The sequence below is a fragment of the Anomaloglossus baeobatrachus genome, chromosome 7, assembly GCF_048569485.1.
Source record: "Anomaloglossus baeobatrachus isolate aAnoBae1 chromosome 7, aAnoBae1.hap1, whole genome shotgun sequence".
NCBI lineage: Eukaryota > Metazoa > Chordata > Amphibia > Anura > Aromobatidae > Anomaloglossus > Anomaloglossus baeobatrachus.
This window is the reverse complement of record NC_134359.1, coordinates 271,519,701-271,660,977: the sequence shown is the minus strand read 5'-3', so window position 1 is coordinate 271,660,977 and position 141,277 is coordinate 271,519,701. Positions and strand designations below refer to the sequence as shown.

General features: G+C 49.3%; 18 protein-coding genes and 1 pseudogene across 18 annotated transcripts; 10 read left to right on the top strand and 9 right to left on the bottom strand.

Moving 5' to 3' along the window:
* Positions 1-8,293: 8,293 nt before the first annotated feature.
* LOC142246309 (histone H2B type 1-O-like) lies at positions 8,294-8,695 on the bottom strand. The gene has a single exon (XM_075319343.1). It carries the CDS (start codon positions 8,693-8,695, stop codon positions 8,315-8,317), a length of 381 nt encoding a protein of 126 aa, XP_075175458.1. The 3' UTR covers positions 8,294-8,314.
* Positions 8,696-9,026: 331 nt separating this feature from the next.
* Positions 9,027-9,413, top strand: LOC142246307 (histone H2A type 1-like). The gene has a single exon (XM_075319342.1). It carries the CDS (start codon positions 9,027-9,029, stop codon positions 9,411-9,413), a length of 387 nt encoding a protein of 128 aa, XP_075175457.1.
* Positions 9,414-11,094: 1,681 nt separating this feature from the next.
* LOC142246306 (histone H4) lies at positions 11,095-11,406 on the bottom strand. Its single transcript, XM_075319340.1, has one exon. It carries the CDS (start codon positions 11,404-11,406, stop codon positions 11,095-11,097), a length of 312 nt encoding a protein of 103 aa, XP_075175455.1.
* Positions 11,407-34,653: 23,247 nt separating this feature from the next.
* Positions 34,654-35,040, bottom strand: LOC142246305 (histone H2A type 1-like). The gene has a single exon (XM_075319339.1). It carries the CDS (start codon positions 35,038-35,040, stop codon positions 34,654-34,656), a length of 387 nt encoding a protein of 128 aa, XP_075175454.1.
* A 3,297-nt stretch (positions 35,041-38,337) lies between these two features.
* On the top strand, positions 38,338-38,972 carry LOC142246304 (histone H1.3-like). Its single transcript, XM_075319338.1, has one exon. The coding sequence runs from the start codon at positions 38,364-38,366 to the stop codon at positions 38,970-38,972; it is 609 nt and encodes a 202-aa protein (XP_075175453.1). The 5' UTR covers positions 38,338-38,363.
* A 718-nt stretch (positions 38,973-39,690) lies between these two features.
* LOC142246303 (histone H3) lies at positions 39,691-40,101 on the top strand. The gene has a single exon (XM_075319337.1). The coding sequence runs from the start codon at positions 39,691-39,693 to the stop codon at positions 40,099-40,101; it is 411 nt and encodes a 136-aa protein (XP_075175452.1).
* Positions 40,102-42,405: 2,304 nt separating this feature from the next.
* Positions 42,406-42,717, top strand: LOC142246302 (histone H4). The gene has a single exon (XM_075319336.1). It carries the CDS (start codon positions 42,406-42,408, stop codon positions 42,715-42,717), a length of 312 nt encoding a protein of 103 aa, XP_075175451.1.
* Positions 42,718-44,379: 1,662 nt separating this feature from the next.
* LOC142246301 (histone H2A type 1-like) lies at positions 44,380-44,766 on the bottom strand. Its single transcript, XM_075319335.1, has one exon. The coding sequence runs from the start codon at positions 44,764-44,766 to the stop codon at positions 44,380-44,382; it is 387 nt and encodes a 128-aa protein (XP_075175450.1).
* A 327-nt stretch (positions 44,767-45,093) lies between these two features.
* LOC142246300 (histone H2B 1.1-like) lies at positions 45,094-45,474 on the top strand. The gene has a single exon (XM_075319333.1). The coding sequence runs from the start codon at positions 45,094-45,096 to the stop codon at positions 45,472-45,474; it is 381 nt and encodes a 126-aa protein (XP_075175448.1).
* Positions 45,475-69,239: 23,765 nt separating this feature from the next.
* Positions 69,240-69,651, bottom strand: LOC142246299 (histone H2B 1.1-like). Its single transcript, XM_075319332.1, has one exon. The coding sequence runs from the start codon at positions 69,649-69,651 to the stop codon at positions 69,271-69,273; it is 381 nt and encodes a 126-aa protein (XP_075175447.1). The 3' UTR covers positions 69,240-69,270.
* Positions 69,652-69,976: 325 nt separating this feature from the next.
* On the top strand, positions 69,977-70,363 carry LOC142246298 (histone H2A type 1-like). The gene has a single exon (XM_075319331.1). It carries the CDS (start codon positions 69,977-69,979, stop codon positions 70,361-70,363), a length of 387 nt encoding a protein of 128 aa, XP_075175446.1.
* Positions 70,364-70,946: 583 nt separating this feature from the next.
* On the top strand, positions 70,947-71,871 carry LOC142246717 (histone H1B-like). Its single transcript, XM_075319773.1, has 2 exons — positions 70,947-70,961; positions 71,449-71,871. Exons 1-2 carry the CDS (start codon positions 70,947-70,949, stop codon positions 71,869-71,871), a joined length of 438 nt encoding a protein of 145 aa, XP_075175888.1.
* Positions 71,872-72,586: 715 nt separating this feature from the next.
* On the top strand, positions 72,587-72,997 carry LOC142246296 (histone H3). The gene has a single exon (XM_075319330.1). The coding sequence runs from the start codon at positions 72,587-72,589 to the stop codon at positions 72,995-72,997; it is 411 nt and encodes a 136-aa protein (XP_075175445.1).
* A 9,291-nt stretch (positions 72,998-82,288) lies between these two features.
* On the bottom strand, positions 82,289-82,675 carry LOC142246295 (histone H2A type 1-like). The gene has a single exon (XM_075319329.1). The coding sequence runs from the start codon at positions 82,673-82,675 to the stop codon at positions 82,289-82,291; it is 387 nt and encodes a 128-aa protein (XP_075175444.1).
* A 7,910-nt stretch (positions 82,676-90,585) lies between these two features.
* Positions 90,586-90,986, bottom strand: LOC142246294 (histone H2B 1.1-like). Its single transcript, XM_075319328.1, has one exon. It carries the CDS (start codon positions 90,984-90,986, stop codon positions 90,606-90,608), a length of 381 nt encoding a protein of 126 aa, XP_075175443.1. The 3' UTR covers positions 90,586-90,605.
* Positions 90,987-91,309: 323 nt separating this feature from the next.
* Positions 91,310-91,696, top strand: LOC142246293 (histone H2A type 1-like). The gene has a single exon (XM_075319327.1). The coding sequence runs from the start codon at positions 91,310-91,312 to the stop codon at positions 91,694-91,696; it is 387 nt and encodes a 128-aa protein (XP_075175442.1).
* A 16,399-nt stretch (positions 91,697-108,095) lies between these two features.
* Positions 108,096-108,506, bottom strand: LOC142246292 (histone H3). The gene has a single exon (XM_075319326.1). It carries the CDS (start codon positions 108,504-108,506, stop codon positions 108,096-108,098), a length of 411 nt encoding a protein of 136 aa, XP_075175441.1.
* A 728-nt stretch (positions 108,507-109,234) lies between these two features.
* Positions 109,235-109,870, bottom strand: LOC142246291 (histone H1.3-like). Its single transcript, XM_075319325.1, has one exon. The coding sequence runs from the start codon at positions 109,868-109,870 to the stop codon at positions 109,235-109,237; it is 636 nt and encodes a 211-aa protein (XP_075175440.1).
* A 753-nt stretch (positions 109,871-110,623) lies between these two features.
* On the top strand, positions 110,624-129,523 carry LOC142246716 (high mobility group-T protein-like; annotated as a pseudogene).
* The last annotated feature ends 11,754 nt before the right edge of the window (positions 129,524-141,277 follow it).

Below are 141,277 nucleotides of genomic sequence, written 5' to 3'. Positions count from 1 at the left end.
TAGAAGGATAGATAGAGGATAGATAGAGGCTAGATAGAGGATGAAGGATAGATGAGATAGAAGGATAGAGGATAGATAGAGGATTAATAGAGGATAGATTAGATAGAAGGATAGAGGACGAAGGATAGAGGATAAATTAGATAGAAGGATAGATAGAGGATAGATAGAGGATAGATAGATAGAGGCTAGATAGAGGATGAAGGATAGATTATATAGAAGGATAGAGGATAGATAAAGGATACATAGATAGAGGATAGCTGGATAGAGGGATAGATAGATAAATACTGCATCTCTTTGTAGGTGAAGGAAAGAGTCAGATTCATTTCTTCCGATAAAACTATTATAAAGAAATGAGTAAAAAAAGACAAATACGTTTTTTATTTTCACCACCTTGGATTCGAACCAGCAACTTTCAAACGTGTCCAGCAGCCTCCTAGGCTTTCTAGTTGCTCTAGCTCAGGGGTGGGGAACCTTTTTTCTGCTGGGGGCCATTTGGAAATTTCTACCAACCTTCGGGAGCCGCACAAAATTATCAACCTGAAAATTACCCTAATATATTTGGTAAAACAATTAACTCACTGTGGTGGCTGGAGCTTCTACTCTTCGGTGCAGCTGTAATATTAGGCGATGTTCTTGTTGCTTTTCCAGGTTTGAGTTGTCTGGGACTGCTGTATGTACATCACAGGGGAGGGTTGGGAGGAATATAGATCACTGGGGAGGCTGGGGGCATAGACATCACTGGGGGGGTACATACAGTTAGGTCCAGAACTATTTGGACAGTGACACAATTTTGTCGAGTTGGGCTCTGCATGCCACCACATTGGATTTGAAATGAAATCTCTACAACAGAATTCAAGTGCAGATTGTAACGTTTAATTTGAAGGTTTGAACAAAAATATCTGATAGAAATTGTAGGAATTGTCACATTTCTTTACAAACACTCCACATTTTAGGAGGTCAAAAGTAATTGGACAAATAAACCAAACCCAAACAAAATATTTTTATTTTCAATATTTTGTTGCGAATCCTTTGGAGGCAATCACTGCCTTAAGTCTGGAACCCATGGACATCACCAAACGCTGGGTTTCCTCCTTCTTAATGCTTTGCCAGGCCTTTACAGCCGCAGCCTTCAGGTCTTGCTTGTTTGTGGGTCTTTCCGTCTTAAGTCTGGATCTGAGCAAGTGAAATGCATGCTCAATTGGGTTAAGATCTGGTAATTGACTTGGCCATTGCAGAATGTTCCACTTTTTTGCACTCATGAACTCCTGGGTAGCTTTGGCTGTATGCTTGGGGTCATTGTCCATCTGTACTATGAAGCGCCGTCCGATCAACTTTGCGGCATTTGGCTGAATCTGGGCTGAAAGTATATCCCGGTACACTTCAGAATTCATCCGGCTACTCTTGTCTGCTGTTATGTCATCAATAAACACAAGTGACCCAGTGCCATTGAAAGCCATGCATGCCCATGCCATCACGTTGCCTCCACCATGTTTTACAGAGGATGTGGTGTGCCTTGGATCATGTGCCGTTCCCTTTCTTCTCCAAACTTTTTTCTTCCCATCATTCTGGTACAGGTTGATCTTTGTCTCATCTGTCCATAGAATACTTTTCCAGAACTGAGCTGGCTTCATGAGGTGTTTTTCAGCAAATGTAACTCTGGCCTGTCTATTTTTGGAATTGATGAATGGTTTGCATCTAGATGTGAACCCTTTGTATTTACTTTCATGGAGTCTTCTCTTTACTGTTGACTTAGAGACAGATACACCTACTTCACTGAGAGTGTTCTGGACTTCAGTTGATGTTGTGAACGGGTTCTTCTTCACCAAAGAAAGTATGCGGCGATCATCCACCACTATTGTCATCCGTGGACGCCCAGGCCTTTTTGAGTTCCCAAGCTCACCAGTCAATTCCTTTTTTCTCAGAATGTACCCGACTGTTGATTTTGCTACTCCAAGCATGTCTGCTATCTCGATGGATTTTTTCTTTTTTTTCAGCCTCAGGATGTTCTGCTTCACCTCAATTGAGAGTTTCTTAGACCGCATGTTGTCTGGTCACAACAACAGCTTCCAAATGCAAAACCACACACCTGTAATCAACCCCAGACCTTTTAACTACTTCATTGATTACAGGTTAACGAGGGAGACGCCTTCAGAGTTAATTGCAGCCCTTAGAGTCCCTTGTCCAATTACTTTTGGTCCCTTGAAAAAGAGGAGGCTATGCATTACAGAGCTATGATTCCTAAACCCTGTCTCCGATTTGGATGTGAAAACTCTCATATTGCAGCTGGGAGTGTGCACTTTCAGCCCATATTATATATATAATTGTATTTCTGAACATGTTTTTGTAAACAGCTAAAATAACAAAACTTGTGTCACTGTCCAAATATTTCTGGACCTAACTGTACATCATTGATGGGGAGCACAGACATAGCTGGGGGGCATAAACATTGCTGGGGAGGGCTGGGAGGAATATACATCACTAGGGAAGCAGCAGGGCATAGACGTCACTGGGGATACAAACATCACTGGGCAGCACAGACTGTACTGGGGGTATATACACATCACTGGGTTGCACAGACATAGCTGGGGGCACAAACATTGCTGGGGTTATATACATAGCCAAGGCCAGACAGCCCTGGGGGATGCCGGAGGGACACAGACAGCCCTGGGGGCACAGAGAATGATGGGAGAGGATGGAGGCACAGGCAAACCTGGGGGACGCTGGGGGCACAGATGGCACAGAGAAGGATGGGAGAGGCTGAAGGCACAGACAGACCTGGGAGAGGCTCGGGGCACAGAGCTCACTGGGGAGACGGGGGGGCACAGAGCTCACTGGGGAGACAGGGGGGCACAGAGCTCACTGGGGAGACTAGGGGGGCACGGAGATCACTGGGGAGACTAGGGGGGCACGGAGATCACTGGGGAGACAGCACAGATCACTGGGGAGATGGGGGGGGGCACAGATCACTGGGGAAAAAGAGGGACACAGAGCGCTGGGGACACAGACAGACCTGGGGGAGTTTGGAGGCAGTTAGAGAACTGGGGGAGGATTGGATCACTGAGTGCTGGAGGTGGCTGCAGGCACGGAGAGGAGCAGCTGCCGCCGGTCACAAGGAGCCGCCGCCGCCGGGTACAGGGAGCCACCACCGCCGCGTACAGTGAGCCGCCGCCGGGTACAGGGAGCCACCACTGCCGCGTACAGTGAGCCGCCACCGCCGCTGCCAGGCACAGGGAGCCGCCGCCGGGTACAGGGAGCCGCCGTCGCCGGGTACAGGGAGACGCCACCGCTGCCGGGCACAGGGAGACGCCACCGCCGCCGGGTACAGGGAGCCGCCGCCGGGAACAAACCTGGGGGATGATTGGCAGTCAATCTTCTCCTGTTTGATTTTAGCGCTCCTCACGCCGACCCCACCTACAAAGTATGTCCTCACGTAGGCAGTGCCAGCGTGGGGACGTAGTCTTTCAGGTATAGGAAATGCAGCGTTCAGCATTGAACACGCTGTGTGGGGTTTTAAAGGGCCAGCAACCAGCAAGATGCGGCTGCCGCTCCAGCACTGCAGTCCCCGGGAATCAGCCCGGGGGCCACAGAAAAAGTCGCCGTGTGCCGGAGGTTCCCCACCGCTGCTCTAGCTGTTGATCCACTAGTAATTGATGATGTAAGAGGGAGGATTTTATATGAATAAACCTACAATGAAGCCTCTGATTGCACAGGGCACAGAGCTCCATTGTAAAGAGCAGCGTCTCTGTGTCCTTTATTCTAGAGGGAGAGGAAAAGAGGGGTTTTTTCTTCTATTAAAATTACTAAAAATAATAAAAAAAAATAGAATGTCATTTTATTACACTTTTTATAAAATAATAAACATCACAAATCAGCAAATATCATGGGCATATTTGGTGTCCCTGTAATCGTAACGACTTGAACAAGACAGCGATCAGATTATTTATGGGGATTGGTAAATGGCGGGAAAAAAAAAGCGCAAATTATTTTTCTTTATTAAATCCCATAAAATATGTAATAAAAATGCATCGCTGAGGCAGTGTTCACACGTAGTGTAAATGCTGCATTTTATCTGCAGGTGTCCGCACCACGAGCGCAATAACATTCTTCTCTGATTATTGCGTGTTTGCGGTATTTATTATTCATTGTCCCCTTATTTGATATGTTTTGTGTTGATGTGAATCCTGAAGATTTTAAACAAAAAAAAAACACCAAATCCGCACAGTTCAGCAGCGACTTCAGACCGAGGACGGAGATTTCATTACGTCTCATCGACTTTGCTTGGACATTTAGTCCGTGTTCACATGTAGCGTAAATGCTGCATTTTTTTCTGCTGTTTTTTTGCACACATTTTGCTGTGTTTAATTGTCCAAGTAAAGTGGATTCCATGAGAACACGCCGCTGATCTCTGCAGTTTTGATGCTTTTTTTTCTCTGGAGGTTTCTATGTGGAACTTAAAAAAACGCAGGAAAAAGCCTCTCTACAATAAAAACACTTAGGCCTTGTACGCACTAGGCGTTTTTGCCACGTTTTTAGCGGCGTTTTTTACCGCGTTTTTGTGCTGAAAATGCAGTGACATTGCTTCCCCAGCAATGTCTATGGGTTTTCATAAGTGCTGTCCACACACAGCGTTTTTTTGTAGCTGCGTTTTTGTGGTGACCACAAAAATGCAGCATGTCAATTATTTATGCGTTTTTCACCCATTGAGTTCAATGAGATGTTCAACAACGCAATGAAAAACGCATATAGCCGCGTTTCTATGACTAAAAACGCAGCTATAAACGCAAGGAGTGGGTAGTACAGTGACGTGTACAGGAAGACGATTCCTTCTGTTGGTAAACACAGAAGCATGAATCCTCCCGGTACCGTCACCGCTGCCTCCACCTCCCGTCCGGTGCCATGTCAGCTCCGTGCGGCGCCATGTCTGGCGGGAGGTGGAGGCAGCGGAGAAAACCAAAGTGAACAGTAGAAAAAAAAAAAATGTCATATATACTCACCTGTCTGCAGGGTCCCGGTGCCATGCCCGCTCCCATCTCCTCCCGGTACCGCTGCTCTGGCTGTGTGCAGTCTCCCCGGGGCAGGACCTTGCTTGCAGGACCTGGCGGTGGATCACCTGATGCAGTCACCTGATCGTAGTCTCGCGGTGTCGCCGGCTTTTTCGCGCCCGGCCGGCTATCAGCTGATCCTGCCGTCAGGGGACTTCATCAGCTGATTACCGGCAGCTGCTGCAGCGATCGGACAGGATCAGACTCCCGTGCAATCGATCGCTCCAGGAGCTGCCGGTAATCAGCACAGCACATAAGTGAGGTGAGTATGTATTTATTTATTTATTTTTTTCTTTCTACTGATGCATCAGCTGATTGTATAATCGGCTTTTATACAATCAGATGATGTGTGATGTGATTCACGTAGTTTAACCTGACACATCATCTGATCGCTTTGCCTTCCAGCATACCGATCAGATGATATTGGATCCGGATTGGACGGCGCGGGACCCTAACCCAGGATTACTGCGGAGGGGGGTTCTTTATTTCAATAAAGATGGAGTCACTAATTGTGTTGTGTTTTATTTCTAATAAAAATATTTTTCTGTGTGTTGTGTTTTTTTTTTATCATTACTAGAAATTCATGGTGGCCATGTCTAATATTGGCGTGACACCATGAATTTCGGGCTTAGGGCCAGCTGATAATATACAGCTAGCCCTAACTCCATTATTACCCAGCTAGTCACACTGCATCAGGGCAGCTGGAAGAGTTGGATACAGCGCCAGAAGATGGCGCTTCTATGAAAGCGCCATTTTCTGGGGTGGCTGCGGACTGCAATTCGCAGTGGGGGTTCCCAGAAAGCTTGGGCACCCTGCACTGTGGATTCCAATCCCCAGCTGCCTAGTTGTACCCGGCTGGACTCAAAAATTAGGCGAAGCTCACGTCGTTTTTTTTTTAATTAGTTCATGAAATTCATGAAATAAAAAAAAAAAGGGCTTCTCTATATTTTTGGTTCCCAGCTGGGTACAAATAGGCAGCTGGGGGTTGGGGGCAGCCCGTACCTGCCTGCTGTAACCGGCTAGCATGCAAAAATATAGCGAAGCCCACGTCATTTTTTTTTTTTTAATTAGTTCATGAAATTCATAAAATAATTAAAAAAAAAGGGCTTCTCTATATTTTTGATTCCCAGCCGGGTACAAATAGGCAGCTGGAGGTTGGGGGCAGCCCGTACCTGCCTGCTGTACCCGGCTAGCATACAAAAATATGGCGAAGCCCATGTCATTTTTTTTTTTGCAAAAAACTGCATACAGTCCTGGATGGAGGATGCTGAGCCTTGTAGTTCTGCAGCTGCTGTCTGCTCTCCTGCATACACTAGTTCTGCAGCTGCTGTCTGCTCTCCTGCATACAATGAACATTTTGAAGAAGGAAATGACATCAGACTTTTTTTTTTCTTTTCATCAACAATCTTTAATGGCATTGTGCACTGATTAAAAACGCAGAAAGCAAAAACGCAGCAAAAAACGCACCAAATCGCGGCAAAAACGCATGTGTTTTTGTCGCTTTTTTAGCCGCGGGTGCGTTTTTTGAGACAAAAACGCACATAAAAACGCGTGAAAAAAACGCCTAGTGCGCACATACCCTAAAAAACGCAGATTCACATCTGAACCAAAAACGCATTAAATAATAGAGAAAAGGCAGAAAAAATGCAGCAAAAATGGAAAAATCAGAGAAGATTGTTAGTGTAGTATAGTGCAGACAGCGGCAGAAACAAAAAGAAACAGAATTTTTTGCAGCGTGTGAACACGGCCTTATAGGCACAAATAAGCAACATGTCATATAGTGACACAAAGAAATAAGAAAAATCTGTCTGCTATGACTATTAACGAACAGTCCGGGGCATCTGCTGAATGACCCTTACTGCCAAATGGGTGTGGCTAGGGGCGTGGTCAAAATATGCTGCTGCGCGCGACGCATGCTTTGTCTATCTTTCCTTATTTCAAAAGTTGCGAGGTATGCATATACTGCTGTGCACCTTCCATGTTGTCTACTTCCCATATTGTACTTTTCACACCCATATAAAGCTTTCATAGTAATATTCAGTGTTACTCCAAACAGTCCAGTATTAGTAGAATATGCAAAGCCCATACAGCGCAGTATACAGCAATATAGTGCGGACAGACCAATCACTCCCGGCCTGAGAAGAGGAAATATATGGAGAGAAGGTATGCACACCAGTGACTATGCAAGGGGAATACATGAAATAGCAGAAAATGCTGTGTGAATACTGACATGAAAAAGCCAATAGCTAGATGTAAGAGTGAAAGTGTGAAAAATGGAACCTGCATTACTGCTATGAACATATGAATAAAGAGAAATTTGGCTACTGAATTGATCAATGCAGAAGAGCCCCAACACTACGCCAAAGTATTTCTCTATGTTGGGGTCCCTAGCTTGTGTGTGTCCTCTCATGCAGTTAAAAAAAAAAAAAAACTTACCGTGAATGGGAAGCTGAGACCCAGGCTATATATTTGTATCATGTGGATTGGCAATAAGTGTGAGTGGGGAGGGTTCACAAACGAAAAACTACTAACAAATAAGGAATAACGTTTGGAACTCCATTCTATGTCTGAACTGGGTGCAAAAACCTAAAAAAACATCACTATATGGAGAGAAGGTATTCTTACATATAGCTATTGGATTTTTCATGTCAATATTCACACAGCAGTTTCTGCTATTTCATGTATTCCCCTTGCATAGTCACTGGTGTGCATATCTTCTCTCTATATAGTGATGTTATTTTAGGTTCTTTAACCCAGTTCAGACTTAGAATGGTGTTCCAGACGTTATTTCTTATTCGAGAAGACGAAATAAACCGAATCACCGCGTGTTACCGAGAACAAAGAGCGGAAACTCTCAGCCATAAAGCGGGAATTTCAAATTTAACGCACAGCCAATCAGCAGGGCTCTGGCTCCGCCCATAGACGCTGTGTTAACCTGTTACTGCCCGCGATGTTCCCAGTTTTCTAGTACCCCCATATAGTACTGTTATCTCATATGCTACAAACCTCCATAAATCTCAAAATGGTTGTATACTGACATTGCCGTATACCCCCATATCTCTGTATAATGCAGGATATTCCTAATCTAGGACTGTGAACCGCAATATTACGCAATACATCTGTATAAAGGTACTTTATATTCCCACTATAACACTATATACCGCGTTATTGTGCTGTATACCCAGTCTCTCCAGTATCAGGCTCTGCTGTAGACAATGTGGTGGCTCTTAGAAGAGCCTTTGTGGTGTGGGGGATGGGAGCAGCGGTGGTGATCACTTGGCGCTGGTGTACTTGGTGACGGCCTTGGTGCCCTCGGACACGGCGTGCTTGGCCAGCTCTCCCGGCAGCAGCAGGCGCACGGCGGTCTGGATCTCCCGGGAGGTGATGGTGTGGCGCTTGTTGTAATGAGCCAGGCGGGAGGCTTCCCCTGAGATGCGCTCGAAGATGTCACCCACGAAGCAGTTCATGATGCCCATGGCCTTGGAGGAGATGCCAGTGTCGGGGTGCACCTGCTTCAGCACCTTGTACACGTAGATGGCATAGCTCTCCTTCCGGCTCTTCCTCCGCTTCTTGCCGTCCTTCTTCTGAGCCTTGGTCACGGATTTCTTGGAGCCCTTCTTGGCGGCTGGGGCGGACTTGGCGGGATCAGGCATGATGAGAACAGACAGAACTCGTCACAAGAGAAGAGAAAAGTGATCCTGCTCCTCCCAGAGCGGCCATATTTATAGACCGGCCATGCAAATGAGCACTGATGCCACATCGCTATTCCATTGGGGGGGGGGGGGGAAGGCATGTGACTTGTGGAAACGTCATGATCACCGCCCCTGCAGCTCATTGGTGGACCCACAAGTCTCATTTCCATGGCTGACTTCAGATTCAGTCAATGACAGGAGAGGAGGGCGGAGCAGCCGCTTATAAAACACTCCGGAGCCGCACACGCGTCACATTACAGTTCTTTATCTGCTGATCTTTGAAAACGCAGCGATGTCTGGACGCGGCAAACAAGGAGGGAAGGCCCGCGCTAAGGCCAAGACCCGCTCATCCCGGGCAGGGCTGCAGTTCCCGGTCGGTCGTGTGCACAGGCTTCTCCGCAAGGGCAATTACGCCGAGAGAGTGGGCGCCGGCGCTCCGGTCTACCTGGCCGCTGTGCTCGAGTATCTGACCGCTGAGATCCTGGAATTGGCCGGCAATGCTGCCCGGGACAACAAGAAGACCCGCATCATCCCCCGGCACCTGCAGCTGGCTGTGCGCAATGACGAGGAGCTGAACAGGCTGCTGGGTGGGGTGACCATTGCCCAGGGAGGCGTCCTGCCCAACATCCAGGCCGTGCTGCTGCCCAAGAAGACCGAGAGCAGCAAGAAGAGCAAGTAACGCCGCTGATCCGCATCATCCACAACACAAAGGCTCTTCTAAGAGCCACCACATCCTCCTCATCAGAGCTGGTGCCGCTGATATCGGCCGATGTCCGCACTTATCGGATTGTCTGATAGAACAGGAGCACCAGGCGGTGTATAGATATATGTACTTCCCGCACTCCTGTGCTGCGTTTCCTACAGAGCAGATATTCAGGGCGTGAAATGAATGGGCTGATCTGCTCCAGAGCTGACATGTGGCGATGGAGCAGCGGTTGCTTTTCAGTTGGCACAATTCTATAGTGTATACAGCAGCGCTCAGTATATACAGGGGAGGGAGGGTCTTGTGCTGAGGGCGGAAATTTATTGTCTTTGCCGTGGAGTGGAGACGCCGGGTTTTCATATAACTTAGTGCGGCTACCTAGAAGCAATCTTACAGAAGTCACAAACTTCCCCGCTAAATAGGGTCACAGTCATGCGCAGCCGGAACTATGGATACAGGTAGCTCTGCCCGATCACCTCGTATGGTTCTAGCAGGATGTGGGCGCTGCAGGGATTTGGGGGTACAATAATACCCGTTCTCCTCAGTCGCCATATGTCAGGGCAACGGGTACTATTGTAGAGCGGGATCGGCCGATACTTGGCCAGTAATGAGTTAAATACGGGAAGGAGACACTTGTACTGGACTATACACCCCGGTGTTATCTGTATTATCAGACACATGACAGATCAGTGACAGTTACAGCATTCCCCGGAGATCGGCAGTCAGCTCACCCCACAGCAGCAGCACAAACTGTAAAGAAGGCAGGAGCACGTGTTACAGAAAAGGAACAGAAGAAACCGTCACCACTGAGCGGGAATTTCAAATTCGTTGTAGCTCCGCCTATATACACGTCATGTCATTAAGAGCGCTCATCCGTGTAACCCTTTGGTGTCACCGTGACCGTATTCATCTTCGGTTACAGTTACTTTTCCGTCTCCCGCTGCTGTGACCCTCCTGCCGTTATTGTGAACATCCCCCCAATCGCTGCTCTCCGTCCATCTGATTATAGCCTGCGCCTCTGCATATAGGGGAGATTATATTGTGAGGATTCAGGTCTGGGGCAGCTCTACAACACTCCGGATACAGCGCAGTCCTGTCCTCCAGACCTGCTGCCCCCGCACACGGTGATCGCGCTGGATGGAGGATGAGCCGCCATTATTATTCTGAAGGGTTATCATTAATCTTCGGTGGACGCCATCGATCCGAGATTAAAGTGCCCAAGACGCGGTGATTACACAGGAGTCTATAAACCCGGTACAGTGCGTCCATCTATCCAGCTGCCTCATACAGCGTTATTCCCGGTGAATATTCGCTGCACCCGATCACCCACACGGGTCTGATCCTAAAAAGATCATTAAGCAGCATCAACACATTCATCTCACAGCAGAACTTTGCTTCTTACTCTGTAGTGACCGCAGCACAGCAGGATATGGACTGTGCTCAGATATCGCCATGTTCGGCTATACCACCCCCATCATGTACCCCGGGTGTTACATGATCAGCCACATGATAGATCAGTGAGAGCGAACAGCATTCACCAGGGCACAGGAGATCCGCCCTCCGCTCACCCCACAGCAGCAGGACATTGTAGCCTTTCAGGTAGATGTGGGTGGCTCTGAAAAGAGCCTTTGTGTTGTGAGAACAGAATAGAGCAGAATTAACCCCCGAAGCCGTAGAGAGTGCGGCCCTGGCGCTTCAACGCGTACACCACGTCCATGGCGGTGACGGTCTTCCTCTTGGCGTGCTCGGTGTAGGTGACGGCGTCACGGATCACATTCTCCAGAAAAACTTTCAGGACTCCGCGAGTCTCTTCGTAGATGAGGCCGGAGATGCGCTTGACGCCTCCTCTGCGGGCGAGACGGCGGATGGCGGGCTTGGTGATGCCCTGGATGTTATCACGGAGCACCTTCCTGTGCCGCTTGGCCCCTCCTTTCCCGAGACCTTTTCCTCCTTTACCACGACCAGACATTTTCAGAGATGTGAGAACAGAACAAGTGATGAACTGCCGCCGGCTCCTCCATTATGTAGAGGATGGTCGGACCAGAAGGAGAATTGAGGAGATGACGCGTGTCCTGGGCGTGTTTTAATGTGTTATGTAAGCAGCTTTCCAGATCTCCGTCATTATCTCCCCAGTCGCTTATTCCTGCAGTCTATGTACAGATCAGTTCCACAGCTACAAGCAGGAGGTCCGTGCTATAACATGATCTTATATTTTCCCAGAGAAGCGGCCTCACACTCAGGCGCCAATGTCCGGTGTGTGGAGAGATATAAACGGCTTCATCTATCACCAGCCAGAGTATGAAGATTGCTGAGTAGTAGTGCAGAGCAGGCACGGGATGATGGGAGCAGTAGTTAGGCAGCAGTCACACGGCCGTATAACTGGGGCGGGGATCGCACACAATGCTCCGACTGGCGGAGGCTCTTCCTGACCGGAGCGTGAGAGGTCCATAGCAATAGAAGCTTAGAAAAAGCTAAATCCTTCAGATATTATCCAAGTAAATACTAGTAAAAAGATCGAGTAAATAGAGAGACCTCAGGGAGACCTGTTTGGTTACCCATGGGGTGTCTGCAAAACCACTAATAAAAAAATGAAAAGAAAAACCGGAGAAACAAGTGGGGTATCCTGCAAAACAATGACATTGATTTGGGTACAAAAACCATATCAGATACAAATATTGAATATAATAAAGAGGAAAAGATGACAGATGCAATAGACTTCTGGCAGGAAAAAAAAACACTACAGACCTGTGTAATTACATATGGGTAAGTACCACCCTGCTGCCAAAGTCATAACAATTGTAGTCACAACCATGTAGTCATTCCATTAAATAATTATTATTTATATATAAAATTATACTATGTAGGAGGAATAAAAAAAAAAATGAAAAAAAAAAACCCTAGGGATTACATACCAAAAAACAAGAGTTTAAATCAATGCAGGGATAAAGTGCAAGGGTCTGGATAAACCCCTACAAACTTACACAATTAGTACTGCCCTCCTTAAGTACAAAACTGGCTTCGTCCTAAAGGGGTTAAAGGGGTTATCTGGCTTATTTTGTTAAGTTTTGTTTATTGCACTATTGAGCTACATTGGGGCAGGTAAGTAGATAGTGTGAGGGGCGCATAGCGACATGGGGGGGCTGCAGAGTGACATGTGGAGTGGCGTGCAGAGTCCTACCGTATGTGGTGGGTGTGCAGAGCCCTATGTGGTGGGTGTGAAGAGTCCTATGTGGCGCTGTTATTTCCAATGTTGGAGTGATGAGGGGTCAGTGCTGGGACAGAATACTGACAGCCAATGAATGTGCAGAGGGCGGCTCTGGACAGTGAGGCTGGGCAGTGACAGCTCTGACTGTGACTTTGGCACAGGAAAATGTCATGTTTGGTTGAGCTGCAGGTAAACAAAGTGTGTGCAGAGAATAATAATTCAAGAGGAACAAAAGTTAGAAACAAAAAAAAAAGTAGGGGTGTTTTATATGACAATACAGCACAGATTAGCTTAAACATTTTTTTTTACTTTGTCTGACAACTCATTTAATCATTGATCAGTAACAGGTGGATGAGTTACAGGTGTAGCCTGGCTTCTCTGAGACCCCTAAAACTACAGAGAACACACAACTACGGAGTCTTGTACTCTGTTCTACTGGTGCACGGGATGTTTTAAAAACGTGTCACAACTCAAAGAGAAGTCTTTTGCCACTTAAGCTGCTGTTGCCTCTGCAATGACAACTCCATGTTCCCCGGGAGTTTAAAGTCTAGAAGAGCGATGCACACTGTGTGTCTCATTACTGTCTTGGAGAAAACCACTCTTAAGATTGTGTACAAGTTGGTTTCAATACTCCAGCATGCGTGCACCCTTTTCCAGGGGGTGGAGCATCTGGCAACCCCAAAAGACATTACCCCATTTATCACACTACCAGGGCAATCATGAAGAGCTGGGGGCGAAGTGCCAGAATTGGTGCATCTAATGTGATACACCAATTCTGGGGCAGGTGCTGATTGATATTTTTAGGCTGGAAAGTGCCAAATAACCATGAACCTTCCCACCCTGATAATACCAGTCCCCAGCTGTCTGCTTCACCTGGCTTGATAATCAAAAATAGAGGATACTCCACACCGTTTTTTTCAGTAATATTTTTTGGGGCTGATGTCAGCTGAGGCTACTGAGCATGCTCAGGCACTTAGTACATCAGAGGCTACTCACTGGGGATGTCCGGGAGGTGGCAGGCTCTGATAGGCCGACACACATCAGGTGTCCTGATGATGTGGCCACTCCGGACTGGCTCGTAGAGGCCCGCCCCTATGACACGACACCTTGGTCGTCAGACGATGACTGGTGACGTGTTTGGGGTGTGGCTACCATGAGGTCATCAATGACGTGCGGTTCCGGATAGGCCACTGGTGACGTCGCTGATGACATGGCACTCTGCTGTTGGACCCTGGAGTTGCCATTGTGGTCCACCCTGGGTTTGGGGCCGACCCAGGTTATAAAAAGGGCTGGAGACAACATGGAGGCGCGCAGTCTTCACATTTGCTCAGACAGAGCACACCTCCATGTTAGAGCCTTATTGCGGCATAAGCCTGTGTTTGGGAGTGGTAGGTAGGGTTAGGCGCCCGGTGCTTGCCACGCCAAGACACCTGTGGCTCAGCACGTTAAGGTCAGGTGCCGGCTTCCACCTCCTGCCGTCCAGTCCTGCTTGTGCAGCCCAGTGGAGTTAACTGGGCTGCAGCTGCTGCGCCTTCTGTCCGATTGTGCCCCCTACGCACACGGACAACGCTCCTGCTGCGCCTCCTGTCCTATTGTGCCCCCTACGCACAGAGACAACGCACTTGCTGTGTCACCTGTCCGGTTCTGCCTCGTACGTGCACGGACAGCTTACCCCAGGACCCCTGTGGAGTTAATGTGGCGCCCCTGCTTCACCTGGTTTGATAATCAAAAATAGAGGATACTCCACACCGGTTTTTTTAGTAATATTTTTTGGGGCTGATGTCAGCTGTGTAATTTCAGATGGCTTCACGCCAGGGGTTTTTGATAACCAGTGCAGGTGAAGCAGGCAACTCCGGGATGCAACACTCATCTGTCTGCTTTACCTTGGCTGTTTATCAAAAATAGTGAGGATCCCACACTTTTTTTTTTTTTTTTTTTACATAACATAAAAAAACAGCATGGGCTCCACCCTAATTTTGATCATACCTTGGGTTGCTGTGCTTTATATATCTCCCTATAATGCAAAGCACAGCAACCCAAGGTATGATATAGTAACTGCCTGATAGTACTGTAGATGAGACCTGGGTCTGGGTGAATGGTCTCTCCACCCCAACGCCGTTTCGCCCTAGCTTCTTGACGCCCCCGGAAGAAGCTAGGGCGAAACGGCGTTTGGGTGGAGAGACCGTTCACCCAGACCCAGGTCTCATCTACAGTACTATCAGGTAGTTATTATATCATACCTTGGGTTGCTGTGCTTTGCATTATAGGGAGATATATAATCTGTTATTGGATGTTCCTTTTTTTTGGAGGCAGTTCAATTGATTAATGTTACAGTGCATGTATAGGTAATTTACCAGCAGCGCTGTTCTATGTGTTTTTGCCCCTATATCTTATAGCCATGTATTTTGTATTTTTGTACTTCCCTGTTTATATGTAAACCAGCATCTGGGTACTTCAATTGGTCCCTTACAGGATATCTCTGTTTTTTAATATGTATTTTAATTGAATGTAATAAAATTGAATTTTTTAACATGAACCACTGATGTGTTTCCTTAATGAGGGACAAGTTTCTGAGTTGATTTTAGTTAGTTGAAAGTATAGAAAAGAGAAGGACCTATGGTCTGCGCATATGAATTCAAAAGGGTGTAATGAGTGAAGGTAGCAGAGGAGACCATACTCATGCAAGTTCAGAATTGGACACATATCAGGTGGCACAAGGATTTTTTCTTTATTTTAGACAAGTGGTGGCCTCTAGTAAGTTATCTATACTAGGTAAGGAGTAGAGATGAGCGATGTTCGAATCGAACCGTTCGGAAATTTTAAATACGAGTTGTTTTGGGCGGTGTTCGAGTCGTTCGACGAACTTGAACGATTTGCTTCACGTTCGACAGTTCGAGTTAACGTTCGATAACAGTTCGATCACCAAAAGCGTGGCTTTTCACAGTAAGGCTATGTGCGCAGGTTGTGTATTTGCATGCGTCCTGCGTCCCCAGCACAATCCCTCTCTCTTTCCTACTCACCGATTAGCTGCATGGCTGTCACAAAGCTCCAGCGGTTTTTCCTCTTTTGAAAATGGCTGCTGCTCATTATTCGATCTGATATTTCCTGCTGCCCCCGCCCACTGGGGCCCATGATTGGTTACAGTCAGACACGCCCCCACGCTGAGTGACAGATGTCTCACTGCAACCAACCACAGCCGCCGGTGGGCGGGTCTATATCGTGCAGTATAATAAATAAATAATTAAAAAAAACAAAACCTGCAGTTCCTCCTAATATTCATACCAGCCAAGATAAAGCCACACGGCTGGAGGCTGGTATTGTCAGAATGGGGAGTGCCACGTTATGGTGAGCCCACCACCCTAACAATATCAGCCAGCAGCCGCCTGGAATTGCCGCATCCATTAGATGCGACAGTCCCGGGACTCTACCCAGCTCATCCCGAACTGCCCTGGTGCGGTGGCAATTGGGGTAATAAGGTTAGGTTAATCATGATCGGCGTCTCCCCGAGATACCTTTAACCTGTAATGAAAGTAAATAAAACATACACGAGAAAAATCCTTTATTTGGAATAAAAGACAAAAAAAACCCTCTTTTACCTCTTTATTAATCCCCCAAACACCCATACAGGCCCGAAGTAATCCACACGACGCTTTAGGTTCTGCAACATGAAGTTGACAGGGAGCGCCGTAGAACACGAGCGCTCTGTGTCAGCTCCATGCAGCAACTGAAGTGAGCCGTGCTATCACCGGAGACTTCACTCAGGTAGTGCCTGCGTGTGTGCGAGGATGAAGATGGTGGCGGTAGTGCCTGTGTGCGGTGATGATGATGAGTGCGTTAGTGCCTGCGTGTGTGCGGTGATAATGATATGAGCGGTACCGCCGGGGTGTGTGCGGTGATGATGATGATAACTGCGGTAGTACCGTTGTGTGTGCGGGGATGATGATGAGTGCGGTAGTGCCGGGGTATGTGCGGTGATGATGATGAGTGTGCTAGTGCCGGGGTGTATGCGGTGACGATGATGAGTGCGGTAGTGCCGGGATGTGTGCGGTGATGATAATGAGTGCGGTAGTGCCGGGGTGTTTGCGGGGATAATGATGAGTGCGGTAGTGCCGGGGTGTGTGCGGGGATGATGATGAGTGCGGTAGTGTTGGGGTGTGTGCAGGTATGATGATGAGTGCGGTAGTGTCGGGGTGTGTGCAGGTATGATGATGAGTGCGGTAGTGTCGGGCTGTGTGCAGGGATGATGATGAGTGCGGTAGTGCCGGGGTGTGTGCAGTGATGATGATGATGACTGCGGTAGTGCCGGGGTGTATGTGGGGATGATGATGAGTGAGGTAGTGCCGGGGTGTGTGTGGGGATGATGATGGGGGCGGTACTGACGGGGTGTGTGCGGTGATGATTATGAGTGCGGTAGTGCCAGGGTGTGTCCGGGGATGATGGGTGCAGTAGTGTCGGGGTGTGTGCGGGGATGATGATGGGGGCGGTAGTGCCTGAGTGTTTCTCTCTCTCTTCTCTCTCTCTTTCAAATTCAAATGTGCTTTATTGGCAGGACCATAATACAATTAGTATTGCCAAAGCAAGAGAAATACAGTACGTGTGGTGGGAGGGGATCAGGGTTTTGGGGAGTTGGGGGCAAAATTTGGGCTCTGAAAGTCCTCTTAGGTACCTTATGTTCCCCTCAGCTTATCGCATGTGGTGACATATCGGGCGGCGATCTCCACCATTGATTTCTCTTCCCCCTGTAGGAAGCGGAGTTTCATCTCCTCGTCCATGGATGGAAAGTCCGGGTTATGAGTGGTACGTTTCTGGAAGTAGGAGGCCCTCACTGCTGAGTATTTGTCACAGTGCAGCAGGAAATGTGCCTCGTCCTCCAGAGCCCCCTGCTGGCAGTGCTGGCACAGTCTGTTCTCCCGTGGCTTGTATGTCTGTCGGTGCTGCCCTGTTTCCACCTCTAGGCTGTGGGCACTCAGTCTGTACAGGCTCAGGGTCTGCCTGTCTTTGGGGTGGCGTAACCTTTCCAGATATGGGGCCAGAGTGTAGTCCCTCCGCAGTGACCGGTAGATGGTGCGTTTCTGGGAGTTCTCTAATTCACTCCTCTATTAATTGCATCTTACAACTCTCTGAGATCTTTTATTTGGGCTTTTGTCAGGGTGTGTTGCTGACTTTGGCTGGACTGGCTGTCGGGGTTCCTGGCTTGCTCTGGGCTCCGGCTCAGCAGGGCTTTATGATGGTCGGAGCTGGGGTTGCTATTCTGTATGTGCGCCTGGTGTGATAGCACCCTCTTGTGTATACTGAGCCATAAGGGGAATCTCTCTCCCTCTCTCCCTCTCTCCCCCTCCCCGCCCAGGATTACTGCGGGGGGGATTCTTTATTTCAATAAAGATTGAGTCACTAATTACGTTGTGTTTAATTTCATATAAAAATATTTTTCTGTGTTGTGTTTTATTTTTATCTGTACTAGAAATTCATGGTGGCCTTGTCTAATATTGGCGTGACACCATGAATTTCGGGCTTAGTGCCAGTTGATCATATACAGCTAGCCCTAACCCCATTATTACCCAGCGAGTCACCTGTCACCAGGGCAGCTGGAAGAGTTGGATACAGTGCTAGAAGATAGCGCTTCTATGAAAGCGCCATTTTCTGGCATGGCTAAGGACTGCAATTCACAGCAAGGTTGCCCAGAAAGCTTGGGCACCCTGCACTATGGATTGCAATCCCCAGCTGCCTTGTTGTACCTGGCTGAACACAAAAATTGGGCGAAGCCCACTTCATTTTTTTTCTAATTATTTCATGAAATTCGTGAAATCATTAAAAAAAAGAGTTTCCCTATATCTTTGGCTCCCAGTCGGGTACAAATAGGCAGCTGGGGGTTGGGGGCAACCCGTAGCTGCCTGCTGTACCTGGCTAGCATACAAAAATATTTTTTCTGGAGGGCAAAAAACTCCTGCACACAGTCCTGGATGGAGTATACTGAGCCTTGTTGTTCTGCAGCTGTGGTCTGCTGTCTGTCAGGAGGAGAGCAGACAGCAGCTGCAGAACTACTAGGCTCAGCATCCTCCATCCAGGACTGTATGCTGGAGGGAAAGGAAGGGGGAGCAGAACTGCAACGCTCAACATACTGTTACGAATCGGCACCGCCATAGCCACAAGCAGCCTGCTGCGATTCCTGTTGCGCCCAGGCGTCGGCTGCCGTTTTGGCCATACCTCGGGTCATCCAGCTGGCTGCTTTTTCCTCCAAGTCTAAGTGTGGAGAGGTGGCTAGTGCGCATGCGCGCCCCAATTTACCCCAGCCAGAGTCTAAGTCCAGTGTTTTGCCTAGTGAGCATGCTCAGCCTGATAGTGCCATTCTGAGGCTAAGTCCTTGGTTCAGGCTACTGAGCATGGTCCTACACTTGGTGCGAAAAGCCTCTTTGCACAGGTACTTGGACATCGTGCCGTGTCTAAGTCCTGTGTTGTGCCTACTAAGCATGCTCAGGCAGATAGTCTGATTTCTATGTCTGTTGTTTAGGCTACTGAGCATGCTCAGGCACTTAGTACATCAGAGGCTAGGTCCGGTAAGGACCTCACTGGGGATGTCCGGGAGGTGGCAGGCTCTGATAGGCCGACACACATCAGGTGTCCTGATGATGTGGCCACTCCGGAGTGGCTCGTAGAGGCCCGCCCCTATGACACGACACCTTGGTCGTCAGACGATGACTGGTGACGTGTTTGGGGTGTGGCTACCATGAGGTCATCAATGACGTGGCGGTTCCGGATAGGCCACTGGTGACGTCGCTGATGGCATGGCACTCTGCTGTTGGACCCTGGAGTTGCCATTGTGGTCCACCCTGGGTTTGGGGCCGACCCAGGTTATAAAAAGGGCTGGAGACAACATGGAGGCGCGCAGTCTTCACATTTGCTCAGACAGAGCACACCTCCATGTTAGAGCCTTATTGCGGCATAAGCCTGTGTTTGGGAGTGGTAGGTAGGGTTAGAAGCCCGGTGCTTGCCACGCCAAGACACCTGTGGCTCAGCATGTTAAGGTCAGGTGCCGGCTTCCACCTCCTGCCGTCCAGTCCTGCTTGTGCAGCCCAGTGGAGTTAACTGGGCTGCAGCTGCTGCGCCTCCTGTCCGATTGTGCCCCCTACGCACATGGACAACGCTCCTGCTGCGCCTCCTGTCCTATTGTGCCCCCTACGCACAGAGACAACGCACCTGCTGTGTCACCTGTCCGGTTCTGCCTCCTACGTGCACGGACAGCGTACCCCAGGACCCCTGTGGAGTTAAGGTGGCGCCCCTGAGGCTTCCGTCACCACAGAGACATTGCACCCCATCCACAGGTGTGATGTCCCATCCTGGGTAAGGAAAGGGGTACATGCCAGTTCCTAGGCAAATCTACACTACAACCATTGTTAGGTACACACTGGGACCAGGGAGAGTGGCAGCAACCCTCCCATGCTGCATGCTGGGAGGGGCCGTAAGATCCATCCCTGCTCCTATAGGGGACAGCTTAGCAACTGGGGAGGTGGGAGGAGCCACCAGAGAATAGACAGAGAAAGGAAGGTCAAGTTTGAGGAGAAAGAGAGAGAGGGGAGAAGGAGGAGGAGGTCTGCAGGAGGCAGACGTGAAAGAGAAGGAAAGAAAAGCTCTAGTCAGACAGGAGCTAAGAAATGAAAGTGATGCTTCCTGGTGAAGACCCTGGGACTCAGAGGGTCCAGGTGACACCAAGAAGGGAACGAAGGGATTCCAGTGCCACGGATAGCTGGTGAGCTGTGGTTGCCTGTTCCACAGAAACATCGGTTGAGGGATCAAGCTGCAACAGTCCGGCCCGGCACCGGGTGTCCCATAGCCCTGGGGTGGGCGAGTCATTAACAGGGTGTTCCTGGATTAGGTGTGTGAATCTATTATCCTCCTTGGCTTCCCAGTCAATGCTACTGGTGTGATCTCTTGGCCTGACGTGTCCTCTACACATGTGGCCATTTGCATAGTGAACAGAAACGCTAATCGGAGGACCGCTCGGTCCGTCGCATCTGACACACGTGGCCGACAGAGCGCTATCGCAGCGGTCTTCTTGGTCAACGCTACCTGTTCACCATCTGACCTGACGTGTTCCCTGCACACATGGTCGGGGTTGCACCAATTCCACCAAAACGCTAACTGGGTTGTCGTCCCTACACACGTGACTGGTTCCCTGGGTTATCTCAGAGCCATCCAGCTTTATAGTCTCTACCTGACCCACAGGGTGCCAGCAGCTCCATTACCATCTGGAGCACGGTGGGCCCTGACTGGCGATTGGGATATATAGCCCCTCGTCCTAATCTACCGGTTCCCCCGTAACATATACTTCATCTACTAGTGTATGCAGGAGAGCAGACAGCAGCTGCAGAACTACAAGGCTCAGCATGCTGCATCCAGGACTGTATGCTGGGGGAAGAGACAGGGGGAGCTGAAACTACAAGGCTCAGCATGCTCCATTTACTAGTGTATGCAGGAGAGCAGACAGCAGCTGCAGAACTACAAGGCTCAGCATACTCCCTCCAGGACTGTATGCTGGAGTGAGAGACAGGGGGAGCAGAACTGCAAGGCTCAGCACACTTCATCTACTAGTGTATGCAGGAGAGCAGACAGCAGCTGAAGAACTACAAGGCTCAGCATGCTGCATCCAGGACTGTATGCTGGAGGGAGAGACAGGGGGAGCAGAACTACAAGGCTCAGCATGCTCCATTCACTAGTGTATGCGGGAGAACAGACAGCAGCTGCAGAACTACAAGGCTCAGCATACTCCATCCAGGACTGTATGCAGTAGTTTTTTGCCCCCCCCAAAATGACGTGGGCTTCGCCATATTTTTGTATGCTATCCAGATACAGCAGGCAGGTACGGCTGCCCCCAACCCCCAGCTGCCTATTTGTACCCAGCTGGTAACTAAAAATATAGGGAAGCCCTTTTTTTAATTATTTCATGAATTTCATGAAATAATTAAAAAAAAACGACATGGGCTTCGCCCCATTTTTGTGTCCAGCCAGGTACAACTAGGCACCTGGGGATTGGAATCCGCAGCACAGGTTGGTCTGAGCTTTCTGGGCCCCTCTGCTGCGAATTGCAGTCCGCAGCCGCCCCAGAAAATGGTGCTTTCATGGAAGCGCCATCATCTGGCGCTGTATCCAACTCTTCCAGCAGCCCTGATGCCAGGTGGCTTGCTGGGTAATAAAGAGTTAATACTAGCATTGTTTTACTAGCTAGTTTTAATCCAGAGAGTCTTAATGTCAGGCAAGTTTGAACCGGCCATTAAGCATCTCCAATAATGGGTTAATAAAAACACCACACAGAGAAAAAAATACTTTAATGGAAATAAATACACAGACACATTTAGAGACTCCATGTTTATTACTCCTTCTCACCCCTCCATAATCCTGGTTTTCTGTCTTCTTTCTCTTTCAACCCATGCAGCTCTGCTACATCAGACAGCACTGCATGGGAGGAAGACGCTGCTGCTCCCGTGCAGTCTAATCACTAAGTGAGTGAGCAGAGGCTGCGGGTTGTAAGCGGTGACGTCACCGCTGCAATAGTAACCTGACAGGCGGTTTACTAAAGCAACGGTGATCTCCAATCACCTTATTCTCGGCGCCGCTATTCACCGGCTGTGGCATCCAGTCCCTGCATGTGAGCTGACTCTGTAAAGAGCGCCGACATGCAGGAACGGGGAGCGAATCATGTCCCCAAGCATATCGCCGGTACACGGAGATACTCGAACGAGCACTGCGCACCGGAGAGTTGCACTGACAGGACCTAGCATGACGTCTAGCCATGTGACCAGTCTGTAGCCAATGAGATAATACACACATGACTGGTCACATGCTATGACGTCACGGAAGGTCCTATCATCAGTGCTGGTTACCGGGAGAGCGCAGCGATGATCGGAAGGAGAAGCGGCGGGAGACAGAGTGCAGGACGCTTTGCGGGGACCTGTAAGTATAATGGCAATGTTTATTAACTGTATGTGTATATGTATGATGTGTTTGCCTGCCATTGTTTTCACTGGGGTTCGAACATACCCGCCGTTCGACGAACCAAACTCGAACACTAGGGGGGTGGCTCATCACTAGTGAGGAGTTGCCGTGTAGCCACATCTACGGGTAATAGTGAGGACTGGCCAGACTGAGACAAGTGTGCTAGTAAAGCAAATTGTCACTAACGTGAATAGGTATGAAGGCAAGCGATTCAGAGAACGGCCTAATACCACTCCTGGGGATGACAAAATCAAGCAGCTGTGACGACACCTTGGAAAACCGCATCAAGAGGCTGCCGACTGACGCTGGGGTGAATGCCCTGTGTGCTCCTCCCTATAGAGGCCTGTACGTGTTTCTGCTTAATTGTGAAGTGCAATGGGATATGCTGGTGCGATATAGATAAAACATATATTATTAGTATTAATGCTTTAGCCCAGGGGTGGGGAACCTCCGGCCCGCGGGTCGTGTGCGGCCCGCGGGTCGTGTGCGACCCGTGATGACTTTTTCTGCGGCCCCCGGGCTGATACCCAGGGACTGCAGTGCTGGAGCGGCAGCCGCATCTTGCTGGCTGCTGGCCCTTTAAAACCCTACACAGCGCGTTCAATGTTGAACAATGCATTTCCTTTACCTGAAAGACTACGTCCCCATGCTGGCACTACCTACATGAGGACGTAATTTGTAGGTGGGATCGGCGTGAGGTGCGCTAAAATCAAACAGGAGAGGAATGACTGCCAATCATCCTCCAGGTCTTACTGTGCCCGGCGGCGGCGGCTCCCTGTGCCCGGCGGCTGTGGCGGTTCCCTATGCCCGGCGGCTGCGGTGCCTCCCTGTGGCCGGTGGCTGCGGCAGCTCCCTGTGCCCGGCGACGGCTCCTTATGCCCAGCGGCGGTGGCTCCTTGTGCCCGGCGGCGACGGCAGCTCTCTGTGTCCGGCGGCGGCTGCTCCTTTCTGTGCCCGCCGGCAGCGCTCTCCGTGCTCTCAGTGATCCCAGCCTCCCCCAGTTCTCTAACTGCCTCCAATCTCCCCCGGGTCTGTCTTTGCCCCCAGCGCTCTGTGCCCCCAGTGCTCTGTGCCCCTCTTTCTCCCTAGTGTTCTGTGCCCTCCCCAGTCTCCCGAGTGATCTGTGCCCCCTCAGTATCCCCAGTGATATATGCCCCCCCAGTCTCCCGAGTGATCTGTGCCCCCTCAGTATCCCCAGTGATATATGCCCCCCAGTCTCCCGAGTGATCTGTGCCCCCCCGTCTCCCCAGTGATCTGTGCACCCCCAGTCTCCCCAGTAATCTGTGCCCCCCCAGTCTCCCCAGTGATCTATGCCCCCCTGTCTCCCCAGTAATCTGTGCCCCCCCAGTGATCTGTGCCCCCTCAGTCTCCCCAGTGATCTGTGCCTTCCCTGTCTCCACAGTGATCTGCGCCCCCCCACAGTCTCCCCAGTGATCTCTGTACCCCGATCCTCTCCCAGATCTTTCTGTGCCTTCAGCCTCTCCCATCCTTCTCTGTGCCTCAAGCGTCCCCCAGGTTTGTCTGTGCCTCCAGCCTCTCCCATCATTCTCTGTGCCCCCAGGGCTGTCTGTGTCTCTCCGGCATCCCCCAGGACTTTCTGCCCCCAGTTATGTATATAACCCCAGCTATGTCTGTGCTCCCCATCAATAATGTATGTTTCCCCAGTGATGTATGTACCCCCCAGTGATGTCTAGGCCCACAGCATCCCCAGTGATCTATATTCCTTCCAACCCTCCCCTGTGATGTATATACAGCAGCCCCAGCCAACTCAAACCTGGAAAAGCAGTTGTGAAAAGCATCAAGATCAATATCACATAATATTACAGCTGCACGAAAGAGTAGAAGCTCCAGCCGCCACAGTGAGTTAACCCCTTCACGACCGCGGGCCGTAAAATTACGTCCTATTTTAACGTGACTTAACGACCAGGGACGTAATTTTACGGCCTAAACTTCATTTGATTGCCGTGGCCATAGCAACGGCTTTCAAATGATGTCCCCTGCTGTTTCTTACAGCAGGGGACCTTTGCTTGACCCCAGGGGGGGCGGCATCGCCACCCCCTATCGACGATCGATGTGATTGGCTGTTCAAATCTGAACCGCCAACCACATCGATCGCACTAATTTCGGCAAAAATAATGCCCGAATTAGTGCGATCCTGTGAGATCCAGCTATGAGATGCCGCAGCTGCAGCAGCATATCATAGGTGGACCTCAAACATGCCGCCCCCAGCCCCTGCAGCACTGATTGGAGCGATCGTGCTATGACGCGCAATCGCTCCAATCAGTGTGCAGTGGGGCGGTCTGATCTGCCGGTGGCCGCCCTCCCCAGGCCTGTGCTGGCCTGTGAGCCCTCCCCCAACATGTCTGCAGCGTGGAGTGGCTGGTACTTTTGGTACCACGCCACCGCTGCTGCCGCCGCCGCCTCTGATGTCTCCGCCGCTGCAGCTCTAATGGTAAGTATTCCGCTCCCTGCACGCTCCCGTGAAGGCCCCTGCGCGCTCCCGTGAAGGCCCCTGCCCGTGCCCCCCCGATCTGCCCCCCTACGCCCCGATCTGCCCCCCTACGCCCCGATCTGCCCCCCCGGCATCCCGATCTGCTACCACCGCTGCTGCTGAGGTCACCGCTGCTGCTGCAAAGTGAGTACTGTGCTCACTTTGCAGCCCGTGCGCGCTCCCGTGGTGCCCCTGCGCGCTGCCGTGATAGCCCCTGCCGTGCCCCCCCGCGATCTGCTCCCCCCAACCACCACCCCCCCCCCCGACATCCCGATCCGCTCCCCCCGCGATCTGACTGCCTCCCCCATTATTTCTATTCTGCTTCTGCAGCTCCCTCTCCGGTCTCCCCCTCTGCTCTCCCCCCCTCCCCCTCTGCTCTCCCCCCCTCCCCCTCTGCTCTCCCCCGACGTCCTCTTACCTGTCTTCACCGGCCTGATCACATCTGCGTCCATCGCTGGGTCCTTCCTGGGCATTCTGCTGATCTGCCTGCTGCTCCTGTAAAGCTGTCCATCTCTCTGCCATCTGTTCCTCTGCAGCTCTTCTGGTCAGTGATCCTCCTGCTAGTCCTCTGGGTACTGTGAGTATAACTTTTTTTTTTTTTCCGTATCCCCTGTCCATTTTTACACCTCATCCGTCCGTGCGTCCCGCCAAGCGCTGATCAGGGATGCAGATAACGGATCGGCATCCATGGTCAATTTTTGGCGTGACTTTTTTTTCCGTATTCACGACGCTTTTTGTATCGCATCCGTCCGTGCGTCCCGCCGAGCGCTGATCAGGGATGCAGATAACGGATCGGCATCCATGGTCAATTTTTGGCGTGACTTTTTTTTCCGTATTCACGACGCTTTTTGTATCGCATCGGTCCGTGCGTCCCGCCGAGCGCTGATCAGGGATGCAGATAACGGATCGGCATCCATGGTCAATTTTTGGCGTGACTTTTTTTTCCGTATCCCCGACGCTTTTTGTATCGCATCCGTCCGTGCGTCCCGCCAAGCGCTGATCAGGGATGCACATAACGGATCGGCATCCATGGTCAATTTTTGGCGTGACTTTTTTCCGTATTCACGACGCTTTTTGTATCGCATCCGTCCGTGCGTCCCGCCAAGCGCTGATCAGGGATGCACATAACGGATCGGCATCCCTGCTCAATTTTTAGCGTGACTTTTTTCCGTATTCACGACGCTTTTTGTATCGCCTCCGTCCGTGCGTCCCGCCAAGCGCTGATCAGGGATGCACATAACGTATCTGCATCCATGGTCAATTTTTGGCGTGACTTTTTTTTTTACGTATCCCCGACGCTTTTTTTTATCGCATCCGACCGTGCGTCCTGCAGCGGCCGATCAGTGCACTGCGTCTGTGCGTTTGAAAAGTCAAATGGCGCTCCTTCTCTTCTGAGCCCCGCCATGCGCTCAAACAATTACTTTCCACCACATGTGAGGTATCTGCGTACTCAGGAGAAAATGCACAATACGTTTTATGGTGCATTTTTTCCTGATAGCCTTGTGAAAAAAAAAGCTACCTAGTTGAAGCAACCGTTTTGTGGTAAAAAAAAAAATTTTCTTTTCACGGCTCAACGCTATAAACTTCTGTGAAGCCCCCAGGTGTTCAAAGTGCTCACCAAACATCTAGAAAAATTATTTGAGGGCTCTAGTTTCCAAAATGGTGTCACTTGTGGGGGAGCTCCACTGTTTAGGCACCATAGGGGGTCTCCAAACGTGACATGGCGTCCGCTAATGATTCCAACCAATTTTGCTGTCAAATGGCGCTCCTTCTCTTCTGAGCCCCGCCATGCGCCCAAACAATTACTTTCCACCACATATGAGGTATCTGCGTACTCAGGAGAAAATGCACAATACATTTTATGGTGCATTTTTTCCTGATAGCCTTGTGAAAAAAAAAGCTACCTAGTTGAAGCAACCGTTTTGTGGTAAAAAAAAAAAATTTCTTTTCACGGCTCAACGCTATAAACTTCTGTGAAGCCCCCAGGTGTTCAAAGTGCTCACCAAACATCTAGAAAAATTATTTGAGGGCTCTAGTTTCCAAAATGGTGTCACTTGTGGGGGAGCTCCACTGTTTAGGCACCATAGGGGGTCTCCAAACGTGACATGGCGTCCGCTAATGATTCCAACCAATTTTGCTGTCAAATGGCGCTCCTTCTCTTCTGAGCCCCGCCATGCGCCCAAACAATTACTTTCCACCACATATGAGGTATCTGCGTACTCAGGAGAAAATGCACAATACATTTTATGGTGCATTTTTTCCTGTTACCCTTGTGAAAAAAAAAGCTACCTAGTTGAAGCAACCGTTTTGTGGTAAAAAAAATTTTTTTTCTTTTCACGGCTCAACGCTATAAACTTCTGTGAAGCCCCCAGGTGTTCAAAGTGCTCACCAAACATCTAGAAAAATTATTTGAGGGCTCTAGTTTCCAAAATGGTGTCACTTGTGGGGGAGCTCCACTGTTTAGGCACCATAGGGGGTCTCCAAACGTGACATGGTGTCCGCTAATGATTCCAACCAATTTTGCTGTCAAATGGCGCTCCTTCTCTTCTGAGCCCCGCCATGCGCCCAAACAATTACTTTCCACCACATATGAGGTATCTGCGTACTCAGGAGAAAATGCACAATACATTTTATGGTGCATTTTTTCCTGTTACCCTTGTGAAAAAAAAGCTACCTAGTTGAAGCAACCGTTTTGTGGTAAAAAAAATTTTTTTTCTTTTCACGGCTCAACGCTATAAACTTTTGTGAAGCCCCCAGGGGTTCAAAGTGCTCACCAAACATCTAGAAAAATTATTTGAGGCCTCTAGTTTCCAAAATGGGGTCACTTGTGGGGGAGCTCCATTGTTTAGGCACCTCAGGGGGTCTTCAAACCCGACATGGCGTCCGCTAACAGGTGCAGCTAATTTTGCACTCAAAATTTCAAATGGCGCTCCTTGCCTTCCGAGCACTGCTGTGTGTCCAAACATTTGATTTCCACCACATATGAGGTATCTGCGTACTCAGGAGAAAATGCACAATACATTTTATGGTGCATTTTTTCCTGTTACCCTTGTGAAAAAAAAAGCTACCTAGTTGAAGCAACCGTTTTGTGGTAAAAAAAATTTTTTTTCTTTTCACGGCTCAACGCTATAAACTTTTGTGAAGCCCCCAGGTGTTCAAAGTGCTCACTAAACATCTAGAAAAATTATTTGAGGCCTCTAGTTTCCAAAATGGGGTCACTTATGGGGGAGCTCCATTGTTTAGGCACCTCAGGGGGTCTTCAAACCCGACATGGCGTCCGCTAACAGGTGCAGCTAATTTTGCACTCAAAATTTCAAATGGCGCTCCTTGCCTTCCGAGCACTGCTGTGTGTCCAAACATTTGATTTCCACCACATATGAGGTATCTGCATACTCAGGAGAAAATGCACAATACATTTTATGGTGCATTTTTTCCTGTTACCCTTGTGAAAAAAAAAGCTACCTAGTTGAAGCAACCGTTTTGTGGTAAAAAAAAAATTTTTTCTTTTCACGGCTCAACGCTATAAACTTTTGTGAAGCCCCCAGGTGTTCAAAGTGCTCACCAAACATCTAGAAAAATTATTTGAGGCCTCTAGTTTCCAAAATGGGGTCACTTATGGGGGAGCTCCATTGTTTAGGCACCTCAGGGGGTCTTCAAACCCGACATGGCGTCCGCTAATGAGTGCAGCTAATTTTGCGTTCAAAAATTCAAATGGCGCTCCTTCCCTTCCGAGCTCTGCCGTGCGCCCAAACAATTGATTTTTACCACATATGGGGTATCAGCGTACTCAGGAGAACATGCACAATAAATTGTATTGTGTACTTTCTCTTTTCTCCCTTGTAAAAATGAACATTTTATGGCTAAAGTAACATTTTTGTGTTAAAAAGTAAAATTTTCATTTTTTCCTTCCACATTGCTTTGGTTCCTGTGAAGCACCTAAAGGGTTAATAATCTTATTGGATGTGGTTTTGAGCAGTGTGAGGGGTGTAGTTTTTAGAATGGGGTCACTTTTGGGTATTTTCTGTCACCTCAGCCTCTCAAAGTCACTTCAAATGTGATGTGGTCCCTAAAAAAAATATTTTGTAAATTTTGTTGGAAAAATGAGAATTTGCTGATGACCTTTGACCCCTTCTAACTTCCTAACGGAAAAAAAATTTGTTTCGAAAATTGCGCTGATGTAAAGTAGACAAGTGGGAAATGTTATTTAGTAACTATTTTGTGTGACATATCTCTCAGATTTATGGGCATACATTTTCAAAGTTTGAAATTTGCGAAATTTTCAAAATTTTCGCCAAATTTCCTAAATTTTCACAAATAAACGCAAAAAATATCGGCCTAAATTTACCACTGACATGAAGTACAATATGTCACGAAAAAACAATCTCAGAATCGCCAGGATCCGTTGAAGCGTTCCAGAGTTATAACCTGTCAAAGTGACACTGGTCAGAATTGCAAAAAATGGCCCGGTCATTAGGGTGTTTTAGTGGCCGGGGGTGAAGGGGTTAGGCACCTCAGGGGGTCTTCAAACCCGACATGGCGTCCGCTAATTAGTGCAGCTAATTTTGCATTTAAATGGCGCTCCTTGCCTTCCGAGCACTGCCGTGTGTCCAAACATTTGATTTCCACCACATATGAGGTATCTGCGTACTCAGGAGAAAATGGACAATACATTTTATGTTGCATTTTTTCCCGATACCCTTGTGAAAAAAAAAGCTACCTAGTTGAAGCAACAGTTTTGTGGTAAAAAAAAATTTTTTTTCTTTTCACGGCTCAACGTTATAAACTTCTGTGAAGCCCCCAGGTGTTCAAAGTGCTCATCAAACATCTAGAAAAAATATTTGAGGGCTCTAGTTTCCAAAATGGGGTCACTTGTGGGGGAGCTCCATTGTTTAGGCACCTCAGGGGGTCTTCAAACCCGACATGGCGTCCGCTAATTAGTGCAGCTAATTTTGCGTTCAAAAATTCAAATGGCGCTCCTTGCATTCCAAGCACTGCCGTGTGTCCAAACATTTGATTTCCACCACATATGAGGTATCTGCGTACTCAGGAGAAAATGGACAATACATTTTATGTTGCATTTTTTCCCGATACCCTTGTGAAAAAAAAAGCTACCTAGTTGAAGCAACAGTTTTGTGGTAAAAAATTTTTTTTTTCTTTTCACGGCTCAACGTTATAAACTTCTGTGAAGCCCCCAGGTGTTCAAAGTCCTCATCAAACATCTAGAAAAAATATTTGAGGGCTCTAGTTTCCAAAATGGGGTCACTTGTGGGGGAGCTCCATTGTTTAGGCACCTCAGGGGGTCTTCAAACCCGACATGGCGTCCGCTAATGAGTGCAGCTAATTTTGCGTTCAAAAATTCAAATGGCGCTCTTCCCTTCCGAGCTCCGCTGTGCACCCAAACAATTGATTTTTACCACATATGGGGTATCAGCGTACTCAGGAGAAAATGCACAATAAATTGTAGGGTGCACTTTCTCTTTTCTCCCTTGTGAAAATGAAAATTTTATGGCTAAAGTAACATTTTTGTGTTAAAAAGTAAAATTTTCATTTTTTCCTTCCACATTGCTTTGGTTCCTGTGAAGCACCTAAAGGGTTAATAAACTTTTTGGATGTGGTTTTGAGCAGAGTGAGGGGTGCAGTTTTTAGAATGGGGTCACTTTGGGGTATTTTCTGTCACCTCGGTCTCTCAAAGTCACCTCAAATGTGATGTGGTCCCTAAAAAAAATTATTTTCTAAATTTTGTTGGAAAAATGAGAAATTGCTGATGAACTTTGACCCCTTCTAACTTCCTAACGAAAAAAAAATTTGTTTCGAAAATTGCGCTGGTGTAAAGTAGACAAGTGGGAAATGTTATTTAGTAACTATTTTGTGTGACATATTTCTCGGATTTATGGGCATAAATTTTCAAAGTTTGAAAATTGCGAAATTTTCAAAATTTTCGCCAAATTTCCTAAATTTTCACAAATAAACGCAAAAAATATCGGCCTAAATTTACCACTGACATGAAGTACAATATGTCACGAAAAAAACAATCTCAGAATTGCCAGGATCCGTTGAAGCGTCCCAGAGTTATAACCTGTCAAAGTGACACTGGTCAGAATTGCAAAAAATGGCCCGGTCATTAGGGTGTTTTAGTGGCCGGGGGTGAAGGGGTTAAATGAAGAATTGAGGTAGATGATAAGAGTAGTAGTAATAATAATAATAATAATAATTTTATTCATTTATATAGCGCTATTAATTCCATAGCACTTTACACACATTGGCAGATAGTAAGAAAACTGGTGCCGGCCTTCTGCAAGTAACAGGTGAAAGTGGATTCTCTTTCAGGCTCAGTTGCATTTTCAGAATTATTCTGAACTTTCTCAGTGATTATTTTTTTAAACCTTTGCGCTGTAATCGATGATGACGGATTTGTTGTGGTTTTATAATTAAGTTATTAAAGATTATTCACTTTTACTTCTGAATCCCAAATTATTTCTCCAAATATGACTTTCATTGACTAGATTATTCCATCCTCATCTGGAAAAGTGGTTGCATAACACATTAGTGGATTTTATCTCTGGACTGTATTTGGGATAATTCTTCTTACAGAGAAAGAAGTTATAGTGGAAGCTGAAAAGAAGCACAAAGAGCGGGAAATTCAAAATCCCTAACAGTTCTGTGTTCAGCCAATCAGCAGAAGAAGGGGAGGAGCTAATTTTCATCCAGTAAAAACACGCGTCATCTCGTCAGTTCTCCCTCTGGTCCGACCATCCTCTACATAAAGGAGGAGTCGGCGGCCGTTCATCACTTGTTCTGTTCTATCTGCTCTGAAGATGTCTGGTCGCGGTAAAGGAGGAAAAGGTCTCGGGAAAGGCGGCACAGGAAGGTGCTCCGTGATAACATCCAGGGCATCACCAAGCCCGCCATCCGCCGTCTCGCCCGCAGAGGAGGCGTCAAGCGCATCTCCGGACTCATCTACGAAGAGACTCGCGGAGTCCTGAAAGTTTTCCTGGAGAATGTGATCCGTGACGCCGTCACCTACACCGAGCACGCCAAGAGGAAGACCGTCACCGCCATGGACGTGGTGTACGCGCTGAAGCGCCAGGGCCGCACTCTCTACGGCTTCGGAGGTTAATTCTGCTCTATTCTGTCCTGACAACCCAAAGGCTCTTTCCAGAGCCACCCACATCTACCTGAAAGGCTACAATGTCCTGCTGCTGTGGGGTGAGCGGAGGGCGGATCTCCTGTGCCCTGGTGAATGCTGTTCGCTCTCACTGATCTATCATGTGGCTGATCATGTAACACCCGGGGTACATGATGGGGGTGGTATAGCCGAACATTATTATAATTATTATTATAGCGCCATTTATTCCATGGCGCTTTAAAAGTGAAAGGGTATACGTACAACAATCATTAACAGTACAAGACAGACTGGTATAGGAGGAGAGAGGACCCTGCCCGCGAGGGCTCACAGTCTACAGGGAATGGGTGATGGTACAATAGGTGAGGACAGAGCTGGTTGCGCAGTGGTCTACTGGGCTGAGGGCTATTGTAGGTTGTAAGCTTGTTGGAAGAGGTGGGTCTTGAGGTTCCTCTTGAAGCTTTCCATGGTAGGAGAGAGTCTGATGTGCTGGGGTAGAGCGTTCCAGAGTATGGGGGATGCACGGGAAATCTTGTACACGATTGTGGGAAGAGGAGATAAGAGAGGAGCAGAGAAGATCTTGTGAGGATCTAAGGTTGCGTGCAGGTAGGTACTGGGAGACTAGGTCACAGATGTAGGGAGGAGACAGGTTGTGCATGGCTTTGTATGTCATGGTTAATGTTTTGAACTGGAGTCGTTGGGCGATGGGAAGCCAGTGAAGGGATTGGCAGAGTGGCGAGGCTGGGGAGTAGCGATGGGAGAGGTGGATTAAGCGGGCTGCAGAGTTTAGGATAGATTGGAGGGGTGCAAGAGTGTTGGAAGGGAGGCCAGAGAGCAGGAGGTTGCAGTAGTCGAGGTGGGAGATGATGAGTGCATGCACTAATGTTTTTGCAGATTCTTGGTTAAGAAAAGCACGGATCCGGGAGATATTTTTGAGTTGTAATCGGCATGAGTACATGGAGATATCTGAGCACAGTCCATATCCTGCTGTGCTGCGGTCTCTACAGAGTAAGAAGCAAAGTTCTGCTGTGAGATGAATGTGTTAATGCCGCTTAATGATATTTTTAGGATCAGACCTGTGTGGGTGATCGGGTGCAGCGAATATTCACCGGGAATAACGCTGTATGAGGCAGCTGGATAGATGGACGAACTGTACCGGGTTTATAAACTACTGTGTAATCACCGCGTCTTGGGCACTTTAGTCTCGGATCGATGGCGGCCACCGAAGATTAATGATAACCCTTCAGAATAATAATGGCGGCTCATCCTCCATCCAGCGCGATCACCGTGTCCGGGGGCAGCAGGTCTGGAGGACAGGACTGCGCTGTATCCGGAGTATTGTAGAGCTGCCCCAGACCTGAATCCTCACAATATAATCCCCCCTATATGCAGAGGCGCAGGTTATAATCAGATGGACGGAGAGCAGCGATTGGGGGGATGTTCACAATAACAGCAGGAGGGTCACAGCAGCGGAGACTGAAAAGTAACTGTAACCGAAGCTGAATACGGTGACACCAAAGGGTTAACACACGGATGAGCGCTCTTAATGACATGACGTGTATATAGGCGGAGCTACAACGAATTTGAAATTCCCGCTCAGTGGTGACGGTTTCTTCTGTCCCTTTTCTGTGACACGTGCTCCTGCCTTCTTTACAGTTTGTGCTGCTGCTGTGGGGTGAGCTGACTGCCGATCTCCGGTGCATGCTGTAACTGTCACTGATCTGTCATGTGTCTGATAATACAGATAAGTCCGGGGTGTATAGTCCAGTACAAGTGTCTCCTTCCCGTATTTAACTCATTACTGGCCAAGTATCGGCCGATCCCGCTCCACAACAGTACCCGTTCCCCTGACATATGGCGACTGTGAGAAGAACGGGTATTATTGTACCCCCCACATCCTGCTAGAACATACGAGGTGATCGGGCAGATCTACCTGTATCCATAGTTCCGGCTGCGCACGACTGTGACCCTATTTAGCGGGGAAGTTTGCGACTTCTGTAAGATTGCTTCTAGGTAGCCGCACTAAGTTATATGAAAACCCGGCGTCTCCACTCCACGGCAAAGACAATAAATCTCTGTCCTCAGCACAAGACCCTCCCTCCCCTGTATATACTGAGCGCTGCTGTATACACTATAGAATTGTGCCAACTGAAAAGCAACCGCTGCTCCATCACCACATGATGTCAGCTCTGGAGCAGATCAGCCCATTCATTTCACGCCCTGAATATCTGCTCTGTAGGAAACGCAGCACAGGAGTGCGGGAAGTACATATATCTATACACCGCCTGGTGCTCCTGTTCTATCAGACAATCCGATAAGTTCAGACATCGGCCGATATCAGCGGAACCAGCTCTGATGAGGAGGATGTGGTGGCTCTTAGAAGAGCCTTTGTGTTGTGGAGGATGCGGGGTCACTTGCTCTTCTTGCTGCTCTCGGTCTTCTTGGGCAGCAGCACGGCCTGGATGTTGGGCAGGACGCCTCCCTGGGCAATGGTCACCCCACCCAGCAGCCTGTTCAGCTCCTCATCATTGCGCACGGCCAGCTGCAGGTGCCGGGGGATGATGCGGGTCTTCTTGTTGTCCCGGGCAGCATTGCCGGCCAATTCCAGGATCTCAGCGGTCAGATACTCGAGCACAGCGGCCAGGTAGACCGGAGCGCCGGCGCCCACTCTCTCGGCGTAATTGCCCTTGCGGAGAAGCCTGTGCACACGACCGACCGGGAACTGCAGTCCTGCCCGGGATGAGCGGGTCTTGGCCTTAGCGCGGGCCTTCCCTCCTTGTTTGCCGCGTCCAGACATCGCTCTGATCTTCTCTCCAACAGCTCAAAATTAACACAATTCTTGTGTGATGTCAGTTCTGGTTCCTCATTCGCTTTTATCGGGTGCTGCCCCGCCCTCCCTTCTCACCATTGGATGGATCTAAAGCCTCTTGTTTAGTGAAGACACCAATGAGATGCAGCGGGCGCAGCCTATGACACTCCCAGATGTCACAGGCTGCGCCCGCTGTGCAGACGACTGTATATATCATACACACTGCTGTATACACTGAATTTAAATAAAACGGAAATAAATACAGTTTTAGAAACAAAACTACATACTCATAGATTTTCTTTGGTTTTAGCCTTTAGGAAAGCTCTTTTGCTTTTCTGGGGTTCAGCACGAGCCTAGTTTTGCTCTATCCTTCTTGAACTTCTAATGTAAAGAGAGGAAGGGCACTACCCCATAATATGGGCTCACTTATGGCGGAAAGACTAATTCATAAAGAAAAGCAAGGAAAGAATGTCATACAACAAGGATCACCATGCATAACTGTAAAATAACAATCTGTATAAAGTGTAGAACACATGACAGCAAATGAGTAACAAAAAAAAAAAAAATCCAAATGATGCTTGGTGTCCCTTATCAACAGATAAATAGAATAAAAGTGTGTGTATATATAGATATAGCCAGCCACAAATTTGTACAGATTATACTCCAACAGACCATGCAATAGTGCCTGCTAATAGCAAATGTGGTATTATATAGCACATTTTGCCCATATGTGCTTCTAATGGTTTCTGACCGAGTGTTTTGTTCTCCGTGGACTTGTCTTATCTCCATCTTGCTTCTCGCCTATAGATGGTCTGTATTACATGCATTTTTACCTTGCAACTGCTTATCGCTCACTTGAGCAGTTTTTCATGTACATTGCCGTCATTATTTATCTCCGTTCATAGGGGTCAATAGCACCTACAGATATCCATATTGGTTTTTTTTGCTAATTAGCGTCTTTGTCCGTTATCCGTGATTTATTCATGGGGTGTTTTGTTCACTCCCATTTACAATAGACATTTCCCCGCACTTCTTATCTAGATCTTTTGTTGGCTTGGATCAAATCAAACACATATTACCTGTTAGCAGGCATTATTGGAAGGTCTGCTGAAGTATGATCTATATATATATATATATAATCTTTTCAATCTATTTATCTATTGCTAATGGATACCTAGGCACCATTTGGATGTTTTTTTTAATTGTTTTTAACTTGTGTCATGTGTTCTAATACAGATTGTTATATTACAGTTATACATGGTAATGCTTGTTTTATGGCATTCTTTCCTTGCTTTTCTTCTTGAACTTCTCCTTCACTTTGGATGCTTTCTTCTAAGGCACCTTGTCATCTGATGGAATGTTATTCCACATCTCTCCTACTTTCTTTGCAATGTCCCCAATGGTCAGACCTGGCCGCTCTCCTTTCACTTCAGGACGGAAGTTGGAACAAAACAAAAAGAAAGCAGAGGGTGGTCTCTTTAATTAATTTGGGTCCTTAAACTTCTTTTTTTTCTTTCTTTTTGATGTCATGTAAGCTTAGATTTCTCCTTTATAATGAACCTTGTCAGATTTCTCCATGTCTTCAAACCTTCCCTGCTCTTTAGCAGACAGTCTTCCACCGTTTGGAGCACTTTTTGGAGAAATGTTAAAGTTCACAGATGCATCAGGAAGATGTTCCGTGTGCTCTTCTCTGCAAGTCTGCAGAAAGTAAGCATAAGAGGAAATTGTACTGTATACAATGCTGTATATTCTTTATCTACTTCTGTATATACTGGAAATACTGCTGCCTATTCTGTACACACTGTAAACTGCTGCATATCATGTGCACACTGCTTTATTATTATAGACACAAATAAGACTGTTGATGTGTGCTGTGCTAGTTGTGCAGTCTGTGCATTGTATACAGCTGTGATCTGTGCTAATTCTGCATTTTTGGTCTGCGCTTCTTCCTCCGTATTTTACCTTTTGCACAATAGTTGGTGTCAGATGGGTGAATTAATATTTCAGTGATCACACAGGGCTTTTCCTGTTTTAGATGGGGGAGTGAGTCGCATTGAGAAGCCCTCGTTTCACACTGCTATATATACTGTACACACTGCTGTATATATTGTATACTGCTGAATATCTTCAACACACTGCTGTGTATACAGTACTGTACACAATGCTGTATGTCATGTATGCACTGCTGTATATAGTGTATACATTACCGTGTAGCCTGAACACACTGCGCAGAATGCTGTATATCATGCACACACTGGCGTATATCATGCACACACTGCTGTATATCATGCACACACTGCTCTATATCATTCACACACTGCTGTATATGCTCTATACACTGCTCTATTATTATTATGGACACATAAGGCTGCTGATTGTGCAGTCTGTGCAGTATATACAGCTGTGCTGTGTGTGGATTTTGCATATTCGCTTCTTCCTCAGTATTTCACCATTTCCACAGCAGTTTGTTTCAGATGAGTGAATTAATATTTCCGTGATTACACATGGATTTTTCTGCTTTTAGATGATGGAGTGAGTCTCATTGTGAAGTCATCGCCTCATCACAGCTCTTCCCACCAGTACAGGCCTCAGAGATAAAAGCTTCACAGAGGATAAGACATAATATTCTGCAGGAGATTGCACTCATCCCCCTATGGGCATGATCTACTAATGTGGAGACCTGGTTACCCCAATACGCTGCACACACGGGGTAGATTTATATTCCAGCTCAGGGAGGTGCAGGCAGTGGAGGCCATCGCCTGTGTTACCCTTCTGCGCTCTCAGCAGCTCCAGGTCGGTCGCACATAGTATAATCTGCAGCCTGTACGATATAAATTGTAGTGAAGATCCCCGTGGTGGTAACAAGGACCCGGAATAGGAGGACGAGCTCCCGCAGCAGTTTTATTTCCTCGGACACCTTAGTGATGAGCAGATCGGGAGGACGGCGGCGATGATCCCGGGACCTTCTCTCCGCTGTTTCCCGGCTTCTCTGGTAGTGACGGCTACAAACGCTCAGTGGAGATGTTGGATGATGGAAAGTGCTGGAGAAAGCGCGCTCACCCGTCCGGCTGTAGCCGATAAAGGGCTTTTATCCCGGGCAGGGAAGCACAAGGGGAGAGCGGAGCTTCACCCTGGTACGGTCGGGAGAAGGCGGGGCCTGTGCTCAATGTCAGCCAATAGAAGGTCAGGACGGTGCAGCTCAGCAGCCAATCAGTGCGCAGTAAGACTGTATATAGAACAGACGCCTCCAGCTCCGGCCTCAGTGTTTTCCTCACAGGAGATTTTTTTGTGTTTTATTTCCGCATCACACGATGGCAGAGACCGCACCAGCCGCCGCTCCTCCTGCCGCCGAACCGGCCGCCAAATCTAAGAAGCAGCCGAAGAAATCCGGGGCCGCCAAGAAAAGCAAGAAATCCTCCGGTCCCAGCGTCTCCGAGCTGATTGTCAATGCCGTGTCCGCCTCTAAGGAGCGCAGTGGGGTCTCTCTGGCCGCCGTGAAGAAGGTCCTGACTGCCCGAGGCTACGATGTAGAGAAGAACAACAGCCGGGTGAAGCTGGGCGTCAAGAGTCTGGTCACCAAAGGCGTCCTGCTCCAGGTGAAGGGCAGCGGCGCCTCCGGATCCTTCAAGCTGAACAAGAAGCAGGAGACCAAGGACAAGGTGGCCAAGAAGAAGCCAGCAGCTGCGGCCAAGAAAGCGGCCAAATCTCCTAAGAAGGCCCCGACCGCGGCCAAGAAGAGCCCGAAAAAGGCCAAGAAGCCCGCAGCTGCCAAGAAGGCGGCAAAGAGCTCCAAGAAGAAGGCCGCTCCGAAGCCCAAGAAGGTGACAAAGAGCCCGGCTAAGAAGGCGGCAAAACCCAAAGCTGCCAAGAGTCCGGCTAAGAAAGCGGCGAAAGCCAAGAAGCCCGCGGCTAAGAAATAAGCTGCAGCCGCCCTGATTCTCCCCCACAAAGGCTCTTTTCAGAGCCAACACCTTGTCCCGGCAGAGCTGTGATCAGGAGCGGACATTGTATTTTCATTCTTCCGCACAGTGTCGCCATCTACAGGATCCCGCACACTGGTGTCACTATAATGAGGGTTATTATTCCCCGGCTCTGGCGCTGTATTCCCGCCATATCACGTGTGCAGCTGATCACACCGGGCCGCGTCCTGCAGGTCACAGCAGCGGGAGTGATGCGCGTGTAATGAGCTCTTCTGTCGCTGCTCCCTTGTGAGCGCAGATTGGAGCCTACAAGTCACATGTACTAGAGTCACCATCATCAGATTTTGGAGCCGGGAACATAGAAACCCGCGTTAGGAGGAGTAGGAGGAGGAAGCGGCGCTGTACAGCTCTGCGGGAAGATACAAATACAGGCACATCGGCGGCTCCTGTTACACCCGCTGCTCTGATACATACACTACCCACAAGGGGGAGCTGCGGAGACCCCACCTGCATCTGTAGGGCGGGATTACTGGCCCTCAGGCTCCGCCTCCTGTGAGCAATGATTGGTCGCGTACATCGCATTCTATTGGCAGCTCGTGTTATTTTATGAATTATCCAATGGGGTGCTCTGCATGAAGCGGGAAAACGAGCAGCAGAGTATAAATCTCCTGCTCTCTGCGCTGCTCCTCATCACAGCTGTTCTCCGCTATACTGAGCTATGGCCAGAACTAAGCAGACCGCCCGTAAATCCACCGGAGGGAAAGCTCCCCGCAAGCAGCTGGCCACTAAGGCCGCCAGGAAGAGCGCTCCCGCCACCGGCGGAGTGAAGAAGCCTCACCGCTACCGGCCAGGCACAGTCGCTCTCCGTGAGATCCGCCGGTACCAGAAGTCCACGGAGCTGCTGATCCGTAAGCTTCCCTTCCAGCGCCTGGTAAGAGAAATCGCCCAGGACTTCAAGACCGATCTCCGCTTCCAGAGCTCGGCCGTCATGGCCCTGCAGGAGGCCAGCGAGGCTTATCTGGTGGGGCTGTTTGAGGACACAAATCTGTGCGCCATCCACGCTAAGAGGGTCACCATCATGCCCAAAGACATCCAGCTGGCCCGCCGCATCCGTGGGGAGAGGGCCTAGATCTGTCCTGCACCCCGAGTACAACACAAAGGCTCTTCTCAGAGCCACCACATCCTCCTCATCAGAGCTGGTGCCGCTTATATCCGCCATTATGTTCCGTACTAGTGTCTGCACCAGACGGTTTATATGGCAATGTCGGTATCTACATCCATCCTCCATTACTGCGGAGCTGGAAGTCAATGCGGGAAATAATCGGATTGATCTTAGTCCATATCCCTGAGATCAGACACGTGCGGGCAGTGAGTGATACAATCTTACATTAATGGGTGAAATTTACTGTAAGTGACCGCCCGTGTGCGCAGGTACATAGCGGACTACAGCTTGGATCTGTCCTGATCACCTCAATATCAGTCTTATCACCACAAAGTTCACTTTGAAGAGCTGATCCTTCACATCTGCCTGTTATTTTCCTCTTAGTCCTTTTGTTCTACAAAGTGTCATAACAATTGTAGTCACACAACCATAAAGTCATTCCATGCAACAATAAACATTGTTATATTATGTACTACAATGCAGGAGGATTTTTTTTTTTTGCAAAAAAAACGGATTACATACCTAACCATAATAGTTTAAATCAATGCAGGGATAAAGTGCCAGCAGTGCAAGGTTTTGGATCTAGCAACAAAACTGCCACACACCTGCTTAATTGCATGAATGGTATATAGGTAAGTACTACCCTTCAAAAAAAAAAAAAAGTCATAATTGCAGTCCCAAACGTGCAGCCATTTCATCAAATACTAAGTATTGATTGACATATTGAGTGCAGCAAAGCAGGAGGAATATTATTGCAAAAAAACAGGGATTAAATACCTAAACATGATAGGTTGAATAGAATAGACTCCCCTCATTTCTGGTCTGATGAAGCCTGCTCTGTGACACGCAAAATGCTGTTACCTCTCCTGAGGGGACTCCACACTCTTGCACTTTATCCCTGCATTGATTTACATTCTATTCTGTTTTGGTATGTAATCCCTGTTTTTTTGTTTTTTTTTTTTTTGTTTCTTTTTTAAAAATCTTCCAGCATTGCAGCACCTGTCAGTACTTAATATTTGATGAAATGACTGTATGTTTGTGAGTACATTTTTTTTTCTTTAAGGAGGGCAGTACTAATTGTGTAAGTTTGTAGGGGTTTTGTTAATATCCAGACCCTTGCACTTTATCCCTGCATTGATTTAAACTCTTGTTTTTTGGTATGTAATCCCTAGGGTTTTTTTTTTCATTTTTTTTTTTATTCCTCCTACATAGTATAATTTTATATATAAATAATAATTAATTAATGGAATGACTACATGGTTGTGACTACAATTGTTATGACTTTGGCAGCAGGGTGGTACTTACCCATATGTAATTACACAGGTCTGTAGTGTTTTTTTTTCCTGCCAGAAGTCTATTGCATCTGTCATCTTTTCCTCTTTATTATATTCAATATTTGTATCTGATATGGTTTTTGTACCCAAATCAATGTCATTGTTTTGCAGGATACCCCACTTGTTTCTCCGGTTTTTCTTTTCATTTTTTTATTAGTGGTTTTGCAGACACCCCATGGGTAACCAAACAGGTCTCCCTGAGGTCTCTCTTTTTACTCGATCTTTTTACTAGTATTTACTTGGATAATATCTGAAGGATTTAGCTTTTTCTAAGCCTCTATTGCTATGGACCTCTCACGCTCCGGTCAGGAAGAGCCTCCGCCAGTCGGAGCATTGTGTGCGATCCCCGCCCCAGTTATACGGCCGTGTGACTGCTGCCTAACTACTGCTCCCATCATCCCGTGCCTGCTCTGCGCTACTACTCAGCAATCTTCATACTCTGGCTGGTGATAGATGAAGCCGTTTATATCTCTCCACACACCGGACATTGGCGCCTGAGTGTGAGGCCGCTTCTCTGGGAAAATATAAGATCATGTTATAGCACGGACCTCCTGCTTGTAGCTGTGGAACTGATCTGTACATAGACTGCAGGAATAAGCGACTGGGGAGATAATGACGGAGATCTGGAAAGGTGCTTACATAACACATTAGTGTTCGGTGGATTTTATCTATGGACTGTATTTGGGATAATTCTCATGGGGAAGAAGTTATATTAGAGTCAAAAGAACTGCAGAAGAAGCAGAAAGGGCGGTAAATTCAAACTCCCTAACAGTTCCGTATTCAGCCAATCAGCAGAGGAAAGGGCGGAGTTCTCAGTCTATAAAACACGCCCAGGACACGCGTCATCTCCTCAGTTCTCCTTCTGGTCCAACCATCCTCTACATAAAGGAGGAGTCGGTGGCCGTTCATCACTTGTTCTGTTCTCACATCTCTGAAAATGTCTGGTCGTGGTAAAGGAGGAAAAGGTCTCGGGAAAGGAGGGGCCAAGCGGCACAGGAAGGTGCTCCGTGATAACATCCAGGGCATCACCAAGCCCGCCATCCGCCGTCTCGCCCGCAGAGGAGGCGTCAAGCGCATCTCCGGCCTCATCTACGAAGAGACTCGCGGAGTCCTGAAAGTTTTTCTGGAGAATGTGATCCGTGACGCCGTCACCTACACCGAGCACGCCAAGAGGAAGACCGTCACCGCCATGGACGTGGTGTACGCGCTGAAGCGCCAGGGCCGCACTCTCTACGGCTTCGGAGGTTAATTCTGCTCTATTCTGTTCTCACAACACAAAGGCTCTTTTCAGAGCCACCCACATCTACCTGAAAGGCTACAATGTCCTGCTGCTGTGGGGTGAGCGGAGGGCGGATCTCCTGTGCCCTGGTGAATGCTGTTCACTCACTGATCTATCATGTGGCCGATCATATAACACCGGGGTACATGATGGGGGTGGTATAGCCGAACATGGCGATATCTGAGCACAGTCCATATCCTGCTGTGCTGCGGTCACTACAGAGTAAGAAGCAAAGTTCTGCTGTGAGATGAATGTGTTGATGCCGCTTAATGATCTTTTTAGGATCAGACCCGTGTGGGTGATCGGGTGCAGCGAATATTCACCGGGAATAACGCTGTATGAGGCAGCTGGATAGATGGACGCACTGTACCGGGTTTATAGACTCCATGTAATCACCGCGTCTTGGGCACTATAGTCGGATCGATGGCGACCACCGAAGATTAATGATAACCCTTCAGAATAATAATGGCGGCTCATCCTCCATCCAGCGCGATCACCGTGTGCGGGGGCAGCAGGTCTGGAGGACAGGACTGCGCTGTATCCGGAGTATTGTAGAGCTGCCCCAGACCTGAATCCTCACAATATAATCCCCCCTATATGCAGAGGCGCAGGCTATAATCAGATGGACGGAGAGCAGCGATTGGGGGGATGTTCACAATAACGGCAGGAGGGTCACAGCAGCGGAGACTGAAAAGTAACTGTAACCGAAGATGAATACGGTCACGGTGACACCAAAGGGTTACACGGATGAGCGCTCTTAATGACATGACGTGTATATAGGCGGAGCTACAACGAATTTGAAATTCCCGCTCAGTGGTGACGGTTTCTTCCGTCCCTTTTCTGTGACACGTGCTCCTGCCTTCTTTACAGTTTGTCCTGCTGCTGTGGGGTGAGCGGACTGCCGATCTCCGGTGCATGCTGTAACTGTCACTGATCTGTCATGTGTCTGATAATACAGATAACACCGGGGTGTATAATCCAGTACAAGTGTCTCCTTCCCGTATTTAACTCATTACTGGCCAAGTATCGGCCGATCCCGCTCTACAATAGTACCCGTTGCCCTGACATATGGCGACTGAGGAGAACGGGTATTATTGTACCCCCCACATCCTGCTAGAACATACGAGGTGATCGGGCAGAGCTACCTGTATCCATAGTTCCGGCTGCGCATGACTGTGACCCTATTTAGCGGGGAAGTTTGTGACTTCTGTAAGATTGCTTCTAGGTAGCCGCACTAAGTTATATGAAAACCCGGCGTCTCCACTCCACGGCAAAGACAATAAATCTCTGTCCTCAGCACAAGACCCTCCCTCCCCTGTATATACTGAGCGCTGCTGTATACACTATAGAATTGTGCCAACTGAAAAGCAACTGCTGCTCCATCACCACAGGATGTCAGCTCTGGAGCAGATCAGCCCATTCATTTCACGCCCTGAATATCTGCTCTGTAGGAAACGCAGCACAGGAGTGCGGGAAGTACATATATCTATACACCGCCTGGTGCTCCTGTTCTATCAGACAATCCGATAAGTTCAGACATCGGCCGATATCAGTGGCACCAGCTCTGATGAGGAGGATGTGGTGGCTCTTAGAAGAGCCTTTGTGTTGTGGATGTTGTGGATGATGCGGCGCTCACTTGCTCTTCTTGCCGCTCTCGGTCTTCTTGGGCAGCAGCACGGCCTGGATGTTGGGCAGGACGCCTCCCTGGGCAATGGTCACCCCACCCAGCAGCCTGTTCAGCTCCTCGTCATTGCGCACAGCCAGCTGCAGGTGCCGGGGGATGATGCGGGTCTTCTTGTTGTCCCGGGCAGCATTGCCGGCCAATTCCAGGATCTCAGCGGTCAGATACTCGAGCACAGCGGCCAGGTAGACCGGAGCGCCGGCGCCCACTCTCTCGGCGTAATTGCCCTTGCGGAGAAGCCTGTGCACACGACCGACCGGGAACTGCAGCCCTGCCCGGGATGAGCGGGTCTTGGCCTTAGCGCGGGCCTTCCCTCCTTGTTTGCCGCGTCCAGACATCGCTGCGTTTTCAAAGATCAGCAGATAAAGAACTGTGATGTGACGCGTGTGCGGCTCCGGAGTGTTTTATAAGCGGCTGCTCCGCCCTCCTCTCCTGTCATTGACTGAATCTGAAGTCAGCCATGGAAATGAGACTTGTGGGTCCACCAATGAGCTGCAGGGGCGGTGATCATGACGTTTCCACAAGTCACATGCCTTTCCCCCCCCCAATGGAACAGTGATGTGGCATCAGTGCTCATTTGCATGGCCGGTCTATAAATACGGCCGCTCTGGGAGGAGCAGGATCACTAATCTCTTCTCTTGTGACGAGATCTTTCTCTTCTCATCATGCCTGATCCCGCCAAGTCCGCCCCAGCCGCCAAGAAGGGCTCCAAGAAAGCCGTGACCAAGACTCAGAAGAAGGACGGCAAGAAGCGGAGGAAGAGCCGGAAGGAGAGCTATGCCATCTACGTGTACAAGGTGCTGAAGCAGGTGCACCCCGACACCGGCATCTCCTCCAAGGCCATGGGCATCATGAACTGCTTCGTGGGTGACATCTTCGAGCGCATCTCAGGGGAAGCCTCCCGCCTGGCTCATTACAACAAGCGCCACACCATCACCTCCCGGGAGATCCAGACCGCCGTGCGCCTGCTGCTGCCGGGAGAGCTGGCCAAGCACGCCGTGTCCGAGGGCACCAAGGCCGTCACCAAGTACACCAGCGCCAAGTGATCACCACTGCTGCTCCCATCCCCCACACCACAAAGGCTCTTCTAAGAGCCACCACATTGTCTACAGCAGAGCCTGATACTGGAGAGACTGGCTATACAGCACAATGACGCGGTATATAGTGTTATAGTGGGAATATAAAGTACCTTTATACAGATGTATTGCGTAATATTGCGGTTCACAGTCCTAGATTAGGAATATCCTGCATTATACAGAGATATGGGGGTATACGGCAATGTCAGTATACAACCATTTTGAGATTTATGGAGGTTTGTAGCATATGAGATAACAGTACTATATGGGGGTACTAGAAAACTGGGAACATCGCGGGCAGTAACAGGTTAACACAGCGTCTATGGGCGGAGCCAGAGCCCTGCTGATTGGCTGTGCGTTAAATTTGAAATTCCCGCTTTATGGCTGAGAGTTTCCGCTCTTTGTTCTCGGTAACACGCGGTGATTCGGTTTATTTCGTCTTCTCGAATAAGAAATAACGTCTGGAACACCATTCTAAGTCTGAACTGGGTTAAAGAACCTAAAATAACATCACTATATAGAGAGAAGATATGCACACCAGTGACTATGCAAGGGGAATACATGAAATAGCAGAAACTGCTGTGTGAATATTGACATGAAAAATCCAATAGCTATATGTAAGAATACCTTCTCTCCATATAGTGATTTTTTTTTTAGGTTCTTGCACCCAGTTCAGACTTAGAATGGAGTTCCAAACATTATTCCTTATTTGTTTAGTAGTTTTTCGTTTGTGAACCCTCCCCACTCACACTTATTGCCAATCCACATGATACAAATATATAGCCTGGGTCTCAGCTTCCCATTCACGGTAAGTTTTTTTTTTTTTTTTAACTGCATGAGAGGACACACACAAGCTAGGGACCCCAACGTAGAGAAATACTTTGGCGTAGTGTTGGGGCTCTGTTGCATTGATCAATTCAGTAGCCAAATTTCTCTTTATTCATATGTTCATAGCAGTAATGCAGGTTCCATTTTTCACACTTTCACTCTTACATCTAGCTATTGGCTTTTTCATGTCAGTATTCACACAGCATTTTCTGCTATTTCATGTATTCCCCTTGCATGGTCACTGGTGTGCATACCTTCTCTCCATATATTTCCTCTTCTCAGGCCGGGAGTGATTGATCTGTCCGCACTATATTGCTGTATACTGCGCTGTATGGGCTTTGCATATTCTACTAATACTGGACTGTTTGGAGTAACACTGAATATTACTATGAAAGCTTTATATGGGTGTGAAAAGTACAATATGGGAAGTAGACAACATGGAAGGTGCACAGCAGTATATGCATACCTCGCAACTTTTGAAATAAGGAAAGATAGACAAAGCATGCGTCGCGCGCAGCAGCATATTTTGACCACGCCCCTAGCCACACCCATTTGGCAGTAAGGGTCATTCAGCAGATGCCCCGGACTGTTCGTTAATAGTCATAGCAGACAGATTTTTCTTATTTCTTTGTGTCACTATATGACATGTTGCTTATTTGTGCCTATAAGGCCGTGTTCACACGCTGCAAAAAATTCTGTTTCTTTTTGTTTCTGCCGCTGTCTGCACTATACTACACTAACAATCTTCTCTGATTTTTCCATTTTTGCTGCATTTTTTCTGCCTTTTCTCTATTAATGCGTTTTTGGTTCAGATGTGAATCTGCGTTTTTTAGGGTATGTGCGCACTAGGCGGTTTTTTCACGCGTTTTTATGTGCGTTTTTGTCTCAAAAAACGCACCCGCGGCTAAAAAAGCGACAAAAACACATGCGTTTTTGCCGCGATTTGGTGCGTTTTTTGCTGCGTTTTTGCTTTCTGCGTTTTTAATCAGTGCACAATGCCATTAAAGATTGTTGATGAAAAGAAAAAAAAAAGTCTGATGTCATTTCCTTCTTCAAAATGTTCATTGTATGCAGGAGAGCAGACAGCTGCAGAACTAGTGTATGCAGGAGAGCAGACAGCAGCTGCAGAACTAGTGTATGCAGGAGAGCAGACAGCAGCTGCAGAACTACAAGGCTCAGCATCCTCCATCCAGGACTGTATGCAGTTTTTTGCAAAAAAAAAAAATGACATGGGCTTCGCCATATTTTTGTATGCTAGCCGGGTACAGCAGGCAGGTACGGGCTGCCCCCAACCCCCAGCTGCCTATTTGTACCCGGCTGGGAATCAAAAATATAGAGAAGCCCTTTTTTTTTAATTATTTTATGAATTTCATGAACTAATTAAAAAAAAAAAATGACGTGGGCTTCGCTATATTTTTGCATGCTAGCCGGTTACAGCAGGCAGGTACGGGCTGCCCCCAACCCCCAGCTGCCTATTTGTACCCAGCTGGGAACCAAAAATATAGAGAAGCCCTTTTTTTTTTTAATTATTTCATGAATTTCATGAACTAATTAAAAAAAAAACGACGTGAGCTTCGCCTAATTTTTGAGTCCAGCCGGGTACAACTAGGCAGCTGGGGATTGGAATCCACAGTGCAGGGTGCCCAAGCTTTCCGGGCACCCCCACTGCGAATTGCAGTCCGCAGCCACCCCAGAAAATGGCGCTTTCATAGAAGCGCCATCTTCTGGCGCTGTATCCAACTCTTCCAGCTGCCCTGATGCCGGGTGACTAGCTGGGTAATAATGGAGTTAGGGCTAGCTGTATATTATCAGCTGGCCCTAAGCCCGAAATTCATGGTGTCACGCCAATATTAGACATGGCCACCATGAATTTCTAGTAATGATAAAAAAAAACACAACACACAGAAAAATATTTTTATTAGAAATAAAACACAACACAATTAGTGACTCCATCTTTATTGAAATAAAGAACCCCCCTCCGCAGTAATCCTGGGTTAGGGTCCCGCGCCGTCCAATCTGGATCCAATATCATCTGATCGGTATGCTGGAAGGCAAAGCGATCAGATGATGTGTCAGGTTAAACTACGTGAATCACATCACACATCAGCTGATTGTATAAAAGCCGATTATACAATCAGCTGATGCATCAGTAGAAAGAAAAAAATAAATAAATAAATACATACTCACCTCACTTATGTGCTGTGCTGATTACCTGCAGCTCCTGGAGCGATCGATTGCAGGGGAGTCTGATGCTGTCCGATCGCTGCAGCAGCTGCCGGTAATCAGCTGATGAAGTCCCCTGACGGCAGGATCAGCTGATAGCCGGCCGGGCGCGAAAAAGCCGGCGACACCGCGAGACTACGATCAGGTGACTGCATCAGGTGATCCACCGACAGGTCCTGCAAGCAAGGTCCTGCCCCGGGGAGACTGCACACAGCCAGAGCAGCGGTACCGGGAGGAGATGGGAGCGGGCATGGCACCGGGACCCTGCAGACAGGTGAGTATATATGACATTTTTTTTTTTTTCTACTGTTCACTTTGGTTTTCTCCGCTGCCTCCACCTCCCGCCAGACATGGCGCCGCACGGAGCTGACATGGCACCGGACGGGAGGTGGAGGCAGCGGTGACGGTACCGGGAGGATTCATGCTTCTGTGTTTACCAACAGAAGGAATCGTCTTCCTGTACACGTCACTGTACTACCCACTCCTTGCGTTTATAGCTGCGTTTTTAGTCATAGAAACGCGGCTATATGCGTTTTTCATTGCGTTGTTGAACATCTCATTGAACTCAATGGGTGAAAAACGCAGTGAAAAACGCATAAATAATTGACATGCTGCATTTTTGTGGTCACCACAAAAACGCAGCTACAAAAAAACGCTGTGTGTGGACAGCACTTATGAAAACCCATAGACATTGCTGGGGAAGCAATGTCACTGCATTTTCAGCACAAAAACGCGGTAAAAAACGCCGCTAAAAACGTGGCAAAAACGCCTAGTGCGTACAAGGCCTAAGTGTTTTTATTGTAGAGAGGCTTTTTCCTGCGTTTTTTTAAGTTCCACATAGAAACCTCCAGAGAAAAAAAAGCATCAAAACTGCAGAGATCAGCGGCGTGTTCTCATGGAATCCACTTTACTTGGACAATTAAACACAGCAAAATGTGTGCAAAAAAACAGCAGAAAAAAATGCAGCATTTACGCTACATGTGAACACGGACTAAATGTCCAAGCAAAGTCGATGAGACGTAATGAAATCTCCGTCCTCGGTCTGAAGTCGCTGCTGAACTGTGCGGATTTGGTGTTTTTTTTTTGTTTAAAATCTTCAGGATTCACATCAACACAAAACATATCAAATAAGGGGACAATGAATAATAAATACCGCAAACACGCAATAATCAGAGAAGAATGTTATTGCGCTCGTGGTGCGGACACCTGCAGATAAAATGCAGCATTTACACTACGTGTGAACACTGCCTCAGCGATGCATTTTTATTACATATTTTATGGGATTTAATAAAGAAAAATAATTTGCGCTTTTTTTTTCCCGCCATTTACCAATCCCCATAAATAATCTGATCGCTGTCTTGTTCGGGTCATTATGATTACAGGGACACCAAATATGCCCATGATATTTGCTGATTTGTGATGTTTATTATTTTATAAAAAGTGTAATAAAATGACATTCTATTTTTTTTTATTATTTTTAGTAATTTTAATAGAAGAAAAAAACCCTCTTTTCCTCTCCCTCTAGAATAAAGGACACAGAGACACTGCTCTTTACAATGGAGCTCTGTGCCCTGTGCAATCAGAGGCTTCATTGTAGGTTTATTCATATAAAATCCTCCCTCTTACATCATCAATTACTAGTGGATCAACAGCTAGAGCAGCGGTGGGGAACCTCCGGCACACGGCGACTTTTTCTGTGGCCCCCGGGCTGATTCCCGGGGACTGCAGTGCTGGAGCGGCAGCCGCATCTTGCTGGTTGCTGGCCCTTTAAAACCCCACACAGCGTGTTCAATGCTGAACGCTGCATTTCCTATACCTGAAAGACTACGTCCCCACGCTGGCACTGCCTACGTGAGGACATACTTTGTAGGTGGGGTCGGCGTGAGGAGCGCTAAAATCAAACAGGAGAAGATTGACTGCCAATCATCCCCCAGGTTTGTTCCCGGCGGCGGCTCCCTGTACCCGGCGGCGGTGGCGTCTCCCTGTGCCCGGCAGCGGTGGCGTCTCCCTGTACCCGGCGACGGCGGCTCCCTGTACCCGGCGGCGGCTCCCTGTGCCTGGCAGCGGCGGTGGCGGCTCACTGTACGCGGCAGTGGTGGCTCCCTGTACCCGGCGGCGGCTCACTGTACGCGGCGGTGGTGGCTCCCTGTACCCGGCGGCGGCGGCTCCTTGTGACCGGCGGCAGCTGCTCCTCTCCGTGCCTGCAGCCACCTCCAGCACTCAGTGATCCAATCCTCCCCCAGTTCTCTAACTGCCTCCAAACTCCCCCAGGTCTGTCTGTGTCCCCAGCGCTCTGTGTCCCTCTTTTTCCCCAGTGATCTGTGGCCCCCCCCATCTCCCCAGTGATCTGTGCTGTCTCCCCAGTGATCTCCGTGCCCCCCTAGTCTCCCCAGTGAGCTCTGTGCCCCCCTGTCTCCCCAGTGAGCTCTGTGCCCCCCCGTCTCCCCAGTGAGCTCTGTGCCCCGAGCCTCTCCCAGGTCTGTCTGTGCCTTCAGCCTCTCCCATCCTTCTCTGTGCCATCTGTGCCCCCAGCGTCTCCCAGGTTTGCCTGTGCCTCCATCCTCTCCCATCATTCTCTGTGCCCCCAGGGCTGTCTGTGTCCCTCCGGCATCCCCCAGGGCTGTCTGGCCTTGGCTATGTATATAACCCCAGCAATGTTTGTGCCCCCAGCTATGTCTGTGCAACCCAGTGATGTGTATATACCCCCAGTACAGTCTGTGCTGCCCAGTGATGTTTGTATCCCCAGTGACGTCTATGCCCTGCTGCTTCCCTAGTGATGTATATTCCTCCCAGCCCTCCCCAGCAATGTTTATGCCCCCCAGCTATGTCTGTGCTCCCCATCAATGATGTACAGTTAGGTCCAGAAATATTTGGACAGTGACACAAGTTTTGTTATTTTAGCTGTTTACAAAAACATGTTCAGAAATACAATTATATATATAATATGGGCTGAAAGTGCACACTCCCAGCTGCAATATGAGAGTTTTCACATCCAAATCGGAGACAGGGTTTAGGAATCATAGCTCTGTAATGCATAGCCTCCTCTTTTTCAAGGGACCAAAAGTAATTGGACAAGGGACTCTAAGGGCTGCAATTAACTCTGAAGGCGTCTCCCTCGTTAACCTGTAATCAATGAAGTAGTTAAAAGGTCTGGGGTTGATTACAGGTGTGTGGTTTTGCATTTGGAAGCTGTTGTTGTGACCAGACAACATGCGGTCTAAGAAACTCTCAATTGAGGTGAAGCAGAACATCCTGAGGCTGAAAAAAAAGAAAAAATCCATCGAGATAGCAGACATGCTTGGAGTAGCAAAATCAACAGTCGGGTACATTCTGAGAAAAAAGGAATTGACTGGTGAGCTTGGGAACTCAAAAAGGCCTGGGCGTCCACGGATGACAATAGTGGTGGATGATCGCCGCATACTTTCTTTGGTGAAGAAGAACCCGTTCACAACATCAACTGAAGTCCAGAACACTCTCAGTGAAGTAGGTGTATCTGTCTCTAAGTCAACAGTAAAGAGAAGACTCCATGAAAGTAAATACAAAGGGTTCACATCTAGATGCAAACCATTCATCAATTCCAAAAATAGACAGGCCAGAGTTACATTTGCTGAAAAACACCTCATGAAGCCAGCTCAGTTCTGGAAAAGTATTCTATGGACAGATGAGACCAAGATCAACCTGTACCAGAATGATGGGAAGAAAAAAGTTTGGAGAAGAAAGGGAACGGCACATGATCCAAGGCACACCACATCCTCTGTAAAACATGGTGGAGGCAACGTGATGGCATGGGCATGCATGGCTTTCAATGGCACTGGGTCACTTGTGTTTATTGATGACATAACAGCAGACAAGAGTAGCCGGATGAATTCTGAAGTGTACCGGGATATACTTTCAGCCCAGATTCAGCCAAATGCCGCAAAGTTGATCGGACGGCGCTTCATAGTACAGATGGACAATGACCCCAAGCATACAGCCAAAGCTACCCAGGAGTTCATGAGTGCAAAAAAGTGGAACATTCTGCAATGGCCAAGTCAATCACCAGATCTTAACCCAATTGAGCATGCATTTCACTTGCTCAAATCCAGACTTAAGACGGAAAGACCCACAAACAAGCAAGACCTGAAGGCTGTGGCTGTAAAGGCCTGGCAAAGCATTAAGAAGGAGGAAACCCAGCGTTTGGTGATGTCCATGGGTTCCAGACTTAAGGCAGTGATTGCCTCCAAAGGATTCGCAACAAAATATTGAAAATAAAAATATTTTGTTTGGGTTTGGTTTATTTGTCTAATTACTTTTGACCTCCTAAAATGTGGAGTGTTTGTAAAGAAATGTGACAATTCCTACAATTTCTATCAGATATTTTTGTTCAAACCTTCAAATTAAACGTTACAATCTGCACTTGAATTCTGTTGTAGAGGTTTCATTTCAAATCCAATGTGGTGGCATGCAGAGCCCAACTCGCCAAAATTGTGTCACTGTCCAAATAGTTCTGGACCTAACTGTATGTACCCCCCCAGTGATGTCTATGCCCCCAGCCTCCCCAGTGATCTATATTCCTCCCAACCCTCCCCTGTGATGTACATACAGCAGTCCCAGACAACTCAAACCTGGAAAAGCAACAAGAACATCGCCTAATATTACAGCTGCACCGAAGAGTAGAAGCTCCAGCCACCACAGTGAGTTAATTGTTTTACCAAATATATTAGGGTAATTTTCAGGTTGATAATTTTGTGCGGCTCCCGAAGGTTGGTAGAAATTTCCAAATGGCCCCCAGCAGAAAAAAGGTTCCCCACCCCTGAGCTAGAGCAACTAGAAAGCCTAGGAGGCTGCTGGACACATGTTTGAAAGTTGCTGGTTCGAATCCAAGGTGGTGAAAATAAAAAACGTATTTGTCTTTTTTTACTCATTTCTTTATAATAGTTTTATCGGAAGAAATGAATCTGACTCTTTCCTTCACCTACAAAGAGATGCAGTATTTATCTATCTATCCCTCTATCCAGCTATCCTCTATCTATGTATCCTTTATCTATCCTCTATCCTTCTATATAATCTATCCTTCATCCTCTATCTAGCCTCTATCTATCTATCCTCTATCTATCCTCTATCTATCCTTCTATCTAATTTATCCTCTATCCTTCGTCCTCTATCCTTCTATCTAATCTATCCTCTATTAATCCTCTATCTATCCTCTATCCTTCTATCTCATCTATCCTTCATCCTCTATCTAGCCTCTATCTATCCTCTATCTATCCTTCTATCTAATCTATCCTCTATCTTCTATCCTATATAATTTATCCTCTATCCTTCGCCCTCTGTCCTTCTATCTAATCTATCCTCTAACCTTCTATCCAATCTATCCTCTATCTATTCTATCCTTTATCCTTCATCCTCTATCTTCTATCTAATCTATCCTCTATCAATCTATCATATATTCTCTATGGCCCTGTGCGCACACTGCGTTTTTACCGGCAGTTTTATCCTCGGTTTTGCTGCGGAAATTTCTTAAGAAATGTTTGAAATCTTTCTGCATACATTTCCCAGCAAAACCTATGGGGAAAATAAATTAGATGTCCGCACACTGCGTTTTTTTCTCAAGAAAATTCTTTCTGCAGAATTTCTTGAGAAAATGTGCATGTCACTTCTTTTCCGCAGGAAACTGCGGTATTTCACTCCATTCACTGTAATGTAATCGCGAAATACCGCGGGTATACCGCAGGTACCGTATCAAATGCTGGGCGGTATACCCTCGGTATAGCCGCGATTTTCCCGCGGTAATGTTCATCACTTCCCTGCGTTTTGCAGGAAGTGATGTCATTATGACAGGAGAGGAAGCGGAGCAGAGTAAGAGGAAGCGGAGCACAAACATCACACTCCCTGGACGCCGCACAGAAGCACTTCCGTGTGACCTCCAGGTGCCCGTGTAGTCTGTGTCCCGCTCCAGCCACGCGGCTGCCTGCACTGCAGCTTTTTAGTGTCTGCCCGCAGTGTCAGCAGCTTCTCACGCTGCAGTGCTGGCAGCCGCGGGGATGACGAGTGCTGCTGTCAGGAGGTTAGATGAGATCATTACCTGCTGTGATGATCTCCTGCTCTTCTGACGTCAGTGCTGTCACTGACTTCTATGGTATGGATCGGATCGCCGTGGGACGCCCTTATTGGATTACGCCGGACCTTGAATTGATTGTTCTTTTCAATAAATTGGTGAACGAGGGAATGTTTTGGGGAGTGTTTTTTCAAATAAAACTTTTATTGTTGTCTATTTTTTATTTCTTATTGACTGGGTTGGTGATATCAGGTATCTGATAGACACCATGACACCACTATCCCCAGGGCTTGATGCCAGGTGACATTACACATCTGGCATCAACCCCATATATTACCCCGTCTGCCACCGCACCAGGGCAATGGGATGAGTTGGGGCGAAGCGCCAGGATTGGCACATTCAATGGATGCGCCACTTCTGGGGCGGCTGTAGCCTGCTAATTTTAGGCTGGGGAGTGTCCAATAATGGTGGACCTCCCTAGTCTGATAATACTAGACCACAGCTATCCGCTTTACCTTGGCTGGGGATCTAATTTGGGGGGACCTCACGTTTTTTGTTTTAAAGTATTTATTTAATGTAAAATAATAGCGTGGGGTGCCCTCTGTTCTGGATTACCAGCCAAGGTGAAGCTGCCAGCTGTGGTTTGCAGGCTGCAGCTATCTGCTTTACCCTAGCTTGCTACAAAAGATGGCGGGACCTCACGTCATTTTTTTTTAAATTATTTATTTATTTTTTGGCTAAATACAAGGCTAAGCACCCTTTAGTGCCACATGAAAGTCACTAAAGGGTGCCAGCTTAGAATATGCAGGGAGGTGGGACATTATATAGGTCTTTCTCATCTATTATCTATCTCTCTATCTATCTATTATCTATCTATTCATCTATCCATTTCCGTCTATCCATTATCTGTAAGCATAAAAAAAACCGCAGGTACTAACCTGCGGAAAAAATGCATGCGTTTTTCCCGCGGTTTTGGTGCGTCTTTTTTACCGCAGGTGCGGTAATCTTCAACTCCCAGAAGTTTCCTGCTATGTGCGCACTAGAAAAGTGATTTTTCTCAAGAAAATTTTTTGAGAAACTTCTGGGAGTTGAAGATTACCGCATTTGCGGAAAAAAACCCGCACCAAAACCGCGGTTTTGGTGCGTTTTTGCTGCGTTTTGGTGCATTTTTGCCCCGTTTTTTCCGCAGGTTGGTCCCTGCGTTTTTTTTATGAATAAAGCATGTTGAAAAAGAGAAAAAAAAAAGGTCATTTCCTTCTGATATAGATAGATAGATAGATAGAGAAATAGATAGGTAATGGATAGATAGAAGGATGGATAGATAGATAATGGATAGAAAGATAGCTAGAAGGATAGACGGATGGATAGATAGAGGGATAGATAGAGGGATAGATAGAGGGATAGATAGAGGGATAGATAGAGGACAGATCAATCAATAGATAGAGTCCCTGTGAGCACACACTGCATTTCTCACGAGCGGTAGTGTGTTCACATTACCGACCGTGGGAAATGACCTGTAATTACCTCTGCAATCTCATTGCGAGCCTGCATTCTGCACAGTGTCAGTCGCCGCTGGATGCAAGCGTCGTGGGACCTACGTGCAGGGCTGTATTTTGCCTTCATGCTGCCCTAGGCACTTGAAATGGTCGCGCCCCTTAGTGACAACGGAAAACTGAGTTTTCGCACACGACATCTGTTTAAGGCAGATCTACTCTGTAAAACACTTTAAAAAGTATCAATGAGAAACGAAGGGCACTACCCCCCCCCCCTCAATGGGGATCACCACAGGCACATCAAAACATAGCATGAGTATAAAATATTCCCACCACACCGTCCCCACTTATATACTGTGACTGTCACACTGCCCCTAATAAACTACACACTGCCCTCCCTTATAAATTATACCCACCACACCTTCCTCGAAATATGATCCGCACACTGTCCTCACATCATGCTGCCCCCTCCTCACAATGTCCCATGCATGCTGCCCCCTCCTCACAGTGTCCCATGCATGCTGCCCCCTCCTCACAGTGTCCCATGCATGCTGCCCCCTCCTCATAATGTCCCATGCATGCTGCCCCCTCCTCACAATGTCCCATGCATGCTGCCCCCTCCTCACAATGTCCCATGCATGCTTCCCCCTCCTCACAATGTCCCATGCATGCTGCCCCCTCCTCACAATGTCCCATGCATGCTGCCCCCTCCTCACAGTGTCCCATGCATGCTTCCCCCTCCTCACAGTGTCCCATGCATGCTGCCCCCTCCTCACAGTGTCCCATGCATGCTGCCCCCTCCTCACAATGTCCCATGCATGCTGTCCCCTCCTCACAGTGTCCCATGCATGCTGCCCCCTCCTCACAGTGTCCTATGCATGGTGCCCCCTCCTCACAATGTCCCATGCATGCTGCCCCCTACTCACAGTGTCCTATGCATGCTGCCACCTCCTCACAGTGTCCCATGCATGCTGCCCCCTCCTCACAGTGTCCCATGCATGCTGCCCCCTCCTCACAATGTCCCATGCATGCTGCCCCCTCCTCACAATGTCCCATGCATGCTGCCCCCTCCTCACAGTGTCCCATGCATGCTGCCCCCTCCTCACAGTGTCCCATGCATGCTGCCCCCTCCTCACAGTGTCCCATGCATGCTGCCCCCTCCTCACAGTGTCCCATGCATGCTGCCCCCTCCTCACAGTGTCCCATGCATGCTGTCCCCTCCTCACAGTGTCCCATGCATGCTGCCCCCTCCTCACAGTGTCCTATGCATGGTGCCCCCTCCTCACAATGTCCCATGCATGCTGCCCCCTCCTCACAGTGTCCTATGCATGCTGCCCCCTCCTCACAGTGTCCCATGCATGCTGCCCCCTCCTTACAATGTCCCATGCATGTTGCCCCTCTCCATGAGCTCCTAATGCTGCCTTCCTCTTTTCCATAATGACACCTCCATTTTGCCCCACTCATGCTAAGACCACCACACTAGAGCTTATGCTGAGACACCGCCCCACACACACACACTACCCCACTCTTGATATTGACTCTCCTACATTGCGCCACTCCATACTGAGCCCACACATGCTGCCCCTTCTCCATATTGAGCTCCCAATGCTGCCACCCTCTAATTCTGAGTCCTTACACTCCCCCCACCCAATCGATTTTGTCATTGCACTATCCCTCAACCCTTGTCCTCTGTCTCTAGCATTAGCCCCTATCTCCCACTCCCCCAGCAGCAGCCTCTCTCCCCCCGCCTCCAGCAGCAGCCTCTCCCCCAGCCTCAGCCTCTCTTCCCTCAGCATCAGCCTCTCTCCCCCTAGCCTCCCCCAGCATCAGCCTCAGTCTCCAGTCTCCGCCAGCATCAGCCTCACTCCCCAGTCTCCACCAGCATCAGCCTCACCCCCCCATCCTCCGCCAGCACCAGCCTCTCTGCACCCAGCCTCCTCCAGCACCAGCCTCTCTCCCACCAGCCTCTCTCCCGCCAGCATCAGCCTCTCTCCCCCCAGCCTCCGCCAGCATCAGCCTCTCTCCCCCCAGCCTCCGCCAGCATCAGCCTCTCTCCCCCCAGCCTCCGCCAGCATCAGCCTCTGCCTCCCCCAGCCTTCGCCAGCATCAGCCTCTGCCTCCCCCCAGCCTCCGCCAGCCTCAGCCTCTCTCCCCCCAGCCTCCGCCAGCATCAGCCTCAGCCTCCCCCCAGCCTCCGCCAGCATCAGCCTCTGCCTCCCCCAGCCTCCGCCAGCATCAGCCTCTGCCTCCCCCCAGCCTCCGCCAGCATCAGCCTCTGCCTCCCCCCAGTCTCCCCCAGCATCAGCCTCTGCCTCCCCCCAGCCTCCCCCAGCATCAGCCTCTTCCTCCCCCCAGTCTCAGCCTCTGCCTCCCCCAGCCTCCCCCCAGTCTCAGCCTCTGCCTCCCCCCAGTCTCAACCTCTGCCTCCCCCCAGTCTCAGCCTCTGCCTCCCCCCAGTCTCAGCCTCTGCCTCCCCCCAGTCTCAGCCTCTGCCTCCCCCCCCAGCCTCCCCCCAGTCTCAGCCTCTGCCTCCCCCAAGTCTCAGCCTCTGCCTCCCCCCAGTCTCAGCCTCTGCCCCCCCCAGCCTCCCCCCAGTCTCAGCCTCTGCCTCCCCCCAGTCTCAGCCTCTGCCCCCCCCCAGCCTCCCCCCAGTCTCAGCCTCTGCCTCCCCCCAGTCTCAGCCTCTGCCTCCCTCCAGCCTCCCCCCAGTCTCAGCCTCTGCCTTCCTCCAGCCTCTCCCCAGTCTCAGCCTCTGCCTCCCTCCAGCCTCCCCCCAAGTCTCAGCCTCTGCCTCCCTCCAGCCTCCCCCCAGTCTCAGCCTCTGCCTCCCTCCAGCCTCCCCCCAGTCTCAGCCTCTGCCTGCCCCTCATCCACTATCCTCGTATTGCAGCCTCTGCCTGTCCCTCGTCCACTATCCTCACATTGCAGCCTCTGCCTCTGCCTGTCCCTCGTCCACTATACTCACATTGCAGCCTCTGCCTCTGCCTGTCCCTCGTCTACTATACTCACATTGTAGCCTGCCTGCCCCTCCCCCAGAATCCTCACTTCACAGCATTGGAACTCTGCCAGCGGTTACCTGCTCTTGTGCTTCCCGCCTCCTCTTGCTGCTGCCACTCCTCCTATGGTGTCCGTCATTCTCCTGCTGCTGCTTGCTCCGGTGAGTGTTCTGTCCTCCGCGGCATCTGCAGCATTGGATGCCACAGCACGGAGCTGATTGTCGCGCCTCTGACCCCAGAAGTGCAGGCACTTCCAGGGTCAATCAGTTCTCTGTGCCCGGCGGCGGCCACTGTTTATCTGTATTCGCGTCTTAAAGACGCAGATACAGATAAATGGAAGTGCGTCTCTCACCTCCGTTCCCCCCCCCAGGGCCCCCTTCCCTTCCCCCTCCCCCTCCCCCTTCGAAAACACAGCGGATTTAATAGACTGTCTGGAGGGGGAGAAGATGTAAAAAAAAAAAAATATATATTTTTTTTTTGCAGCCAGAAAGTGCCGCGCTCCCCCGCAACGTGGCGCCCCAGGCACGGGACCACGGGTGCCTAATAGTAAATACGGAATAGTAAATACGGCCCTGCCTACGTGGATTCCGCCGGAGCTGTGTGTTGGGGGGTTAATAAAGGGGTGAAAGAGGGGCTTTTTCTCTTTTATTTAAAATAAAGGATTTTTCCGAGTGTGTGTTTATTCACTTTACTTACAGGTTAATCATGAAAGCTGTCTCATAGACGCTGCCATGATTAAGCCTGGAGTTAAATGGCAGCGATCCGCTGCCATTTAAGGCTACTTGTACACTTGCGTTGGACGGCTTCTGTTGCTATCCGCAGCTTTGAAGAATTATGGTAACCATTGCAGGAAACCGTTATATTCCTCATAGACTACAATTAGCTACGGATAGCAACGGATGGTCTTGCGTTGCATCCGCTGCATGACACAGCGTCGTTATTTTGATGCTGTGTCGGGTGGAAGGAACGCTGCATGTAGCGTTTTTGTGTTGTTAAATAGCTCACCTTGACGAATTCTATTGGAATCTGCCACGGTGTCAAATGATTGTCTATGGTGGCAGTTTCCGTCGCTATACACTAAGCGGCGGAATCCGCTGACGGATTTCGTCACGTTCTACTGCGCATGCTCAGCATGTCCAGCAGAACGATCGAAATCGTTTAAAATCACTCCTGGTTTCCGTCTCCCCCTCTCCTCTCCTCTCTCATACTCACCAATCACGGGCGTGATGCTCTACAGTTGTCACAAAGCTCCGGCGGCTTTTCCTCTTTTGAAAAAGCCGTCCGCCCATTATTCAATCTCGTATTCACTGCTTCCCCCGTTCACCCACGCCTATGATTGGTTGCAGTCAGACCCGCCCCCACGCTGAGTTACAGCTGTCTCACTGCAACCAATCACAGCCGCCGATGGGTGGGTCTATATCGTGCAGTACAATAAATAAATAAATAATTAAAAAAATAAGCCACACTGCTGAAGGCTGGTATTGTCAGGATGGGAAGCCCCACGTTATGGGGAACAATAACAATAACAATATCAGCCAGCAGCTGCCCGGATTTGCCGCATCCATTAGATGCGACAGTCCCGGGACTCGACCCGGCTCATCCCGAATTGCCCTGGTGCGTTGGCAATCGAGGTAATAAAGAGTTAATGGCAGCAGCCCATAGCTGCCACTAAGTCCTAGGTTAATCATGGCAGGCGTCTATGAGACACATTCCATGATTAACCTGTAAGTGAAAGTAAATAAACGCACACACCCAAAAAAATCCTTTATTTGGAATAAAACAAAAACAAACACCCTCTTTCACCACTTTATTAAAATCCCCAAATACCCCTCCAGGTCCGGCGTAATCCACACGAGGTCCGGCGACGCATCCAGCTCTGCTACATGAAGCTGACAGGAGTGGCAGTAGAACACGACCACTCTCCATCAGCTCCACACAGCAACTGAAGTGAATTGCTCTGTCAGCGGGGACGTCACTGAGGTAATGCCGGTGTGTGTGCGGTGATGATGGGTGCGGTAGTGCCTGCGTGTGCGGGGATGATGGGTGCGGTAGTGCCTGCGTGTGCGGGGATGATGGGTGCTGTAGTTCCGGTGTGTGTGCGGGAATGATGAGGGCTGTAGTGTCGGGATGTGTGCGGTGATGATGTGGGCTGTAGTGTCGGGATGTGTGCAGTGATGTAGGCGGTAGTGTCGGGATGTGTGCGGTGATGTGGGCTGTCTCTCCATAAGGATGTCGTCTCCTTTATCTACGCTTGTCCATCCTGTGCCCGAAACAAGTCGCCCAAACACCTGACCTATGGATGTCTCCAGCCTCTACCGATTCCCTCCATTCCATGGCAACACATTGCCATGGATTTTATCACGGACTTGCCGTTATCTTCAGAACATATGGTCATTTGGGTCGTGGTGCACCGATTCTCCAAGATGGCTCATTTCGTCCCCATGGTCGGCCTACCCTCTGTTCCAGAACTCGCCGATGCCTTCATTCAGCACATCTTCCGGCTGCATGGATTTCCCTTGCATATAGTGTCCGACAGGGGAACTCAGTTCACCTCGTGCTTCTGGAGGGCGCTCTGTAAACATCTGGGAGTGTCTCTGGACTTTTTCTCGGCCTACCATCCCCAGTCTAATGGCCAAGTCGAACATGTCAACCAGGTCCTGACTTCCTTCCTTCGACACTATGTCAACGTCCATCATGACGACTGGTCCACGCTACTCCCTTGAGCTGAGTTCTCCCATAATCATCACGTCAGTGAATCCTCCTCCAGCTCTCCCTTCTATGTTGTCTACGGTCTTCAGCCTCCCATCCCATTACCGGTATCCTCCACGTCTGATGTGCCCGCTGCAGATGCCCTGTCCAGGGACTTCTGTCAAAACCTCCCTTGAACGTGTTTCCGCCCAGATAAAGAAGCATACGGACAAGAGACGCCTTGACCCTCCTCGCTTCTCTCCTGGGGATTTGGTGTGGCTTGCCTCCAAATATGTCCGGTTGAAGATTCAATCTTTTAAGTTGGGTCAGCGGTACATCGGTCCTTTCACTGTCGTCAAAAGGATCAACGAGGTCTCATACAAACTTCAGCTCCCAGCCACGATTTGAATCCCTAACTGCTACCACGTATCCTTGCTCAAGCCAGTCATCTTTGGTCCCTTCTCCTCTGATACCGGTACTCCTCCTCCTCCTATTGCTGACGACGATGTGTATGTGTCGTGGGCGGAGGGGTCAGGAACGCAGCTCGCCTAGGATCACTGGCGCTCGGGTCCGGTGCTTCTGCTCCTCGGTGGCTCGAGCACGGGGCCGGACACGGAGGTTTGAGCAGTGCCTCCTCGCCCACGAGTGAAAAGGGGGAGGTTGTTTGGGGATGTCGGTCGTGACTCCACCCACGGGTTGTGGTGATGGCGGGCACCACCGCTGCTGGTGACGGAGGATCCCGAGAGCGATGGCGGAGAGCAGCTGAGGTGTTGACCCCTCCGTGGGTAGGGGCTGTTGGTCCCGGGGCCCCGGTTGGGGAGGGGTAGGGTGGAGGAGGAACGGGTGCAGGTGCCGATGCGGGGAGGCAGCGTGGGCGCGGGTGCAATGTTGCGGTGCAGCGCGGTGCCGGATGGCACTGTTGTACTCACTCAGACACAGAAGGACAGAGTCTCTGGTAAACCAAACGCTGGATGGACGGGGCCCACAGCCGGATGCGGTGTTCTCACTTTCCCCGGACGGGTTGATGGTGGCTGTCATTTTCCTGCACCTGTGTAAGTGTGTTTGACTCCTATGGCTTCCTACGGGTAGTCCGCTCCCCGGCGTGTAAGAGTCGGGAGAGCCCCTTTTGCTCGCAGGCGCTGGCCCTTGGATCTCTGGCCCTTGGCAGCGGCGCTTATCCGGACGGGTTGGGCTGTTGCCTTCTGACGGGACTTAGGTGGGAATGAACCCCTGAGGTCCAGACCGCAATCAGATAATTTGACCTTTACGGCAGCTCCTAGCCTGGTCGGGGTCTGAGTACCCTGCCTTGGTGCTTGGCTTTGATCCGCTCCCCGGTTTGGTACCGGCAGGCCACCGCCCGACCCCGATCCTACGGTTCCGCTGACCTCCACCCACTCCTGCAGACGGCCACCACTGTCTGCTGACCTTCCTGATTGTGCCTGGGCTCCAACCCAGACACACACAGTCCTTACTCCTCTCACTTCCACTACTCACTGACTCCCAACTGAACTGCACTACTTTTCCCGCCTCCAGGCCTGTGAACTCCTCGGTGGGCGGGGTCAACCGCCTGGCTCCGCCCCACCTGATGTGGACATCAAGCCTGGAGGGTGGCAACAAGGGTTTTTGGTTGACTGTTGTCACCTACCAGGGGAGGGGTGTGTGTGTGTGGTGTTATGTACTGTGACCCCTGGGGTCCAGGGTGCCACATATGCGGTAAGAGACATAGTGGCCATGAAGAAAGTGCGGGGTAAGCAGTTCTTCCTTGTTGATTGGGAGGGCTACGGTCCCGAAGACCGGTCCTGGGAACCCCGGGAGAACATTGCTGCTCCTCTGCTACGCGGCATTCTTGTCCCGGTTGCGAGGAGGGGGCGTGAGGTAGGGGGTACTGTCACGCTTCTCGGGCCCCGGCACCGCCTGTGACTCACTGCTCCGGTCTCCCTGCACGCGGCGGTCCCCCTCTTCCTGCCCGCGGCGGTCCCTCTCACTCCCCTTCTGTGTGTCCTCCGTGCCTTCCGTTCACCTGTCCCGGCCTCCCCCTGCGACCCATGACTCTCTGCTTGGCTCCCCTGCATCTCCTTCAACTTCCTCCTTGCTTCCTGCACAGGTCTCCTGCACTCGGGCCTCGCGTATGCGCATTAAGGTGTGGGTGCGCTCACTCACCTCTTCTTAAAGGGCCAGCATCCCGGGAGCAGGATATGGCTGATACAGGTGCAGAGTATTTAAGACTTCCCTTTCCAGGTAAGGCGCCTGTTCAATGTGTTTCCATAGCTAGGTGTTCAGGTCCCTCTGTTTCTTGTCTCCAGAATAACACGGTCTCTTCCGCAGAGCCCGTCTGCCGTCCTGACCTGGTCCAGATTGCTGATTCCCCAGGAAGTGTCCTGGTGACTGTCTGCTGTGGATCCCACCGTCTTCCTTCAGCCTAATCCCGTCACCGGTCCCCGATTCCACCTGTTAACTTCAGCCTGCACATCTCGCGGGATCCGGACCCCGTCTGCTGTTCCTACTCTGCACCTGAACCCGGTTCCAGACATCCGGCCTGCCTACGGTTCCCTTTGGACTAATAGACATTTCCTGTGCAGACCTTTTGAAGGACTCCGACTCCGTACCCCTAGTTTTCCGGCTACCGTGCCTCTAGGCCCTCTGGTGGGGTGATCGGACAGTCCCTGTATAGGGGTTAGCTCCGGGTTGCCTCTCTGGGGGAGTCCGGTTCACGGTCCCGTGAATCCACCTCCAGGACATTACACATACAGCACTATATGGAAGTGTATAGCATTATATGAATGGAGGATATTTAGTTCTATATGGAAGGAGCACAGCAGTATATGAGGAGTAGACAGCTCTATATGAAGAGTATATAGTACTATATAGATTTGCTTATTTGCAATAAGTGATGTGCGAACTTGCACATGTTCTGTTTTTGCCAGACCTTAACCCCTTCACCTGCCTGACCCGGCCATTTTTTTTAATTCTGACAAGCGTCACTTTCAAAGGTTATAACTCTGGAGCTTCAGCGGATCCCAGCGATTCTGAGATTGTTTTTTGGTGAACTATTGTCACAAAACATGGTTAATAAATAACATTCCCCACATGTTACTTTACATCAGCGCAATTTTTGAAACTTTTTTTTTTTTTTGTTAGAAGGGTTCAAAGTTCATCAGCAATTTCTCATTTTTCCAGCAAAATTCACAATCCCATTATTTTAGTGACCACATCACATTTGAAGTGACTATGAGAGGCCTAGATGATAGAAAATACCGAAAAGTGACACCATTCTAAAACCTGCCCCCCTCACACTGCTCATAACATATGTGAAACCTCAAGTGGGAAATATACAAGTATATATGACGCGCCCACAGGGTCTGTGGGGGAGGGTTAGGCTAGTTTCACACTGGCGTTCAACGGCATCCTTTGCATTGCGTTGTGTGACGGATGCAATGGATGCGTTGCATATCATGGCCCCTCGGATAAAACGGATCGTACAAAACAACGGAAAGCTTTTTTTTTTTTCTTGTTTTACCGGCAGCAGACTACGGTGAACAATCGGCTGATCGCTCTCAATAGCCGGCCGCCGGGTGCTCAGCTGAGCACTTTCAAAAGCCGTCTACCGGGCGCTCTGCTGATCGCTCTCAATAGCCGGCTGCTGAGTGCTCAGCTGACCGCTCTCAATAGCCGGCTGCTGAGTGCTCAGCTGACCGCTCTCAATAGCCGGCCGCCGGGCTCTCAGCTGAGCGCTCTCAATAGCCGGCTACCGGGCTCTCAGCTGATCGCTCTCAATAGCCGGCTGCTGAGTGCTCAGCTGATCGCTCTCAATAGCCGGCCGCCGGGCTCTCAGCTGATCACTCTCAATAGCCAACTACCGGGCACTCAGCTGATCGCTCTCAATAGCCGGCTGCCGGGCACTCAGCTGATCGCTCTCAAAAGCCATCTGCCGGGTGCTCTGCTGATCGCTCTCAATAGCCGGGCGATCAGCTGATCGCTCTCAATAGCCGGCTGCTGAGTGCTCAGCTGATCGCTCTCAGTAGCTGCCCGTCGGGCGATCAGCTGAACGTTCGGCCGCTGAGAGACAAAATAAAGTTTCTGTGATTAAAGAAAAAAAAAAAAAAGCATGCACAGTGAAAAATAAAGGTTTCCACCGCTCAAAAAACATTACATGATGCGTTCCTTCCGCCCGGCGGAAGCAACGCAGCATCGTCCAGCGGAAGCAAAGCAGGTACTTTTGGCACAATCCGTCATCCATACAAGTCTATGGGAAACAGTGGAATCTGTTAACGGATTCTGCTGTTTTCCAAAAGGGCGGATTGTGACTGAAGGTAATTAACGCAAGTGTGAAAGTACCCTTACCCGTCACAGCGGCCTGGCCCGGTTCCGTGACCCCGACGCTGTCTATAAAAGATGAAGGGGTTGGTTGGGGATGTTGAGAGTAGTAGTTATTTGGGACGCCACCTGTGGTATGCGGCCGCTGCAGAATGTCTCTCTCTTCTGGGGCAGATGGTGACGCAGCTTAGGTGTTGCAGCTCTCCACAGGCAGAACTAGGCCCCAGCTTGGGAGTGGCTGTTCACCATGTGCGAGAGCGCAGTGCGCGGAATGGATCAGACAACAGAGCGGTTGCAGTTTAAGCTGTTTACTGAATGATTTGCTCCTGTCGTTGGACTGCCAGACTCCGCTGTGATGGGCTCCAGCCAATCCCGGATAGTTCGGAGGCCAGAACCAGTGGGATGCTCCGTGAGTCCTTCCTCCCTTCACTGTGTTGTGCGAGTCCCTGTGGCTTGGAGCTACGCTGGGATCCGAGTCCTGGGGGTGATTATGTTCCCCGTCTCGTATAGCAGGCAGCGCGAGCCCGTTGATGGGGTCGCCCTTTGGTCATGACTCCTGGCTCTATGTGCTGCTTTGCCCAGGGCACTGTTGTAGGCCACAATACTTGAAATCTTCTGCCCGACAAATTCTGCTGGCAGTCCATGAAGTGCCCACCAGCCTAGGGCTTTGAGATGTGCGTCAGTCCTGAGGGAGATATGAGCTCTCCCCTCAGCGACCGTGTTCTCCTGCATCTCACTTGGTTCCCGTTGGTTTATAGACTGCTGTATGTGGCTCCTCTCTCCCCAGATCAGTTGTCCCGCCCACCTGAGCTAGTGGGTGGGCGGCCCCAGACGACGTGGCGACCGTCCGAAATGACCCCACCTTAACCCCGTCCTGGTGAGAGAGCAACTGGCTTATGTATGTTTGTGAATTGTGAATGACTGTCACCGACCTCCTCCTTACCCGGGATGAATACTGCACCTCTGATAAGGCGTAGTACCTTGTGGTGACTGAAGCCTCAGGGGCGCCACACATACACCACATATAGCGATGTATATCCTCCCTATACAGCTGTATGGGTCCATATGTTGCTGTTAGTGATGGGGGATCGCACTGGTGGATTTTTCTTGTTTTGCAAAGTGCAGCCAATCAGGATGGTTCTTAATTATGGAAGAGCGAACCTGAACTGTAAAGTTTGGGGGTCACACTGGGCACTGGGTGTTCGCGTCTCGCATCGGTACACTGGCTTTTACCGGAATGTCTGGTTCCTGTTTAGGTTTATATCTGAATAAAGAGAATACAGAGCAGCCAATCAGGAAGCATTTCCTATGTGGCACTACCGGCCCATCACAGCCACGTCAAGTATTGATAAGGCTGTGATTGGCGTCTCACCACTGAAGAAGAAAAAATAAACAAGACTTGGGCTATTGCCGTATTTATGAGAGCCAGCTGAGATACAGCAGCAGCTGCAGGCTGCAACCCCCCCAGCGGTCTGCTTTACAGTGGCTGATTATCAAAAATAGAGAAGATCCCATGCAGGTTTTTTATTAAATAATGTCAAAAAAATACTAATAAAAAGACAGAGCACATCCACTAGGTGTGAACAGAAGCACACTAAAAATTCAATGTTACAAAAATCTGTACAGCAGCAAATGGAAAGCTAAACTATGTAATCATGTAATAGAGATTTTGGCCCTGCATTACTATTGGAAAAAATGAGACAAAAGAGTGGTACTCCGCCTTCTCTTTGACTGTCGGGGTTACACAAATTGGCCAATTTTTAAACCAAGTATCTCATTTTTTTCCAGTAGCAGTAATGCAGGGCAAAAATTCCTATATTTCAGGTTTATATATTTTAGCTCTTCAGATGTTGCTCTACAGATTTTTGTAATGAGAAAAAAAAAAGTGGCTTGGAGTCCCCCTCCCATTGTTGATAACCAGCCAAGGTAATGCAGGTAGCTGGTACTACTAGGGAAGGAAGAGCCATGGCTATTGGCCCCTCCCAGCCTGATAATATCACCCTTCAGCCGCCCCAGAATTGGTATATACCATTAGATGCAGCAGCTCATCCCGCTTGCCCTGATGCCCCGCTTGCCCTGATGCGGTGGCAATATATGGGGTTAATATCAGCTGTGATTTGACAAAAAACAGCTGCATCAAGGATAGTAATGGGGAGGCGCATGAGACTCCCTATAATCAACCCTATAAGTCAAAAGAAATAAATACAAACAAGAGGGAAATCCTTTATTTGAAATAAAATAGACGCACACCCTCATTCCCTCCGCAGCTCTGTGAGGAGCGGTGACGTCACTGAAGCCACCGGAGTTCACACCCAGAGACTCCCAGGGTATCATGTGTGACCGCCGGTCACCTCTGCCGGATTGCGGGACACGGCGGCAGGGCAGTCCGGCAATCAGGTCACCGGAGATCACAGCCCGAATATCACCACATCCGCTCCTGTCTACAGCCTCACCTTGTATAATTACACAGCAGGGCCACACACAGGTCTGTTTACCCCATATACTCCTGAGAGCTCCTCATATACATCCATACAGGGCCATATAGTGCTGTGCACCTTCCATGTTGTCTACTTCCCATATTGTACTTTTTACACCCATATAAAGCTTTCATAGTAATATTCAGTGTTACTCCAAACAGTCCAATATTAGTAGAATATGAAAAGCCCATACAGCGCAGTATACAGCAATATAGTGCGGACAGATCAATCACTCCCGGCCTGAGAAGAGGAAATAAACCGAATCACCGCGTGTACCGAGAACAAAGAGCGGAAACTCTCAGCCATAGGGCGGGAATTTCAAATTTAACGTTCACCCAATCAGCAGTCAGTAAGGCTCTGTCTCCGCCCATAGACACTGTGTTAACCTGTTACTGCCCGTCATGTTCCCAGTTTTCTAGTACCCCCATATAGGTTTCTCCATACACCTGTAAATCTCAAAATGGTTGTGTATACTGACATTGCCGTATAACCCCATATCTCTGTATAATGCAGTATACTCCTAATCTAGGACTGTGAACCGCAATATTACGCAATACATCTGTATAAAAGGTACTTTATATTCCCACTATAACACTATATACCGCGTTATTGTGTATAGCCAGTTTCTCCAGTATCAGGCTCTGCTGTAGACAATGTGGTGGCTCTTAGAAGAGCCTTTGTGGTGTGGAGGATGGGAGCAGCGGTGGTGATCACTTGGCGCTGGTGTACTTGGTGACGGCCTTGGTGCCCTCGGACACGGCGTGCTTGGCCAGCTCTCCCGGCAGCAGCAGGCGCACGGCGGTCTGGATCTCCCGGGAGGTGATGGTGTGGCGCTTGTTGTAATGAGCCAGGCGGGAGGCTTCCCCTGCGATGCGCTCGAAGATGTCACCCACGAAGCAGTTCATGATGCCCATGGCCTTGGAGGAGATGCCGGTGTCGGGGTGCACCTGCTTCAGCACCTTGTACACGTAGATGGCATAGCTCTCCTTCCGGCTCTTCCTCCGCTTCTTGCCGTCCTTCTTCTGAGTCTTGGTCACGGCTTTCTTGGAGCCCTTCTTGGCGGCTGGGGCGGACTTGGCGGGATCAGGCATGATGAGACCAGAAAGAACTCGTCACAAGAGAAGAGATTAGTGATCCTGCTCCTCCCAGAGCGGCCGTATTTATAGACCGGCCATGCAAATGAGCACTGCTGTCACATCGCTGTTCCATTGGGGGAAAAAGGCATGTGACTTGTGGAAACGTCATGATCACCGCCCCTGCAGCTCATTGGTGGATGCACAAGTCTCATTTCCATGGCTGACTTCAGATTCAGTCAATGACAGGAGAGGAGGGCGGAGCAGCCGCTTATAAAACACTCCGGAGCCGCACATGCGTCACATTACAGTTCTTTATCTGCTGATCTTTGAGAACGCAGCGATGTCTGGACGCGGCAAACAAGGAGGGAAGGCCCGCGCTAAGGCCAAGACCCGCTCATCCCGGGCAGGACTGCAGTTCCCGGTCGGTCGTGTGCACAGGCTTCTCCGCAAGGGCAATTACGCCGAGAGAGTGGGCGCCGGCGCTCCGGTCTACCTGGCCGCTGTGCTCGAGTATCTGACCGCTGAGATCCTGGAATTGGCCGGCAATGCTGCCCGGGACAACAAGAAGACCCGCATCATCCCCCGGCACCTGCAGCTGGCCGTGCGCAATGACGAGGAGCTGAACAGGCTGCTGGGTGGGGTGACCATTGCCCAGGGAGGCGTCCTGCCCAACATCCAGGCCGTGCTGCTGCCCAAGAAGACCGAGAGCGGCAAGAAGAGCAAGTGAGCGCCGCATCATCCACAACATCCACAACACAAAGGCTCTTCTAAGAGCCACCACATCCTCCTCATCAGAGCTGGTGCCACTGATATCGGCCGATGTCTGAACTTATCGGATTGTCTGATAGAACAGGAGCACCAGGCGGTGTATAGATATATGTACTACCCGCACTCCTGTGCTGCGTTTCCTACAGAGCAGATATTCAGGGCGTGAAATGAATAGGCTGATCTGCTCCAGAGCTGACATCATGTGGCGATGGAGCAGCGGTTGCTTTTCAGTTGGCACAATTCTATAGTGTATACAGCAGCGCTCAGTATATACAGGGGAGGGAGGGTCTTGTGCTGAGGACAGAAATGTATTGTCTTTGCCGTGAAGTGGAGACGCCGGGTTTTCATATAACTTAGTGCGGCTACCTAGAAGCAATCTTACAGAAGTCACAAACTTCCCCGCTAAATAGGGTCACAGTCATGCGCAGCCGGAACTATGGATACAGGTAGATCTGCCCGATCACCTCGTATGGTCTAGCAGGATGTGGGCGCTGCAGGGGTTTGGGGGGTACAATAATACCCGTTCTCCTCACAGTCGCCATATGTCAGGGCAACGGGTACTATTGTAGAGCGGGATCGGCCGATACTTGGCCAGTAATGAGTTAAATACGGGAAGGAGACACTTGTACTGGATTATACACCCCGGATTTATCTGTATTATCAGTCACATGACAGATCAGTGACAGCATTCCCCGGAGCACAGGAGATCGGCAGTCAGCTCACCCCACAGCAGCAGGACAAACTGTAAAGAAGGCAGGAGCACGTGTTACAGAAAAGGAACAGAAGAAACCGTCACCACTGAGCGGGAATTTCAAATTCGTTGTAGCTCCGCCTATATACATGTCATGTCATTAAGAGCGCTCATCCGTGTGTTAACCCTTTGGTGTCACCGTATTCAGCTGCGGTTTCAGTTACTTTTCCGTCTCTGCTGCTGTGACCCTCCTGCCGTTATTGTGAACATCCCCCCAATCGCTGCTCTCCGTCCATCTGATTATAGCCTGCGCCTCTGCATATAGGGGGGATTATATTGGGAGGATTCAATAGCGCAATGGGGTCTCTCTGGCCGCCGTGAAGAAGGTCCTGACTGCCCGAGGCTACGATGTAGAGAAGAACAACAGCCGGGTGAAGCTGGGCGTCAAGGGTCTGGTCACCAAAGGCGTCCTGCTCCAGGTGAAGGGCAGCGGCGCCTCCGGATCCTTCAAGCTGAACAAGAAGCAGGAGACCAAGAACAAGGTGTCCAAGAAGAAGCCAGCAGCTGCGGCCAAGAAAGCGCCCAAATCTCCTAAGAAGGCCGCAGCCAAGAAGCCCGCAGCTGCCAAGAAGGCGGCAAAGAGCCCCAAGAAGAAGTCCGCTCCGAAACTCAAGAAGGCGGCAAAGAGCCCGGCTAAGAAGGCGGCAAAACCCAAAGCTGCCAAGAGTCCGGCTAAGAAAGCGGCGAAAGCCAAGAAGCCCGCGGCTAAGAAATAAGCTGCAGCCGCCCTGATACTTCCTCACAAAGGCTCTTTTCAGAGCCAACACCTTGTCCCGGCAGAGCTGTGATCAGGAGCGGACATTGTATTTTCATTCTTCCGCACAGTGTCGCCATCTACAGGATCCCGCACACTGGTATCACTATAATGAGGGTTATTTCCCCGGCTCTGGCGCTGTATTCCCGCCATATCACGTGTGCAGCTGATCACACCCGGCCGCGTCCTGCAGGTCACAGCAGCGGGAGTGATGCGCGTGTAATGAGCTCTTCTGTCGCTGCTCCCTTGTGAGCGCAGATTGGAGCCTACAAGTCACATGTACTAGAGTCACTATCATCAGATTTTGGCCCCGGGAACCTAGAAACCCGCGTTAGGATGAGTAGGAGGAGGAGCGGCGCTGTACAGCTCTGCGGGAAGATACAAATACAGGCACATCGGCGGCTCCTGTAACACCCGTTGCTCTGATACATACACTACCCACAAGGGGGAGCTGCGGAGACCCCACCCGCATCTGTAGGGCGGGATTACTGGCCCTCAGGCTCCGCCTCCTGTGAGCAATGATTGGTCGCGGACATCGCATCCTATTGGCAGCTTGTGTTATTTTATGAAATATCCAATGGGGTGCTCTGCATGAAGCGGGAAAACGAGCAGCAGAGTATAAATCTCCTGCTCTCTGCGCTGCTCCTCATCACATCTGTTCTCCTCTATACTGAGCTATGGCCAGAACTAAGCAGACCGCTCGTAAATCCACCGGAGGGAAAGCTCCCCGCAAGCAGCTGGCCACGAAGGCCGCCAGGAAGAGCGCTCCCGCCACCGGCGGAGTGAAGAAGCCTCACCGCTACCGGCCAGGCACAGTCGCTCTCCGTGAGATCCGCCGGTACCAGAAGTCCACGGAGCTGCTGATCCGTAAGCTTCCCTTCCAGCGCCTGGTAAGAGAAATCGCCCAGGACTTCAAGACCGATCTCCGCTTCCAGAGCTCGGCCGTCATGGCCCTGCAGGAGGCCAGCGAGGCTTATCTGGTGGGGCTGTTTGAGGACACAAATCTGTGCGCCATCCACGCCAAGAGGGTCACCATCATGCCCAAAGACATCCAGCTGGCCCGCCGCATCCGTGGGGAGAGGGCCTAGATCTGTCCTGCACCCCGAGTACAACACAAAGGCTCTTTTCAGAGCCACCACATCCTCCTCATCAGAGCTGGTGCCGCTTCTATCCGCCATTATGTTCCGTACTAGTGTCTGCACCAGACGGTTTATATGGCAATGTCGGTATCTACATCCATCCTCCATTACTGCGATTACTGCGGAGCTGGAAGTCAATGCGGGAAATAATCGGATTGATCTTAGTCCATATCCCTGAGATCAGACACGTGCGGGCAGTGAGTGATACAGTAAATTTCACCCATTAATGTAAGATTGTAAGTTACCGCCCGTGTGCGCAGGTATATAGCGGACTACAGCTTGGATCTGTCCTGATCACTTATCACCACAAAGTTCACTTTGAAGAGCTGATCCTTCACATCTACCTGTTATTTTCCTCTTAGTCCTTTTGTTCTACAAAGTGTCATCACAATTGTAGTCACACAACCATAAAGTCATTCCATGCAACAATAAACATTGTTATATTATGTACTACAATACAGGAGGAATTTTTTTTTTGCAAAAAAAAAACAGGGATTACATACCTAACCATAATAGTTTAAATCAATGCAGGGATAAAGTGCAAGGTTTTGGATCTAGCAACAAAACTGCTACACACCTGCTTAATTGCATGAATGGTATATAGGTAAGTACTACCCTTCTAAAAAAAAGACATAATTGTAGTCCCAAACGTGCAGCCATTTCATCAAATACTAAGTATTGATTGACATATTGAGTGCAGCAAAGCAGGAGGAATATTATTGCAAAAAAACAGGGATTAAATACCTAAACATGATAGGTTGAATAGAATAGACTCCCCTCACTTCTGGTCTGATGAAGCCTGCTCTGTGACACGCAAAATGCTGTTACCCTCCTGAGGGTACTCCACACTCTTGCACTTTATCCCTGCATTGATTTACATTCTATTCTGTTTTGGTATGTAATCCCTGTTTTTTTTTTTTTGTTTTTTTTTTAAATCTTCCAGCATTGCAGCACCTGTCTACTTAATATTTGATGAAATGACTGTATGTTTGTGAGTACTTTTTTTTTTTTTTTCTTTAAGGAGGGCAGTACTAATTGTTTAAGTTTGTTTATCCCTGCAATGATTTAAACTGTTTAATGGTATGTAATCCCTGGGTTTTTTTTTTTATTCCTCCTACATAGTATAATTTTATATATAAATAATAATAATTTGCTGGAATGGCTACATGGTTGTAACTACAATTGTTATGACTTTGGCAGCAGGGTGGTACTTACCCATATGTAATTACACAGGTCTGTAGTGATTTTTTTTCCCGCCAGAAGTCTATTGCATCTGTCATCTTTTCCTCTTTTTTTATATTCAATATTTGTATCTGATATGGTTTTTGTACCCAAATCAATGTCATTGTTTTGCAGGATACGCCACTTGTTTCTCCGGTTTTTCTTTTCATTTTTTTATTAGTGGTTTTGCAATCACCCCATGGGTAACCAAACAGGTCTCCCTGAGGTCTCTCTATTTACTCGATCTTTTTACTAGTATTTACTTGGATAATATCTGAAGGATTTTGCTTTTTCTGAGCCTCTATTGCTATGGACCTCTCACGCTCCGGTCAGGAAGAGCCTCTGCCAGTCGGAGCATTGTGTGCGATCCCCGCCCCAGTTATACGGCCGTGTGACTGCTGCCTAACTACTGCTCCCATCATCCCGTGCCTGCTCTGCACTACTACTCAGCAATCTTCATACTCTGGCTGGTGATAGATGAAGCCGTTTATATCCCTCCACACACCGGACATTGGCGCCTGAGTGTGAGGCCGCTTCTCTGGGAAAATGTAAGATCATGTTATAGCACGGACCTCCTGCTTGTAGCTGTGGAACTGATCTGTACATAGACTGCAGGAATAAGCGACTGGGGAGATAATGACGGAGATCTGGAAAGCTGCTTACATAACACATTAGTGTTCGGTGGATTTTATCTATGGACTGTATTTGGGATAATTCTCATGGGGAAGAAGTTATATTAGAGGCAAAGGAACGGCAAAGAAGCAGAAAGGGCGGTAAATTCAAACTCCCTAACAGTTCCGTATTCAGCCAATCAGCAGAGGAAAGGGCGGAGTTCTCAGTCTATAAAACACGCCCCGGACACGCGTCATCTCCTCAGTTCTCCTTCTGGTCCGACCATCCTCTACATAAAGGAGGAGCCGGCGGCCGTTCATCACTTGTTCTGTTCTCACTTCTCTGAAAATGTCTGGTCGCGGTAAAGGAGGAAAAGGTCTCGGGAAAGGTGGCGCCAAGCGGCACAGGAAGGTGCTCCGTGATAACATCCAGGGCATCACCAAGCCCGCCATCCGCCGTCTCGCCCGCAGAGGAGGCGTCAAGCGCATCTCCGGCCTCATCTACGAAGAGACTCGCGGAGTCCTGAAAGTTTTCCTGGAGAATGTGATCCGTGACGCCGTCACCTACACCGAGCACGCCAAGAGGAAGACCGTCACCGCCATGGACGTGGTGTACGCGCTGAAGCGCCAGGGCCGCACTCTACGGCTTCGGAGGTTAATTCTGCTCTATTCTGACAACACAAAGGCTCTTTTCAGAGCCACCCACATCTACCTGAAAGGCTACAATGTCCTGCTGCTGTGGGGTGAGCGGAGGGCGGATCTCCTGTGCCCTGGTGAATGCTGTTCACTCACTGATCTATCATGTGGCTGATCATATAACACCGGGGTACATGATGGGGGTGGTATAGCCGAACATGGAGATATCTGAGCACAGTCCATATCCTGCTGTGCTGCGGTCACTACAGAGTAAGAAGCAAAGTTCTGCTGTGAGATAAATGTGTTAATGCCGCTTAATGATATTTATAGGAGCAGACCCGTGTGGGTGATCGGGTGCAGCGAATATTCACCTGCTGGTACAGACTGCGCTGTATCCGGAGTATTGTAGAGCTGCCCCAGACCTGAATCCTCACAATATAACCCCCCCTATATGCAGAGGCGCAGGCTATAATCAGATGGACGGAGAGCAGCGATTGGGGGGATGTTCACAATAACGGCAGGAGGGTCACAGCAGCGGGAGACGGAAAAGTAGCTGATATCGAAGCTGAATACGGTGACACCAAAGGGTTAACACACGGATGAGCGCTCTTAATGACATGACGTGTATATAGGCGGAGCTACAACGAATTTGAAATTCCCGCTCAGTGGTGACGGTTTCTTCTGTCCCTTTTCTGTGACACGTGCTCCTGCCTTCTTTACAGTTTGTCCTGCTGCTGTGGGGTGAGCTGACTGCCGATCTCCGGGGAATGCTGTAACTGTCACTGATCTGTCATGTGTCTGATAATACAGATAACACCGGGGTGTATAGTCCAGTACAAGTGTCTCCTTCCCGTATTTAACTCATTACTGGCCAAGTATCGGCCGATCCCACTCCACAATAGTACCCGTTCCCCTGACATATGGCGACTGTGAGGAGAACGGGTATTATTGTACCCCCCACATCCTGCTAGAACATACGAGGTGATCGGGCAGAGCTACCTGTATCCATAGTTCCGGCTGCGCATGTGTGAAGCCCCACCGGTGTTGTGTAGGTGCATTACCTTCAGGGACTCCACTCTGCTGGATCTGGTCACAGGTAAGAGATCTTCTTCTTGTCGTGACGCCACTCTCAGTATTGCGGCCAGTAGGGACCGCCACTGCAGGTTGAGGGTCGCCTGGGGCTGATGGTATGTGCAGTTAGTTGGGATAGCCTCCTGAGAGTGAGGCAAGCCCCGGGGCCCGATGTAGGTGCGTAGTACCACAAGGCGCAGAATAACTCCACACAGGCAGAATGTCTTTCAGGGTTTTTACTCACTTCAGGTGGCAGGGTGAGTAACCCGGGCGTAGCTGGGATGAACCAGGCGGGAACCAGGTATCCTTCAGGCTGACTTCTGATGGTGACTACTAACTCGCCTTCCTTAGCCCTTTTTGGTTTGGGGTGACCCCGACTTTTAGTCCCTATGGGGGTCACCCAGGGAAGTTGCTGAAGCCTCACTCCCCTTCGTTTGCTGTGTGCTTGTTGCCTGGGCCAGATCACTCCAGCTTCTTTCCTCCTGTGAGCTATGGGCCCTAACTGTGGCTACGGCTTTTTGTGGTATTGTGGCGTGGGCTTTGAGAGCCCCACACCGGCAGGTTTAGCAAAAGAAAGCTGGATCTATCTCCGCTTCGGGATCTGCCGCCCGTTTGGGCCTGGTACTCTCTAGCAGTCTCCTTACTTCCCACTCCGTGCTCTCTCTTTAGCTGAAGATGGATTTCGGGTAGCACTCCTAGTTGACCGTTCTCCCCCGTCAGTAGCCACTGCGCGGGCGCTGTTAGACAGCAACAGCCCCACAGGTCTGCTCCTCACTGAGCCCTATGGAGTTCTGCTCTAACTGACTCACTGTTCCTCTCCTGTTCTTGCCTACGCCACCTAGCAACCAGACTCTCTTACCACACCCCTTGAGAGGAGATGGAGGCTTTTGGCCCCCTCCACTATTCCAGTGAAGGTCAAGGCTTTTCCCCCTCCTGGGATCCCCAGGGGTCCTCTCATGGGTACATGTGTGAGACCTGATCACTATGCGCCTGTGTTCCACACCCCGGTCAGCCTTCTGGATTACCTGTGTTGTACTGTCCCCAGCATGGGTGCAGTACTCAGTGGTGCCTGACCAGGTCAGGGGCGCCACATTCCCCCTTAGTTATCACCAGCACGTCCTCGGGCTGCAAGACAACATTTTAAAATGCATAAAACATTAAAACATGGTAAAACATTTTAAGACCACCAGCTATCATACATCACCACCCTCCACCCACAAGTCCGTTAACCCACCCAAAACCCTTTCACGTTGGCCGCGGCTTCAGCCACTTCTGGCAGGATGTAGAGGCGGCTTACATGGGCTGGTGGTTTCAGGGTATACCTGGCCTGGTGGATCCGCGCCCTCAGCCTCTTCTGGCAGGATGCAGAGGCGGCCTCCACAGTTGGTGCTGACCAGGTACCCTCTTTGTGGTGGAGAGCCAGGCCCCATAAACAGGCATGCTCTCTGGTCGCAGGTGAGCCAAGGCCCTATATACGGACGGGCTCCTCCTGGTTGCAGACGAGCCAAGCCCCTAAACAGGCTGACTCTGGTGGCGGTGGTGCCCTTTTGGTGTAACTATTTACACTGCGAGAGTTTGTGGCTATAGCCAGTTCATAGCCTTAAGGTTTATGGTTTTTCTCACAATAGTTTTTGTGGGCACATGCTTAAACGTGAACGTTGCAAAACAAAACTTTTCAAAACTTCAACTGGTAACTTCTTTCTTTACTTTACTCCTCTTTACCAGGGCTTGGGCCTGTTGGGCTGCGGCACCTGTTGCTTTCTTGGCCTCTTTCTTCATCTGTTGTTGTCTCATCTGCAGGTTCCTTGTCTCTGCTTTCTCTATCTTCATCTGTTTCCTTTCCTGTATCTGTTTCTCTTTCCTGTAGCATGGGGTGGCTGTAAGGTTTGCTGGTACATAGTGCTACGTCAAGCGCGTACAGTCCTCTCTCGCCTTGATGCATGGTAAACTGTACTGAATCCCCCATCTTTAGGTTTCTGCCAGGGTGTCCTCTAGGCAGATGAGCGCTCACATCTCTTCGGTTGACAAATATTCCTTCCTTCACACCAGGTGCTACAATGAATCCATATCCACTTCTCAAATTGAAATCCTCCACTACTCCTCTGCAAAGGGGTCCTCTGACCTGGGCTTTGGCTCTTCTCAGGGACCGTTTTTCTTGTAGGTCTCTGGCTGTGACTTCTCTCTGCTCTGGAGACTGTGGTGCAGGGGACAGCGTTGTTCTGTTGCAACGCCTGGTCTTGCGGGCTGGGTTCTGCTGGGCTGTTACCTCAATGCCTGCAGGGCCCCAGGTGAGGTTTCTGGGCTGGTCTTCGTCAGCAGACGGTGTCAAGTCCTCCTCATCCCAGCGGGAATAGGGCAACATCTCCGGCTCTGGGTATGGATCCACTGCTGGTGGCTCCGGAGTCAGCTCCTCAGCTTCCTGGCCTCCTCTCCCCCTTAGTTCTTCTTGGCACTCCGTTGGTGGCAGTGCTGGGGATGGGCTTTCTTCAGCAGGCCCAGGCGGGGGACTCTTTGGCGTGGTTGCTGCAGGGGTTGCTGGAATCCTCTTGGGGGTGTGCGGAGGAAGCAGATACCGATCCACCATCTCTTGTGGGAACTGAGCCTCTAGGTCAGCCTTCAGCTTCCAGTATTCGGGGTCCTCTCCTATCAGGGACTTCCTAGCAGGGACCTCTTTGGACTGGGGAGCGGTGTCTGCTCTGGCCTTGCAGGCCGGGGTAAATGGTGATGCAATCTCTTGGCGGGCCGCGCCCTGTTTGGCGGCGGCCTGGTCTTGGCGGGCCGCGCCCGGCATGGCGGCGGCCTGGTCTTGGCGGGCCGCGCCCGGCATGGCGGCGGCCTGGTCTTGGCGGGCCGCGCCTGGCATGGCGGCGGCCTGGTCTTGGCGGGCCGCGCCCGGCATGGCGGCGGCCTGGTCTTGGCGGGCCGCGCCCGGCATGGCGGCGGCCTGGTCTTGGCGGGCCGCGCCCTGTTTGGCAGCGGCCTGGTCTTGGCGGGCCGCGCCCGGCATGGCGGCGGCCTGGTCTTGGCGGGCCGCGCCCTGTATGGCGGCGGCCTGGATCGGCGTCGCAGCTGCGATGGGATCTGTGCAGGCTGGGCTGGGCGTCGCTGCAGCGATCGGAGCTTGGCGGGCCGCACCGGACGTGGCTGCGGCCTGGTTCAGCACCTCACTTGCGGCGCGGACGAGCGTTGCTGCTGCGGTGGGGTCTCGGCGGGCCGGGCCTAGCATGGCGGCGGCCTGGGTCAGCGTCACACCTGCGGCATGGATGAGGGTCGCGGTGGCAGCCGGTTCTTTGCGGGCCGGACTGGGCGTCGCTGCAGGGACCGGGTCTTGGTGGGCCGAGCAGGGCATCGCTGCGGCGGCCTGGGCTTGGCGGGCCGCACCTGGCGTGGTTGCGGCCTGGCTCAGCGTCGCCGCGCCGGGCGCCTCTTCAGGGACCGCGGGCGTGGCAGCAGGGGTCGGGGCACTCGCGCTGGCAGGGGCATCACTGGACTCACCCATCGGTGGCAGCATCGGGGTCTGAGTCGTCGCCGTCCGGTCTGGCACTCGGCGCGCGGCTCTCCCTTCATAGGCCTGAACCGCGGCAGCCATCTCCAGAAGTTCCATGCGTTCTTCTCTGATCTGCTCCACAACCCGGGTCTCCAGTCGGTCGCAGAACTGGGCCAGCTCCCGATACCACCAGGCAGCGGAGCCCGGTTCTGGATTTCTGCGGTCAGACGCCATTTCTTCTGCGCCCTCTTCTGCACGACTCTCCAGCTGTGGACTCGCCGTTGCCTCTAATAGCAAGCTGTTCAGTTTCCGCTCTGCCTCTTTCAGCAGCTCCTCTCCCAGCAGCAGGCTTCTGGCTCCCTTTCTGTCCCGACGTCTCTGGACGCTTCCACTCTCATAGCTGGCAAGGTCAGAACTCTGCAGGGGATCTCTGGGTAGCCACACCTCTTCGTGGGCGGTAACTTCTTCCAGCGCGGGCTGCTGTTGTTTTTCAGCGCGCTTTTCATGGTGGCAATATGGCGGCGCTTCTAACTTTTCAAGCGGACCGCCTAGGCACATGGTCACCTGTCTAAACAGGTCTAGTCCTTATCCTGTTCGTGACGCCAGATGTGGAGCCCCGCAAACGCTGTGTCGGTGCATTACCTTCAGGGACTCCACGTAGATGGATCTGTCACAGGTAGGAGATCTTCTTCTTGTCGTGACGCCACTCTCAGTATTGCGGCCAGTAGGGACCGCCACTGCAGGTTGAGGGTCGCCTGGGGCTGATGGTATGTGCAGTTAGTTGGGATAGCCTCCTGAGAGTGAGGCAAGCCCCGGGGCCCGATGTAGGTGCGTAGTACCACAAGGCGCAGAATAACTCCACACAGGCAGAATGTCTTTCAGGGTTTTTACTCACTTCAGGTGGCAGGGTGAGTAACCCGGGCGTAGCTGGGATGAACCAGGCGGGAACCAGGTGTCCTTCAGGCTGACTTGTGAGGGTGACTACTAACTCGCCTTCCTTAGCCCTTTTTGGTTTGGGGTGACCCCGACTTTTAGTCCCTATGGGGGTCACCCAGGGAAGTTGCTGAAGCCTCACTCCCCTTCGTTTGCCGTGTGCTTGTTGCCTGGGCCAGATCACTCCAGCTTCTTGCCTCCTGTGAGCTATGGGCCCTAACTGTGGCTACGTGGCTGCGGCTTTTGGTAGTGTTGTGGCGTGGGCTTTGAGAGCCCCACACCGGCAGGTTTAGCAAAAGAAAGCTGGATCTATCTCCGCTTCGGGATCTGCCGCCCGTTTGGGCCTGGTACTCTCTAGCAGTCTCCTTACTTCCCACTCCGTGCTCTCTCTTTAGCTGAAGATGGATTTCGGGTAGCACTCCTAGTTGACCGTTCTCCCCCGTCAGTAGCCACTGCGCGGGCGCTGTTAGACAGCAACAGCCCCACAGGTCTGCTCCTCACTGAGCCCTATGGAGTTCTGCTCTAACTGACTCACTGCCCCTCCTCTCCTGTTCTTGCCTACGCCACCTAGCAACCAGACTCTCTTACCACACCCCTTGAGAGGAGATGGAGGCTTTTGGCCCCCTCCACTATTCCAGTGAAGGTCAAGGCTTTTCCCCCTCCTGGGATCCCCAGGGGTCCTCTCATGGGTACATGTGTGAGACCTGATCACTATGCGCCTGTGTTCCACACCCCGGTCAGCCTTCTGGATTACCTGTGTTGTACTGTCCCCAGCATGGGTGCAGTACTCAGTGGTGCCTGACCAGGTCAGGGGCGCCACACATGACTGTGACCCTATTTAGCGGGGAAGTTTGTGACTTCTGTAAGATTGCTTCTAGGTAGCCGCACTAAGTTATATGAAAACCCGGCGTCTCCACTCCACGGCAAATAATATAAATCTCTGTCCTCAGCACAAGACCCTCCATCCCCTGTATATACTGAGCGCTGCTGTATACACTATAGAATTGTGCCAACTGAAAAGCAACCGCTGCTCCATCACCACATGATGTCAGCTCTGGAGCAGATCAGCCCATTCATTTCACGCCCTGAATATCTGCTCTGTAGGAAACGCAGCACAGGAGTGCGGGTAGTACATATATCTATACACCGCCTGGTGCTTCTGTTCTCAGACAATCCGATAAGTTCAGACATCGACCGATATTAGCGGCACCAGCTCTGATGAGGAGGATGTGGTGGCTCTTAGAAGAGCCTTTGTGTTGTGGATGATGCGGGTCAGCGGCGTCACTTGCTCTTCTTGCCGCTCTCGGTCTTCTTGGGCAGCAGCACGGCCTGGATGTTGGGCAGGACGCCTCCCTGGGCAATGGTCACCCCACCCAGCAGCCTGTTCAGCTCCTCGTCATTGCGCACGGCCAGCTGCAGGTGCCGGGGGATGATGCGGGTCTTCTTGTTGTCCCGGGCAGCATTGCCGGCCAATTCCAGGATCTCAGCGGTCAGATACTCGAGCACAGCGGCCAGGTAGACCGGAGCGCCGGCGCCCACTCTCTCGGCGTAATTGCCCTTGCGGAGAAGCCTGTGCACACGACCGACCGGGAACTGCAGTCCTGCCCGGGATGAGCGGGTCTTGGCCTTAGCGCGGGCCTTCCCTCCTTGTTTGCCGCGTCCAGACATCGCTGCGTTTTCAAAGATCAGCAGGTAAAGAACTGTGATGTGACGCGTGTGCGGCTCCGGAGTGTTTTGTAAGCGGCTGCTCCGCCCTCCTCTCCTGTCATTGACTGAATCTGAAGTCAGCCATGGAAATGAGACTTGTGGATCCACCAATGAGCTGCAGGGGCGGTGATCATGACGTTTCCACAAGTCACATGCCTTTTTCCCCCCAATGGAATAGCGATGTGACAGCAGTGCTCATTTGCATGGCCGGTCTATAAATGCGGCCGCTCTGGGAGGAGCAGGATCATTATTCTCTTCTCTTGTGACCAGTTATTTCTGTTCTCATCATGCCTGATCCCGCCAAGTCCGCCCCAGCCGCCAAGAAGGGCTCCAAGAAAGCCGTGACCAAGGCTCAGAAGAAGGACGGCAAGAAGCGGAGGAAGAGCCGGAGAGAGAGCTATGCCATCTACGTGTACAAGGTGCTGAAGCAGGTGCACCCCGACACCGGCATCTCCTCCAAGGCCATGGGCATCATGAACTGCTTCGTGGGTGACATCTTCGAGCGCATCTCAGGGGAAGGGAAATCCGTGCAGCTGGAAGATGTGCTGAATGAAGGCATCAGCGAGTTCCGGAACAGAGAGTAGACCGACCATGGGGACGAAATGAACCATCTTGGAGAATCGGTGCACCACGACCCAAATGACCATATATTCAGAAGATAACGGCAAGTCCGTGATAAAATCCATGGCAATGTGTTGCCATGGAATGGAGGGAATCGGTAGAGGCAGGAGACGGCCATAGGTCAGGTGTTTCGGCGTCTTGTTCCGGGCACAGGATGGACAAGTGTAGACAAAGGAGATGACATCCTTATAGAGAGACAGCCCAGGACCTAGGACTTAGTGGCAGCTATGGGCTGCTGCCATTAACTCTTTATTACCTCGATTGACACCGCACCAGGGCAATTCGGGGTGAGCCGGGTCGAGTCCCGGGACTGTTGCATCTAATGGATGGGGCAAATCCAGGTGGCTGCTGGCTGATATCGTTCTTGTTCCCCATAACGTAGGGCTTCCCATCCTGACAATACTAGCCTTTAGCAGTTTGGCTTGTTTTTTTAATTATTTATTTATTGTACTGCACGATATAGACCCGCCCATCGGCGGCTGTGATTGGTTGCAGTGAGACAGCTGTAACTCAGCGTGGGGGAGGGTCTGACTGCAACCAATCATAGACGAGGGTGGGCGGGGGAAGCAGTGAATACGAGATTGAATAATGGGCGGCTGGCTTTTTCAAAAGAGGAAAAGCCGCCGGAGCTTTGTGACAACTGTGCAGCATCACGCCCGTGATCGGTGAGTATGAGAGAGGAGGGGAGAGGGGGGGGGGGACAGAGACCAGGAGTGATTATAAACGATTTCAATCGTTCTGCTGGACATGCTGAGCATGCGCAGTAGAACGTGACGAAATCCGTCAGCGGATTCCGCCACTTAGCGCATAGCGGCTGAAACTGCCACCATAGACAATCATTTGACACTGTGGCAGATTCCAATAGAATCCATCAAGGTGAGCTATTTAACAACACAAAAACGCTACATGCAGCGTTCCTTCCACCCGACACAGCATCAAAATAACGACGCTGCGTCGTGCAGCAGATGCAACGCAAGACCATCCGTTGCTATCCGTAGCTAATTGTAGTCTATGAGGAATATAACGGTTTCCTGCAATGTTTACCGTAATTCTTCAAAGCTGCGGATAGTAACGGAAGCCGTCCAACGCAAGTGTACAAGTAGCCTTAAATGGCAGCGGATCGCTGCCATTTAACTCCAGGCTTAATCATGGCAGCGTCTATGAGACAGCTTTCATGATTAACCTGTAAGTAAAGTGAATAAACACACACACTGAAAAATCCTTTATTTTAAATAAAAGACAAAAAGACCTATATAATGTCCCAACTCCCTGCATTTTCTAAGCTGGCACCCTTTAGTGACTTTCATGTGGCACTAAAGGGTGCTTAGCCTTGTATTTAGCCAAAGAATAAATAAATAATTTAAAAAAAAACGACGTGAGGTCCCCCCATCTTTTGTAGCCAGCTAGGGTAAAGCAGACGGCTGCAGCCTGCAAACCACAGCTGGCAGCTTTACCTTGGCTGGTAATCCAAAACAGAGGGCACCCCACGCTATTATTTTACATTAAATAAATACTTTAAAACAAAAAACGTGGGGTCCCCCCCATATTGGATCCCCAGCCAAGGTAAAGCGGACAGCTGTGGTCTGGTATTATCAGACTAGGGAGGTCCACCATTATTGGACACTCCCAAGCCTAAAAATAGCAGGCTACAGCCGCCCCAGAAGTGGCACATCCATTGAATGTGCCAATCCTGGCGCTTCGCCCCAACTCATCCCATTGCCCTGGTGCGGTGGCAGACAGGGTAATATATGGGGTTGATGCCAGATGTGTAATGTCACCTGGCATCAAGCCCTGGGGTTAGTGATGTCACGGCGTCTATCAGATACCTGATATCACCAACCCAGTCAGTAAGAAATAAAAAATAGACAACAAAAAAAGTTTTATTTGAAAAAACACTCCCCCAAAACATTCCCTCTTTCACCAATTTATTGAAAAGAACAATCAATTCAAGGTCCGGCGTAATCCAATAATGGCGTCCTACGGCGATCCGATCCATACCATAGAAGTCAGTGACAGCGCTGATGTCAGGAGAGCAGGAGATCGTCACAGCAGGTAATGATCTCATCTAACCTCCTGACAGCAGCGCTCGTCATCCCCGCGGCTGCCAGCACTGCAGCGTGAGAAGCTGCTGATACTGCGGGCAGACACTGAAACACTGCAGTGCAGGCAGCCGTGGGGTTGGAGTGGGACACAGACTACACGGGCACCAGGAGGTCACACGGAAGTGCTTCTGTGCGGCATCCAGGGAGTGTGACGTGTGTGTGTGTTTATACTCTGCTCCACTTCCTCTTCCTGTCGTAATGGCATCACTTCCCTGCAAAATGCAGGGAAGTGATGAACATTACCGCAGGTAAATCGCGGCTATACCGAGGGTATACCGCACAGCATTTGCTACCTGTCTCCACTGTACCCGCGGTACCTGTCTCCACTGTTGGGAGCATCATCTGGAAGTGGAAGGCTTATGGAACTACTGTTAGCCTTCCACAGCCTGGATAGCCTTTGAAAGTTTCCACCCGTGCCGAGGCCAGGCTTGTCCGAAGAGTCAAGGCTAACCCAAGGACAATAAGGAAGGAGCTCCGGGAAGATCTCATGGCAGTGGGGACATTGATTTCAGTCAATACCATAAGTAACGTACTCCACCGCAATGGTCTCCGTTCCAGACTAGCCCGTAAGGTACCTTTACTTTCAAAGCGTCATGTCAAGGCTCGTCTACAGTTTGCTCATGATCACTTGGAGGACTCTGAGACAGACTGGTTCAAGATTCTCTGGTCTGATGAGACCAAGATCGAGATCTTTGGTGCCAACCACACACGTGACGTTTGGAGACTGGATGGCACTGCATACGACCCCAAGAATACCATCGCTACAGTCAAGCATGGTGGTGGCACCATCATGCTGTGGGGATGTTTCTCAGCCAAGGGGCCTGGCCATCTGGTCCGCATCCATGGGAAGATGGATAGCACGGCCTACCTGGAGATTTTGGCCAAGAACCTCCGCTCCTCCATCAAGGATCTTAAGATGGGTCGTCATTTCATCTTCCAACAAGACAACGACCCAAAGCACACAGCCAAGAAAACCAAGGCATGGTTCAAGAGGGAAAAAATCAAGGTGTTGCAGTGGCCTAGTGAGTCTCCTGACCTTAACCCAATTGAAAACTTGTGGAAGGAGCTCAAGATTAATGTCCACATGAGACACCCAAAGAACCTAGATAATTTGGAGAAGATCTGCATGGAGGAGTGGGCCAAGATAACTCCAGAGACCTGTGCCGGCCTGATCAGGTCTTATAAAAGACGATTATTAGCTGTAATTGCAAACAAGGGTTATTCCACAAAATATTAAACCTAGGGGTTGAATAATAATTGACCCAAACTTTTATGTTGAAAATTTATTAAAATTTAACTGAGCAACATAACTTGTTGGTTTGTAAGATTTATGCATTTATTAATAAATCCTGTTCTTGTTTGAAGTTTGCAGGCTCTAACTTATTTGCATCTTATCAAACCTGCTAAATCTGAAGGGGGTTGAATACTACTTGTAGGCACTGTATATTTGTTAAAACAATTAACTCACTGTGGCGGCTGGAGCTTCTACTATTCGGTGCAGCTGTAATATTAGGCAATGTTCTTGTTGCTTTTCCAGGTTTGAGTTGTCTGGGACTGCTGTATATACATCACAGGGGAGGGTGGGGAGGAATATAGATCACTGGGGAGGCTGGGGGCATAGACATCACTGGGGGGTACATACATCATTGATGGGGAGCACAGACATAGCTGGGGGGGCATAAACATTGCTGGGGAGGGCTGGGAGGAATATACATCACTAGGGAAGCAGCAGGGCATAGACGTCACTGGGGATACAAACATCACTGGGCAGCACAGACTGTACTGGGGGCACAAACATTGCTGGGGTTATATACATAGCCAAGGGCAGACAGCCCTGGGGGATGCCGGAAGGACACAGACAGCCCTGGGGGCACAGAGAATGATGGGAGAGGATGGAGGCACAGACAAACCTGGGGGACGCTGGGGGCACAGAGAAGGATGGGAGAGGCTGAAGGCACAGACAGACCTGGGAGAGGCGCAGGGCACAGAGCTCACTGGGGAGACTGGGGGGAGCACAGAGCTCATTGGGGAGACTGGGGGGAGCACAGAGCTCATTGGGGAGACTAGGGGGGGCACGGAGATCACTGGGGAGACAGAACAGATCACTGGAGAGACAGCACAGATCACTGGGGAGACGGCACAGATCACTGGGGAGACTGGGGGGGGCACAGATCACTGGGGAAAAAGAGGGGCACAGAGCGCTGGGGACACAGAGAAGGATGGGAGAGGCTGAAGGCACAGACAGACCTGGGAGAGGCGCAGGGCACAGAGCTCACTGGGGAGACTGGGGGGAGCACAGAGCTCACTGGGGAGACTGGGGGGAGCACAGAGCTCATTGGGGAGACTAGGGGGGGGCACGGAGATCACTGGAGAGACAGCACAGATCACTGGGGAGACTGGGGGGCACAGAGCTCATTGGGGAGACTAGGGGGGGCACGGAGATCACTGGGGAGACAGAACAGATCACTGGAGAGACAGCACAGATCACTGGGGAGACGGCACATATCACTGGGGAGACGGCACAGATCACTGGGGAGACTGGGGGGGGCACAGATCACTGGGGAAAAAGAGGGGCACAGAGCGCTGGGGACACAGACAGACCTGGGGGAGTTTGGAGTCAGTTAGAGAACTGGGGGAGGCTTGGATCACTGAGTGCTGGAGGTGGCTGCAGGCATGGAGAGGAGGGGCTGCCGCGGGGCACAAGGAGCCACCACCGCCGGGCAAAGGGAGCCACCACCGTCGGGCACAGGGAGCTGCCACCGCCGGGTACAGGGAGCCACGGCCGGCACAGGGAGCCGCCACCGCCGCCGGGAACAGACCTGGGGGAGGATTGGCAGTCAATCCTCTCCTGTTTGATTCTAGCGCTCCTCACGCCGACCCCACCTACAAAGTATGTCCTCACGTAGGCAGTGCCAGCGTGGGGACGTAGTCTTTCAGGTACAGGAAATGCAGTGTTCAGCATTGAACGCGCTGTGTGAGGTTTTAAAGGGCCAGCAGCCAGCAAGATGCGACTGCAGTCCCCAGGAATCAGCCTGGGGGCCGCAGAAAAAGTCTTCGCAGGCCGGAGGTTCCCCACCGCTGCTCTAGCTATTGTTCCACTAGGAATTGATGATGTAAGAGGGAGGATTTTATATGAATAAACCTACAATGAAGCCTCTGATTGCACAGGGCACAGAGCTCCATTGTACAGAGCAGCATCTCTGTGTCCTTTATTCTAGAGGGAGAGGAAAAGAGGGTTTTTTTCTTCTATTAAAATTACTAAAATTAATCAAAAAAAATAGAATGTCATTTTATTACACTTTTTATAAAATAATAAACATCACAAATCAGCAAATAACATAGACATATTTGGTGTCCCTGTAATCGTAAAGACTTAAAGACAGCGATCAGACTATTTATGGGGATTGGTAAATGGCGGGAAAAAAATAGCGCAAATTATTTTTATTTATTAAATCCCATAAAAATGTAATAAAAATGCATCACTGAGGCCGTGTCCATACGTAGTGTAAATGCTGCATTTTATCTGCAGGTGTCCGCACCACGAACGCAATAACATTCTTCTCTGATTATTGCGTGTTTGCGGTATTTATTATGCATTGTCCCCTTATTTGATACGTTTTGTGTTGATGTGAATCCTGAAGATTATAAAGAAAAAAAACACCAAATCCGCACAGTTCAGCAGCGACTTCAGACCGAGGACGGAGATTTCATTACGTCTCATCCACTTTGCTTGGACATTTAGTCCGTGTTCACATGTAGTGTAAATGCTGCATTTTTTTTCTGCTGTTTTTTGCACATATATTTTGCTGTGTTTAATTGTCCAAGTAAAGTGGATTCCATGAGAACACGCCGCTGATCTCTGCAGTTTTGATGCTTTTTATCTCTGGAGGTTTCTATGTGGAACTTAAAAAAACGCAGGAAAAAGCCTCTCTACAATAAAAACACTTAAAAACGCAGATTCACATCTGAACCAAAAACGCATTAAATAATAGAGAAAAGGCAGAAAAAAATGCAGGAAAAATCAGAGAAGATTGTTATTGCATAGTATAGTTCCTCTCTCCTCCTATACCAGTCTGTCTTGTACTGTTAATGATTGTTGTACGTATACCCTCTTTCACTTGTAAAGCGCCATGGAATAAATGGCGCTATAATAATAAATAATAATAATATAGTGCAGACAGCGGCAGAAACAAAAATAAACAATTGATGCAACGTGTGAACATGGCCTTATAGGCACAAATAAGCAACATGTCATATAGTGACACATAGAAATAAGAAAAATCTGGCTGCTATGACTACCGTATTAACGAACAGTCCGGGGCATCTACTGAATGACCCTTACTGCCAAATGGGAGTGGCTAGGGGCGTGGTCAAAATTTGCTGCTGCGCGCAACGCATGATTTGTCCATCTTACCTTATTTCAAAAGTTGGGAGGTATGCATATACTGCTGTGCACCTTCCATGCTGTCTACTTCCTATATTGTACTTTTTACACCCATATAAAGCTTTCATAGTAATATTCAGTGTTACTCCAAACAGTCCAGTATTAGTAGAATATGCAAAGCCCATACAGCGCAGTATACAGCAATATAGTGCGGACAGATCAATCACTCCCGGCCTGAGAAGACTAAATATATGGAGAGAAGGTCTGCACACCAGTGACTATGCAAGGGGAATACATGTAATAGCAGAAACTGCTGTGTGAATACTGACATGAATTTAGTGATTTTTTTTTAGGTTCTTGCACCCAGTTCAGACTTAGAATGGTGTTCCAAATGTTATTTCTTATTCGAGAAGACGAAATAAACCGAATCACCGCATGTACCGAGAACAAAGAACGGAAACTCTCAGCCATAAAGCGGGAATTTCAAATTTAACGCTCAGCCAATCAGCAGTCAGTAAGGCTCTGGCTCCGCCCATAGACGCTATGTTAACCTGTTACTGCTCGCGATGTTCCCAGTTTTCTAGTACCCCCATATAGTACTGTTCTCTCCATACCCCCGTAAATCTCAAAATGGTTGTGTATACTGACATTCCAACTATATAACACTATATACCGCGTTATTGTGCTGTATACCCAGTCTCTCCAGTATCAGGCTCTGCTGTAGACAATGTGGTGGCTCTTAGAAGAGCCTTTGTGGTGTGGGGGATGGGAGCAGCGGTGGTGATCACTTGGCGCTGGTGTACTTGGTGACGGCCTTGGTGCCCTCGGACACGGCGTGCTTGGCCAGCTCTCCCGGCAGCAGCAGGCGCACGGCGGTCTGGATCTCCCGGGAGGTGATGGTGTGGCGCTTGTTGTAATGAGCCAGGCGGGAGGCTTCCCCTGAGATGCGCTCGAAGATGTCACCCACGAAGCAGTTCATGATGCCCATGGCCTTGGAGGAGATGCCGGTGTCGGGGTGCACCTGCTTCAGCACCTTGTACACGTAGATGGCATAGCTCTCCTTCCGGCTCTTCCTCCGCTTCTTGCCGTCCTTCTTCTGAGTCTTGGTCACGGCTTTCTTGGAGCCCTTCTTGGCGGCTGGGGCGGACTTGGCGGGATCAGGCATGATGAGAACAGAAAGAACTCATCACAAGAGAAGAGATTAGTGATCCTGCTCCTCCCAGAGCGGCCGTATTTATAGACCGGCCATGCAAATGAGCACTGATGCCACATCGCTGTTCCATTGGATGAAAAAGGCATGTGACTTGTGAAAACGTCATGATCACCGCCCCTGCAGCTCATTGGAGGATCCACAAGTCTCATTTCCATGGCTGACCAGATTCAGTCAATGACAGGAGAGGAGGGCGGAGCAGCCGCTTATAAAACACTCCGGAGCCGCACACGCGTCACATTACAGTTCTTTATCTGCTGATCTTTGGAAACGCAGCGATGTCTGGACGCGGCAAACAAGGAGGGAAGGCCCGCGCTAAGGCCAAGACCCGCTCATCCCGGGCAGGACTGCAGTTCCCGGTCGGTCGTGTGCACAGGCTTCTCCGCAAGGGCAATTACGCCGAGAGGGTGGGCGCCGGCGCTCCGGTCTACCTGGCCGCTGTGCTCGAGTATCTGACCGCTGAGATCCTGGAATTGGCCGGCAATGCTGCCCGGGACAACAAGAAGACCCGCATCATCCCCCGGCACCTGCAGCTGGCTGTGCGCAATGACGAGGAGCTGAACAGGCTGCTGGGTGGGGTGACCATTGCCCAGGGAGGCGTCCTGCCCAACATCCAGGCCGTGCTGCTGCCCAAGAAGACCGAGAGCAGCAAGAAGAGCAAGTGACGCCGCTGATCCGCATCATCCACAACACAAAGGCTCTTCTAAGAGCCACCACATCCTCCTCATCAGAGCTGGTTCCGCTGATATCGGCCGATGTCTGAACTTATCGGATTGTCTGATAGAACAGGAGCACCAGGCGGTGTATAGATATATGTACTTCCCGCACTCCTGTGCTGCGTTTCCTACAGAGCAGATATTCAGGGCGTGAAATGAATGGGCTGATCTGCTCCAGAGCTGACATCATGTGGTGATGGAGCAGCGGTTGCTTTTCAGTTGGCACAATTCTATAGTGTATACAGCAGCGCTCAGTATATACAGGGGAGGGAGGGTCTTGTGCTGAGGACAGAAATGTATTGTCTTTGCCGTGAAGTGGAGACGCCGGGTTTTCATATAACTTAGTGCGGCTACCTAGAAGCAATCTTACAGAAGTCACAAACTTCCCCGCTAAATAGGGTCACAGTCGTGCGCAGCCGGAACTATGGATACAGGTAGATCTGCCCGATCACCTCGTATGTTCTAGCAGGATGTGGGCGCTGCAGGGGTTTGGGGGGTACAATAATACCCGTTCTCCTCACAGTCGCCATATGTCAGGGCAACGGGTACTGTTGTGGAGCGGGATCGGCCGATACTTGGCCAGTAATGAGTTAAATACGGGAAGGAGACACTGGTACTGGATTATACACCCCGGTGTTATCTGTATTATCAGACACATGACAGATCAGTGACAGTTACAGCATGCACCGGAGATCGGCAGTCAGCTCACCCCACAGCAGCAGGACCAACTGTAAAGAAGGCAGGAGCACGTGTTACAGAAAAGGGACAGAAGAAACCGTCACCACTGAGCGGGAATTTCAAATTCGTTGTAGCTCCGCCTATATACACGTCATGTCATTAAGAGCGCTCATCCGTGTGTTAACCCTTTGGTGTCACCGTATTCAGCTGCGGTTTCAGTTCCTTTTCAGTCTCCGCTGCTGTGACCCTCCTGCCGTTATTGTGAACATCCCCCCCAATCGCTGCTCTCCGTCCATCTGATTATAGCCTGCGCCTCTGCATATAGGGGAGATTATATTGGGAGGATTCAGGTCTGGGGCAGCTCTACAATACTCCGGATACAGCGCAGTCCTGTCCTCCAGACCTGCTGCCTCCGCACACGGTGATCGCGCTGGATGGAGGATGAGCCGCCATTATTATTCTGAAGGGTTATCATTAATCTTCGGTGGCCGCCATCGATCCAAGACTAAAGTGTCCAAGACGCGGTGATTACACAGGAGTCTATAAACCCGGTACAGTGCGTCCATCTATCCAGCTGCCTCATACAGCGTTATTCCCGGTGAATATTCGCTGCACCCGATCACCCACACGGGTCTGATCCTAAAAATATCATTAAGCGGCATCAACACATTCATCTCACAGCAGAACTTTGCTTCTTACTCTGTAGTGAGCGCAGCACAGCAGGATATGGACTGTGCTCAGATATCGCCATGTTCGGCTATACCACCCCCATCATGTACCCGGTGTTACATGATCAGCCACATGATAGATCAGTGAGAGCGAACAGCATTCACCAGGGCACAGGAGATCCGCCCTCCGCTCACCCCACAGCAGCAGGACATTGTAGCCTTTCAGGTAGATGTGGGTGGCTCTGAAAAGAGCCTTTGTGTTGTCAGAATAGAGCAGAATTAACCCCCGAAGCCGTAGAGAGTGCGGCCCTGGCGCTTCAGCGCGTACACCACGTCCATGGCGGTGACGGTCTTCCTCTTGGCGTGCTCGGTGTAGGTGACGGCGTCACGGATCACATTCTCCAGGAAAACTTTCAGGACTCCGCGAGTCTCTTCGTAGATGAGGCCGGAGATGCGCTTGACGCCTCCTCTGCGGGCGAGACGGCGGATGGCGGGCTTGGTGATGCCCTGGATGTTATCACGGAGCACCTTCCTGTGCCGCTTGGCGCCGCCTTTCCCGAGACCTTTTCCTCCTTTACCGCGACCAGACATCTTCAGAGTGGTGAGAACAGAACAAGTGATGAACGGCCGCCGGCTCCTCCATTATGTAGAGGATGGTCGGACCAGAAGGAGAACTGAGGAGATGACGCGTGTCCGGGGCGTGTTTTATAGACAGAACTCCGCCCTTTTCTCTGCTGATTGGCTGAATACGGAACTGTTAGGGAGTTTGAATTTTACCGCCCTTTCTGCTTCTTCTGCAGTTCTTTTGACTCTAGATATCCAGCTGGCCCGCCGCATCCGTGGGGAGAGGGCTTAGATCTGTCCTGCACCCCGAGTACAACACAAAGGCTCTTCTCAGAGCCACCACATCCTCCTCATCAGAGCTGGTGCCGCTTATATCCGCCATTATGTTCCGTACTAGTGTCTGCACCAGACGGTTTATATAGCAATGTCGGTATCTACATCCATCCTCCATTACTGCGATTACTGCGGAGCTGGAAGTCAATGCGGGAAATAATCGGATTGATTTTGCTCCATATGCCTGAGATCAGACACGTGCGGGCAGTGAGTGATAAAGTAAACTTCACCCATTAATGTAAGATTCTAGGTGACCGCCCGTGTGCGCAGGTACATAGCGGAAAAACAAAAGAAACTCCTAAAATTCAAATTTTAATGGTATCCGATTAAAAGGGAAGGGAATCTTCCAACACCAAATCATAAATTTCCTTCAAATTGAAATAAATATCAATATTAAGAAAATACAAGGGGGGGGATTTGACCCTTACAATGCCCTAGATTCACCCCTTCCTTGCCGCGGAGGTCGGCGCCCTAAGAACCTGCGCAATTGGCGCCCCCGCTCTACGTCGACTATCCCTCCTGGCCCTAATATGGCCCTAGGAATTGTTCTCTGGTGTTCGGGGCAGTCTCCGCACCTTACAGAAAGATCACGTGATCGCATAACTCTGGCGGGGATCCCACCCAATGTCTGGACTGGCGGCGGCTCTCCGGGCCGGAGCTTCAATTTCTAATGATAAAACCGAAGCAAGTGGGGTATCATGCAAAACAATGACATATCTCTTTGGGTACAAAAATCTTATGAAATATAAATATGTAAATATGTAAAAAAGAGGAAAAAATTACAGATGCAATACACGTCTGGCAAAACCATATTACAAATTGGTAAGTAATACACTGCTGACAAAGTCAAAACAATTGTAGTTACAACCATAAAGTAATTCCATGAGATATTAAGTATTGACATATAAAGTGCTACAATGCAGGTGGATTTTTTTTTTTTTTTTTGCAAAAATAAACCGAACATAAAAAAACAAAGTAGAGTCTAAATCAATGCAGGGATAAAGTGCCAGCAGTGCAAGGGTCTGGATCTGGCGACAAAACTCCTACAAACCTATATAATTACATGAATGGTATATAGGCAAGTACTACACTGCTAACAAAGGCATAATTGTAGTCACAAACATGCAGTCATTCCATCAAATAATAAGAATTGATTGACATGTAAAGTGCTTCAATGCAGGAGGAATGTTTTTGCAAAAAAACAGGGATTATATAAAACAAAATAGAATGAATAGAATAGACTCCCCTCACTTCTGGTCTGATGAAGCCTGCTCTGTGACAAAATGCGGTTACCTCTCCTGGCGGGACTCCAGACCCTTGCACTGCTGGCACTTTATCCCTGCATTGATTTACATTCTATTCTGGTATGTTATCCCTTTTTTTGCAAAAAAAATTCCTCCAGCATGGTAGCACTTTATATGTTATTACTTGATATTTGATGGAATGACTACATGGTTGTGACTACAATTGTTATGACTTTGTCATCAGGGTGGTACTTACCCATATGTAATTACACAGTTCTGTAGTGGGGTTTTTTTGCCAGAAGTCTATTGCATCTGTCATCTTTTCCTTTTTTTACATATTTGTATTGTACCGCCCCGCGCTCGGCTGCAGCCGAGCCGCTCGGATCCGGGTTCGTGTGTCGGTGGCTCGAGCATCTCCGGACCGGGGGTCACGTTGCTCTGTAAATGGGACTGGCGTGTCGAGTGGGGGTTTTGTGTAGATTAAAGTGACGCCACCCACTGGTTGTGGTGAATGTAGGCACCACCGCTGCCGGTTACTGGGCACCCCGGGGAGATGTTGGGGGCAGCTTGTGATGTTAACCCCTCCGTGGGCAGGGGATGGTGGCCCCAGGACCCGGTTGATGTGGTGCAGTGTTGGTGCACGGCCCGCGGGCCCAGTAGTACTCACTCAGACAAACAAACAGGAGTCTCTGGTAAGCCAAACGGTGGATAGTCGGTGCCTGCAGCCAGTCGCTTCGGTCCCCAAATGGTTGATGGTGTCCGTCTTCTCCTGCACCTTTTTGTAAGATTGGACAACCGCGCTTCAGCGACGGGAGTCCCGCTCCCTGGCATGTACGTCGGGAGAGCCCGTTGCTTGCAGGCGCTGGCCCGTTGGATCTCTTGGACATTGGCGGTGGCCGTTATCCGGAATCGGTGGGCTGTTTCCTTCTTTCAGGACTTTGGGTGGGAAAGGACCTAAAGTTCAGATCTCAATCTGTCAGCTTCTCTGGCCACAAGTTCCGCTCTTCCAAGGGCAGGGTCTTAAGGAGATTAAGGACCAGATGGTTCATTTTCTCGCACATCCCATTAGTTTGGGCATGGTAGGGCGTGGTCCGGATCTTCTTGCACCCGTACAATTGGCAAAACTTCCGGAACACCTCTGCTTCGAAGGCCGGGCCTTGGTCTGTGCGCACCTTCTCCGGATAGCCATGCGGTCGGCAGAAGTAGGCCTGAAAGGCTCGGGCCGCCGTGCGACCTGTCAAATCCTTAACGGGAACAACCACCATGAACCTGGAGTAATGGTCCACAATGGTCAGGGCATAGGTATACCCACTCCGGCTGGGAGCGAGCTTAACATGGTCTAGGGTGACCAACTCCAGTGGCTGGTGGGTGACAATTGGCTGAAGCGGGGCTATCTGGCTGGCTTCGTCCCATCTTCTCAACGTTCAGGGACCACACTCTCGGCACCAGGCTTCCACGGACTCCCGCATCCCACTCCAGTAAAACCGCTCCCTTAGCAGCATCTCCAGCTTCTTCCATACGAAGTGTCCTGCACAGTCATGGTAGTCCTGCAGGACCTTAGGCACACATACCTGGGCACCACCAGTTGGCGAACCTTCTCGTGGGTCTTTGGGTTGATTGATCCCCTATTCAGCTTCCCTTGATGTAGATACAGGCGGTCTCTCTCCTTCCACAACTGCTGGGCCTAAGAGGGGGCTGTGGGACTCATCCTGGAAGAACCCTGGGGAAACAGCATTTTGACCAGCTGGACTGCAGGCTCTTGGTCTTGGGCATCCTGCCACCCCTGGCTGGACAGCGGATCCAGGCTTGCTTGTTGTTGGTTAGTGCGAGGCTTCTCACCATGTAGCCGATGGAACGCGGGCAACTCGATCACTTCCAAATGGTCTTCCTCCATCCCCTCGTCGGGTAGATGGGGCATCCGAGATAGGGCGTCCGCGTTGGTATTCTTGCGGCCAGCCCTGTACTTGATAGTGAAATCGCAGTTGGACAGTCGGGCCATCCACCGCTGCTCCAGGGTGCCCAGCTTGGCCGTGTCTAGGTGAGTCAACGGGTTGTTATCGGTATAGGCCGTAAACTTTGCCGCCGCGAGGTAATGTTTAAATATTTCTGTTATTGCCCACACAAGGGCCAGGAACTCGAGCTTGAAGGAGCTGTAATTCTCGGGGGTTCCTCTTGGTGGGTCGGAGCTTCCTACTGGCGTAGGCAATCAACTTCTCTTTTCTGCCTTGGACCTGGGACAAGACTGCACCCAGGCCTACATTGCTGGCGTCGGTGTAGAGGACGAAGGGAAGGCCGTAGTCCGGAAAGGCTAAGATTTCATCTCCTGTCAGGGCCGACTTCAACTGTTGGAAGGACTCCTCGTGCTTTGCGTCCCAGACAAACGGGGGTCCCCGAGATCTGCGATTCTTGGTCTGTCCCACGAGGAGGTCCTGCATCGGCGCAGCCATCTTCCTATATTCATTGATAAAGCGGCGGTAGTAACCCACCAGGCCCAGGAACTGTCTCACCTCCTTCACCGAGGTTGGCCGCGGCCAGCTTTGGATAGTAGTGATCTTCTCGGGATCCAGGGCTACGCCATCCGCACCCACCACATATCCGAGGTACTGCACTTTGGGCTTTAGCAGATGGCACTTGGAGAGTTTCAACTTCATCCCATACTTGGCTAGGGCCACAAACACTTCTGCCAGGTTTTCCAGGTGGGCCTCGTACGTCTTAGAATACTCAATCACATCGTCCAAGTACAAAAAAGCGGTCTCGAAGTTCAGATGCCCCAGACAGCACTCCATCAGCCTCTGGAAGGTGCCTTGGGCTTTGCACAGCCCGAACGGCATACTGTTCAACTCACAGAGTCCCATGGAAGTAGCAAACGCGGTCTTCTCGCGGTCCTCCGGGGCAACCGCCACCTGCCAGTAGCCGCTGGTGAGGTCAAGGGTAGAGAAATAGATAGCAATTCTTAATGCAGCAAGCAATTCAATGCGTGGGAGTGGGTAAGCGTCTTTATGTGTTATCTGATTGATCTTCCGGTAGTTCACACTCATCCTCATGGTGCCGTCCTTATTCCTTACCAGCACCAAGGGAGCTGCACAGGGACTACAACTATCCCGAATGACCCCTGGCTCTTTCATGTAACTCAGCATATCCTTAGCGCACTGGTAGTGCGTTGGGGGAATGGGCCTATACCTTTCCTTAACCCCTTCACGACCGCGGGCAGTAAAATTACGTCCTATTTTAACGTGACTTAACGACCAGGGACGTAATTTTACTGCCTAAACTTCATTTGATTGCCGTGGCCATAGCAACGGCTTTCAAATGATGTCCCCTGCTGTTTCTTACAGCAGGGGACCTTTGCTTGACCCCAGGGGGGGTGGCATCGCCACCCCCTATCGACGATCGATGTGATTGGCTGTTCAAATCTGAACCGCCAACCACATCGATCGCACTAATTTCGGCAAAAATAATGCCCGAATTAGTGCGATCCTGTGAGATCCAGCTATGAGATGCCGCAGCTGCTGCAGCATATCATAGGTGGACCTCAAACATGCCGCCCCCAGCCCCTGCAGCACTGATTGGAGCGATCGTGCTATGACGCGCAATCGCTCCAATCAGTGTGCAGTGGGGCGGTCTGATCTGCCGGTGGCCGCCCTCCCCAGGCCTGTGCTGCTCTGGGGACCCTCCCCCAACATGGCTGCAGCGTGGAGTGGCTGGTACTTTTGGTACCACGCCACTGCTGCTGCCGCCGCAGACGCCGCCTCTGCTGTCACCGCGCCAGCTCCAAAGGTAAGTATTGCGCTCCGGCGATGGCCCCTGCGCGCTCCCGTGAAGGCCCCTGCGCGCTCCCGTGAAGGCCCCTGCCCGTGCCCCCCCCCCGATCTGCCCCCCTACGCCCCGATCTGCCCCCCTACGCCCCGATCTGCCCCCCCCGGCATCCCGATCTGCTACCACCGCTGCTGCTGCAAAGTGAGTACTGTGCTCACTTTGCAGCCCGTGCGCGCTCCCGTGGTGCCCCTGCGCGCTGCCGTGATAGCCCCTGCCGTGCCCCCCCCGCGATCTGCTCCCCCCAACCCCCCCCCCCCCCCCCCCGACATCCCGATCCGCTCCCCCTGCGATCTGACTGCCTCCCCCATTATTTCTATTCTGCTTCTGCAGCTCCCTCTCCGGTCTCCCCCTCTGCTCTCCCCCCCTCCCCCTCTGCTCTCCCCCCCCTCCCCCTCTGCTCTCCCCCTCTGCTCTCCCCCCTCCCCCTCTGCTCTCACCCCCCCCTCTCCCCCTCTGCTCTCCCCCGACGTCCTCTTACCTGTCTTCACCGGCCTGATCACATCTGCGTCCATCGCTGGGTCCTTCCTGGGCATTCTGCTGATCTGCCTGCTGCTCCTGTAAAGCTGTCCATCTCTCTGCCATCTGTTCCTCTGCAGCTCTTCTGGTCAGTGATCCTCCTGCTAGTCCTCTGGGTACTGTGAGTATAACTTTTTTTTTTTTTTCCGTATCCCCTGTCCATTTTTACACCTCATCCGTCCGTGCGTCCCGCCAAGCGCTGATCAGGGATGCAGATAACGGATCGGCATCCCTGCTCAATTTTTGGCGTGACTTTTTTTTTCCGTATCCCCGACGCTTTTTGTATCGCATCCGTCCGTGCGTCCCGCCGAGCGCAGATCAGGGATGCAGATAACGGATCGGCATCCCTGCTCAATTTTTGGCGTGACTTTTTTTTCCGTATCCCCGACGCTTTTTGTATCGCATCCGTCCGTGCGTCCCGCCGAGCGCTGATTAGGGATGCAGATAACGGATCGGCATCCCTGCTCAATTTTTGGCGTGACTTTTTTCCGTATCCCCGACGCTTTTTGTATCGCGTCCGTCCGTGCGTCCCGCCGAGCGCTGATTAGGGATGCAGATAACAGATCGGCATCCCTGCTCAATTTTTGGCGTGACTTTTTTCCGTATTCGCGACGCTTTTTGTATCGCATCCGTCCGTGCGTCCCGCCGAGCGCAGATCAGGGATGCAGATAACGGACCGGCATCCCTGCTCAATTTTTGGCGTGACTTTTTTTTTCCGTATCCCCGACGCTTTTTGTATCGCATCCGTCCGTGCGTCCCGCCGAGCGCTGATTAGGGATGCAGATAACGGATCGGCATCCCTGCTCAATTTTTGGCGTGACTTTTTTCCGTATTTGCGACGCTTTTTGTATCGCATCCGTCCGTGCGTCCCGCCAAACGCTGATCAGGGATGCACATAACGTATCTGCATCCATGGTCAATTTTTGGCGTGACTTTTTTTTTTTACGTATCCCCGACGCTTTTTTTTATCGCATCCTACCGTGCGTCCTGCAGCGGCCGATCAGTGCACTGCGTTTGAAAAGTCAAATGGCGCTCCTTCTCTTCTGAGCCCCGCCATGCGCTCAAACAATTACTTTCCACCACATATGAGGTATCTGCGTACTCAGGAGAAAATGCACAATACATTTTATGGTGCATTTTTTCCTGTTACCCTTGTGAAAAAAAAAGCTACCTAGTTGAAGCAACCATTTTGTGGTAAAAAAAAAAAAAATTCTTTTCACGGCTCAACGCTATAAACTTCTGTGAAGCCCCCAGGTGTTCAAAGTGCTCACCAAACATCTAGAAAAAATATTTGAGGGCTCTAGTTTCCAAAATGGTGTCACTTGTGGGGGAGCTCCACTGTTTAGGCACCATAGGGGGTCTCCAAACGTGACATGGCGTCCGCTAATGATTCCAACCAATTTTGCTGTCAAATGGCGCTCCTTCTCTTCTTAGCCCCGCCATGCGCCCAAACAATTACTTTCCACCACATATGAGGTATCTGCGTACTCAGGAGAAAATGCACAATACATTTTATGGTGCATTTTTTCCTGATAGCCTTGTGAAAAAAAAAGCTACCTAGTTGAAGCAACCGTTTTGTGGTAAAAATTTTTTTTTTTCTTTTCACGGCTCAACGCTATAAACTTCTGTGAAGCCCCCAGGTGTTCAAAGTGCTCACCAAACATCTAGAAAAATTATTTGAGGGCTCTAGTTTCCAAAATGGTGTCACTTGTGGGGGAGCTCCACTGTTTAGGCACCATAGGGGGTCTCCAAACGTGACATGGTGTCCGCTAATGATTCCAACCAATTTTGCTGTCAAATGGCGCTCCTTCTCTTCTGAGCCCCGCCATGCGCCCAAACAATTACTTTCCACCACATATGAGGTATCTGCGTACTCAGGAGAAAATGCACAATACATTTTATGGTGCATTTTTTCCTGTTACCCTTGTGAAAAAAAAAGCTACCTAGTTGAAGCAACCGTTTTGTGGTAAAAAAATTTTTTTTTCTTTTCACGGCTCAACGCTATAAACTTTTGTGAAGCCCCCAGGGGTTCAAAGTGCTCACCAAACATCTAGAAAAATTATTTGAGGCCTCTAGTTTCCAAAATGGGGTCACTTGTGGGGGAGCTCCATTGTTTAGGCACCTCAGGGGGTCTTCAAACCCGACATGGCGTCCGCTAACAGGTGCAGCTAATTTTGCACTCAAAAATTCAAATGGCGCTCCTTGTTTTCCGAGCACTGCTGTGTGTCCAAACATTTGATTTCCACCACATATGAGGTATCTGCGTACTCAGGAGAAAATGCACAATACATTTTATGGTGCATTTTTTCCTGTTACCCTTGTGAAAAAAAAAGCTACCTAGTTGAAGCAACCGTTTTGTGGTAAAAAAATTTTTTTTTCTTTTCACGGCTCAACGCTATAAACTTTTGTGAAGCCCCCAGGGGTTCAAAGTGCTCACCAAACATCTAGAAAAATTATTTGAGGCCTCTAGTTTCCAAAATGGGGTCACTTATGGGGGAGCTCCATTGTTTAGGCACCTCAGGGGGTCTTCAAACCCGACATGGCGTCCGCTAATGAGTGCAGCTAATTTTGCGTTCAAAAATTCAAATGGCGCTCCTTCCCTTCCGAGCTCTGCCGTGCGCCCAAACAATTGATTTTTACCACATATGGGGTATCAGCGTACTCAGGAGAACATGCACAATAAATTGTATTGTGTACTTTCTCTTTTCTCCCTTGTAAAAATGAAAATTTTATGGCTAAAGTAACATTTTTGTGTTAAAAAGTAAAATTTTCATTTTTTCCTTCCACATTGCTTTGGTTCCTGTGAAGCACCTAAAGGGTTAATAATCTTATTGGATGTGGTTTTGAGCAGTGTGAGGGGTGTAGTTTTTAGAATGGGGTCACTTTTGGGTATTTTCTGTCACCTCGGCCTCTCAAAGTCACTTCAAATGTGATGTGGTCCCTAAAAAAATTATTTTGTAAATTTTGTTGGAAAAATGAGAATTTGCTGATGACCTTTGACCCCTTCTAACTTCCTAACGGAAAAAAAATTTGTTTCGAAAATTGCGCTGATGTAAAGTAGACAAGTGGGAAAGTTTATTTAGTAACTATTTTGTGTGACGTATCTCTCAGATTTATGGGCATAAATTTTCAAAGTTTGAAATTTGCGAAATTTTCAAAATTTTCGCCAAATTTCCTAAATTTTCACAAATAAACGCAAAAAATATCGGCCTAAATTTACCACTGACATGAAGTACAATATGTCACGAAAAAACAATGTCAGAATCGCCAGGATCCGTTGAAGCGTTCCAGAGTTATAACCTGTCAAAGTGACACTGGTCAGAATTGCAAAAAATGGCCCGGTCATTAGGGTGTTTTAGTGGCCGGGGGTGAAGGGGTTAATGGGCGGATGGGCTCTCGTGGGGATATGGTGTTGAACCCCTTTTATCGTCCCGAAATCTAGTGGATGCTTGCTGAAGACCTGCCCGTACTCCTGCACTACTCTATACACCCCTTCTTTGTGATGTGTGGGCGTGGCCTCAGTGTCAACATGCAACTCCTGGCACCACTCCTCCTTGTATGCGGGTTGAGGATCACTATCGGGGTAGAGTGTAGTGGTCGTGGGAGTGGTGGTGTGGATATCATGTGCATTTATCATGAACAACTTGGCTATGGTGGCGTAGCGGAGGAGCCTGACCTCTTCCTCTCCGCAATTCATCACTCGCACGGGCACTCTCCCCTTCTTGACATCAATCACTCCCCTGGCTGCCATAACTGTGGGCCAATGCTCCGACGGCAAGGGCTCCACCACTGCCGGGTAATCCTGTCCTTGGGGTCCTATTGCTACCCTACACCAGATTACCATTTCGCTCCACGGTCGCACCACCAAAGGCGCCGCCATCCATCACCCGCACGCCACCAATCTCTCCGCCTGTCACGTTCACCTGCTGAATAGATGGATAGAAGATAGAGAATAGATTAGATAGAAGGATAGAAGATAGAGGATAAATTATATAGGATAGAAGATAAAGGATAGATTAGATAGACGGATAGAGGATAGATAGATGATAGATATAAAGAGGATAGATAGAGGCTAGATAGAGGATGAAGGATAGATGAGATAGAAGGACAGAAGATAGAGGGTAGATTAGATAGAAGGATAGAGGATAGATAGATGATTGATAGAGGATAGATGGATAGAGGGATAGATAGATAAATACTGCATCTATTTGTAGGTGAAGGAGTCGGATTCATTTCTTCCGATAAAACTATTATAAAGAAATGAGTAAAAAAAAAGACAAATACATTTTTTATTTTCACCACCTTGGATTCAAACCAGCAACTTTCAAACATGTGTCCAGCAGCCTCCTAGGCTTTCTAGTTGCATTGGGTCTCTCCTTGCTAGCAATCTTTTGCACTTGCATGTGGATAATTTTTTGCTTATCCAAACATGTGTGCAGATCCTCTGTGAGATCTGACATCCTTCCCTGGGCCACGTGGGGTTTCTTCCCCTCTATCACTCACTCTGGTTTTCTCTTCTTGATCATTGTTTATGTATATCCTATGCATTTATAAAAATAAAAATGTTTATACATTTGAATTACGGTGTCTCTTGGGTATTTTCATACTTTGGTAAAACTAAAGACTCTTATTTATGAATATTAGTGATGTGTCGTTCGCGAACGAGCCGATTCTTTGAGCCGGCTCTTTGAAGTGAACGATATGAGCCGAATCATCAAAGTGAACGAGCCATAAAGAGCCGCTTTTTTTTTTTTTTCTCTGCTTCAGGGGGAAGCAGGAGATAAGAAGAGTAAAGTAAACACAAACTCTGGGCAGGAGCTGACACTTAAAGCTATACACACATAGTGGTTCTTCCTTAGTTCAGTGGGCACAATTGAGTATCAGGGAATGATGTGCTAGGGTTAAGTTTTCTGACCTCGACTGGCACATATGGTAATGTGTAGGAGGAGAGGGGCTCAGCTTGTTTGCTGATAACAATGGACCCCTGACATGTTCATTTAACCCTGTAAGGTTTTCTTTCTGGCATAAAAGAGAGAAAATTATTGATAATAAGCCATGTCTCCATTCCTTCAATGTTTAGTGGAAGCTGCTGTGTGTGTGTGTGTGTGTGTGTGTGTGTGTGTGTGTGTGTGTGTGTGTGTGTGTGTGTGTGTGTGTGTGTGTGTGTGTGTGTGTGTATTTTTTTTTGTGACCACAATTGATATTTTTTTACTAGTTTGGTGACTACATACAACATATTCATTAGCCTCTATATGCATGTGTCTGTGGCGTTGTGGTGTCACAATTCTCGCAGTTAAGACTTTTTTTCTATTTCTGTTAACAAATCCTGGCATTTTTAGATGTAAATAGATCTGACATCTGCACACATCTATAAAACACTTTTTTTTGTATCGCTTCCTAATTATCAGTGGCGTAACTAGAGTCTGGTGAGCCACAGTGTGAAATGTAGACCTGGGCACTCCCCCACCTGTCACACTCCGTGCGCACACATGTTGGTGAGATCATATGTATGGGCCCCGTGTATATATGTCCCTTATCCTGGTATATATGGTGTTCCCCTCCCACCACCATAGTCATACAATTATTATAACGCATCCCCATATTCCTCCATATATCACAATGCACCCTCATAGTCATTTATATATTATAATGCATCCCATAGTCCCCCATAGTCATCCAATTATAATAATGCACCCCCATTATCCTCCATATAGTATAATACTGCCTCACAGCCCTCCATATAGTATAATGCAGCCTCACAGCCTTCCACATAGCATAATGCAGCCTCACAACTCGCCATAGACTATAATGCACCCCCCTCCTCCCCCATAATCCTCTGGCGAGCGTGTACTCATTAAAAAATAAATCTGTACTTACCTCTCCTGGTTTCCCCGCAGCCTAATGTGACTCACGATATCGCCACAGCGATGTCACTGTGGCGATATCGTGAGTGCATCGCCACGTGTGACCCGGCAAAATCGCCCCACAATTTATCGCTGGTCACAGTCGCGAAGTTTTCGGTCCGGACCGAAAACCACGCAACTGCAATCTAGCGATATCGCTGCATGTGACACCTTCACACCAGCGACTTCAGGAGCTGCACTATAGCTCCTGGAGACACTGGTGTGATGCTATGGCATCACACAGCGACATTGCAGGAGAAGTCGCAGGTGAGATCGTCACATATGACATCTCACCCGTGACGTTGATGCGGTGGGCGGGGTCACACGGTCATCAGCGACGTTGCCCACCACATTGACATGTGTGACAGGGCCCTTACTTTAATTCAGAGATGGGAAACTTCAGGTCTTGAGTGCCACACACAGTGTAGATGATTCAATTATCAACTGTGCAATACTAAAGACCCCGTCAGACAGGGAGGTATCACTGGCGATGCTGCAACTTAGTAGGCATGGTCAAGTTACAATGACATCGCCAGTGTGTCGCCTCGTGTGACAGGGCAATTTCCCGCTGCCACCGCTCATCTCCTGAATTCGGAGGTTGCCTAGCACTGCTGGGAAACCTGGCGATGAGGAGCAGGCGATCTGAACACATGGCCGCGTGTGACGCAGCAATAGTGTTCTGACACATGACGGGAGCCATACAAAGTATAGCTCCCTGCCTCGCCTGGACTACAGGCATGTTCAGAGGCGATCCTCCACCAGTGTGACAGTACCATAAGGAAATCCTGGACACATGACCTGCAACCCTCCAGACCTGGAGGTCCTCACCTCTGCTTTAGTTGATCAATGTGTGATTGCTGTAGGGCAGCACCCGACACCTCGGATGATCAGCTGTTCTTAATGTTGGCCAGATTTGCTGTTATGAAGGTGCTCCATCTTGTATGTAGTGACAGCGGCTAGATACCGCACATCCGCCCTCCAGCCATCACACATTGATTACCTATAGTAAGGCCAGACCATCAATGTTAGTCAGGACAACCTCTATACATTTGTTTTATGTGCAATACTACCTCAATGACATTTATTGTCACTTAACTGTTAAAAAAGTTGGTATGTAACTAGTGTTGCATTGCCATATTGTGTTCCACTTGCTGGGACTTGTAGTGCTGTGCACCACCAGCAATAGGTACACCCATGCTATGTTAGCATTTAAACATTTCTGTTCCAGGTTGTGTTGTAATAAACTGATTTTGCTATTCAGTATCCTATGCTTCCATATGTTGGTGTGCGTACAGTATGTGTGTACAATGTGTGTATGTATGTGTGTCCTTTGTGTTCAGTATGTACAGTATGTGTGTACAATGTGTGTATGTATGTGTGTCCTTTGTGTTCAGTATGTACAGTGTGTGTGTACAATGTGTGTATGTATGTGTGTCCTTTGTGTTCAGTATGTACAGTATGTGTGTACAATGTGTGTATGTATGTGTGTCCTTTGTGTTCAGTATGTACAGTGTGTGTGTACAATGTGTGTGTGTATGTGTGTCCTTTGTGTTCAGTATGTACAGTGTGTGTGTACAATGTGTGTATGTATGTGTGTCCTTTGTGTTCAGTATGTACAGTGTGTGTGTACAATGTGTGTATGTATGTGTGTCCTTTGTGTTCAGTATGTACAGTATGTGTGTATGTATGTGTGTCCTTTGTGTTCAGTATGTACAGTGTGTGTTGCACATATAGTGACAGGCAGCACAGTAACTGCAACTCGCCTTTATTTTCAGGAATTATAATCTTTTGTAGGAGCGACACATATCAGAGCACTGACTAATGTAGAAAGGACATGTACAAAAAACACCACATAAAAGAGGAGCGAGGGCCCTGTCCAGAAGAGCTGACAATCTGAGGAAACGGAAACAATAATGCTAAAAACTGTTTTTACTGCTTCACTAGATACATACAAGGGTGTAGAATGAGGTTCCCAATGTACAGGTGAGGTTCTGTATCATCACAAGGTGGAGCAGAGGGGTTTTTTTTTAAAAAAAGAGCCGTTTTTTGAGCCGAAAGAGCCGATTCTTTTTGGTGAGCCGAGCCGAATGAGCCGGCTCATCAAAAAGAGCCGGACTGCCCATCACTAATGAATATAGTAATTTATTGAGTTGTTGCCTTTAACTGTTATCCACGGTTCCTTATGTTTTACAATTGTTATGACTTTGAAGAACAAAAGGACTCAGCACAAAATAACAGGCAGATGTGAAGAATCAGCTCTTCAAATTCATCTTGGTGAGAAGACTGATATTGAGGTGATCGGGACAGATCTAATCTCTATGTACCTGCGCACACGGGCGGTCACCTAGAATCTTACATCAATGGGTAAAATGTACTTTATCACTCACTGCCCGCACGTGTTTGATCTCAGGGATATGGCCCTAGACCAGTCCGATTATTTCCCGCATTGATTTCCAGCTCCGCAGTAATGGAGGATGGATGTAGATACCGACATTGCTATATAAACCGTCTGGTGCAGACACTAGTACGGAACATAATGACGGATAGAAGCGGCACCAGCTCTGATGAGGAGGATGTGGTGGCTCTGAGAAGAGCCTTTGTGTTGTACTCGGGGTGCAGGACAGATCTAGGCCCTCTCCCCACGGATGCGGCGGGCCAGCTGGATGTCTTTGGGCATGATGGTGACCCTCTTAGCGTGGATGGCGCACAGATTCGTGTCCTCAAACAGCCCCACCAGATAAGCCTCGCTGGCCTCCTGCAGGGCCATGACGGCCGAGCTCTGGAAGCGGAGATCGGTCTTGAAGTCCTGGGCGATTTCTCTTACCAGGCGCTGGAAGGGAAGCTTACGGATCAGCAGCTCCGTGGACTTCTGGTACCGGCGGATCTCACGGAGAGCGACTGTGCCTGGCCGGTAGCGGTGAGGCTTCTTGACTCCGCCGGTGGCGGGAGCGCTCTTCCTGGCGGCCTTAGTGGCCAGCTGCTTGCGGGGAGCTTTCCCTCCGGTGGATTTACGGGCGGTCTGCTTAGTTCTGGCCATAGCTCAGTATAGAGGAGAACAGATGTGATGAGGAGCAGCGCAGAGAGCAGGAGATTTATACTCTGCTGCTCGTTTTCCCGCTTCATGCAGAGCACCCCATTGGATAATTCATAAAACAACACGAGCTGCCAATAGGATGCGATGTCCGCAACCAATGTCCGCGACCAATCATTGCTCACAGGAGGCGGAGCCTGAGGGCCAGTAATTCCGCCCTACAGATGCGGGTGGGGTCTCCGCAGCTCCCTCTTGTGGGTAGTGTATGTATCAGAGCAGCGGGTGTTACAGGAGCCGCCGATGTGCCTGTATTTGTAGATTCCCGCAGAGCTGTACAGCGCCGCTCCTCCTCCTCCTCATCCTAACGCGGATTTCTATGTTCCCGGCGCCAAAATCTGATGAGTGTCTCTAGTACATGTGACTTGTAGGGTCCAATCTGCGCTCACAAGGGAGCAGCGACAGAAGAGCTCATTACACGCGCATCACTCCCGCTGCTGTGACCTGCAGGACGCGGCCGGGTGTGATCAGCTGCACACGTGATATGGCGGGAATACAGCGCCAGAGCCGGGGAATAATAACCCTCATTATAGTGACACCAGTGTGCGGGATCCTGTAGATGGCGACACTGTGCGGAAGAATGAAAATACAATGTCCGCTCCTGATCACAGCTCTGCCGGGACAAGGTGTTGGCTCTGAAAAGAGCCTTTGTGAGGGAGTATCAGGGCGGCTGCAGCTTATTTCTTAGCCGCGGGCTTCTTGGCTTTCGCCGCCTTCTTAGCCGGACTCTTGGCAGCTTTGGGTTTTGCCGCCTTCTTAGCCGGGCTCTTTGTCACCTTCTTGGGCTTCGGAGCCGCCTTCTTCTTGGGGCTCTTTGCCGCCTTCTTGGCAGCTGCGGGCTTCTTAGCCTTTTTCGGGCTCTTCTTGGCCGCGGTCGGGGCCTTTTTGGGCTTCTTAGGAGATTTGGCCGCTTTCTTGGCTGCAGCGGGTTTCTTGGCCGCAGCTGCTGGCTTCTTCTTGGCCACCTTGTCCTTGGTCTCCTGCTTCTTGTTCAGCTTGAAGGATCCGGAGGCGCCGCTGCCCTTCACCTGGAGCAGGACGCCTTTGGTGACCAGACTCTTGACGCCCAGCTTCACCCGGCTGTTGTTCTTCTCTACATCGTAGCCTCGGGCAGTCAGGACCTTCTTCACGGCGGCCAGAGAGACCCCACTGCGCTCCTTAGAGGCGGACACGGCATTGACAATCAGCTCGGAGACGCTGGGACCGGAGGATTTCTTGCTTTTCTTGGCGGCCCCGGATTTCTTCGGCTGCTTCTTAGATTTGGCGGCCGGTTCGGCGGCAGGAGGAGCGGCGGCTGGTGCGGTCTCTGCCATCGTGTGATGCGGAAATAAAACACAAAAAAATCTGTGAGGAAAACACTGAGGCCGGAGCTGGAGGCGTCTGTTCTATATACAGTCTTACTGCGCACTGATTGGCTGCTGAGCTGCACTGTCCTGACCTTCTATTGGCTGACATTGAGCACAGACCCCGCCTTCTCCCGACCGTACCAGAGTGAAGCTCCGCTCTCCCCTTGTGCTTCCCTGCCCGGGATAAAAGCCCTTTATCGGCTACAGCCGGACGGGTGAGCGCGCTTTCTCCAGCACTTCCCATCCTCCAACATCTCCACTGAGCGTTTGTAGCCGTCACTACCAGAGAAGCCGGGAAACAGCGGAGAGAAGGTCCCGGGATCATCGCCGCCGTCCTCCCGATCTGCTCATCACTAAGGTGTCCGAGAAAATAAAACTGCTGCGGGAGCTCGTCCTCCTATTCCGGGTCCTTGTTACCACCACGGGGATCTTCACTACAATTTATATCGTACAGGCTGCAGATTATACTATGTGCGGGCGACCTGGAGCTGCTGAGAGCACAGAAGGGTAACACAGGGATGGCCTCCGCTGCCTGCACCCCCCTGAGCTGGAATATAAATATACCCCTTGTGTGCAGTGTATTGGGGTAACCAGGTCTCCACATTAGTAGATCATACCCATAGGGGGATGAGTGCAATCTCCTGCAGAATACTGTGTCTTATCCTCTGTGAAGCTTTTATCTCTGAGGCCTGTACTGGTGGGAAGAGCTGTGATGAGGCGATGACTTCACAATGTGACTCACTCCATCATCTAAAAGCAGAAAAATCCATGTGTAATCACGGAAATATTAATTCACGCATGTGATTCAAACTCTTGTGCAAAAGGTGAAATACTGAGGAAGAAGCGAATATGCAAAATCCACACACAGAGCACAGCTGTATATACTGCACAGCCAGGTCAACAGTCTTATTATTGTCCATAAGGTCCATAGAGCAGCGTGTGCAGTGTATACAGAATATGCTGCAGTGTGTTCATTATATAAAGCAATGTGCACAGTATATACAGCACTGTACAGTATGGGCACTATTGTGTACAATATATAGAGCAGTATGTATAACATATGCAACAGTGTGTAAAGTATACACACCAGTTTGGACAGTTGTTACAGCAGTGTTTCTAATATATACATCAGCGTGTACAGTACAATTTCCTCCTATGCTTACTTTGTGCAGACTTGCAGAGAAGAGCACACGGAATTTTCCTGTTGCTCCTGTGAACTTTGCCGAATTCTCCAAGAATTGCTACGAACAATGGAAGACTCTGTCTGCTAAAGAGAAGGGAAAGTTTGAAGACATGGAGAAATCTGACAAGGTTCATTATCAAAGAGAAATGTAAGCTTACATAACACCAAAAAGAGGGAAAAAAATAAGTTTAAGGACCCAAATGCAGCCAAGAGACCGTCCTCTACTTTCTTCTTGTTTGCTCCGATTTCCGTCCTGAAGTCAAAGGAGAGCGGCCAGGTCTGACCATTGGGGACGTTGCAAGGAAAGGAAAGATGTGAAATAACATTTCATCAGAGGACAAGATGCCTTACCAGAAGAAAGCCTCCAAACTGAAGGAGAAGCAGAAGGATATGGCATTGTATCGGTCTAAAGGCAAACTAGATAGAGCAAAAAAACAAACAAACATAAAGATGACGATGTAGATCAAGAGGAGGATTATGAGGATTATTTTCAAGATGAAGAGTAAGACAGGATGATGAAGACGAATTAGAGGTGAAAGACGAAGTACACAGCTCACCCATTTTTTTAGGATATAAAATCAAACCAAATATAGGAATATATACGATGTGTTTGTTTGTTAAACTCTAGTGTCTATTTTCGTTTTATTTATTTGTATTACAGTGTATGTATCATTAGTATAATATATACAGTTGTCTGCACAGTGTTTAATATATACAGTTGTCTGCACAGTGTATACAGCAGTGTGTATAATATATACAGTTGTCTGCACAGTGTATAGAGCAGTGTGTATAATATACAGTTGTCTGCACAGTGTATACAGCAGTGTATATAATATATACAGTTGTCTGCACAGTGTATAGAGCAGTGTGTATAATATATACAGTTGTCTGCACAGTGTATAGAGCAGTGTGTATAATATATACAGTTGTCTGCACAGTGTGTAATATATACAGTTGTCTGCACAGTGTATACAGCAGTGTGTATAATATATACAGTTGTCTGCACAGTGTATACAGCAGTGTGTATAATATATACAGTTGTCTGCACAGTGTATACAGCAGTGTGTATAATATATACAGTTGTCTGCACAGTGTATACAGCAGTGTGTATAATATATACAGTTGTCTGCACAGTGTATAGAGCAGTGTGTATAATATATACAGTTGTCTGCACAGTGTATACAGCAGTGTATATAATATATACAGTTGTCTGCACAGTGTATACAGCAGTGTATATAATATATACAGTTGTCTGCACAGTGTATACAGCAGTGTGTATAATATATACAGTTGTCTGCACAGTGTATAGAGCAGTATGTATAATATATACAGTTGTCTGCACAGTGTATAGAGCAGTGTGTATAATATATACAGTTGTCTGCACAGTGTATACAGCAGTGTGTATAATATATACAGTTGTCTGCACAGTGTATAGAGCAGTGTGTATAATATATACAGTTGTCTGCACAGTGTATAGAGCGGTGTGTATAATATATACAGTTGTCTGCACAGTGTATACAGCAGTGTGTATAATATATACAGTTGTCTGCACAGTGTATACAGCAGTGTGTATAATATATACAGTTGTCTGCACAGTGTATAGAGCAGTGTGTATAATATATACAGTTGTCTGCACAGTGTATACAGCAGTGTGTATAATATATACAGTTGTCTGCACAGTGTATAGAGCAGTGTGTATAATATATACAGTTGTCTGCACAGTGTATACAGCAGTAGTTAGGCAGCAGTCACACGGCCGTATAACTGGGGCCGGGATCGCACATAATGCTCCGACTGGCGGAGGCTCTTCCTGACCGGAGCGTGAGAGGTCCATAGCAATAGAGGCTTAGATAAAGCAAAATCCTTCAGATATTATCCAAGTAAATACTAGTAAAAAGATCGAGTAAATAGAGAGACCTCAGGGAGACCTGTTTGGTTACCCATGGGGTGTCTGCAAAACCACTAATAAAAAAATGAAAAGAAAAACCGGAGAAATAAGTGGGGTATCCTGCAAAACAATGACAAATATTTATTTGGGTACAAAAACAACATGAGATACAAATATTGTATATAAAAAAAAGAAGAAAAGATGACAGATGCAAGAGACTTCTGGCAGGAAAACCCCCACTACAGACCTGTGTAATTACATATGGGTAAGTACCACCCTGCTGCCAAAGTCATAACAATTGTAGTCACAACCATGTAGCCATTCCAGCAAATAATAATTATTGATATATAAAGTGATACTATTTAGGAGGATTTTTTCTTCCAAAAATCAGGGATTACATACCAAAAAACAAGAGTTTAAATCAATGCAGGGATAAAGTGCCAGCAATGCAAGGGTCTGGATCTTTTAACAAAACCCCTACAAACTTATACAATTAGTACTGCCCTGCTTAAAAAACAAACAAACAAAAAAAAAAACCTCATAGCAGTTGTACTCACAAACAGTAATTTCATCAAATATTATGTATTGACAAGTGTTGCAATGCTGGAGGAATTTTTTTTGCAAAAAAACAGGGATTACATACCAAAACAGAATAGAATGTAAATCAATGCAGAGATAAAGTGCCAGCAGTGCAAGAGTCTGGAGCCCCCCCAGGAGAGAGAACCGCATTTTGTCACAGAGCAGGCTTCATCAGACCAGAAGTGAGGGGAGTCTTTTCTATTCATTCTAATTTTGGTTAGGTATTTAATCCCTGTTTTTTGCAAAAATATTCCTCCTGCTTTTCAGCACTTTATAGGTCAATCAATACCTATTATTTGATGAATGACTGCATGTTTGTGACTACAATTATGACTTTGTTAGCAGTGTAGTACTTACCTATATATCATTCATGTAATTAAATAGGTGTGTAGCAGGTTTGTTGCCAGATCCAGACCCTTGCACTGCTGACACTTTTTCCCTGTATTGATTTAAACTCTATTTTGGTTAGGTATATAATCCCTGTTTTTTTGCAAAATAAATTCCGGCTGCATTGTAGCACATTATATATAAATGCTTATTATTTCATGGAATGACTTTATGGTTGTGACTACAATTGTTATGACTTTATAGAACAAAAGGACTCAGAGCAAAATAACAGGCAGAGGTGAAGGATCAGTTCTTGAAAGTGAACTTTGTGGCGATGATAAGACTGATATTGGAGTGATCAGGACAGATCTAAGCTCTAGACCGCTATGTACATGCGCTCATGGGCGGTCACTTGTCTATGGGCGCACGTTGCATTTTTTTCCGTGGAAATGCTGCGTTTTGAACTGCAGCGTTTTCAGTGCCAAATTGCATGCATTCAGCTTCCCCAGCAAAGTCTATGAGAGCCGAAAAATCAATGCACACGCTGCGTTTGTAGACGCAGAGTTTTGGATGCCCAAAATCGCTGCGGAAAAAAAGCAGCATGTCATTTCTTTTTTGCGTTGTAGCTGCGTTTTTCCACAAATTGAAATCAATGATGTGGATCAAAACACAACCAAAATGCACTTGGACTGCATTTTTGTTGCGTTCCGCATGCTTTTTTGACAAACAAAACGTAGGACTTTTCAGTCTCTCTCTGTCAATGTCTGTCTGTGGATGTCTGTGAATCTCCCTCTGTCTGTCAGTCGGTCTCTTTCTCTGTCAGTTGGTTGCTCTGTCTGTCTGTCTCTGTCTGTCTCTGTCTGTCCCTCTCTCTATCTGTCAGTCAGTCTCACCCCCCCCTCTCTCATACTCACCGATCCCCGATCACCAGCGCGGCCCTGCACGGCTGTCACACTGCTCCAGCGGCTTTGCCTCTTTTGAAAATGCCGGCCGATCATTATTCAATCTCGTATTCCCTGCTTTCCCCGCCCACCGGCACCTATGATTGGTTGCAGTCAGACACACCCCCACGCTGAGTGACAGCTGTCTCATTGCAACCAATCACAACCGCAGGTGGGCGGGTCTATATCGTGCAGTAAAATAAGTAAATAAATAATAAAAAAAAAAACATTGTGCGGTCCCCCCCAATTTTAATACCAGCCAGGGTAAAGCCACACGGCTGAAGGCTGGTTTTCTCAAGATGGGGAGCCCCACATTATGGGGAGCCCACCAACCTATCAATATCAGCCAGCAGCCGCCCGAAATTGCCGCATCCTTTAGATAGCACAGTCCCGGGACTCTACCCGGCTCATCCCGAATTGCCCTGGTGCGATGTAAATCGAGGTAATAAGGAGTTAATGGCAGCAGCCCATAGCTGCCACTAAGGGGTGCTTCACACACAGCGAGCTCGCTGCCGAGATCGCTGCTGAGTCACGCTTTTTGTGACGCAGCAGTGACCTCATTAGCGATCTCGCTGTGTGTGACAATGAAGGCGACCAGCTGTAAATAAAAGTAAAGTGTTAATATCTCAAGAACGACTGAAAATTTTAACAAGCAGTAAATTGCAAAAGTGCTTGTTTTTACATGCTCTATCCAACAGCATCCATTTATGAAGATGGAAAATGTCCCCTTTAAGTAATGCAATCATGGCAGTGAGCACACAGTGCCACACTGAGCTGTAATCATATGCCATGGACTAAGGTTTACACGTTGTGATCATCTCATATGAATACTCACTTATGGTTTGGTCTCACGTACGCACTGCATACTGCATCTGTGATTTATAGAGACAAAATATGGCTCCCATAGAAACCTATGGACTCCAATGGGGCACAAAAAAAGGTCTCATGGACGGATGGATGGATTCTCATGGAATCAGTCTCGTGCTCCAGCACATTATAGAGCGCTGGCTTGTTGCCATTTTTGTAGGTTATATACATAGGAACGCCTAAATATTTATATGCACTTCCCCTTTAAGAGGCACTGTGTTGCGGTACAATCAGCCGGAGATCCAGGATATAAATCTGCGGTTTTACCACTCGTCTTCTCGACATTTCCAGGTAATGTGGAATTACTAATGGGTCTGTAATGTTGTGATTCACGGCGTTGTTGTGGTGGAGCGGTGTCATTCCCCAGCACGCCGCCTCTGACGCATGGAGCTACCTGAGCAGGTAACGTCATCCGTCATACCGGGAGGTGGAGCTGAGAGCGGACGTCTCTCCATGACTGCTGATGATGGGGGACGTCATCTGTGTGCCGCCCGGTGGATCAGGACCTGGTATTCACCGCACCTTCAGGCTACAGCCATAGGGCGGCATGAAGATGGCGATGATGATATTTATTTTACTCACTTATATAGCGCCATTAATTCCACAGCGATTTACAGACGTGATCGTCACTATCACCATCGGGGCTCACAATCTACATTCCCTATTAGTCTTTGGAGTGTGAGACAAAACTGTAGAACTTGGAGGAAACCCACGCAAACACGGGGAGAACGTACTGACTACTTTCAAATGTCGTCCTTGGTGGGATTTGAACCAGAGACCTCAGTGCTGCAGGGCTGAGGAGTGATGTGCTGCAGGATGGAGCTGAGGAGTGATGTGCTGCAGGATGGGCTGAGGAGTGATGTTCTGCAGGATGGGCTGAGGAGTGATGTGCTGCAGGATGGGCTGAGGAGTGATGTGCTGCAGGATGGGCTGAGGAGTGATGTGCTGCAGGATGGGGCTGAGGAGTGATGTACTGCAGGATGGGGCTGAGGAGTGATGTACTGCAGGATGGGGCTGAGGAGTGATGTTCTGCAGGATGGGGCTGAGGAGTGATGTTCTGCAGTAAGTGCCTGTATATAACGGGATAAGAGAGTTGATGTTTTGTGCAAAACATGAGAACAGAACAAAATCATCAGATGGGTTGTTGTTGTGAGACCCTTCCCCCTGTGTCCTGCGATCCCCATAATAAAGGTTATTGGGGTATTTTATATATTTATTGTGCATAGTTTTTGTCTCAGGCTGTATGACACCAGACGCGGCCCCATCACATCTCCAGGGGTCTCTCCCGGATTTCTAAAAATTCAGAGTTTTTATTTAGTTCATCATCTGTCACTCAGTTTCCCCCGAATCCTCGGTGGCTGATCTGCGGCTCCAGAGCTGTGAATTGGGGGTGGCATCGATCACACATTTGGCTTTTATAAAACCGAGTCCTCTGTGCGCCGCTGTTTTCAGATGATGATGACGGCCGGGATCAGAATGGAACGTTCATGTCTGTTCTCACTGTGGTGACATCATAGGTTTATGACATCATGGAATATGCAAATTATAGCCGACCACACCGATGACTACATAAAGGGGCGACACTCACTTGCCTAGGTCATCACTTTGTGATGTCACAGTGATCAAAGAATCTAAAAATCCGCTCTGAGAGCCTAACAGCCATTATACTTGATAAAGGAACAGGACGATGGACCGGGTTACGCCAGCAAGAAAGAAGAAAGTGGACCCCTTGGAACAGAAACCGTGGAGTCCCTGGATTATACTCCGTGGAGCCCCTGGATTATACACCGTGGAGCCCCTGGATTATACACCGTGGAGCCCCTGGATGGAGTCCCTGGATTATACACCGAGGAGCCCTTGGATGGAGTCCCTGGATTATACACCGAGGAGCCCTTGGATGGAGTCCCTGGATTATACACTGTGGAGCCCTTGGATGAAGTCCCTGGATTATACACCGAGGAGCCCTTTGATGGAGTCCCTGGATTATACACCGAGGAGCCATTTGATGGAGTCCCTGGATTATACACCGAGGAGCCCTTGGATGGAGTCCCTGGATTATACACCGTGGAGCCCCTGGATTATAAACCGTGGAGCCCTGCGCCTTTACTGCCTTTTTGGGTAGTAACCAGGATAGGAACGCCCCACAACGCAGGACCGGGAGCATCGTGAGAACCTGGTGACCGTATCACTGCTCGTTACCCGCTAATGTCATGTAAACCTTTGCTGGGCAATTTATCAAGGCTGGGGCTTTTCTGCGCCGACCTTCATGACGCGCCCCCTGGAGTAAGATCTGTCAGGGATATTTTACACCACTTTTGTGCCCTTTATTATACTGAGCTCTGCTACTTTTTATTTAAAAAGATGAAAGAGTCGGTGTAAAAAGGTGAAAAGTGATCACATGTAAGGTGTGCGGGACGTTTTCAGGATTTCAGACAGTTTTACAACCCTTTCCTGGTGCTGGTCCCCCTGACCTAAAATCGACAGCCTCATAAAGTGTATCATATATGGAGATGTCGAGTTCGGGTCAGGGTTGTGTCCAAGAGACCACGAAAGAAGAAACTACTTATAATTACGGTTATAAGTTGTTAATTTTTACAGATTTGTGTTAGTATTGATAGTTGGGGTTTATTTCAGTTAGGGTTGTTTTGGCCTCACTAGCCTCAAGCTCGCTCCTCTGGCCAGCAGCTACTCTGTAGATGCAACCCTGGGCCTGTGGTAAGGCTTTTTCCCTGTTAAGGGGTGTAATGGTGACGGTCAGGCTTCCTATGGAACCTACAGAATGGAGTGGCTTGTGTGGAGTCTGTCAGAGGAAGCCTTTTTGAGCTGATGGCCTTAGACAGATTCTAACATTTTGGAAAAAAAGCTTTAGTAGCTTATTTCCATTAGGGTTAAATCAACCGCTCTAGTACTAAGCTCCTAATTCCTTTTGTGTAAAGGACATTTATACAGTGTGAGCAATGAGATGATGGATCTCTCCACCACATTATCTTACGGTCATGGAGGCCTGTGCGCCTTTCTTGACTATTTGCAGGTTATTGGCACTAGATTATGGGACGTTGATCCAGGGAACTAGTCTGATTGCCGTATATGGAGTCGGGAAGGAATTTTTCCCCTAATAAGGGGGAATTGTCTTTTGCCTCATGGGGTTTTTGCCTTCCTCTGGATCAACACATTAGCTTTTAGGTTGAACTTGTGTCTTTCAACCTTAAGGCTATGAAACTGTCCCTCTATTGAGGTTCAAAGGTTTATGCCAGGGTTCCTTTGAAGGGTTTTGCTCGACGTCTGTGCTGGAAGCCTTTTTGAGCCAAGTGCCTCAGAATTCTTTATTTAGGAAAGTAGCATTAGTTAGAATTTATTTTAATGAGAATTGGCTGACCCACTTTAGCCTTAAGCTCGCTCCTCTGGCCAGCAGCTAATCTGTGGATGCAATCCTGGCTCTGTGATAAATCTTTATCACTGTATAGGGGTGCAAGATTGAAATCTAGGGTTCCTTTGGAACCTGAAGGATAGAGAGCCTAGTGCCAAGTCTGTCTGAGGAAGCCTTTTTCAGCCAACGGCCTCAGACAGGAGCTATCAAAAGAGTAGCATTAGATAGTTTTTTTCATTTAGGGTTGATTTAACCACTCTAGCCTCAAGCTCGCTCCTCCAGCCAGCAGCTACTCTGTAGATGCAACCCTGGGCCTATGGTAAGTCTTTATCCCTATTCAGGGGTGTAATGTGAAGGCCAGGGTCCTTTAAAGAACCTGTAGGATGGAGTGGCTTTGCTCATGTCTGTCTGAGGAAGCCTTATGAGCTGATGGCTTTAGACAGACCCCAATATTTAGGAAAAAAGCTGTAGTAGCTTATTTCCATTAGGATTAACTCAACCGCTCTAGTATTAAACTCCTAATTCCTTTTGTGTAAAGGACATTTTTACAGTGTGAGCAATGAGATGATGGATCTCTCCGCCACATTATCTTACGGTCATGGAGGCCTGTGCGCTTTTCATGACTATTTGCAGGTTATTGGTACTAGATTATGGGACGTTGATCCAGGGAACTAGTCTGATTGCCGTATTAGAACAGTTTTCATGAAAAAAGGGGAGTTATAGTGAACCATATTACAACTTCATGTTCTCACATAATACTCTCCCAATTATACCAAATGTATGCATACTCCTCAATATCTTTGAACAATGTGATTACACACACAACGGAGTTAGATTATGCTCACTTTATTGAAATAGTTAAAACAATCACCAACACACAAAGTGAATGCTAATACAATATAAAGGCTAAAAAAGTAGTCCTACTGTGTGGTGATCCAGATACAACATAGATAATATACCTGCAATACTTTTCACAATGTACTCACTCATCAAGGAGGTAAATAGTCAGGGATAAACCCATAAGGTGCAGGATAGCTATAGTGCAGCCCCCCCCAGGGGTCTAACCGTCAGGTACACCATAATAAAGGCCAGGTAACAACCACTGCCAAGAGTCACTCAAATAAATAAGGTAAAAGGCAGCCTTGCAACAATTAGTTATATCCAAACGTACCTGATGGATCAGACGGCTGGGGGTGTATCCTGGATCACAAGCCCGAAGCGCTTTTCGGCAACCTTTCTCAAGGGCCGTTACACATTGTCTGTAAGGCGCCACCTTGCGCCCATAAATACCTCCAGGATCCACCCCCGTCCGCCCTCCTGTGACGTTTTGATAGCGCTCACCTGCGGCGAGGCTCAGGTATTAGTCACATACACCCGGCAGCTCGACACGGCAATCCGCGCATGCGCCGGAGCAAAGAGCTCCGTGACGTCATTCACGCATGCGCAGGGCCGCAAAAGAAGCCGCCGGGTGCATGCACCCAAGCGTCACGCCCGCTGCCTGAGCGCAAATACGTCACTACAGGAGGACGGATCGGGAGGCAGGTCAAAAAGGATCAGACAGAGGCATATTATATACGTTTGCTGGCAGAGACTTATGACAACCAAAACATGCTGTGTACATCATCCCACAAAGACCATGTAGTCCGTTCAGACCCACCCAAATCTTACTTATATAGAATATAGTCTATTACTCGTAGATATATATTTTAAGGTAGGGGACAGGTCCCATGGGGGAATAATGTACATAGAAAGGAAAACAAACACACAGGTGAAGTCCAGTACATTGTAAGCATAACATTAAGGGCACATTATGATCATACAACTGCGTCCCTATTACATACAAAATAGATGCATATATGGACACAGTGTACTGTCATCCTGAGTCACAAAAAGACTGTGGGCATATTGTCATCAAACAACTACATCCATATTGAAATAGAGTGGAAAACAACAATACAGATAAAGTCCAATACATTTTAAACATAACATCAAGGGCACATAATGATCACACAACTGCATCTCTATTAAATACAAAATGGATGTTGTGAGGTAAATCCGGAGAGATGACGATAAATCATGACATTCAAGTCATGTCAGGAAGCCCTCTCCTGGTGTCACTACCCCCTTCCCTTCACACAACTGGTTTAGCAACAAATCCATGGCCATGTCCTGTGATATGGAAATTAGGTGGCTTTAGGACAATGGACACAGGATGACTCCCTGCCGTCACCCTGTAGTAGGAGCTGCTAGCTAGTTAGCAAGGCTATGGAAATAGCCAGACAGAACGACTCCAGTAAAAAATGGTTCATATCTCGCAAGCCATATTTCCGATAAATATGGCAACCATAAAAATGGTGTCTCCGCATGTGGACGATGCCGGCACCCCCTTTTTATGGGAACAGGACATTGGGAAATGCCCCAGGCGTGATATCAGCCAATGGGGAACTGGCAGACAGGTCATGAGTCCCCTCGTTCTGTAGCTAAATTCATAACTGTCACAATGAGAGCATTGGCGTCTGCCTACGACGCTCCCAGGCAAAGTTATGGCCAAAATCCCCTTTGCTGGATAATTCTGATCCATGCAGGGGGAGTGGCAGTGCTTCCCTGTGAGGTCACTAAGGTAGGAGGGGACCTGGATCTGCCCAGGTTGATAACCCTACTTCGGCCATTTTCCAGCGTTCTTCTGCTCGGGGGCCTGGTTGGGACAGACCTGTGAGAGAGTTCCTGGAAACCTGGTCTACAGCGCCCCCCTGTGGCCAGACGCACAAGGTAACTGATTGAATTGCATACCTGTTGTAAACCATGCTTTATCTGTAACTGTACTCTGACATATGTATATTCTGTAGATTCCCTATTGTATATATTGTAGTTTCTAGTGTGCTTTAGGCGATTAAATTATATAATTAATCTTGGGCTGTTCTGTTATCTCGATCTTGAATCCCACGTCTGTGTGTTCGGCTAATAGTTACCGTAAATCGGTTGGTGGCAGCGAGTTGTGCCAAGGATTATTGTGGGGAGGCCAGTGAGATTCGGGAAGATATTATATATTCCGCCCGCGGAGGTCGGGGGAATATATACCTTACTCTCACCGGGGACCCTTCAATAATCGGCATAAGTAGTATAGCGGCCTCCTTGCTTATTGTCGGGCAATTCCATAATTGGCCTGACTATAAGAGGGGCGCTAGAGAGCGCGTCACGCGCTCTGTCTGTCGGTCGGGAGGTATAAAGTAGGGGTGACCCCCCCACTTGTTACCCCCCGATTGTGACGTACTGGTAGCCAGCGCGGGGGATTTCTGAGTGACCCCCCCGGTGGTTCGTGACATATTGGTGGCAAGCGGTGGGATCGAGATAATAGTGTGTGTGAGTGTGAGACCCATACTCCCAGACACTAAAGACTGCCTGCAGCAGCTGTGGCTGCTGGGGTCTTCAGACCAGCTCAACACTAGAGTGTCAGAGTGCAGATACTGTAAGGTGTGTGGAGGCATCAGGTGTCAGTTCTGTGTCAGTGACCACAAGTCTGCAAGAATGGCTGATGGCACCAGGAGCAGAGCTAGGCAACTGGCCAATGCTAAAGCAGGAGCCGAAGAGAGGGAGGACGGTGCTGTGGGCAGTAATGAGGAGGTTGCCCACGAATCCTCCAGGAGCTCGACGCCAGAAAACAGCTCTGCAGAGGACATTGCACAACCGGGCACTGCTGGACAAGATGAGGAGCAGCTCGCCCAAGGGTCCTCAACGAGCCAGATGCCAGCCCTCCGCTCTGCAAGGGACAGTGAATCACCAGGCTCCGCAGCGGGCCGCAGATCACCACGTGCCATTCCACCGAGCCTGGGAGGCTCGGATAGCCTTCTTCAAATGGCTATGGCCCTACGCCAGGCTGGAGACCGGGAGGGCTACAAGGAACTCATGGCCGAGCGTGAGCGGCAAGCAGCGCGTGAAGAGCGCCAGGCAGAGCGTAACTACCAGCTGCAGCTAGCTCAGCTCCGGCCCTCATCAGCCACCCGTGACCTTCCAGACACCAAACTTCCAAAGGTCCGTGTTGAGGACTTCCCAGTGCTGGAGAAGGATGGAGACTTGGACTCTTTCTTGACTGCTTTTGAACGGACTTGCTTGCAGCATCATCTGAACAAGGACCAGTGGGCCAAATACCTGACCCCCCGTTTAAGGGGTAAGGCCCTGGATATCCTTGGGGACTTGCCTGCTGGGGCGGATCAGGGCTACGACACCATCAAGCGGGCCCTGATCCAACAGTACAACCTCACTCCAGAGTCCTACCGCAAGAAGTTCCGGAGCCTACAGAAGGGACCAAAGGACTCCTGGGCTGACCACAGGCGGGCACTTGCCCGAGCTGCCGACCACTGGACCCAAGGCCTGCAGCTTTCCACCGGACCGGAGATCCTGGACTTGTTCATCACGGAGCAACTCTTGTGGAACTGCCCTGAGGATCTCTGCCAGTTCATCCGAGACCAGAAGCCAAAGGGGTCCACGGCTACAGCTGCCCTTGCCGATGACTACACCAACAACCGGGCCCCTGAGGCCAGGAGAGCGGCCACCAGCAGCACCTGTAGAGGGGGTAAGATGAATTCTGCGACTGCCCCACCTGCCCCTAGACTGCAGGGGGTGTCCCCCTCAACTCCCCTCTCCAGGCCCGTGGCGGAACCAAGACGGTGCCACCAGTGCAACCTACCTGGACACTTCAAGGCCATGTGCCCTCAGCGTCCCAAGGCCCCGGCTCCGTCCCCGTCCCAAGGGCCGCCCAAGGTGTATTGTGTGGGTGGGGGTGGTGGTAGGTCCCTGGACAGCTTCCAACCTGTCACCGTCGGCCAGTCTGTGACCATAGGACTGCGAGACAGCGCCTCGGAGGTGACTCTGGTGCGGCCTGAGATGGTGTCCCCCCAAGACTTGATCTCTGGAAAAACCCTCGCTGTCTCCGGGATTGGAGGCCTTGACCCGGCGCTGCCTGTTGCTGACATTTATGTGGACTGGGGCGCAGGGCGAGGGGTGAGGGAGGTGGGGGTAACTGATCGGATCCCTGCAAACGTGCTACTTGGGACAGATTTGGGGCAAATAACCTCCCAGTTTGGCCCCGCCCCAAAGGCTGAACCTTCAGCCAGTGCTGACGTGCCTCCGGACAATGTTAATGTGTTATCTATGAATGATGTAAGGGAGGAGGGAGTGAACTCTGATATTTCTGCTTGCACAGACACCATAGACACACACGCAGCTGCAGCTGTGACAGGGGAGGGGGTCAGAGAAAGGTGTGACAATGCCTCTACAAGTAACCAGCCTGTGAGCTGGGATCTGCTGCCCTCTGCAGGGATAAGCAGAGAGCAGGGTGCTGCAGGGGGAGGACCAGTGTGTGGGGTGGGGGCTACCACAGCAAATGTGGGGTCCCCAGAGATTTCACAGCGGGGTTCTGTTGCTGCAGGGGGGGAACAGGCAGGTGAGATTGGGGCCGGTCCAGGAGCGGAAGTGCTCCCAGGTAAGATCTCGGTGCAGGGTTCCCCCACAACCGGGGTGTCAGGAAGCCAGGTAGGTCTGCCTGAACCGGCGACTTGGTCAGGAACGGAGGAGGAGCAGGCACGACCCACGGTCGCAGCGGCTGTGGCCGCTGTCACCCGCAGTGGGAGTGCTGGAAGCCAAGGGGCCTCCCGGAGGTCCGATAGCTCTTCCCCTTCTGACCAAGTGGCAGCCGAGTCAGGTGGAGGCCAGGACACAGGTCCCGGGGTACTGACCGAAGATGTGACAGTCTCGTCGATTCTGGCCACATCTGGTCAGGGGTTTCAGGCAGCGTTAGAAGCTGACGACAGCCTGAAAGCTCTAAAGGAGCAGGCGGCACAGCCTCCCTCGGACTCGGACCCGGAGCGAGTGGTCTGGGACCAAGGACGGCTGTACCGGGCCACGGTCCAGCAGGGTTCACCGGAGGCGTGGCCCAGGGACCGACAGTTGGTGGTACCCTATCCGTTCCGGACGGAGTTGTTGCGGATCGCACATGAGATTCCGATGGCCGGACACCTAGGGATCGCTAAGACCAAGGCCAGGTTAAACCAGCATTTCTACTGGCCAAAAATGGGGGCCGATGTGGCTGCCTACTGCCGTTCGTGTGAAACCTGTCAGAGAGTGGGGAAGGCGGGGCCACACCCCAAAGCCCCACTGGTATCTCTGCCAATCATCGATGAGCCTTTCAGGAGGGTGGCTGTGGATCTGGTCGGCCCGCTGGCCATCCCCAGCAGCTCCGGGAAACGCTTCATACTGACGGTAGTGGACTATGCCACCCGGTACCCAGAAGCAGTGGCCTTGTCGTCCATTCGGGCTGACAAGGTGGCCACCGCATTGCTGGAGATTTTCTCCCGAGTGGGTTTTCCCCAGGAAATGCTCACCGACCGGGGGACCCAATTCATGTCCCAGCTGATGGAGACCCTCTGTAGGCAAGTCCAGGTGCGACATCTGGTGGCCAGCCCGTACCATCCACAGACTAATGGCCTGTGCGAGCGGTTCAATGGCACCTTAAAGCAGATGCTTAAGATGTTGGTCGACTCCCATGGGCGTGACTGGGAGCGGTATCTCCCACACCTGTTATTTGCTTACCGGGAGGTTCCACAGGCCTCAACAGGATTCTCACCGTTTGAGCTCCTGTACGGGCGACGTGTGCGGGGCCCCCTGGCTCTGGTGAAAGAGGCTTGGGAAGGGGATTTGGCCACCCCTGGAGTGTCGGTTATCGAGTATGTCATGCGCTTCCGGGACAAAATGCAGGCCTTGACGCAACTGGTACACGACAATATGGCTCAAGCCCAGGCTGATCAGAAGCGTTGGTACGACCAGAACGCTTGTGAGAGGACCTACCAAGTGGGTCAAGAGGTGTGGGTACTGGTCCCCGTACCACAGGACAAGCTTCAGGCAGCCTGGGAAGGCCCATACCTCGTGTACCAGCAGCTCAACCCTGTGACGTACCTGGCCCACCCCCAGGACCAAGAAGCAGGTGATGTCCTTCTTGGGGACCGCTGGGTACTATAGGAGGTTTGTTCCATGCTATAGTAGCCTGGCAAAGCCCTTGACGGACCTCACCAAGAAGAAGCTGCCCTCTGCAGTCGATTGGACAATGGACTGCGAGACAGCCTTCCGGGCCCTAAAGGACGCCCTGTCCAGCCCGCCCGTGCTACAGGCAGCCGACTTCACGCGGCCGTTTGTAGTACAGACCGACGCCAGTGACTTCGGCCTCGGTGCGGTGCTCAGCCAGGTGGACTCTGCGAGCCAAGAGCACCCAGTCTTGTACCTGAGCAGGAAGCTGTTACCAAGGGAAGTTGCCTATTCCACGATGGAGAAGGAGTGCCTGGCCATAGTGTGGGCCCTGCAGCGTCTGCAACCCTATCTATACGGGCGCCACTTCATCGTGGAGACGGACCACAATCCCCTCAGCTGGTTGCACACCGTCTCTGGGACGAATGGGCGATTGTTGCGATGGAGCCTTGCGCTCCAGCAATACAACTTCACCATTCGCCACAAAAGGGGCCGTGACCACGGTAACGCAGACGGGCTGTCCCGACAAGGAGAGGTCGCGGACGGGCGCACGGGGGAACACCGGAGTGTGCTGCCCCCTAGCGCCCTCAAAAGGGGGGAGGTGTGAGGTAAATCCGGAGAGATGACGATAAATCATGACATTCAAGTCATGTCAGGAAGCCCTCTCCTGGTGTCACTACCCCCTTCCCTTCACACAACTGGTTTAGCAACAAATCCATGGCCATGTCCTGTGATATGGAAATTAGGTGGCTTTAGGACAATGGACACAGGATGACTCCCTGCCGTCACCCTGTAGTAGGAGCTGCTAGCTAGTTAGCAAGGCTATGGAAATAGCCAGACAGAACGACTCCAGTAAAAAATGGTTCATATCTCGCAAGCCATATTTCCGATAAATATGGCAACCATAAAAATGGTGTCTCCGCATGTGGACGATGCCGGCACCCCCTTTTTATGGGAACAGGACATTGGGAAATGCCCCAGGCGTGATATCAGCCAATGGGGAACTGGCAGACAGGTCATGAGTCCCCTCGTTCTGTAGCTAAATTCATAACTGTCACAATGAGAGCATTGGCGTCTGCCTACGACGCTCCCAGGCAAAGTTATGGCCAAAATCCCCTTTGCTGGATAATTCTGATCCATGCAGGGGGAGTGGCAGTGCTTCCCTGTGAGGTCACTAAGGTAGGAGGGGACCTGGATCTGCCCAGGTTGATAACCCTACTTCGGCCATTTTCCAGCGTTCTTCTGCTCGGGGGCCTGGTTGGGACAGACCTGTGAGAGAGTTCCTGGAAACCTGGTCTACAGCGCCCCCCTGTGGCCAGACGCACAAGGTAACTGATTGAATTGCATACCTGTTGTAAACCATGCTTTATCTGTAACTGTACTCTGACATATGTATATTCTGTAGATTCCCTATTGTATATATTGTAGTTTCTAGTGTGCTTTAGGCGATTAAATTATATAATTAATCTTGGGCTGTTCTGTTATCTCGATCTTGAATCCCACGTCTGTGTGTTCGGCTAATAGTTACCGTAAATCGGTTGGTGGCAGCGAGTTGTGCCAAGGATTATTGTGGGGAGGCCAGTGAGATTCGGGAAGATATTATATATTCCGCCCGCGGAGGTCGGGGGAATATATACCTTACTCTCACCGGGGACCCTTCAATAATCGGCATAAGTAGTATAGCGGCCTCCTTGCTTATTGTCGGGCAATTCCATAATTGGCCTGACTATAAGAGGGGCGCTAGAGAGCGCGTCACGCGCTCTGTCTGTCGGTCGGGAGGTATAAAGTAGGGGTGACCCCCCCCACTTGTTACCCCCCGATTGTGACGTACTGGTAGCCAGCGCGGGGGATTTCTGAGTGACCCCCCCGGTGGTTCGTGACAGATGTATACATAAACAGTGTACTGTCATCCTGAAAAAAGGGACTATAGGCATCTTGCCATCAAACAACTGCGTCCATGCTAAATACAAGGTTGATGGATACGTAAACATCGTATGCTGTCTTCCTAGATCAGAGAGGGCCGTCCAGTTCTAATTCCAAATCCCGCCAAGCATTCGAAGATACAGAGCAACAAGGGGATATATGGCAGATCTTCAACCACAGAAGTATTACTATAAAGGACAAACAACATGTAATTAAAATCATAATTAAATATTAAAAGAAGCACAGTGATTAAACTGCTACAACGTGCAATATATACAAGCAGAGGTAAAAACCAACCTCCATTCCCGAGGGGGGAAGGGGGAATCCCTCATACAATCAAAAAGGGGGCAAAGCTCAATTGTTCATTTAAGCCCATAGGTGAAAGGGTCCCCAGGGTGAAGATCCACCTAGCTTCCAATCTGGCTAGGGCAAGTTTCAAATTACCTCCTCTAATGCCACCCTTAATCAGGTCGATCCCCATCACCTTCAATCCAGTCGGATCACAATTATGGTGGACCTTAAAGTGTCTGGGGAGAGACCTGAGAAGGGAGAGGTCCGTCACGGTTGGAGCTTTTTGAATATCTCGGACATGTTCACGAATGCGGACCCGTAACTGTCTCGAGGTAAGCCCTACGTAAACCAAGTCGCATGGGCACTTTGCATAATAAACAACATAAGTACTACTGCATGAAATGTACTCCTTAATTTGAAAATGTTGTTTTTTATCCGCCGAAGAAAATTCTTTACCTCTGATAATGTTCCCGGATCCACAAGCTAAACATGCCCCACACGTGAAACAACCCACCCTGGGGACACTATGTCCGTATATGCCAACCTGTGTCTTAGCCACATAGTGGCTATCCACAAGCAGATCCCGTAAGCTCCTACCTCTTCTAGACGTGACCAAAGGGGCCTCAGGTAAGTCAGTGGCCAGGACCGCATCAGTTTGCAGCACCGACCAGTGTCTCACCAAGGCATCCCTGATACGCCCCCATTGTCCATTAAATGTGGAGATGAACCTGGTTTGGTTCCCAACCTCATCCTTGGTTACCCTATTTGAACCATATAGCAGATGTTCTCTTGGGCTATGTTTAGCCCTTAAGTAACCCTGTCTAACACTGCGGGCGCCATATCCCCGGTCCCTGAATCGCGCACTAAGGTCTCTGGCCTGGCATTCAAATTTCTGAGATGTCGAGCAGGTTCGTTTTGCCCTCAGAAATTGTCCCGTAGGGATGGCCCTGATTGTGGATCTCTGGTGAGCCGATGATGCATGTAAAAACGCATTAACCGATGTAACTTTTCTATAAAGATCTGTCTCAATCAAACCTCCTTCACCAACCTCCATCATAACGTCCAAAAATTCCATTTTTTTCTGGTCAGCCTTATAGGTTAACCGAATGTTCATATTATTCCGATTCAGATCTTCCATGAATTTATCCAGCAGAGGACGGGCACCTTGCCACAGGAACAGCACATCATCTATGTATCTATACCAGCAGACTACTCTCTGGGCAAGTGGGAGCTCGTGTAAAACCGTTTGCTCCCACCTGCCCAGGAAAAGCCCCGCAGGGTCTGGAGGCATCTAGGCATTTCCTTATGGGAGGGCCTTTGGAGGGATCTCTGTGTGAGCTTATCATGGAACTTCTTGAATTCATCCTCCATCATAACGTCTTTACTTTCAAGGACCGATTCTTCCTGCAGAGGCGTGGCACCGCCATGGGGGCAGCATGTGCACCATCTTATGCGGGGCTGTTCCTGGGCAGGTGGGAGCAAACGGTTTTACACGAGCTCCCACTTGCCCAGAGAGTAGTCTGCTGGTATAGATACATAGATGATGTGCTGTTCCTGTGGCAAGGTGCCCGTCCTCTGCTGGATAAATTCATGGAAGATCTGAATCGGAATAATATGAACATTCGGTTAACCTATAAGGCTGACCAGAAAAAAATGGAATTTTTGGACGTTATGATGGAGGTTGGTGAAGGAGGTTTGATTGAGACAGATCTTTATAGAAAAGTTACATCGGTTAATGCGTTTTTACATGCATCATCGGCTCACCAGAGATCCACAATCAGGGCCATCCCTACGGGACAATTTCTGAGGGCAAAACGAATCTGCTCGACATCTCAGAAATTTGAATGCCAGGCCAGAGACCTTAGTGCGCGATTCAGGGACCGGGGATATGGCGCCCGCAGTGTTAGACAGGGTTACTTAAGGGCTAAACATAGCCCAAGAGAACATCTGCTATATGGTTCAAATAGGGTAACCAAGGATGAGGTTGGGAACCAAACCAGGTTCATCTCCACATTTAATGGACAATGGGGGCGTATCAGGGATGCCTTGGTGAGACACTGGTCGGTGCTGCAAACTGATGCGGTCCTGGCCACTGACTTACCTGAGGCCCCTTTGGTCACGTCTAGAAGAGGTAGGAGCTTACGGGATCTGCTTGTGGATAGCCACTATGTGGCTAAGACACAGGTTGGCATATACGGACATAGTGTCCCCAGGGTGGGTTGTTTCACGTGTGGGGCATGTTTAGCTTGTGGATCCGGGAACATTATCAGAGGTAAAGAATTTTCTTCGGCGGATAAAAAACAACATTTTCAAATTAAGGAGTACATTTCATGCAGTAGTACTTATGTTGTTTATTATGCAAAGTGCCCATGCGACTTGGTTTACGTAGGGCTTACCTCGAGACAGTTACGGGTCCGCATTCGTGAACATGTCCGAGATATTCAAAAAGCTCCAACCGTGACGGACCTCTCCCTTCTCAGGTCTCTCCCCAGACACTTTAAGGTCCACCATAATTGTGATCCGACTGGATTGAAGGTGATGGGGATCGACCTGATTAAGGGTGGCATTAGAGGAGGTAATTTGAAACTTGCCCTAGCCAGATTGGAAGCTAGGTGGATCTTCACCCTGGGGACCCTTTCACCTATGGGCTTAAATGAACAATTGAGCTTTGCCCCCTTTTTGATTGTATGAGGGATTCCCCCTTCCCCCCTCGGGAATGGAGGTTGGTTTTTACCTCTGCTTGTATATATTGCACGTTGTAGCAGTTTAATCACTGTGCTTCTTTTAATATTTAATTATGATTTTAATTACATGTTGTTTGTCCTTTATAGTAATACTTCTGTGGTTGAAGATCTGCCATATATCCCCTTGTTGCTCTGTATCTTCGAATGCTTGGCGGGATTTGGAATTAGAACTGGACGGCCCTCTCTGATCTAGGAAGACAGCATACGATGTTTACGTATCCATCAACCTTGTATTTAGCATGGACGCAGTTGTTTGATGGCAAGATGCCTATAGTCCCTTTTTTCAGGATGACAGTACACTGTTTATGTATACATCCATTTTGTATTTAATAGAGATGCAGTTGTGTGATCATTATGTGCCCTTGATGTTATGTTTAAAATGTATTGGACTTTATCTGTATTGTTGTTTTCCACTCTATTTCAATATGGATGTAGTTGTTTGATGACAATATGCCCACAGTCTTTTTGTGACTCAGGATGACAGTACACTGTGTCCATATATGCATCTATTTTGTATGTAATAGGGACGCAGTTGTATGATCATAATGTGCCCTTAATGTTATGCTTACAATGTACTGGACTTCACCTGTGTGTTTGTTTTCCTTTCTATGTACATTATTCCCCCATGGGACCTGTCCCCTACCTTAAAATATATATCTACGAGTAATAGACTATATTCTATATAAGTAAGATTTGGGTGGGTCTGAACGGACTACATGGTCTTTGTGGGATGATGTACACAGCATGTTTTGGTTGTCATAAGTCTCTGCCAGCAAACGTATATAATATGCCTCTGTCTGATCCTTTTTGACCTGCCTCCCGATCCGTCCTCCTGTAGTGACGTATTTGCGCTCAGGCAGCGGGCGTGACGCTTGGGTGCATGCACCCGGCGGCTTCTTTTGCGGCCCTGCGCATGCGTGAATGACGTCACGGAGCTCTTTGCTCCGGCGCATGCGCGGATTGCCGTGTCGAGCCGCCGGGTGTATGTGACTAATACCTGAGCCTCGCCGCAGGTGAGCGCTATCAAAACGTCACAGGAGGGCGGACGGGGGTGGATCCTGGAGGTATTTATGGGCGCAAGGTGGCGCCTTACAGACAATGTGTAACGGCCCTTGAGAAAGGTTGCCGAAAAGCGCTTCGGGCTTGTGATCCAGGATACACCCCCAGCCGTCTGATCCATTAGGTACGTTTGGATATAACTAATTGTTGCAAGGCTGCCTTTTACCTTATTTATTTGAGTGACTCTTGGCAGTGGTTGTTACCTGGCCTTTATTATGGTGTACCTGACGGTTAGACCCCTGGGGGGGGCTGCACTATAGCTATCCTGCACCTTATGGGTTTATCCCTGACTATTTACCTCCTTGATGAGTGAGTACATTGTGAAAAGTATTGCAGGTATATTATCTATGTTGTATCTGGATCACCACACAGTAGGACTACTTTTTTAGCCTTTATATTGTATTAGCATTCACTTTGTGTGTTGGTGATTGTTTTAACTATTTCAATAAAGTGAGCATAATCTAACTCTGATTGCCGTATGTGGAATCGGGAAGGAATTTTTCCCCTAATATGGGGCTGTGAGGCAAATCCCGGGATATGAAGATGAATTATGACTTCCAGTCATAATCGCTCATCACTCCCTGGCAGTGCCCCCTCCCTTCTTGTTCTCAATGTCCAGCATCTGTGAAGGTGTTACACCTCCATGGCCATCTCCTGTGATATGGAGATGAGATGATGTGGGAACAATGGACACAGGAGGACTCCCTGCCGTGACCCTGTGGTAGGAGCTGCTATCTAATTAGCAAGCTTGGAAGTATCCAGACAGAACGACTCCAGTAAAAAATGGTTCATATCTCGCAAGCCATATTTCCGATAAATATGGCAACCATAAAAATGGTGTCTCCGCATGCGGACGATGCTGGCACACCCTTTTTATGGGAGCGGGAGCTTGGGAAATACCCCAGGCGTGATATCAGCCAATGTGGAACTAGTAGACGAGTCATGAGTCCTCTCATTCTGTAGCTAAATTCATAACTGTCACAATGAGAGCATTGGCGTCCGCCTACGACGCTCCCAGGCAAAGTTATGGCCCATATTCCATGTTGTGGATTGTCCATAACTCCAGCCAGGGGTGGAGCAGTGCTCCCTCTGAGGTCACTAAGGTAGGAGGGGACCTGGATTTGCCCAGGTTGATAACCCTACTTCGGCCATTTTCCAGGGTTCTTTCGCTGGGGGTCACGTGTAGGAAACATCTGTGGGAGTTCCTGGAAACCTGGCCTACAGCGCCCCCCTGTGGCCAGACGCACAAGGTAACTGCGGGAACTGTGTATGCCTGTTTGTAAACCATGCTTTATCTGTAACTGTACTCTGACATATGTATATTCTGTAGATTCCCTATTGTATATATTGTAGTTTCTAGTGTGCTTTAGGCTGATTAAATTATATAATTAATCTTGGGCTGTTCTGTTATCTCGATCTTGAATCCCACGTCTGTGTGTTCGGCTAATAGTTACCGTGAAGCGGTTGGTGGCAGCGAGTTGTGCCAAGGATTATTGTGGGGAGGCCAGTGAGATTCGGGAAGATATTATATATTCCGCCCGCGGAGGTCGGGGGAATATATACCTTACTCTCACCGGGGACCCTTCAATAATCGGCATAAGTAGTATAGCGGCCTCCTTGCTTATTGTCGGGCAATTCCATAATTGGCCTGACTATAAGAGGGGCGCTAGAGAGCGCGTCACGCGCTCTGTCTGTCGGTCGGGAGGTATAAAGTAGGGGTGACCCCCCCACTTGTTACCCCCCGATTGTGACGTACTGGTAGCCAGCGCGGGGGATTTCTGAGTGACCCCCCCGGTGGTTCGTGACAGATGTATACATAAACAGTGTACTGTCATCCTGAAAAAAGGGACTATAGGCATCTTGCCATCAAACAACTGCGTCCATGCTAAATACAAGGTTGATGGATACGTAAACATCGTATGCTGTCTTCCTAGATCAGAGAGGGCCGTCCAGTTCTAATTCCAAATCCCGCCAAGCATTCGAAGATACAGAGCAACAAGGGGATATATGGCAGATCTTCAACCACAGAAGTATTACTATAAAGGACAAACAACATGTAATTAAAATCATAATTAAATATTAAAAGAAGCACAGTGATTAAACTGCTACAACGTGCAATATATACAAGCAGAGGTAAAAACCAACCTCCATTCCCGAGGGGGGAAGGGGGAATCCCTCATACAATCAAAAAGGGGGCAAAGCTCAATTGTTCATTTAAGCCCATAGGTGAAAGGGTCCCCAGGGTGAAGATCCACCTAGCTTCCAATCTGGCTAGGGCAAGTTTCAAATTACCTCCTCTAATGCCACCCTTAATCAGGTCGATCCCCATCACCTTCAATCCAGTCGGATCACAATTATGGTGGACCTTAAAGTGTCTGGGGAGAGACCTGAGAAGGGAGAGGTCCGTCACGGTTGGAGCTTTTTGAATATCTCGGACATGTTCACGAATGCGGACCCGTAACTGTCTCGAGGTAAGCCCTACGTAAACCAAGTCGCATGGGCACTTTGCATAATAAACAACATAAGTACTACTGCATGAAATGTACTCCTTAATTTGAAAATGTTGTTTTTTATCCGCCGAAGAAAATTCTTTACCTCTGATAATGTTCCCGGATCCACAAGCTAAACATGCCCCACACGTGAAACAACCCACCCTGGGGACACTATGTCCGTATATGCCAACCTGTGTCTTAGCCACATAGTGGCTATCCACAAGCAGATCCCGTAAGCTCCTACCTCTTCTAGACGTGACCAAAGGGGCCTCAGGTAAGTCAGTGGCCAGGACCGCATCAGTTTGCAGCACCGACCAGTGTCTCACCAAGGCATCCCTGATACGCCCCCATTGTCCATTAAATGTGGAGATGAACCTGGTTTGGTTCCCAACCTCATCCTTGGTTACCCTATTTGAACCATATAGCAGATGTTCTCTTGGGCTATGTTTAGCCCTTAAGTAACCCTGTCTAACACTGCGGGCGCCATATCCCCGGTCCCTGAATCGCGCACTAAGGTCTCTGGCCTGGCATTCAAATTTCTGAGATGTCGAGCAGGTTCGTTTTGCCCTCAGAAATTGTCCCGTAGGGATGGCCCTGATTGTGGATCTCTGGTGAGCCGATGATGCATGTAAAAACGCATTAACCGATGTAACTTTTCTATAAAGATCTGTCTCAATCAAACCTCCTTCACCAACCTCCATCATAACGTCCAAAAATTCCATTTTTTTCTGGTCAGCCTTATAGGTTAACCGAATGTTCATATTATTCCGATTCAGATCTTCCATGAATTTATCCAGCAGAGGACGGGCACCTTGCCACAGGAACAGCACATCATCTATGTATCTATACCAGCAGACTACTCTCTGGGCAAGTGGGAGCTCGTGTAAAACCGTTTGCTCCCACCTGCCCAGGAAAAGCCCCGCAGGGTCTGGAGGCATCTAGGCATTTCCTTATGGGAGGGCCTTTGGAGGGATCTCTGTGTGAGCTTATCATGGAACTTCTTGAATTCATCCTCCATCATAACGTCTTTACTTTCAAGGACCGATTCTTCCTGCAGAGGCGTGGCACCGCCATGGGGGCAGCATGTGCACCATCTTATGCGGGGCTGTTCCTGGGCAGGTGGGAGCAAACGGTTTTACACGAGCTCCCACTTGCCCAGAGAGTAGTCTGCTGGTATAGATACATAGATGATGTGCTGTTCCTGTGGCAAGGTGCCCGTCCTCTGCTGGATAAATTCATGGAAGATCTGAATCGGAATAATATGAACATTCGGTTAACCTATAAGGCTGACCAGAAAAAAATGGAATTTTTGGACGTTATGATGGAGGTTGGTGAAGGAGGTTTGATTGAGACAGATCTTTATAGAAAAGTTACATCGGTTAATGCGTTTTTACATGCATCATCGGCTCACCAGAGATCCACAATCAGGGCCATCCCTACGGGACAATTTCTGAGGGCAAAACGAATCTGCTCGACATCTCAGAAATTTGAATGCCAGGCCAGAGACCTTAGTGCGCGATTCAGGGACCGGGGATATGGCGCCCGCAGTGTTAGACAGGGTTACTTAAGGGCTAAACATAGCCCAAGAGAACATCTGCTATATGGTTCAAATAGGGTAACCAAGGATGAGGTTGGGAACCAAACCAGGTTCATCTCCACATTTAATGGACAATGGGGGCGTATCAGGGATGCCTTGGTGAGACACTGGTCGGTGCTGCAAACTGATGCGGTCCTGGCCACTGACTTACCTGAGGCCCCTTTGGTCACGTCTAGAAGAGGTAGGAGCTTACGGGATCTGCTTGTGGATAGCCACTATGTGGCTAAGACACAGGTTGGCATATACGGACATAGTGTCCCCAGGGTGGGTTGTTTCACGTGTGGGGCATGTTTAGCTTGTGGATCCGGGAACATTATCAGAGGTAAAGAATTTTCTTCGGCGGATAAAAAACAACATTTTCAAATTAAGGAGTACATTTCATGCAGTAGTACTTATGTTGTTTATTATGCAAAGTGCCCATGCGACTTGGTTTACGTAGGGCTTACCTCGAGACAGTTACGGGTCCGCATTCGTGAACATGTCCGAGATATTCAAAAAGCTCCAACCGTGACGGACCTCTCCCTTCTCAGGTCTCTCCCCAGACACTTTAAGGTCCACCATAATTGTGATCCGACTGGATTGAAGGTGATGGGGATCGACCTGATTAAGGGTGGCATTAGAGGAGGTAATTTGAAACTTGCCCTAGCCAGATTGGAAGCTAGGTGGATCTTCACCCTGGGGACCCTTTCACCTATGGGCTTAAATGAACAATTGAGCTTTGCCCCCTTTTTGATTGTATGAGGGATTCCCCCTTCCCCCCTCGGGAATGGAGGTTGGTTTTTACCTCTGCTTGTATATATTGCACGTTGTAGCAGTTTAATCACTGTGCTTCTTTTAATATTTAATTATGATTTTAATTACATGTTGTTTGTCCTTTATAGTAATACTTCTGTGGTTGAAGATCTGCCATATATCCCCTTGTTGCTCTGTATCTTCGAATGCTTGGCGGGATTTGGAATTAGAACTGGACGGCCCTCTCTGATCTAGGAAGACAGCATACGATGTTTACGTATCCATCAACCTTGTATTTAGCATGGACGCAGTTGTTTGATGGCAAGATGCCTATAGTCCCTTTTTTCAGGATGACAGTACACTGTTTATGTATACATCCATTTTGTATTTAATAGAGATGCAGTTGTGTGATCATTATGTGCCCTTGATGTTATGTTTAAAATGTATTGGACTTTATCTGTATTGTTGTTTTCCACTCTATTTCAATATGGATGTAGTTGTTTGATGACAATATGCCCACAGTCTTTTTGTGACTCAGGATGACAGTACACTGTGTCCATATATGCATCTATTTTGTATGTAATAGGGACGCAGTTGTATGATCATAATGTGCCCTTAATGTTATGCTTACAATGTACTGGACTTCACCTGTGTGTTTGTTTTCCTTTCTATGTACATTATTCCCCCATGGGACCTGTCCCCTACCTTAAAATATATATCTACGAGTAATAGACTATATTCTATATAAGTAAGATTTGGGTGGGTCTGAACGGACTACATGGTCTTTGTGGGATGATGTACACAGCATGTTTTGGTTGTCATAAGTCTCTGCCAGCAAACGTATATAATATGCCTCTGTCTGATCCTTTTTGACCTGCCTCCCGATCCGTCCTCCTGTAGTGACGTATTTGCGCTCAGGCAGCGGGCGTGACGCTTGGGTGCATGCACCCGGCGGCTTCTTTTGCGGCCCTGCGCATGCGTGAATGACGTCACGGAGCTCTTTGCTCCGGCGCATGCGCGGATTGCCGTGTCGAGCCGCCGGGTGTATGTGACTAATACCTGAGCCTCGCCGCAGGTGAGCGCTATCAAAACGTCACAGGAGGGCGGACGGGGGTGGATCCTGGAGGTATTTATGGGCGCAAGGTGGCGCCTTACAGACAATGTGTAACGGCCCTTGAGAAAGGTTGCCGAAAAGCGCTTCGGGCTTGTGATCCAGGATACACCCCCAGCCGTCTGATCCATTAGGTACGTTTGGATATAACTAATTGTTGCAAGGCTGCCTTTTACCTTATTTATTTGAGTGACTCTTGGCAGTGGTTGTTACCTGGCCTTTATTATGGTGTACCTGACGGTTAGACCCCTGGGGGGGGCTGCACTATAGCTATCCTGCACCTTATGGGTTTATCCCTGACTATTTACCTCCTTGATGAGTGAGTACATTGTGAAAAGTATTGCAGGTATATTATCTATGTTGTATCTGGATCACCACACAGTAGGACTACTTTTTTAGCCTTTATATTGTATTAGCATTCACTTTGTGTGTTGGTGATTGTTTTAACTATTTCAATAAAGTGAGCATAATCTAACTCTGATTGCCGTATGTGGAATCGGGAAGGAATTTTTCCCCTAATATGGGGCTGTGAGGCAAATCCCGGGATATGAAGATGAATTATGACTTCCAGTCATAATCGCTCATCACTCCCTGGCAGTGCCCCCTCCCTTCTTGTTCTCAATGTCCAGCATCTGTGAAGGTGTTACACCTCCATGGCCATCTCCTGTGATATGGAGATGAGATGATGTGGGAACAATGGACACAGGAGGACTCCCTGCCGTGACCCTGTGGTAGGAGCTGCTATCTAATTAGCAAGCTTGGAAGTATCCAGACAGAACGACTCCAGTAAAAAATGGTTCATATCTCGCAAGCCATATTTCCGATAAATATGGCAACCATAAAAATGGTGTCTCCGCATGCGGACGATGCTGGCACACCCTTTTTATGGGAGCGGGAGCTTGGGAAATACCCCAGGCGTGATATCAGCCAATGTGGAACTAGTAGACGAGTCATGAGTCCTCTCATTCTGTAGCTAAATTCATAACTGTCACAATGAGAGCATTGGCGTCCGCCTACGACGCTCCCAGGCAAAGTTATGGCCCATATTCCATGTTGTGGATTGTCCATAACTCCAGCCAGGGGTGGAGCAGTGCTCCCTCTGAGGTCACTAAGGTAGGAGGGGACCTGGATTTGCCCAGGTTGATAACCCTACTTCGGCCATTTTCCAGGGTTCTTTCGCTGGGGGTCACGTGTAGGAAACATCTGTGGGAGTTCCTGGAAACCTGGCCTACAGCGCCCCCCTGTGGCCAGACGCACAAGGTAACTGCGGGAACTGTGTATGCCTGTTTGTAAACCATGCTTTATCTGTAACTGTACTCTGACATATGTATATTCTGTAGATTCCCTATTGTATATATTGTAGTTTCTAGTGTGCTTTAGGCTGATTAAATTATATAATTAATCTTGGGCTGTTCTGTTATCTCGATCTTGAATCCCACGTCTGTGTGTTCGGCTAATAGTTACCGTGAAGCGGTTGGTGGCAGCGAGTTGTGCCAAGGATTATTGTGGGGAGACCAGTGAGATTCGGGGAGGTTTTATATATTCCGCCCGCGGAGGTCGGGGGAATATATACCCTACTCTCACCGGGGACCCTTCAATAATCGGCATAAGTAGTATAGCGGCCTCCTTGCTTATTGTTGGGCAATTCCATAATTGGCCTGACTATAAGAGGGGCGCTAGAGAGCGCGTCACGTGCTCTGTCTGTCGGTCGGGAGGTATAAAGGAGGGGTGACCCCCACTTGTTACCCCCCGATTGTGACGTACTGGTAGCCAGCGCGGGGGATTTCTGAGTGACCCCCCCGGTGGTTTGTGACAGGGGCAATTGTCTTTTGCCTCATGGGGTTTTCGCCTTCCTCTGGATCAACACATTAGCTTTTAGGCTGAACTTGTGTCTTTCAACCTTAAGGCTATGAACCTGTTCCTGGGGCCGACGGCCTCAGACAGATCCCAACATTCAGGGGAAAAAGGTTTAGTTAAAGAGGGAGAAATTAAAAGTAAAGCTACAGAAACAAACTAAAGTCCCCAAAAATGTATAAGTTCCAAATAATATAATATAGCGCAAAAGTATTATCCTGTCAGGTCCCATGTCAGGGCATTAGTCTGTGATCTGGGCAGATTAATGCTGTTGCTCTTGTATATTAAATTGGAAATTTTGGGGAATTTGAGTTTCTTCTCCTGTAGCTTTGCTGTTAATTTTAGGGTAGGGACTCGCAAGACATGAGGACCCTTGACGTGGGTTGCGAGCTTTGTGTATTTTGGCCAAAATATCAACCAATGCCACAGAAATTATATATTTTTTTCATGTTATATTTATTTGTATACAGGCGCTGGACTCTTCATGTGTGTGACCAGCGCCCTATACAAGCCTTATCTAATACTGAGGAGTCGCCCCCTCCATGAATCGGGAGGTTGTGAGTGGTGGTCTCATCAGTATTTTGCCTCCATCTTTAGTGCAGCATTTTCTGTGACCCGGGCAGGTAAATTCTGCTGCCCCTTTTTTTGTTATATTGCACAGCAAAGTGACTCACAAAGCAATGAGGACCCTTGACGTGGGTTGCAAGGTTGTGTTTTTTAGCCAAAATATCGACCAATACCTCATATATGTATCATATCTATTTTTTGCATGCTTTATATATTTTTATGGAGCCAATCCCGTGTATATTGGCCTAGTATACTAGAATGTAATATAATACTAGGATGTAATATATAATACCGTTGTTCTGTTCATGCTCCGAGATCTTATGAACTCTTTGCTCAGTGAGCGGAAGATTAATTGTTCTTCATGTCACAGCCCTGTTCCACGGCCGAATGAGATAAATCTGTTCATGATGCGGCTCTTCTGGCGGGTAAGATATTTCTTGACTCGTGTTTCTGTTTTTCACTTTATTTATATATTGTTTTCAATAATATACATCACACAACTATATTCTGTTTTTCTGACACATTATTGAATTACACTCACATTTTATTTTTAGACGCAGTTTTTGTTTTTGCAATTTTTTACACTTATTTACACCACACCCTTTGCACATTATATATATATATATATATATATATATATATATATATATATATATATATATATATATATATTGTGAGACAGGGGATATAGTTCAGCTGGGATCTTTGCTTTGGTCCAAGCGAGTGGCTATGGATTGACAGACGACAACGGCAGACTTGCAGGTTTCACACAGATACGGCCACTGCCGTGTTTATTGTGTACACTTATCTCTCAGTGTTACACATGCAAAAACAGGAA

Coding starts and splice junctions, on each gene's coding strand:
- LOC142246309 (XM_075319343.1), bottom strand. CDS start 8,695: ATGCCTGATCCCGCCAAGTCCGCCCCAGCCGCCAAGAAGGGCTCCAAG.
- LOC142246307 (XM_075319342.1), top strand. CDS start 9,027: ATGTCTGGACGCGGCAAACAAGGAGGGAAGGCCCGCGCTAAGGCCAAG.
- LOC142246306 (XM_075319340.1), bottom strand. CDS start 11,406: ATGTCTGGTCGTGGTAAAGGAGGAAAAGGTCTCGGGAAAGGAGGGGCC.
- LOC142246305 (XM_075319339.1), bottom strand. CDS start 35,040: ATGTCTGGACGCGGCAAACAAGGAGGGAAGGCCCGCGCTAAGGCCAAG.
- LOC142246304 (XM_075319338.1), top strand. CDS start 38,364: ATGGCAGAGACCGCACCAGCCGCCGCTCCTCCTGCCGCCGAACCGGCC.
- LOC142246303 (XM_075319337.1), top strand. CDS start 39,691: ATGGCCAGAACTAAGCAGACCGCCCGTAAATCCACCGGAGGGAAAGCT.
- LOC142246302 (XM_075319336.1), top strand. CDS start 42,406: ATGTCTGGTCGTGGTAAAGGAGGAAAAGGTCTCGGGAAAGGAGGGGCC.
- LOC142246301 (XM_075319335.1), bottom strand. CDS start 44,766: ATGTCTGGACGCGGCAAACAAGGAGGGAAGGCCCGCGCTAAGGCCAAG.
- LOC142246300 (XM_075319333.1), top strand. CDS start 45,094: ATGCCTGATCCCGCCAAGTCCGCCCCAGCCGCCAAGAAGGGCTCCAAG.
- LOC142246299 (XM_075319332.1), bottom strand. CDS start 69,651: ATGCCTGATCCCGCCAAGTCCGCCCCAGCCGCCAAGAAGGGCTCCAAG.
- LOC142246298 (XM_075319331.1), top strand. CDS start 69,977: ATGTCTGGACGCGGCAAACAAGGAGGGAAGGCCCGCGCTAAGGCCAAG.
- LOC142246296 (XM_075319330.1), top strand. CDS start 72,587: ATGGCCAGAACTAAGCAGACCGCTCGTAAATCCACCGGAGGGAAAGCT.
- LOC142246295 (XM_075319329.1), bottom strand. CDS start 82,675: ATGTCTGGACGCGGCAAACAAGGAGGGAAGGCCCGCGCTAAGGCCAAG.
- LOC142246294 (XM_075319328.1), bottom strand. CDS start 90,986: ATGCCTGATCCCGCCAAGTCCGCCCCAGCCGCCAAGAAGGGCTCCAAG.
- LOC142246293 (XM_075319327.1), top strand. CDS start 91,310: ATGTCTGGACGCGGCAAACAAGGAGGGAAGGCCCGCGCTAAGGCCAAG.
- LOC142246292 (XM_075319326.1), bottom strand. CDS start 108,506: ATGGCCAGAACTAAGCAGACCGCCCGTAAATCCACCGGAGGGAAAGCT.
- LOC142246291 (XM_075319325.1), bottom strand. CDS start 109,870: ATGGCAGAGACCGCACCAGCCGCCGCTCCTCCTGCCGCCGAACCGGCC.